The 144,179-nt window shown below is 37.8% G+C and overlaps 1 pseudogene; it reads right to left on the bottom strand.

The window, feature by feature from the left end:
* Nucleotides 1-53,606: 53,606 nt before the first annotated feature.
* Nucleotides 53,607-117,220, bottom strand: LOC100980747 (ATP-dependent RNA helicase A-like; annotated as a pseudogene).
* Nucleotides 117,221-144,179: the final 26,959 nt, after the last annotated feature.

The raw sequence follows: 144,179 nt of genomic DNA, 5'->3' as shown, positions 1-144,179 counted from the left end.
AACACCTTTTTATAGAATTTTTGAAGGGACATTTGGGAGCATATTTATGCCAATTGGGAAAAAGGAAATATCTTCAGATAAAAATTAGAAATAAGCTTTCTGAAAAATTGCCTTGTGATATGTGCATTCATCTCACAGAGTTAAACCTTTCTTTGGATTCAGCAGTTTGGAAAAAGTCTTTTAGTTCATTCTGTGAATGGATATTTTGAAGCTTATTGAGGCCCATGGTGAAAAAGGGAACATCGAATGTTGAAAACTAGAAGGAAGCTCTCTTAGAAACTGCTTTACTTTGTATGCATTCATCTCACAGAGTTAAACCTTCTTTTCATTCAGCAGTTTGGAAACAATGATTTTGCAGAATCTGCGAAGGTATATTTGTGCATTGAGGCCTAGGGCAAAAAGCTAAAATTCTTCATATAAAAACTAGAAAGAAGTTTTCTGAGAAACTGCTTTGTGACTTGTGCACTCCACTCACAGAGTTAAAATTTCTTTGGATTCAGAAATATGTATACACTGCTTTTGTCCATTCTGTGAATGGACATTTGGGAGCTCATTGAGGCCAATGACAAAAAAGTGAATATCCCAGGGTACAAAGTAAAAGGAAGCTATCTTAGAAACCGCATTGTGATGTGTGCATTGACATGACTGAGTTAAAATTTTCTTTTTTTTCATCGAAGAACAGTTGTTTTAATCTTTTTTCCTTTTTGATTTTTTTATTTTATTATTATTCTTCTTCAAGTTTTAGGGTAAATGTGCACAATGTGCAGGTTCGGTACATATGTATACATGTGCAATGTTGGTGTGCTGCACCCATTAACTCCTCATTCAGCATTAGGTATATCTCCTAATGCTATCACTCCCCCCTCTCCCCACCCCACAACTGTCCCCAGACTGTGATGTTCCCCTTCCTGTGTCCATGTGTTCACACTGTTCAATTCCCACCTATGAGTGAGAACATGCAGTGTTTGGTTTTTTTGTCCTTGTGATACTTTGCTGAGAATGATGGTTTCCAGTTTCATCCAAGTCCCTACAAAGGACATGAACTCTTCAATTTTTATGGCTGCATAGTATTCCAGGTGTATATGTGCCATACATTCTTAACCCAGTCTATCATTGTTGGACATTTGGGTGGATTCCAAGTTTTGCTATTGTGAATTGTGCCACAATAAATACATGTGTGCATGTGTCTTTATAGAACCATGATTTATAGTCCTTTGCGTACATACCCAGTAATGGGATGGCTGGGTCAAATGCTGTTTCTAGTTCTAGATCCCTGAGGAATCACCATACTGACTTCCACAATGGTTGAACTAGTTTACAGTCCCACCAACGTGTAAAAGTGATCCTATTTCTCCACATCCTCTCCAGCACCTTTTGTATCCTGACTTTTTAATGATCAACATTCTAACTGCTGTGAGATGGTATCTCATTTTGATTTTGATTTGCGTTTCTCTGATGGCCAGTGATGATGAATATTTTTTCATGTGTTTTCTGGCTGCATAAATGTCTTCCTTTGAGAAGTGTCTGTTCATATGCCTCACCCACTTTTTGATGTGGTTGTTTGTTTTTTTTCTTGTAAATTTGATTGTGCTCATTGTAGATTCTGGATATTAGCCCTTTGTCAGATGAGTACGTTGTGAAAAAATTTTCTCCCATTTTGTAGGTTGCCTGTTCATTCTGATGGTAGTTTCTTTTGCTGTGCAGAAGCTCTTTAGTTTCATTAGATTCCATTTGTAAATTTTTCTTTTGTTACCATTGCTTTTGGTGTTTTAGACAAGAAGTCCTTGCCCATGCTTATGTCCTGAATGGTATTGCCTAGTTTTTCTTCTAGGGTTTTTATGGTTTTAGGTATAACGTTTAAGTCTTTAATCCATCTTGAATTAATTTTAGTATAAGGCATAATGAAGGGATCCATGTTCAGCTTTCTACATATGGCTAACCAGTTTTCCAACACCATTTATTAAATAGGGAATCCTTTCCCCATTGCTTGTTTTTGTCAGGTTTGTCAAAGATCAGATGGTTGCAGATATGTGGCATTATTTCTGAGGGCTGTGTTCTGTTCCATTGGTCTATATCTCTGTATTGGTACCTAGGAAGAAACTGCATCAACTAACGAGCGAAATAACCAGCTAACATCATAATGACAGGACCAAATACACACATAACAGTATTAACTTTAAATGTAAGTGGGCTAAATGCTACAATTAAAAGACACAGACTGGCAAATTGGATAAAGGGTGAAGACCCATCAGTGTGCTGCATTCAGGAAACCCATCTCACATACAGAGAAATATATAGCTCAAAATAAAGGGATGGAGGAAGATCTACCAAGCAAATGGAAAACAAAAAAAAAGGCAGAGGTTGCAATCCTAGTCTCTCATAAAACAAACTTTAAACCAACAAAGACCAAAAGAGACAAAGAAGGCCATTACATAATGGTAAAGGGATCAATTCAACAAGAAGAGCTAACTATCCTAAATATATATGCACCTAATGCAGGAGCAACCAGATTCATAAACCAAGTCCTTAGAGACCTAGAAAGAGACTTAGACTCCCACACAATAATAACGAGAGACTTTAACACCCCACTGTCAACATAGACAGATCAATGAGACAGAAAGTTAACAAGGATATCCAGGAATTGAACTCAGCTATGCACCAAGTGGACCTAATAGACATCTACAGAACACTCCACCCCAAATCAACAGAATATACACTTTTTTCAGCACCACAACACACCTATTCTGAAATTGACCACATAGTTGGAAGTAAAGCACTCATCAGCAAATGTAAAAGAATAGAAATTATAACAAACTGTCTCTCAGACCACAGGGCAATCAAACTATAACTCAGGACTAAGAAACTCACTCAAAACTGCTCAACTACATGGAAACTGAACAACCTGCTTCTGAATGACTACTGGGTACATAACGAAATGAAGGCAGAAATAAAGATGTTCTTTGAAAGCAACGAGAACAAAGACACAACATACAGTAATCTCTGGGATACATTCAAAGAAGTGTGTAGAGGGAAATTTATAGCACTAAATGCCCACAACAGAAAGCAGGAAAGATCCAAAATTGACACCCTAACATCACAATTAAAAGAACTAGAAAAGCAAGAGCAAACACATTCAAAAGCTAGCAGAAGGCAAGACATAATTAAAATCAGAGCAGAACTGAAGGAAATAGAGATACAAAAAACCGTTCAAAAATTAATGAATCCAGGAGCTGGTTTTTGAAAAGAGCAACAAAATTGACAGACCACTAACAAGACTAATAAAGAAGAAAAGAGAGAAGAATCAAATAAATGCAATAAAAAATGATAAAGGGGATATCACCACCAATCCCACAGAAATACAAACTACCATCAGAGAATACTACAAACACCTCTATGCAAATAAATTAGAAAATCTAGAAGAAATGGATAAATTCCTCGACACATACACCCTCCCAAGACTAAACCAGGAAGAAACTGAATCTCTGAGTAGACCAATAACAGGCTCTGAAATTGTGGCAATAATCAATAGCTTACCAACCAAAAAAAGTCCAGTATCAGATAGATTCACAGCCGAATTCTACCAGAGGTACAAGGAGGAGCTGGTACCATTCCTTCTGAAACTATTCCAATCAACAGAAAAAGAGGCAAGCCTCCCTATCTCATTTTATGAGGCCAGCATCATCCTGATACAAAAGCCTGGCAGAGACACAACAAAAAAAAAGAGAATTTTAGACCAATATCCTTGATGAACATTGATGCAAAAATCCTCAATAAAATACTGGCAAACCTAATCCAGCTGCACATCAAAAAGCTTATCCACCATCATTAAGTGGGCTTCATCCCTGGGATGCAAGGCTGGTTCAATGTATGCAAATCAATAAATGTAATCCAGCATACAAACAGAACCAAAGACAAAAACCACATGATTATCTCAATAGATGCAGAAAAGGCTTTCGACAAAATTCAACAACCTTCATGCTAAAAACTCTCAATAAATTAGGTATTGATGGTACATATCTCAAAATAATAAGAACTGTCTATGACAAACCCACAGCCAATATCATCCTGAATGGGCAAAAACTGGAAGCGTTTCCTTTGAAAACTGGCACAACACAGGGATGCCCTCTCACACCACTCCTATTCAACATAGTGTTGGAAGTTCTGGCCAGGACAATCAGGCAGGAGAAGGAAATATAGGTTATTCAATTAGCAAAAGAGGAATTCAGATTGCCCTGTTTGCAGATGCCATGATTGTACATCTAGAAAACCCCATTGTCTCAGCCCCAAATCTCATTAAGCTGATAAGCAACTTCAGCAAAGTCTCAGGATACAAAATCAATGTACAAAAATCACAAGCATTTTTATACACCAATAACAGACAAACAGAGAGCCAAATCATGAGTGAACTCCCATTCATAATTGCTTCAAAGAGAATAAAATACCTAGAAATCCAACTTACAAGGGATGTAAAGGACCTCTTCAAGGAGAACTACAAACCACTGCTCAAAGAAATAAAAGAGGATACAAAGAAATGGAAGAACATTCCATGCTCATGGGTAGGAAGAATCAATATCGTGAAAATGGCCATACTGCCCAAGGTAATTTATAGATTCAATGCCTCCCCATCAAGCTACCAATGACTTTCTTCACTGAAATGGAAAAAACTACTTTAAATTTCATACAGAACCAAAAAAGACCCCGCTTCACCAAGTCAATCCTAAGGCAAAAGAAGAAAGCCGGAGGCATCACGCTACCTGATTTCAAACTACTACAAGGCTACAGTAACCAACACTTACTTTACATTCAGCAGTTTGGAAACACTGCTTTTGTAGAATCTGTGAAGTTATATTTGGGAGTGCATTAAGGCCTATGTTGAAAAATTTAACATCTTCAGATTAAAACTAGAAAAAAAGCTTTCTGAGAAACTGCTTTGTGATGTATGCATTCATCTCACAGACTTAAACTGTTCTTTGGATTCAGCAGATTGGAAACACTGTTTTTGTCCATTCTTGGAATGAACCTTGGGAGCTCATTGAGGCCAATGGCAAAAATTGAATATACCCATATAAAAAACTAGAAGGAAGCTATTTGAGAAACAACTTTGTGATGTGTGCATTTATCTCAGAGTTAAAATTTTCTTTTCCTTCAGCAAGTTGGAAACAATGTTTTTGTAGAATCTGCTAATGGATAATTGGTTTCATGTTAAGGCCTATGGTGAAAATGGAAACAAGTTCAGATAAAAACTAAAGAAGCTCTCTGAGAAACTACTTTGTGATTTATGCTTTCAACTCACAGAGTTAAACATTTCTTTCATTCAGCCATTTAGAAAAACTGATTTTGAAGAATCTGTGAAGGGATATTTTGGAGCACATTGAGGCCTATTGTGAAAATCTAGACATCTTGAAATAAAAACAGGAAAGAAGTTTTCAGAGAAACTGCTTTTTAATGTGGGTATTCATCTCACAGAATAAAAACTTTCTTTGCATTCAGCTGTTTGGAAATACTGTTTTTGTCCATTCTGCAAATGGGCATTTGGGAGCTCATTGAGGAAAATGGCAAAAAAGTGAATATCCCAGAATAAAAAGGAGAAGGAACCTGTCTTGGAAACCACTATGTGATGTGTACACTCATCTGTCATAAGTAAACCTGTCTTTTCTTTCAGCAGTTTGAAACACTATCTTTGTAGAATGTATGAAGGGATATTTGGGAGTGTATCGAGGCCTATGGTGAAAAAGAAAACATCTTCAGATAAATACTAGGAAAAAACTTTGTGAGAAACTGCTTTGTGATGTCTGCATTCATCTTGCAAAGTTAAACATTTCCTTTCATTGAGCTGTTTGAAAACATTGTTTTTGTAGAATCTGCAAAGTTATATTTGGGAGTGCATTGAAGCCAATGGTAAAAAGGAAACATATTCAGATAAAAACTAGAAAGAATTTTCTGAGAAACTGCTCTGTGGTGTGTGTATTCATCTCACAGAGTTATACATTTCTTTGGATTCAGAGTTTGGAAACATTGTTTTGTCCATTCTGCGAATGGACATTTGTGAGGTAATTGAGGCCAACAGCAAAACAGCAAATATCCCATGATAAAAACTAGAAGAAATCTATCCGAGAAACTGCTTTATGAAGCCCATTGAGACCTACAGAGAAAAAAAAAGTGTCTTCAATGCTAGCAAGCATCTTTCTGAGAAACTACTTTGGGATTTGTGCATTCACCTCACAGAGTTAAACCTTTCTTTGGATTCAATAGTTTGGAGCCGCTGTTATTGTCCTTTCTGCGAATGGAGTTTTGGGATATCCTTTATTCCAACTTTGAAAAAGTGAATATCTCAGGATGAAAACTAGAAAAACATATCAGAGAAACCACTTTGTGGTGTGTGCATTCATCTCCCAGTTAAATGTTTCCTTTCATTCAGCAGTTGGAAACACTCTTTTAGTAAAATCTGCAAATGGGTATTTGGGAGCTCATTGAGCCAAAGGTGAAAAAGTGAATATCTCAGGATAAAAACTAGAAGGAAGCTACCTGAGAAACCACTTTGTGATGTGTGCATTCACCTCACAGAATTAACACTCTTTTTTCATTCAGCAGTCTGGAAACACTGTTTTGGCAGAATCTGTGAAGTGATATTTGGGAGCACATTGAGGCTTATGGTGATAAAGGAAATATCTTCAGATAAAAACTAGAAAGATGCTTTCTGAGACACTGCTTTGTGATGTGTGTTTTTATCTCATATAGACTTCAACTTTTTTGTGGATTAAGCAGTTTTGAAATGGTGTTTCCAAAACAGTGTTTCAAAGCTGCTGAATGAAAAGAAAGTTTTAACCTTGAGAGATGAAGGCACACACGACACAGAGGTTTCTCAGATAGCCTTCTTCTTGTTTTGAGGCTATCATATTCACTTTTTTGCTTTTGCCCTCAATGAGCTCCCAAATATCCCACAGCAGTGTTTCCAAACTGGTGAACACAAAGAAATGTTTAACTCTGTGAAACAAATGCACACACCCAAAGCAGTTTCTCAGAAAGCTTCTATCTAGTTTTCCTCTAAAGACATTTCCTTTTTCACCACGGGCCTCAAAGCACCCACATATATCCCTTCATAGATTTTTAAAAACCAGTGTTTGCAAACTACTGAATGAAAAACAAGTTTAACGGTGTGAAAAAAATTCACACATCACAGAGCACTTTGTCAGATATATTTCTTCTAAATATTTTCCTGGGATATTTGGTTTTCACCATTGGTTTCAATGAGCTCCCAAAAGTCCACTCATAGTATGGACAAAAACAGTGTTTCCAAACTGCTGAATTCAAAGAAAGTTTAACTTTGTCAGATGAATGTAAAAATCACAAAGCACTTTCTCAGAAAGCTTCTTTCTAGTTTTCAAATGAAGATATTTTCTTTTTCACCAGAGGCCTCAATATATGCCCAAATATTCCTTCACGGATTCTACAAAAACAGTGTTTCCAAAATGTTGAATGAAAAGAAACGTTTAACCTTGTGAGATGAATGAAAGCATCACAAAGCAGTTTCTCAGAGAGCTTCCTTCTAGTTTTTATCCTGGCACATTCACTTTTTCACCTTTGGCCTCAATGACCTCAGAAATTCCCTTTGCAGATTCTACAAAAACAGTATTTCCAAACTGCTGAATCCAAAGAAAGTTTTAACTCTGTGAGATGAATTAACACATGTCAAAGTAGTTTCTCAGAAAGCTTCTTTCTAGTTTTTATCTGAAGATATTTCCTTTACACCATAGGCCTCAATGTGCTCCCAAATATCCCTTCGCAGATTCTATAACAACAGTGTTTCCTAACTGCAGAATGAAAAGAAATGTTTAACTCTGTGAGATAAATTTACACATCACAAAGAGGTTTCTCAGAGAGCTTCCTTCTAGTTTTTATCCTGGATTATTCACTTTTTCGATATAGCCTTCAATGATCTCTCAAAAGTCCATTCACAGAAAGGACAAAAAAGTGTTTCCGAACTGCTGAATCCAAAGAAAGTTTCAACTCTGTGAGATGAAAGCAAAAATCACAAAGCGGTTTCTCAGAAAGCTTCTTTCAAGTTTTTACTGGAAGATACTTCCTTTTTCTCCATAGGCCTCATTGGGCTCACAAACATCCTTTTGCAGATTCTAGAAAAACAGTGTTTGCAAACTGCTGAATGAAAGGTAATGTTTAACTCTGCGAGATGAATACACACATAACAAAGCAGTTTCTCAGAGATTCCTTCTAGTTCTCATTGCAGGATATTAGCTTTTTTACATTTGGCCTCAATGAACTCCGAAATATCCCTTCACAGTTTCTCAAAAAATCAGTGTTTCCAAACTGCTGAATCTAAAGAAAGTTTTAAGTTTGTGAGATGAATGCACAAATCACAATGTAATTTCTCAGAAAGCTTCTTTCTCGTTTTTAACTGAAGATATTTCCTGTTTCATAATAGGCATCAATTTGCACAGAGATATAGTTTACAGATTCTACAAAAACAGTGCTTCCAAACTCCTGAATAAAAAGAAAGGTTTAACTTTGTGAGACAAATGCAAACATCACAAAGCAGTTTCTGAGATAGCTTCCTTCTAGTTTTGATCCTGGGATATTCACTTTTGCACCATTGGCCTCAATGAGTTCCCGAATTTCCATTCACAGAAGGGACAAGACAGTGTTTCTAAACTGCTGATTTCAAAGAAATGTTTAACTCTGTGAGATGAATGCAGACATCACAAAGCAGTTTCTGAGAAAGCTTCCTTGTAGATTTTATCTCAAGGTACTTCCATTTTCACCTTAGTCCTCAGTGAGCACCCAAATACCCCATTGCAGATTCTATGAAAACAGTGTTTCCAAACTACCAAATGAAAAGACAGGATTAACTCTGTGAGATGAATGTGCACATAAGCAAGCAGTTTCTCAGATAGATTCCTTCTAATTTTTGTCTTGCGATATTCACTTTTTCACCTTTAGCCTCAATGAGCTCCCAAATATCCCTTCACAGATTGTACAAAAACAGCGTTTCCAAACTGCTGAATGCAAAAAATGGTTGAACTCTGTGAGATGAATGCACACGTCACAAAGAACTTTCTCAGAGAGCTTCTTTCTAGCTTTTATCTGAAGATTTTCCTTTTTCACCATTGGCCTCAATGGTCTCCCAAATATACTTTTGCAGACTCTATCAAACAGTGTTTCCAAACTGCTGATTGAAAAGAAACGTTTTCCTCTATGAGATGAATGCTCACATCAGAAAGAGGTTTCTCAGATAGCTTCCTTCTAGTTTTATTCCTTGGATATTCACTTTTTCTCCATTGGCCTCAATCACCTCCCAAATGTCCAATCGCAGAACGGACAAAAACCATTTCCAAACAGCCAAATCAAAAGAAAGATTGAGCTGTGTGAGATTAATGCGCACTTCATAAAGTAGATTCTTAGAAAGGTTTTTTCTTATTTTTATCTGAAGATACTTCCTTTTTCACCATAGGCCTTAATGCGCTCCCAAATATAAATTTGCAGATTCTATCTAAACTGTGTTTCCAAACTGATGAATGAAAAATAAGGTTAAACTCTACTCGAATATTGCACACTTCACCAAGTGGTTTCTCAGATAGCTTATTTCTAGTTTTTTATTGAGATAATCACTTTTTCACCATTGACCTCAATGAGCTCCCAAATGTTCATTCACAGAATGGACAAAAACATTGTTTCTATACAGCTGAATAGAAAGAAAGTTTTAACTCTGTGTGACGAATGCACACATCACAAAGAAGTTTCTCAGAAAGATTCTTTCTGATTTTTATCTCAAGAGATTTGCTTTTTCACCATAAGCGTCAATAGGCTCCCAAATACCCCTTCGTGGATTTTACAATACAGTGTTTTCAACCTGACGAATGAAAAGAAAGTTTAACTCTGTGAGATGAATACACACATAACCAAGCAGTTTCTCAGATAGCTTCCTTCTATTTTTTATCCTGGGATATTCGCTTTTTTGCCCTTGGCCTCAATGAGCTCCCAAATACCTCTACACAGATTCTACAAAATCGGTGTTTCCATAGTGCTGAATCCAAAGAAATGTTTAACTCTGTGAGATGAATGTACACATCACCAAGCAGTTTCTCAGAAAGATTCTTTGTTGTTTTTTACTGGAATTATTTTCTTTTTCACCATTGGCCTCAATGCGCCCCCCAATATCCCCTTGCAGATTATACAAAAACAGTGTTTTGAAACTGCCGAATGAAAAGGAAGTTTTACTTCGGCGAGATGAATGCACACATCACAATGCAGTTTCTCAGATATGTTCCTTCTAGTTTTTATCCAGGGATATTCACTTTTTCACCACAGACCTCTATGTGCTGCTTAATTTCCATTCGTAGAATGGACAGAAACAGTGTTTCCAAAATGCTGTATCTAAAAAAATGTTTAACTCTGTGACATGAAAGCACACATACCAAAGCAGTTTCTCAGAATGCTTCTTTCTGGTATTTATATGAACTTACTTCCTTTTTCACCATAAGACTCGATACATCCCAAAATATCAATTTGCAGATTCTGCCAAAGTGTGTTTCCAAACTGCTGTAAGAATAGAAACTTTTAACTATGCAAGATGAATGTACACTTCACAAAGTGGTGACTCACATAGCTTATTCTAGTTTTTACCCTGGGATACTGGAATTTTTGCCATTGGAACCAATGAGTTCCTGAAAATCCCCTTGCAGATTCTACAAAAACAGTGTTTCCAAACTACTGAATGTAAAGAAAGTCTTAAGTCTGTGAGATTAATGCACACATAGCAAAGTGGTTTCTCAGATAGCTTCCTTATAGTTTTTATTTTGGGATATTCACTTTTTCGCCTTTGGCCTCAATGAGCTCACAAATATCCCTTTGCAGATTCTACGAAAACAGTGTTTCCAAAGTGCTGAATCCAAAGAAATCTTTAACCCAGTGAGATGAATGCACACAGCACAAAGCAGTTTCTCAGACAGCTTCTATCTAGTTTTCATCTGAAGATATTATCTTTTTCACCACAGGCCTCCAAGCACTTCCATATATCTCTTCGCAGATTTTAAAAAACAGTGTTTCCAAGCTGCTTGTTTCCAACAAGCAGTTTGTCAGATTTCCTCTACATTTTATCCTGAGACATTCCCTTTTTTGCCATTAGTATAAATGAGCTCCCAAATGTCCATTCACAGAATGGACAAAAACAGTGTTTCCAACATGCTGAATCAAAGAAAGTTATAACTTTGTGAGATGAATGCACAAATCACAAAGCAGTTTCTCAAAAAGCTTCTTTCTAGTTGTTAACTGAGGATATTTTCTTTTTCAGCATAGGTCTCAATGCACACCCAAATATTTCTTCACAGATTCTACAAAAACAGTGTTTCCAAAATACTGAATGAAAAGAAATGTTTAAATTTGCAAAATGAATGAAAGCATCACAAACCAGTTTCACAGATAATTTTCTTCTAGTTTTTATCCTGGCATATTCACTTTTTCTCTATTGACCTCAATGAGATTACAAATGCCTTTCACAGATTCTACAAAAGCAGAGTTTCCAAACTGCTGAATTAAAAGAGAGATTACACACTGTGAGATGAATGCACACATCACAAAGAAGTTTCTCAGAAAGCTTCTTTCTAGTTTTTATCTGAAGATATTTCCTTTTTCACCATAGGCCACAGTGTGCTCCCAAATATCCCTTCACAGATTCTAAAAAAAAAAAACAGTGTTTCCAAACTGCTGAATGAAAAGAAAAGTTTAAACCTGTGAGATGAATGCACACATCACAAAGTGGTTTCTCAGATAGTTTCCTTCTGGTTTTTATCCTTGGATATCCACTTTTTCACTTTTGGTTTCAATGAGCTCCAAAATGTCCATTTGCAGAATGGACAAAAACAGTGTTTCCAAACAACTGAATTCAAAGAAAGGTTTCATTCTGTGAGATGAATGCACACATCAAAAAGCAGTTTCACAGACAGCTTCTTTCTAGTTTTTATGTGAAGATATTTATTTTTCACCGTAGACCTCAAAGCCCTTCCATTATCCTCTTGCAGATTCAACAAAAATAGTGTTTCCAAATAACTGAAGGAAAAAAAGGTTTACTTCTGTGAGGTGAATGCACACATCACAAATCCGTTTCTCAGATAGCTTCCTTCTAGTTTTTATCCTGGGATATTTGCTTTTTTGTCATTGGCCTCAATGAGCTCTGAAATGTCCATTCACAGAATGGACAAAAACTGTGTTTCCTAACTCTTGAATCAAAAGAAATGTTTAACACTGTGAGATGAATGCACACATTGGAAAGCAGTTTCTCACAAAGCTTGTTTCTGGTTTTGTATCTGATGATATTTCCTTTTTCAACATAACCATCAAAGCACTCCAAAATATCCTTTCTCATATTCTAAAAAACAAGGTTTCCAAAGTTCTGAATGAAAACATAGGTTAAACTCTGTGAGGTGAATGCACACATCACAAAGTGGATTCTCAGATAGCTTTCTTCTTGTTTTTTTCTTTGACTCTTCCCTTTTTTCCTGATTGGCCTCAATGAGCTATCAAGTATCCCTTTGAAGATTTTAGAAAAAGTGTGTTTCCAAACTCTTGAATCCAAAGAAAAGTTTAACTGTGTGAGATGAATGCCCACCTCACAAAGCAGTTTCTCAGATTGCTTCTTTCTAGTTTTTCTCTGAAGATACTTAGTTTTCCACCACAGGCCTGAATGCACTCCAAAATATCCTTCCACAGATTCTCCCAAAACAGTATTTCCAAACTACTGAATGAAAAGAAAATTTTAACTCTGAGAGATGAATCCATATGTCACAAAGTGGTTTCTCAGATAGTTCCTTCTAGTTTTTATCATGGGATATTCAGTTTTTTGCCCTTGGGCAAAATGTGCTCCCAAATATCCCTTCACAGATTCTACAAAACAGTGTTAACAAACTCCTGAGTGAGAAGAAAGGTTTATCTCTTTGAGATGAATGCATACATTGCAAATCGGTTTCTCAGATAACTTCCTTCTAGTTTTTAACCTGAGATATTCGGTTTTCACCATTGTTCTCAGTGAGCTCCCAGAAGTCCATTTGCAGAATGGACAAAAACAGTGTTTCCAAACTGCTGAATTCAAAGAAAGTTTAACTCTGTGACATAAATGCACACATCACAGAGTAGTTTCTCAGAAAATTTCTTCCAAGTTTTTACATGAATATATTTCCTTTTTAACAGTAGGACTCAATGCGGTCCCATATATCCCTTCTCAGTTTCTACCAAAACAGTGTTTACAAACTCGTGAATGAAAGGGAAGTTTTAACTCTGTGGGATGAATGCACACATCACAAATCAGTCTGTCAGATTGCTTTGTTCTAATTTTTATCCTGGGATATTCACTTTTTTCACCTTCGGCATCAATGAACTCCCAAATATCTCTTTGCGGATTCTACAAAAACAGTGTTTCCAAACTGCTGAATCCAAAGAGAGATTTAGCTCTGTAAGATGAATGCACACTTCACAAAGCAGTTTCTCAGAAAACTTCTTTCTAGTTTTTAGCTGAAGATATTTCCTTTTTCACCACTGGTCTCAATGTGCTCCCAAATATCCCTTTGTAGATTCTGCCAAAAGAGTGTTTTCAAACTACTGAATGAAAAGAAAAGTTTAATTATGTGAGATGAATCCACATATCATGAAATGATTTCTCATATAGCTTCCTTCTAGTTTTAATCATGGCATATTTTATTATTCCGCTTGGCCTCAATGTGCTCCCAAATACTCCTTCGCAGATTCTTCCAAAGCAGTGTTTCCAAACTGCTTAATGAAAGAAATGTTTATCTCTGTGATATTAATGCACACATTACAAAGTGGATTATCAGATAGCATCCTTCTAGTTTTTATCCTGGGATATTCTCTTTTTTCCATTGGACTCAATGAGCTCCCAAACGTCCACTTACAGAATGGACAAAAACAGAGTTTCCAAATAGATAAATTCAAAGAAAAGTTTAACTCTGAGAGATGAATGCACACATCACGGAGCAGTTTCTCAGAAAGCTTCTTCCTAGTTTTTATCTGAAGATATTTCCTCTTTTACCATAAGCCTCAATGCTCTCCCATATATCCCTTCACAGATTCTACCAAAACAGCCTATGCAATCTGCAGAATGAAAAGAAAGGTTTAATTCAGTGACATGAATGCGCACATCACCAAGCAGTTTCTCAGATAGCTTCCTTCTAGTTTTTATCATGGGATATTCACTTTTTTGCATTTGGCCTCAATGAGCTGCAAAACATCCCTTCACATATTCTACAAAAACAGTGTTTCCAAACTGCTGAATCCAAATAAAGATTTAACTCTGTGAGATGAATGCACACATCACAAATCAGTTTCTCAGAAAGCTTCTTCCTAGTTCTTATCGAAAGATATTTGCTTTTCCACCATAGGCCTCAAAGTGCTCCCAAATATCCCTTCACAGATTGTACCAAAACAGTATTTCCAAACTGTTGAATGAAAAGAAAGTTTTAACTGTGAGATTAATGCATACATCACAAAGCGGTTTATCAGATGGCTTCCTTCTATTTTTTATCCTGGCTTATTTGCCTTTTTGGGTTTGGCCTCATGAGCTCCAAAACAACCTTTCACTCATTCTACAAAAACAGTGTTTCCATACTGCTGAATCCAAAGAAATGTTTAGCCCTGTGAGATGAATGCACACATCACAAAGCAGTTTCTCAGAAAGCCTCTCTGAAGTTTTTATCTGAAGATATTTCCTTTTTCACCAAAGGCCTAAATACGCTCCCAAATATCCCTTTGCAGATTCTCCAAAAACAGTGTTTCCAAACAGTTGAATGAAAAAAAATGTTTATATCTGTGAGATGAATGCACACATCACATAGGGTTTTCTCAGATAGTTTCGTTCTAGTTTTTATCCTGGGATATTCACTTTTTCACCTTTGGCCTCAATGAGCTCCCAAATAGCCCTTTGCAGATTCTTCAAAAACAGTGTTTCCAAACTGCAGAATGAAAAGAAAAGTTTAACTTTCTGAAATGAATGCACCCATTGCAAAGCAGTTTCTCAGATAGCTTTCTTCCAGGTTTTTTTCTTGGGATGTTCTCTTTTTTCCCATTGGCCTCAGTGAGCTCCCAAATGCCCAGTCATAGAATGGACAAAAGCAGGGTTTGTGAACTGCTGAATGGAAAGAAATGTTTAACTCTATGAGGTGAATGTACACATTGAAAAGAAGTTTCTCAGAAAGACTCTTTAGGGTTTTTATCTGGAGATATTTCCTTTTTCACCATAGGCCACAATGAGCTCCCAAATATGCCTTTGCAAATTCTTCTAAAGTAGTGTTTCCAAAAGGCTGAATGAAAAAGAAAGTTTTACATCTGTGAGATAAATGCACACCTCACAAAGTGGTTACTCAGATAGCTTCCATCTAGTTTTTATCCTGGGACACTCACTTTTTCACTTTGGCCTCAATGAGTTCCCAAAAATCATTTGCAGATACTACAAAAACAGTGTTTCCAAACTGCTGAATCAAAAGAAATATTGACCCCTGTGAGATGAACGCACACATCAGAAAGTAGATTCTCGGAAAGCTTCCTTCTAGTTTTTGTCTGAATATATTTCCTTTTTCACCATAGACCTCAATGTGCTCCAAAATATACCTTCAGATATTCTACCAAAACAGTGCTTCCAAACTGCTGAATGAATAGGACATTTTACCTCAGTGAGATTAATGCACACATCACAAAGCAGTTTCTCACATAGCTTCTTTCTACTTTTTAACATGGGAAATTTGCTTTTTCTTCATTAGCCTCAATGAACTGCCTGATGTCCATTCTCAGAATGGAGAAGAATAGTGTTTCCAAATGGCTGAATCTAAAGAAATGTTTAACACTAAGAGACGAGTGCACATATTGCAAAACAGTTTCTGAGAAAGCTTCTTTCTTGTTTTTATCTGAGGATATTTCTTTTTTCACCACAGGCCTCAATGCACTCCCAAATAGCCCTTTGCAGTTTCTACCAAGACATGTTTTCCAAATGGATTCCTCAGGGATCTAGAACTAGAAATATCATTTGACCCAGCATTCCCATTACTGGGTATATACCCAAAGGATTATAAATCATGCTTCTGTAAAGACTCACACACACATATGTTTATTGTGGCACTATTCACAATAGCAGAGACTTGGAACCAACCCAAATGTGCAACAATGATAGACTGGATTAAGAAAATGTGGCACATATACACCATGGAGTGCTATGCAGCCATAAAAAACGATGAGTTCATGTCCTTTGTAGGGACATGGATGAAGCTGGAAACCATCATGCTCAGCAAACTATCACAAGGACAAGAAACCAAACACCACATGTTCTTACTCATAAGTTGGAATTGAACAATGAGAACACATGGACACATGAAGGGGAACATCACACACCAGGGCCTGTTGTGGAGTGGTGGGAGGGGGGAGGGATAACATTACGAGACCTACCTAATGTTAAATGAAGAGTTGATGGGTACAGCACACCAACATGGCACATGTGTACATATGTAACAAAACTGCACATTGTGCACATGAGCCCTAAAACTTAAAGTATAAAAATAAAAAAATCAAACCACCTCATCAAAAAGTAGATGAAGGATATGAACAGACACCTCTCAAAAGAAAACATTTATGCAGCCAAAAGACACATAAAAAAATGCTCCTCATCTCTGGTCATCAGAGAAATGCAAATTAAAACCACAATGACATACCATCTCACACCAGTTAGAATGGCAATCATTATAATGTCAGGAAACAACAGGTGCTGGAGAGGATGTGGAGAAACAGGAACACTTTTACACTGTTGGTAGGACTGTAAACTAGTTCAGCCACTGTGGAAGACAGTGTGGCGATTCCTCAAGGATCTAGAAATAGAAATATCATTTGAGCCAGTCATCCCATTACTGGGTATGTACCCAAATGTTTATAAATCATGCTGCTATCAAGACACATGCACACATATGTTTACTGTGGCACTATTCACAATAGCAAAGACTTAGAACCAACCCAAATATCCATCAATGATAGGCTGGATTAAGAAAATGTGGCACATATACACCACAGAATACTATGCAGCCATGAAAAAGGATGAGTTCATGTCCTTTGTAGGAACATGGATGATGCTGGAAACCATCATTCTGAGCAAACTATCACAAGGACAGAAAACCCAACACCACATGTTCTCATTGACAGATGGGAATTGAACAATGAGAACACTTGGACACAGGGTGGAGAACTTCACAAACCAGGGCCTGCTGTGGGGTCAGGGGAGGAGGGAGGGATAGTATTAGGAGATACACCCAATGTTAAATGATGAGTTAATGGGTGCAGCACACCAACATGGCACATGTATACATATGTAAGAAAACTGCACATTGTGCACATGTGCCCTAGAACTTACAGTATAATGAAAAAAAGAAAAGAAACTTTCAACTATGCTAGATAAAGCCACACATCACAAAGTTGTTTCTCAGCTAGGTTTCATCCAATTTTTATCCTGTGATATTCACTTTTTCACCATTGGCCAAATGCGCTCCCAAATATCCCTTCTCAGATTTTATCAAAATAGTGTTTCCAAACTACTGACTGAAAAGAAAGTTTTAGCTCTGAGAGATGAATGCACATATCACAAAGTGGTTTCTCAGATAACTTCCTCCTAGTTTTTATCCTGGTATACATGCTTTTTTGCCATTGGCCTCAATAAGCTCCAAAATGTCCCTTTGCAAAATGGACAAAACAGTGTTTCCAAACTGCTGACTTGAAAGACACTTTTAACTCTGTGAGATGAATGTGCATATCACAGAGCAGTTTCATAGAAAGCTTCTTTCTACTTTTTATCTGAGGATATTTCCATTTTCACCATAGGCCTCAATGCGCTCCCAAATAGCCCCTTGCAGATTATACCAAAACAGTGTTTTCACACTGTGGAATGAAAACAAAGGTTTAACTCTGAGAGATGAAAGCACATATCACAAAGCGGTTTCTCAGATAGCTTCCTTCCAGTTTTTAACCTGAGATATTCACTTTTTCACCTTACCTCAATGAAGTTCTAAATATTCCCTCAGAGATTCTACAAAAATAGTGTTTCACAACTGCTGAAACCAAAGAAAGGTTTAACTGCGTGAGATGAATGCACACATCACAAAGCAGATTATCCGAAAGTTTCTTTCTAGTTTTTATCTGAAGCTATTTCCTTTAACACCATAGGCCTCAATGCACTCACAAATATCCCTTCACATATTCTACCAAAATAGTGTTTCCAAACTACTGAATGAAAAGAAAGGTATAATTCTCTGAGATGAAGGCACACATCAGAAAGAAGTTTTTTCAGATAACTTACTTCTAGTTTTAATCCTGGGATATTTCCTTTTTCGCCATTGGCCTCAATGAGCTCCCAAATGTCCATTCACAGAATGGACAAAAGCAGTGTTTCCAAAGTGCTGAATCCAAGAAATGTTTAACTCTGTGAGATGAATGCACACATCACAAAGCAGTTTCTCAGAAAACTTCTTTCTAGTTCTTATCTGAAGATAATTCGTTTAACTCCATATGCCTCAATGTGTTCCAAAATATTCTGTCGCATATTCTAACAAAACAGTGTGTCCAAACAGCTGAATGAATAGAAAGGTATAACTCTACGAGATGAAGGCATACTTCACAAAGCGGTTTTTTAGATAGCATCCTTCCAGTTTTTATCCTGGGATATTTCCTTTTTTGCCATTGGCCTCAAAGAGCTCCCAAATATCCTATTGCACACTTTACAAAAACAGTGATTCCAAATTGCTGAATCCAAAGAAAGGTATTAATGGTGAGGTGAATGGACACATCAAAAAGCAGTTTCTCAGAGATCTTCTTTCTAGTTTTTATCTGAAGATATTTCCTATTTCACTGTAGGCCTCAATTCACTCCCAAATATCCCTTTGTAGATTGTAACAAAAATGTTTCCAAACTGCTGAATGAAAAGAAAAGCTGAACTCTGTGAGATCAATCTACAACTCAGAAAGCAGTTTCTCAGAAAGCTTCTTTCTAGTTTTTTTCTGAAGACATTTCCTTTTTCACCATAGGCCTCAATGTGCTCCCAAATATCCTTTTGCAGTTGCTACCAAAACACATTGTCTAAACTGCTAAATGAAAAGAAGATTTTAAATCTGCAAGATGAATGCACACGTAACAAAGCAGTTTCTAGGATAGCTTCCTTCTAGTTTTTGTTGTGGGATATTCACTTTTTCAAATATGGCCTCAATGATCTATCAAATATCTTTTCACAGATGCAACAAAAATAGTGTTTCCAAACTGCTGAATCCCAAAAAAGTTTTAACTCTGTGAGATGAATGCACACATCACAAAGCAGTTTCTTAGAAAGCTTCTTTCTAGTTTTTTCTGAAGATATTTCCTTTTTCAACATAGGCCTCAAAGGACTCCCAAATATCCCTTCGCAGTTGCTACCAAAACACTTTTTCAAAACTTCTGAATGAAAATAAGAGTTTAAATTTGTGAGGTGAATGCACACATAACATAGCGGTTTCTCAGATGGCTTCCTTCTAGTATTTATCCTGGGATATTCACTTTTTCAACTCTGGTCTCAATGAGCTATCAAATATCCTGTTGCAGATACTACAAAAACAGTGTTTCCAAACTGATGAATCCCAAGAAAAGTTTAACTCTGTGAGATGAATGCACACATCGCAAAGCAATTTTGCAGAAAGCTTCTTTCTAATTTTTATATGAAGATATTTCCTTGTTCACCATAGGCCTCAATGCGCCCCCAAATATCCCTTGGCAGATACTACAAAAACAGTGTTTCCAAACTGCTGAATGAAAAGAAAGGTTTAACTCTGTGAGATAAATGTGCACATTACAAAGGGGTTTCTCAGATAGCTTCCTTCTACTTTTTATACTAGAATATTTACTTTTTCACCTTTGGCCTTAATGAGCTCCCAAATATCCCTTCACAGATTCTTTAAAAAAAAAAAAAAGCAGTGTTTCCAAACTGCTGAATGAAAAGAAAGGCTTAAGTCTGCAAGATGAATGCATACGTCATGAAGCAGTTTCTCAGGTAGTTTTATTCTAGTTTTTATCATGGGATATTTGCTTTTATGCCATTAGCCTTAATGTACTCCCATATGTCCATTTGTAGGATGGACAAAAACGGCTGAATCCAGTTTTTGCAAACTGCTGAATCCAAAGAAAGGTTTACATCTGTCAGATGAATGCACACATCACAAAGCAGTTTCTCAGAAAGCTTCTTTCTAGTTTTTATCTGAAGATATTTCCTTTTTCACCATGGGCCTCAATGTGATCCTAAATATTCTTTCACAGATTCTCCAAAAACAGCATTTCCAAACTACCTAATGAAAGTCGTGGTTTAACTCTGTCAGAGGAATGCACATATCACAAAGCCAGTTCTCAAACAGCTTCTTTCTAGTTTTTATTTTGCAATATTTGCTTTTTTGCCATTAGTTTCAAGGAGCTCCCAAATGTCCATTCGCATAAGGGACAAAAACGTTTTTTCCAAACTGATGAATCCAAAGAAAAATTTAATTTTTTGAGATGAATTCATACATCATAAAGCAGTTTCTCTGAAAGCTTCTTTCTAGTTTTCATCTGAAGATATTTCCTTTTTCACCATAGGCATCAATGTAATCCCAAATATCCCTTCCCAGATTCTACCAAAACAGTGTTTCCAAACTACTGAATCAAAAGAAATGTTTATCTCTGTGAGATGAATGCACACGTCGCAAAGTGGCCTCTCAGAAAGCTTCCTTCCAGTTTTTATCCTGGGATAGTCACTTTTTCACCTTTGGCCTCAATGAGCTCCCAAATGCTCCTTCGCAGATTCTACAAAAACAGTGTTTCCAAACTGCTGAACCCAAAGAAAAGTTTAACTCTGAGAGATGAATGCACACATCAATAATCAGCTTGTCAGAAAGCTTCCTTGTAGTATGTATCTGAAGATGTTTCCTTGTTCACCCTAGGCCTCATTGAGCTCCCAAATATCCCTTCACAGATTCTAACAAAACAGTGTTACCAAACTACAGAATGAAAGGAATGGTTTATCTCTGTGAGATAAATGCATACATGACAAATCGGTTTCTCAGATAGCTTTCTTCTAGTTTTTATCCTTGTAAATTCACTTTTTTGCCATTGGCTTCAATGAGGTATTAAATGTCAATTCACAGAATGGACAAAAACAGTGTATCCAAACTGCTGAATTCAAAGAAAATTTTAAATCTGAGGGATGAATTCATACATCACAAAGCAGTTTCTCAGAAAGCTTCTTTCTTGGTTTTATCCAAAGATATTTCTCTTTTCACAATAGGCCTCAATGCACTCCAAAATATCCCTTCACAGATTCTACCAAAATCGTGTTTTGAAACTGCTTAATGAAAAGCAATGTTTAACTCTGTGAAGTGAATGCACACATCAAAAAGAAGTTTCTCAGATAGCTTCATTCTAGTTTTTATCTGGGGATAAACACTTTTTCGACTATGGCCTCAATGAGCTCCAAAAATCCCTTCATGGATTTTACAAACACAGTGTTTTCAAGCTGCTGAATTCAAAGAAAGGTTTAACTCTATGAGAAGAATGCATATATCAAAAAGTAGTATCGCAGAAAGCTTCTTTCTAGTGTTTTTCTGAAGATATTACCTTTTCACCATAGGCCTCAATTCATTTCCAAATATCCCTTCACAGATTCTACCAAAACAGTGTTTCCAAAGTGCTGAATGGAATGAAAGTTTACCTCTGTGAGAAAAATGCACAAATCACAAAGTGGTTTCTCAGATACCTTCCTTCTAGCTTTTATGCTGGGTTATTTGCTTTTTTGCACTTAGCCTCAAGGACCTATCAAATATCCCTTCACAGATACTACAAAAACAGTGTTTCCAAACTGCTGAATCCAAAGAAAAGTTTAACTCTGCAAGATGAATGCATACATCACAAAGGAGTTTCTCAGATAGTTTCCTTCTAGTTTTGATCCTGGGATATTCTCTTCTTTGCCTTTGGCCTCAATGAGCTCTCAAAAATCCCTGACAGATTATACAAAAACAGTGTTTCCAATCTGTTGAGTCCAACAAAACACTTAACTCTGTAAGATGAATGCACACATCACAAAGCAGTTTCTGAGAAAGCTTCTTTCTACTTTTATCTGAAGATATTTCCTTTTTCACCATAGGCCTCAATGTGCTCATAAATATCCCTTCACACAATCTACAAAACCGGTGTTTCCAAACTGCTGAATGAAAAGAAAGGTTTAACTATGCAAGGTGTATGCATACATCACAAAGCAGTTTCTCAGATAGCTTCCATCTGGTTCTTATCCTGGGATATTCACTTTTCCGCCATAGGCCTCAATGAACTCCCAAATGTCCATATGCAGAATGTACAAAAACAGTGTTTCCAAACTGCAGAATCCAAAGAAAAGTTTAACTCTGTGAGATGAATGCACACATCACAAAGCAGTTTCTCAGAAATCTTCTTTCAGTTTTTTACCTGAAGATATTTCCTTTTTCACCGTAGACTTCAATGCGCTCTGAAATATCCCTTTGTAGATTCTACCAAATCAGTGTTTCCAAAGTGCTCAATGGAAAGAAATATTTAACTGTGAGATGAATGCACACATCATAAAACAGCTTCTCAGATAGATTCCTTCTAGATTTTATCCCGGGATATTCACTTTTTTGCCATTGGCCTCAATGAGATATAAAACTTGCCTTCCCAACTTTTACAAAAACGGTGTTTCCAAACTGCTAAATCCAAGGAATGTTTTATCTCTGTGAGATGAATGCACACATCACAAAGCAGTTTCTCAGAATGCTTCTTTGTAGTTTTTATCTGAATATATTTCCTTTTTCACCATAGGCCTCAATGCACTCCAACATATCCCTTTGCAGATTCCACAAAAACAATGTTTCCCATCTGCTGAATGAAGAGAAAGGTTTAACTATGTGAGATGTATGCATATATCACAAAGTGGTGTCTCAAATAACTTCCTTCTAGTTTTTATCTTGGGATATTTTGTTTTTCACCATTGGCCTCAATGAGCTCCCAAACATCCCTTCACAGATTCTACAGAAACAGTGTTTCCAAACTGCAGAATCCAAAGAATTGTTTAACTCTGTGAGATGAATGCACACATCACAAAGCAGTTTCTCAGAAAGCTCCTTTCTAGTTTTTATCTGAAGATATTTTCTTTTTTACCATAGGCCTCAATGCACTTCCAAATATCCCTTCCCAGATTCTGCCAAAACAGTGTTTCCCAATGGCTAAATGAAAAAAGCAAGGTTCACCTCTGTGAGATGAATGCATTCATCACAAAGCATATCTTTCTTCTCGTTTTAATCCTGGGATATTCGCTTTTTTGCCATTGGCCTCAATGAGCTCCCAAATGTCCATTCACAGAATAGACAAAAACAGTGATTCCAAACTGCTGAATCCAAAGAATGTTTTAACTCTGTGAGATGAATGAACACATCACACAGTAGTTTCTCAGAAAGCCTCTTCCTAGTTTTTTTCTGAAGATATTTTCTTTTTCACCATAGGCCTCAATGCACTCTGAAATAGCCCTTTGCAGATTCTACAAAAACAGAGTTTCCAAACTGTTGAATGAAAAGATAGATTTATCTCTCCAAGTTGTATGCACATGTAACAAAGCAGTGTCTCAGATAGCTTCTTTCTAGTTTTTATCCTGGGAAATTTGCTTTTTTACCATTGTTCTCAATGAACTCCCAAAATTCTATTCACAGAATGGACAAAAACGTGTTTCCAAACTGCTGATTCCAGAGAATGGTTTAACTCTGTGAGATGAATGCACACATCACAAAGCAGTTTCTCAGAAAGCTTCTTTCCTGTTTTTATATGAAGACATTTCCTTTTTCACCGTAGGCCTCAATGTGCTCCCAAATAGCCCTTAACAGATACAACCAAAACAGTGTTTACAAACTGTTGAATGAAAAGAGAGGTTAACTCTGTGAGATGAAAGCTCACAAAACAAAGCAGCTTCTCAGATAGCATCCTTCCAGTTTTTATCCTGGGATATTTTCTTTTTCATCATTGGCCTGAAAGAGCTCCCAAATGTCCTTTCACAGAATGGAGAAAAACAGTGTTTCCAAACAGCTGAATCCAAAGAAATGTTTAATTCAGTGAGATGAATGCCCGCATCACAAAGTAGTTTCTTAGAAGGCTTCCTTCTAGTTTTTATCTGAAAATATTTCCTTTTTCACCTTAGGCCAGAATGGGCTCCCAAATATCCTTTCACAGATTCTGCAAAAACAGTGAATCCAGACTGCTGAATTAAAAGATAGGTTTAAGTCTGCGAGGTGAATGCACACATTACAAAGTGGCTTCTCAGACACCTTCCTTCTAGTTTTTATCTGAAGATGTTTCCTTTTTCACCATAGGTCTCAATGAGCTTCTGAATATCTCTTGGCAGAGTCTATAAAAACAGTGTTTCCATCTACTGAAAGAAAATAAATGTTTAACACTGCAAGACGAATATACACATCACAGAGCGGTTTCTCGGATAGCTTCTTTCCAGTTTTAATCCTGGGATATTCACTTTTTGCCATATGCCCTCAATGAGCTATCTAAAATATCTTCGTAGATTCTACAAACACAGTGTTTCCAAACTGCCGATTCTGAAGAAAAGTTTAATTCTGTGAGAAGAATGCATACATCACAAAGCAGTTTCTCAGAAAGCTTCTCTTTACTTTTGATCTGAAGATATTTCCTGTTTCACCATAGGATTCAATGCGCTCCCAAATACCCCATTACTTATTCTAACAAAACAGTGTTTCCAAACTGCTGAATGAAAGCAGAAGTTTAACTATGTGAGATGAATGCAAATATCATAAAGCAGTTTCTCAGATAGATTTCTTCTAGTTTTTATCATGGGATATTCCCTTTTTCATCATTGGCCTCAATTACCTCACAAATGTCCATTCGCAGAATGGACAAAAACAGTGTTTCCAAACTCCTGAATCCAAAGAAATGTTTAACATTGTGAGATGAGTACTACAACAAAAAGAAGTTTCTCAGAATATTTCTTTCAATTTTTATCTGAAGATACTTCCTTTTTTAACATTGGCCTCAATGTGCTCCCAAATATCCCTTTGCAGACTCTAGAAAAACAGTGTTTCCAAACTGCTGAATGAAAAGAAAGGTTTAACTCTGTGAGATGAATGCACACTTCACAAAGCGGTTTTCCCAACAGATTTTTTCTCATTTTTAACCTGGAGTATTCACTTTTTTGCCTATTCCGTCACTTAGCTATGAAATACCCCTTAGCAGATTCTACAACAACAGTGTTTCCAAACTGCTGAATCCAAAGAAAGGTTTAATACTGTGAGATGAATGCACACATCACAAAGTAGTATATCGAAAACCTCTTTCTAGTTTTCATCTGAAATTTTTCCTTCTTCAGCATAGGCCACAATGTGCTCCCAAATATTCCTTCGCAGTTTCTACCAAAAGAGTGTTTCCAAACTGCTGAATGAAAAGAAAGCTTTACATCTGCATGATGAATGCTCATATCAAAAAGAGGTTCCTCACATAGAATTTTCTAGTTTATAACCTGGAATACTCACTTTTTCACCATTGGCCTCAATGAGCTCTCAAATGTCCAATTGCAGAATGAACAAAAACAGTGTTTACAAACTGCTGAATCAAAGGAAATGTTTACCTATTTGAGATAAAACCACACATAACAAAGCAGTTTCTCAGAAAGCTTCTTTCTAGTTTTTATATGGATATATTTCCTTTTTCACCATAGCCCTCAATGTACTCCCAAATATCACTTTGCAGATTCTACCTAAATAGGGTTTACAACATGCTGAATGAAAAGAAAGCTGTAACTCTGTGAGATGAATGCATACATCACAATGCGGTTTCTCAGATAGCTTCTTTCTAGTTTTTATCCTGGGTTATTCCCTGTTTTGCCATTGGTCTCAATGAGCTCCCAAATATCCATTTGCAGAGGAACAAAAACAGTGTTTCCAAACTGATCAATCAAAAGGAAGGTTTAACTGTTTGAGATGAAAGCACGTATAACAAAATAGTTTCTCAGAAAGCTTCTTTTGAGATTTTATCTGAAGATATTTCCTTTTTCACTATACGCCTCAAATGCTCCCAAATATCCCTTTGCAGACTCTACAAAAACAGTGTTTCCAAACTGCAGAATGAAAAATAACGTTTAACTCTGTGAGACGAAGGTACCCATCACAAAGCAGTTTCTCAGATAGCTTCCTTCTAGTTTTTATCCTGGGATATTTGCTTTTTTGCCTTTGGTCAAAATTTGCTCTCAAATATCCTGTTGCAGATTCTACAAAAACATTGCTTTGAAATTGCTGAATATAAAGAAAGGTTTACCTCTCTGAGATGAATACACACATCTCAAAGCAGTTTCTCACTAAGCTTCTTTCTAGTTTTTATCTCAAGATATTTCCTTTTTCAACTTAGGCCTCAATGCACTCCTAAATATTCCTTCACAGATTCTACCAAAACAGGGTTTCCAAACTGCTGAATGAAAAGAAAGGTTTAACTCTGTGAGATGAATGCACACATCACAAAGCAGTTTCTCAGATAACTTCCTTCTAGTTTTTAATCCTGGGATATTCACTTTTTTGGTCATTGGCCTCAATGAGTTCCCTAATGTCCATTCGCAGAATGGACAAAAGAGTGTTTCCAAACTGCTGAATCCAAGGAAACCTTTAATTCTGTGAGATGAATGCATACAGCACAAAGTTGTTTCTCAGAATGCTTCTTTCCAGTTTTATCTGAATATATTTCCTTTCTCACTATAGGCCTCAAAGTGCTCCCAAATATCCCTTTGCAGAATCTAAAAGACAGTGTTTCCAAACTGCTGAATGAAAAGATCAGTTTAACTCTGTGAGATGAATGCACACAAAGGAAGGCGGTTTCTCATAGAGCTTCCTTCTAGTTTTTATGCTGGGATATTTGCTTTTTCACATTTGGCCTAAATGAGCTGAAAAATGTCCATTCACAGATTGAAATAAACAGTGTTTCCAAACTGCTGAAACCAAAGAAAGGTTGAACTCTGTGAGATGAATACACACATCACAAAGCAGTTTCTCAGAAAGCTTCTTTCTATTTTTCATCTGAAGATTTTTCCTTTTTCACCATAGGCTTCAATGCCTGCTGAAACGTCCTTTCATAGGCTCTAACAAAACAGTTTTTCCAAACTGCTGAATTAAAAGAAAGCTTTAACTCTGCAAGATAAATGCACAGATCACCAAGCTGTTTCTCAGATAGCTTCTTTCTAGTTTTTTCCTGGGTTATTCCCTTTTTCGCAATTGGTCTCAGTGAGCTCCCAAATGTACATTTGCAGAAAGGACAAAAACTGTGTTTCCAAACTGCTGAATCCAAATAAACTTTTAACTCTGTGAGATGAATGCACACATCACAAAGCAGTTTCTCAGAAAGCTTCTTTCTAGATTTTGTCTGAAGGTATTTCCTTTTTAACCATCGGCCTCAATGCGATCCCAAATATTCTTTCACAGATTCTCCAAAAACAGTGTTTCCAAACTGCCTAACGGAAGTCGTGGTTTAACTCTGTGAGATGAATGCACACATCACAAAGCAGTTTCTCAGATACCTTCTTTCTGGTTTTTATCCTGGGATATTCACTCTTTCACATTCGGCCTCAATGATCTCCCAAATATCCCTTTGCAGATTCTACAAAAACAGTGTTTCCAAATCGTTGAGTCTAAAGAAAGTTTCACTCTGTGAGATGAATGCACTCATCACAGAGAGGTTTTTCAGGAAGCTTCTTTCAAGTTTTTATCTGAAGATATTCCTTTTTTCACCTTAGCCCTCAATGTGCTCCCAAATATCCCTTCGCAGATCCTACCAAAAACGTGTTCACAATCTACTGAATTATCAGGGGAAACCACCTCCAGTAATTCAACATATTTCACGTAGTTTCTTTTCTATTTCCCTAAATGTTGGCCAGTCTGAGAAATAAGGGGAATTAATACAAAAGAGAGAAATTTTAAACCTGGGTGTCTGGGGGAAACATCACATATCGGCAGGTTCCTTGATGCCCCCAAGCTACAAAACCAGCAAGTTTGTATTAGTGATTTTCAAAGGGGATGGAGTGTATGAATAGAGTGTGGATCACAGAGATAACATGCTTCACGAGGTAATAAAACATTACAAGGCAAACAGAGGCAGGGCGAGATCACAGGACCAGGGAGAAATTGAAATTGCTAATGAAGTTTTGGGCACACATTGTTGTTGATAACATCTTTTCAGGAGACAGGGTTTGAGAGCAGACAACCGGTCTGACCAATATTTACTAGGCAGGAATTTTCTCATCCTAATAGGCCTGGGAGTGCTACAGGAGACTGGGGCTTATTTCATCCCTTTTCTTCAACTGTAAAGTCAGACATTACCAGAGTGGCCATTTGAGAGACCTCCTCCTGTGAATGCATTCTTTCTTAGGACTGTTTCTTTCTAAGAAAAAGAATTCAGTGATATTTCTCCTATTTGCTTTTGAAAGAAGAGAAATATGGCTCTGCTCCACCTGGCTCTCAGGCAGCCAGACCTAATGGTTATCTCCCTTGTTCCCTGAATATTGCTGTTATCCTTTTCTTTTTTCAAGGTGCCCAGATTTCATATTGTTTAAACAATTTGTACAGTTAATGCAATAACTGCATTGTTGCATTATGTATGAGGTGACATACATGTTCAACTTAGGAAGATGATGGGATTAATAGATTAAAGTAAAGACAGGCATAAGAAATCACAAGAGTATTGATTGGGGAAGTGATAAATGTTCATGAAATCTTCACAATTTTGGTTCAGAGACTGCAGTAAAGACAGGCATAAAGAATTATAAAAGTATTAATTTGGGGAACTAATAGATGTCCATGAAATATTCACTATTTATGTTCTTCTGCCATGGCTTCAGCCAGTCCCTCCATTCATGGTCCCTGACTTCCCACAACATCTCTCCCTTTCTTTCCATAAAAATGCACCATGGCGATGAAGTCTTGTTTGTTCTCTCAATTTTCATGCAAGATTCTTTGACTGGTCCAGCACACTAAAGACAAGCGAATTAAACAGAGAAACGTATTTCCAAAATTTACTACAGTGGATCCCCCAACAGACTTAATCCAAGTCATGGGGTTTAATCCAGAAATATTTTCTGCCACCTGATCTAATGCCTCTGCTCCAGGCACAATGGTTAAATGAGCTTGAGAGGCTTCACAAATTTGTTTCTTTAATTTAGTTATGTCCAATGATAAATTATCTTCCCTACCGAAAAGGCGTCCTTTCACCATTTGCCATGATCAGTCTCATTATAGGAATACATGGTGATACAGAAATTAGGAGTGTTCCAAACAGACTGCATTTGCATGTGATGTTCAAGACTCACTACCCAATCTCCAAGCCAAATAACAGACTGTCTTAAATCATTAATTTGATTAGCCAATTTTTGATCAATGCCTTGTTGAGAATTCCACATTTGGGTGGAATTGGCTTGCCAATCATTAACAAAATGAGCCTTTTGAATAGATTGGTGTAATACCATTCCAGTAGTGGTCGCCATTGTAGTGACTGTAATTAGGCCCATGATCAGAGCGATTAAAGTGAAAACAAATCTCTTAGATCTTTTTAGAATTCACTGTAACACTTCATTAATTAAATGTATTGAAGGAGAGGATTCACAATGTCTGGGCAGTTACCAGAATCCGGATTCCTTCTCGAGCTTGAACCAACGTTACTCTTTTCCTGGAGTCAAAATGGGAGTTAACACAACTGTATAAATGACAATTAATTGTCATTTGGACAATTAATTGGACAGTTTGATTGTTTGTCCAAATTTTGATATTTCCCACTAACAGTATGTAAGGAGGCTTAACACAACTCTGTATTGGAATAGTCAGTTTGGAAGTAAGTAAAGCAGAATGTCTGGGTCTACATTGCTACTGAGAGATAGGAGCGGTAGCGGGGAAAACAAACAGCATAGTTTCCCCTTCCCATGCTTGCAGTTCAGACATAGCAATAGCCAATTTCCAAGTTTCTGAGTATTCTGGGCTCAGAATCGGGAGTATTATATGAGGCCTCAGGGAGGGGAGTGGGGGTAAAAGATTTATCTTCCCATTTTAAGGGAAAGAATGAGCTGAACCTCATATGCAAAGCAGAATGATGATTCTCATTGTCCCGTTAAGAAATGAAATAAATAGCCTCCAGGCATTCCATTCTGACAGAGGAGCAATTGTTTTTTAAATAGCCCTATGGATCCCAGTCTATTACCAACAATGTGAGTCATTTTTTAATATTACTGCATGTGAGTTAACAAAATCTTCCCAAGTTAAAGTTTTAGATGGACCCTCATAATGTTCAGGGCATGGCTTTCCTGCAGGTTTATATTGAAAGTATGGGGTATCTCCCATTACTCCCACTTTCATTCATTTTAAAGGAGATAGGGAGAGGCCAGAGACCAAATATACCAGTTCCTCTGTAGCTGACCTATACAGAAGATAAGAATCTCAGACTTGAGTTTTTAGATGGATACAACCAGGCAAATGTCCGAGGCACAGAGGGGGGTATTTATAACCCATGGTAATATCAAATGCAGTGCCTTCTTTTCCTGGTTGAGCACGGCAATGGTCCTCTGTAGCTCCAGGCATCCACACACTATTGTTAGTGTAGATTTTTGCAGGATAATCCATCCAGGTGAGAGGTCAAATCAGTGGAGGAAAAGGCACATAAGCCCAATAAGAATAATTTTGTGTAGCACGTAAATCAGTGTGAGAGGAAACCGTTGAGACAGAAAATATAAAGAGGAGAATCATTAAATGAAACCTATTGTAAGTGAGATTGAGTGCTGAAGGAGAAAGAAGAACAGGGGGTTCATATTTTTAGGCTAATAAAAATAGTGAGATTTTTAGGTTTGTAAGGAGAAAAAAAGGTAATCAGGAGAAGTGAGATTAGTTAGATGGGTCTCCATTGCCATCAGGGAGGATTGAATCAGACCCATTGTGATTTGGTGTGCCAGGTTCTAAGGAGTTGACCCAGAACTCACCACATCTGAGGGCAGTCTCTAACACGGATGTCTTTTCTCTGTGGTTTTCATGGTCAGTATTCACCTGAAGATTGAGTCTCCTGATGGGTACCCAGACCAGATCTCCTGGTGAAACACAAGCATATCCCCTTCCCCACGTTATAATTTTGCCATATTCTCACGTATTGGTTTGGGAGTTTTTCCATAACTTTGGCTTGCCTTCATTTAGGGAGAATTTTTTGCCTGTATAATGGCGTTTGGCTGCAGTTAGATTATTATCTTTAGGAACATTAAAAAAAAATTTAAAGTAAACAATGCTAAATGTAATTGGGAGTGGGGGGTAGTTAAATTATGTTTTGGTTGTTCAGACTGTTTGGACAATTGGGTTTTTAAAGTGTGATTAGCCTGCTCCACCACAGCTTGTCCCTGAGGATTATAATGGATTCCAGTAATATGGGAAATTCCCCACTGTTGTATAAATAAATCAAAAGCCTTACTAACATATCCAGGGGCATTGTCTGTCTTTATTTGATGTGGAAGACCCATAACTGCAAAGCAAGTACACAGATGTTTTTTAACACTAGCCATGCCTTCCCCTGTTTGGCAAGTAGCCCAGATAAAACCTGAGAATGTATCTACAGAGACATGCACATAGGAAAGTCTGCCAAAGGACCTAACACAGCTCACATCCATTTGCCATAAATCATTAGGAGTTATGCCTTGGGATTAACACCAGGTTCCTGATTTGGAAGTACAAAAACTTGGCACTGAGGACAGCTGTGCACAATAAGCTTAGCCTGTTTCCAGGTAAGAGCAAATTTATCTTTTAATCCAGCAGCATTGACGTGAGTGAGATTATGGAACTCCTGAGCTTCTTGGGTTGCAAAAGATACAAAACAGTCAACTTTATGATTACCAGCAGACATGGGTCCTGGTAAAGTGGTATGAGATCTAATATGCGTAATATAGAAAGGGTGTCTACATTGGTGAACAGCCTGTTGTAACCTTTAAAATAAAGAAGGCAATTCAGAGTTATCAATATGTTTGATAGTAGCAGTTTCTGTATTTTAGTGGCATGTACAACATAAGCAGAATCTGAGATAATATTTAAAGGTTTGGGGAAATCCTGTAAGGCAGTAAGCATAGCAATTAACTCTGCCTTTTGAGCAGAAGTAAAAGAGCTAGAAATAAGCTCATCTGTAGGACCTACATAACCAGCACTGCCATTACTGGAGCCATCAGTGAACACTGTAACAGCCTCAGGAATGGGCTGGGCTTTGGTTAATCGAGGGACCACCCAAGACGTAATTTTTACAAAATCAAACAATTTGTTCTTTGTACAATGATTATCAATAAGGCCAATAAAATCAGCCAAGTGAATTTGCCACAGTGCGGAATGTTGAAAGGTGGCTTGAACTTCGAGCTGATTTAAAGGAACCACAATTAAATTCAGATCAAATAGGAAAATTTTAAGTATTCTACACCATGCCTGTCCAATTAGAGTGGCCATTTGATCTAGATAAACAGAAAAAGTTTTTGACACAGAATGAGAAAAAAACAACACTCCACTGAATCATTGTGTTGAACTATTAGTCCAGTAGTGGAGTATAATGAAGCAAAAATCAGAAGCTGAAAAGGATGAAATGGCTGCACTCTTGATAACTGGGTGGTCTGGATTCTTTCCTCTATGAATTCCAGGTCTACTGAAGCCTCAGGGGTCAACATCTTGGGACTGTGGAGATTAGAATCTCCCTGCAGCATAGAGAACAAGTAAGACAGTGCATAGTTCAGAATGCATAAAGTAGGTCTTAAATAATTAATATTACCCAAAAGTTTTTGGAAGTCATTTAAAGTTTTCAAAGAATCTCTCCTAATTTGAACTTTTTGAGGTCAAACATGTTGCTTATCAACCACCATTTTTAAATATTGAACAGGAGTGGTCTGTTGAATTTTATCCTGAGCAATATGTAATCCAGCCTCTGTAACACAGTGGCTCAAACTTTGATAAGAGTCAATTAATTCTTTATCTGTGGGGGCAGCAATTAAAATACCATCAATATAATGAAAAATATAGGTTTGGGGAAATAGGGCTCGAACTGGTGAAAGCACTTGTCCGACATAAAGCTGGCAGATTTTAGGGCTATTTAGCATTCCATTGCTAAATAGAAATGATATTTATTTATTTCCATTGCGAAATGGAAAGAGGAAGTACTTTCCATTGATAATGAGCTGCAGGCTCTTGATTATTGATAGATGGTATAGTAAAAGCAAATTTTTCACAATCTGATTTATGTAAAGGAAAAAAACAATTATGTAAAGGAAAAAATATGTAAACAAAAAAATAATCTTTAAAATCAATAACTATGAGAGGCCAATTTTTAGGTATTAAAGTCGGGGCAGGCATGCTGGGTTGGACTTCCCCCATAGGTTTAATTACAGCGTTAATGACCCTTAAATCAGTTACCATCTGCCACTTCCCTGATTTCTTTTTTACTAGAAATACAGGAGAATTCCAGGGGGAAAAAGAAGGTTGCACATTTCCAAGTTGTAACTGTTCAGAAACCAAGTGAGTTAAAGCCTCCAGTTTTTCTTTAGAAAGCGGCCGCTGCTGAATCCAAATGGGTGTGTCAGATTTCCATTGTAAAGGGATGGGATTAGGAGGAGTGGCAGAGGCTGCCATTAAAAAGGATAACCCAAACGTGCCCTGTTTTCTTTTACAGTAACTGGAAGAGGTTTAGTAATCGCTTCATGTTTTGGACCAAGACTGAGTCCAGGAACAAACCCCATGTTTTCCATCATATGCTGACTGGGAGCACTATAAGAGTTATGTGGAATATTAATTTCAGCACCACATTGTGCCAGTGCATCTCTACCCCAAAGATTAATGGGGATTGGAGTGATATAAGGCTGATTGTACCCTTTTGACCATCAGGGCCAGTGCAAGTCAAGATAAATGTGCTCTCATAAACTTCCTCAGCTTTTTCAACACCTAGTAGTTCCTTGTTAGTGGGATTTTTAAGCCAGGAGGAAGGCCATAAGCTAGAGGAAATAAGAAAAACATCAGCCCCAGTATCTACTAGGCCTTCAAACTTTTTTCCTTGAATGTGAATGCTGCAGGTGGGCCATGGTTTAGAAATTATATTAATCTAATAAGCAGCCTTTTCACCACTGGAGCCAATCCCAGGGTCACGTGTCTCATCTGCTTTGTTTAAAATGATATTAGGTAGTAAAAGCAATTGAGCAACTGCCTCACTGGCCCGAATGGAAACAGGAAACTTGGCACAGGTGATTAATTTAATCTCATTAATGGAATCAGAATTAATGAGACCAGTATGAATTGTGATTCCTTTAGATGAGGTGGGTGCCCTACCTAAAACCAGGCCCACCAAACCTTGAGGTAAAGGGCGAGTGACCCCTGTGGGGACAATTAAAGGCAAAGAGTTAGGTAGTAAAGTTAGAAGAATACTACTACAGATATCAACTGCCCCACCCTCTACCATGGAGGTGGACAAGCATTGTACTGAGGCAAAAGAAGAGCCTGGGACCCATTTGGGTTGGCTGTAAGTAAATTTGTTTGTGCTGGGGGTTGCAATGTGACAGCCTGAAGTGGAAATGAAACATCATATTGAGTCTGAAGCATCTCATTTGATATCACGGCCTGGGACCAGCCCTTCTCCCCATTTCCCTGGTGTTGTGGCAGGGGGTTTCCATCTATATCATACTTAGAGCTGCAATTACTTTCCCTATGTTTACCTTTGCAACATCGTGGGCAAAAAGTAGCAGCAGAATTTGGCCATGTTTGTTGAGCTGGCTTAGCTGCTTTAAAGTTTTTAACAGTGCAATTTTTTTGAGTATAACCAAGTTGACTGCAATTATAGCAGGCTCCAAGGAAAGAATTAGTGGGATGAGTTTGGTTGGTATCCTTCATGGCCCATGCCCACAGAATAGCGTTGTGGTGTCTGATCCAATGCCTTCACACACTTTAATGTATGTAGGCAACACCTCGTGATCAGGTAAATTTTGTCTTTGGACAGAACTCAAGGCCATTTCACACTCATGGTTAGCATTTTCAAAAGCTAACATACGAAGAATACCTTGAGCTCTCATCAGAGACAAGTTTTTGAACATCATCTTGTAATTTAGCTAAAAAATCAGGGTATAATTCAGAGTGACCTTGTTTAACTGTGGTAAAAGAAACAGGAGCTTGGCCTGGAGTGTCTAATTTATCCCAAGCTCTCATACATAAGAACATCAAAGTTTAATTGGGCATAAGCATGAGAGAAATTATCGGAGCCTGTGAGCTGAGCCTGAGTAATTAGAATGCCATTATTCTGATTTAGCTGAGCCTGCAAATGGGCCTCTTCTGACCACCAGGTATGAAATTGTAAATGCTGAGATGGGGTTAGAATGGCTTTTGCCAAAATGTCCCAGTCTAAAGGAAGCAAAATGACCTCAGTACACAAAGTTTGTAATACAATTTTGACATAAGGACAAGTAGGACCATACTGAGTACAAGCATCCTTAAATTCTTTTAAAAATATAAGATTAAGAGGTACCTAATGATGCATTTGTACCCCTGGGAAGTTGGAAGGGTGTAGCATGACCAGATAAGGCCATGCATCTAATCCCCTGTTTCTTTGCTTTGGCATAATAAGCATTGCATTGAAGTTTCAAGAGTAGGCATCTGAGATGATGTTGGCATAGAAGTGACAAGAAAAGCATGTGTAGATGAGGGAAACTGAGGTGGAGGGGGTCGGACTGGAAGGAGAGTGTGAGAAAGGGGCATTGGGGAAGCAGGAGCATAAGTATACTGGTGATTATGAGTGTCCATGTGTGAAGAAGGGTACAGAGAAGCAGGCTGCGTGGATGACAAAGTGACTGGATAAGGAACCAAAATGACAGGAGGTTGAGGGGCTGAAGTGGATGAGGGAGGGCCTGAAGAATTATAGGTAAATTGTAGTTTGTTCCTGGAGCCATTAGGTGACTCTGGAGGTTTGAAGAGAGAAGAATTAGCATATATATGGTCCTGGGCTGTCGGAGTCGAGGCTGCGGGGGCTACAAGTACCAGCTATTCATGAAGAAAAATAAGATAATCAGGGGGTGACTGTAATCCAAAGTCCCCAGAGGTAGACATTGAGTTCTCAACATCATCAAGTGGGGGAGGAGTAGCCAAAGGGAGAGGCTGATCAGATAACAAAGGCCGTGTAGGAGGGGAAGGTTGAGGAAGAGGTGGAGTGTCATCAGATTCAGAAAATTGTGGTAACTGTAGGGGCTCACAGGATGGGTATGTCATCATGACGGTAAGTACCAAGGCCCAATTACCACAAACTGTGATGGGAGCATAATTCCCAGTGGAGACCAGTTGCCAGAATATTGCAGCAACATTATCCCATTGTTCTACATCTAAGGTTCCTTTTTCAGGAAACCAAGGACAGTGTTTTTCTACTGCCTTGAATAGAGTGACCATATTTTCCATGGTTACTCAGAAACCACCCTGTTTTAACAGGAGTTTAATATAGCAGAGATAAGCATGATGTTAGACTCTGCATGACCCATGGTTAACCTGGACCATACACAGACTACTCAACAGTCATCAGGGAGTCGAACAAGCGTTTCTGTGGACCAAACTGATGATGTTTTTCCACACCTACAAAAGGGAATTGGGTTCCCACATGCACTTGGGAAAAAGAAAAAACCACATTGAGGTGCCAGATATCGGGTGAACATGCTCCCAATAATTCAATGTATTTCACATAGGTTCTTTTCTATTTCCCTAAGTATCAGCCAGTATGAGAAATAAAGGGAAAGAGAACAAAAAAGAGAATTTTAAAGCTTGGTATCAGAGTGAGACCTCACATTTCAACAGGTTCCCTGATGCCACCCAAGCCCCCAAACCAGCAAGTTTTTATTAGTGATTTTCAAAGGGGAAGGAGTGTAGGAATAGGGTGTGAGTCACAGAGATCACATGCTCCACAAGGTAATAAAATATTGCAAGGCAAATGGAGGCAGGGGAATCTCACAGGACCAGGGTGAAATTAAAATTGCTAATGAAGTTTTGTGCACACATCGTCATTAATAACATCTTATCAGGAGACATGGTTTGAGAGCAAACAACCGATCTGACAAAAATTTACAAGGCAGGAATTTTGTTGTCCTAATAGGCAGGAAAGCGCTTCAGGAGTCTGGGGCTTATTTCATGCCTTATCAGCAATTGTAAAAGACAGACATTCCCAGAGCAGCCATTTTAGAGATGTAACCCTGAGAATGCATTCTTTTTCTCAGGGCTGTTCCTTGCTGAGAAAAGAATTCAGCGATCTTTCTCCTACTTGCTTTTGAAAGAAGAGAAATATGGCTCTGTTCTGCGTGGCTCTCAGGCAGCCAGACTGAATGGTTATCTCCCTTGTTCCCTGAACATCACTGTTATCCTGTTCTTTTATCATGATGCCCAGATTTCATATTGTTTAAACAATTAGTGAAGTTATCACAAACATCACAGGGTCCTGAAGTGACATACATCATCAGCTTATGAAGATGACAGGATTAAGAGACTAAAGTAAAGACAGGCATAGGAAATCACTGGAATATTGATTGGGGAAGTACTAAATGTCCATGAAATCATCACAATTTATGTTCAGAGACTGAAGTAAAGACAGGTGTAAGAAATTATAAAAGTATTAATTTGGGGAACTAATAAATGTCCATGAAATATTCAGAATTTATGTTCTTCTCCCATGGCTTCAGCTGGCCCATCTGCTCGGGGTGCCTGACTTCCCGCAACAGTTTCCAAATTGCTGAATGAAAAGAATGGTTTCACTCTGTGAGATGAATGCACACATCACAAAGTGGTTTCTCAGATAGATTCCTTATAATTTTTATCCTGGGATATCCACTTTTTTGCCTTTGTCCTCAGTGTACTCCAAAATGCCCATTTGCAGAATGGACAAAAACAGTGTTTTCAAACTGCTGAATCCAAAGGAAAGTCTAACTCTGTCCGATGAATGCACACATCACAAAGTGGTTTCTCAGAAAGCTTCTTTCTAGCTTTTATTTGAAGATATTTCCTTTTTCACCATAGGCCTCAATGCCCTCACAAATAACCCTTCACAGATTCTGCCAAAACAGGGTTTCCAAACTGCTTATTTTTTTTTTCAGACAGAGTCTACCTCTGTCACCCAGGCTGGAGTACAGTGGTGCGGACTTGGCTCACTTTAAGCTCTGCCTCCTGGGAATCACGCCATTCTCCTGCCTCAGCCTTCCAAGTAGCTGGAACTAGAGGCACCCGCCACCAGGTCTGGCTAATTTTTTGTATTTTTAGTAGAGACGAGGTTTCACTCTGTTAGCCAGGATGGTCTTGAACTCCTGACCTCATGGTCCCCTGGCCTCGGCCTCCCAAAGTGCAGGGATTACAGGCATGAGCCACTGGGCCCAGCCCCAAACTGCTTATTGAAAAGAAAGTATAACTGGGTGAGATGCTGGCACACATCACAAAGCTGTTTCTCAGATAGCTTTCTTCTAGTTTTTATCCTGGGATATTCACTTTTTTTTGCCATTGGCCTCAGTGAGCTCCCAAGTATCCCCTCACAGATCCTAAAAAAACAGTGTTTCCAAACAGTTGAATCCAAAGGAAGGTTTATCTCTATGAGATGAATGCACACATCACAAAGTGGTTTCTCAAAAGCTTCTTTCTTCTTTTTCTCTGAAGACATTTCCTTTTCACCATAGGCATCTATGTGCTGCCAGATATCCCTTTGCAGATTCTGCAAAAGCTAGGTTACCAAACTGCTGAATGAAAAGAAAGTTTTAACTCTGCAAAATGAATGCACACCTCAGAAAGCGATTTCTCAGATACCTTTCTTCTAGTTTTTATCCTGAGATATTTGCCTTTTCAAAATTGGCCTCATTGAGCTCCCAAATGTCCATTCACAGATGGGACAAAAACAGTGTTTCCAAACTGCTGAATCCAAAAAATAGTTGAACACTGTGAGATGAATACACACATCATGAAGCAGTTTCTCAGAAATCTTTCTTGTGTTTATCTGAAGATTTTTCCTTTTTCACAATAGCCTTCAGTTCACTCCCAAATATCCCTTCACCGATTTTACCAAAACAGTGTTTCCAAACTGTTGAATGGAAATAAAGTTTTAACTCTGCAATATGAATGGAAACATCACAAAGCTGCTTCTCAGACAGATTTCTTCTAGTTTTATCCTGGGATATTCACTTTTTTGCCTTTGGCGTCAATGAGCTCCCAAAGATGCGTTCACAGATGTTACAAAAACAGTGTTTGCAAACTGTTGAATCCAATGCAAGGTTTAACTCTGTGAGATGATGCACACAGCACAAAAAAGTTTCTCAGAAAGTTTCTTTCTAGTTTTTATCTGAAGATATTTCCTTTTTCACCATAGGCCTCAATGAACTCCCAAATATCCCTTCACAGATTCTACCAAAACAGTGTTTCCAAACTGCTGAATGAAAAGAAAGTTTATCTCTGTGAGATGAATGCACACATCAAAGAGAAGTTTCTCAGATAACTTCCTTATAGTTTTTTTTTTATCCTGGGATATTAATTTTTTCACCTTTACCCTCATGGAGCTCCCAAAGATCCATTTGCAGATTCTACAAAAACAGTGTTTCCAAACTGATGAATCCAAAGAAAGGTTTAACTCTGTGAGATGAATTCAGACAGCACAAAGCAGTTTCTTGGAAAGATTATTTCTAGTTTTTATCTGAAGATATTTCCTTCAGATAAATATCTATCTGCTATCCACTCCCAAATATCCCATTGCAGATTCTACGAAAACAGTGTTTCCAAATGGCTGAATGAAAAGAAAGATTTAACTCTGTGAGATGAATGCACACATTAGAAAGCTGTTTCTCATTTAGCTTCCTTCTAGTTTTCATCCTGGTCTATTCACTTTTTCACCAATGGTCTCAATGAGCTCCCAAAAGTCCATTCCAGAATGAACAAAAACAGTGTTTCCAAACTGCAGAATCCAAAGAAAGGTTTAACTCTGTGTGATGAATACACACATCACAAAGCAATTTCTTTGAAATCTTCTTTCTAGTTATTATCTGAAGATATATTTTTCTTCACCATAGGCCTCAATGTGCTCCCAAATATCCCTTCACAGGTTCTACCAAAACCGTGTTTCCAAACTGCTGAATGATAAGAAAGGTTTACCTTGGCAAGATGAATGCACACATCACAAAACAGTTTCTCAGATAGCTTCCTTCTGGTTTCTATCCTGGTCTATTCTCTTTTTTCTCACCATTGGCCTCAATGAGTACCCAAATATCCATTTTCAGAATGCACAAAAACAGTGTTTCCGAACTTCTGAATACAAAGTAAGCTTTAACTCTGTCAGATGAATGCACACATCACAAGGCAGCTTCTCAGAAAGTTTCCTTCTAGTTTTTATGTGAAGTTATTTCCTTTTTCTCCATAGGCTTCCATCCATTAAAAAATATTCCCTCACAGATTCTACCAAAACTGTGTTTCCAAACTGCTGAAAGAAAACGATGGTTTAACTCAGCGAGTTGAATGCACACATAACAAATCAGTTTCTCAGATAGCTTCCTTCTAGTTTTTATCCTGGGATATTCACTTTTTCACCTTTGGCCTCAAAGAGCCCCTAAATATCCCTTTGTAGATTCTACAAAAACAGTGTTTTCAAACTGCTGAAGGAAAAGAAAGTTTTAACTCTGTGAGATGAAGTCACACATCAGAAAGTGGTTTCTCAGATAGCTTCCATCCTTCTAGTTTTTATCCTGGGATATTTGCTTTTTCAACATTGGCCTCTATGACCTCCCAAATATATCTTCCAAGATATTACAAGACAGTGTTCCCATATTGCCAAATCCAAGGAAAGTTTTAACACTGTGAAATTAATGCACACATAACGAAGCAGTTTCTCAGTAAGCATCTTCTAGTTTTTATCTGAAGGTACTTCCTTGTTCACCATAGGCCTCAAAGTGCTCCAAAATATCCCTTCACTGATTCTAAAAAAACATTGTTTTGAAACTGCTGAATGAAACGAAAAGTTTCACGCTGTGAAATGAATGCACACATCACAGAGCGGTTTCTCAGATAGCTTCCTTCTAGTATTTAACCTCAGATATTTGATTTTCCAGCTTTGGCCTCAATGAGGTCCCAAATATCCCTTCTCAGATTCTACAAAAACAGTGTTTCAAAACTGCTGAATACAAGGATACTTTGATTGTTGTGAGGTGAATGCTCACATCACAAAGCAGTTTCTCAGAAAGCTTCTTTCTAGTTGTTATCTGAAGATTCTTTCTTTTTCAATGTAGGCCTCAATGTGCTTTGAAATATCCCTTCACAGATTCCACCACACAGTGTTTCCAAACTGCTGAATTAAAAGAAAGGTTCAACTCTGTGAGATGAATGAAGAGATCACAAAGCTTTTTCTCAAATAGCTTCCCTCTAGTTTTTATTCTGGTATATTCACTATTTCACCATTGGCCTCAATGAGATCCCAAATGTCTATTTGTAGAATGGAAAAAGCAGTGTTACCGAACTGCTGAATCCAAAGAAAGCTTTAACTCTGTGAGATGAATGCACACATCACAAAGCAGTTTCTCAGAAATCTTCCTTCTAGTTTTTCTCTGAAGATTTTTCTTCTCCATAGGCCTCAATGCATTCCCAAATATCCCCTCACAGATTCTACCAAAACAGTGTTTCCAAACTGCTGAATGAAAAGAATGATTTAAATCAGTGAGATGAATACACACATAACAAAGCAGTTTCTTCGATACCTTCCTTCTACTTTTTATCCTGGTCTATTTATTTTTTTGCCAGTGGCTTCAATGAGGTCCCAATTGTTCATTCTGGGACAAAAACAATGTCTCCAAACTAATAGTTCCAAAGAAAGGTTTAACTCTGTGAGATAAATGCACACATCACAAAGCAGATTCTCAGAAAGCTTCTTTCTAGTTTTTATCTGAAGATGTTTCATTTTTCCCCATAGACCTGAATGAGCTCCCAAATATCCCATCACAGACTCTACTGAAACAATGTTTCCAAACTACAGAATTTAAAGAAAGTTTTAACTCTGTGAGCTAAATGAACACATGACAAAACGGTTTCTCAGATAGCTTCCTTCTACTTTTATCCTGGGATATTTTCTTTTTCACATGGGGCCACAGTGAGCTCCCAAGTACCTCTTTGCTGATTCTACCAAAACAGTGTTTCCAAATAGCTGATTCCAAAGAAATATTTAATTCTGTGAGTCGACAGCACATTTCACAAAGCAGTTTCTCAAATAGCATCTTTCTAGTTTTTATCTATGGATAGTTGCTTTTTCACCACAGGCCTTGATGTCCTCAAAAATATCTCCCCACAGATTCTACCAAAACAGTGTTTTCAAACTGCTGAATGAAAAGAAAGGTTGAACTCATGAGATGAATACACACATCACAAAGCAGATTCTCAGATAGCTTCCTTTTAGTTTCCATCTTGGGATATTCACTTTTTTGCCATTGGCCTCAATGAGCTCCCAAATGTCCATTTGCAGAATGGACAAAAACATGATTTCTAAACTGCTGAATCCAAAGAAAGATTTAACTCTGTGAGATGAATGCACATATCAATGAGAAGTTTCTCAGAAAAGTTCTTTCTAGTTTTTATCTGAAGATATTTCATTTTTCACTCTAGGCATCAAAGCACTCCCAAATATCTCTTTGCAGATTCTCAAAAACAGTGTTTCCAAACTGCTGAGTGAAAAGACAAGTTTAAGTCTGAGAGGTGAATGCACACATCACACTGCAGTTTCTCAGATAGGTTCCTTCTAGTTTTTATCCTGGGTTATTCGCTTTTTCTCCATTGATCTCAATGAGCTCCCAAATGTCCATTCGCAAAATGGATAAAAACAGTGTTTCCAAACTGCTGAATCCAAAGAAAGGTTTAACTCTGTTACATGAATGCACATATTACAAAGCATTTTCTCAGAAAGCTTCTTTCTAGTTTTCATCTGAAATATTTTCTTTTTCACCATAGGCCTCAAGGTGCTCCCAAATATCCCTTCACAGAATCTACCAAAACAGTATTTCCAAATTGCTGTATGAAAAGAAAACTTTAACTCTGTGACATGAATGCACACATCACAATGTGGTTTCCCATATAGATTCCGTCTACTTTTTATCCTGGATTATTTGCTATTTTGCCCTTTGTCTCAATGAGATCCCAAATGTCCATTCACTAAATGGACAAAAACTGTGTTTCCAAACTGCAGAATCCAAAAAAGGTTTTATTCTGTGAGATGACTGTACACATCACACAGCAGTTTCTCAGATAGCTTCCTTCTATTTTTTTATCCTGGGATATTAGTTTTTTTGCCTATTGCCTTAATGAGCTTGCAAATGTCCATTAGCAGATTGAAAAACGCAGTATTTCCAAACTGCTGAATCCACAGAAAGGTTGAAGTCTGTGAAAGGATTGCATGCATCACAAAGCAGTTTCTCAGAAAGCTTCTTTAAGTGTTTATCTGAATATATTTCTTTTTTCACTACAGGTCTCAAAGCACTCCAAAATATCCCTTTACAGATTCCAAACTTCCAAATTACAGTGTTTCCAAACTTCTGAGTGAAAGGACAAGTTTAAGTCTATGAGGTAAATGCACACATCAGTTTCTCTGAAAGCTTCCTTCTAGTTTTTATCCTGGGATATTCACATTTTCACCTTTATCCTCAATGAGCTCCCAAATGCCCATTTGCAGAATGGACAAAACTGTGTTTCCGAACTGCTGAATCCAAAGAAAGGTTTATCTCTGTTAGATGAATGCACACATCAGAAAGTGGATTCTCAGATAGCGTCCTTATAATTTTTATCTTGGGATATTCACTTTTCCGCCATTGGCCTCAATGAGCTCCAAAATGTCCATTAGTACAATGGACAAAAACAGTATTTCCAAATTGCTGAATCCAAAGAAATGTTTAATTCTGTGAGATGAATGCACAAATCACAAAGCAGTTTCTCATAAGGCTTTTTTCTAATTTTTATCTGATGATATTTCTTTTTTTACCGTAGGCCTCAATGAGCTCACAAATATCACTTTGCAGATTCTACCAAAACAGTGTTTCCAAACTGCTGAATGAAAAGAAAGGTTGAACTGTGCAAGATGAATGCACACATCTCAAAGCTGTTTCTCAGATAGCTTCCTTCTAGTTTTTATCCTGGGATATTCGTTTTTTCATCTTTGGCCTCATGAGCTCAAAAATGTCCATTCCCAGATTGAAATAAACAGTGTTTCCAAGCTGTGCAATCCAAAGAAAGGTTTAGCTCTGTGAGATTAATGCACACATCAGAAAGCAGTTTCACAGAAAGCTTCTTTCTAGACTTTATCTGTTGATATTTCTTTTTTCACCAGAGGCCACAATGCGCTCCCAAATATCCCTTCACAGAATCTACCAAAACAGTGTTTCCAAACTGCTGAAATAAAGAAAAGTTTTCACTCTGCAAGTTGAATGCATACATTGCACAGCAGTTTCTCAGATAGCTTCCCTCTAGTTTTTATCCTGGGATATTCCCTTTTTGCCATAGGCCTCAATGAGCTCCAAAATATCTCTTCGTTGGTTCTACAAAAACAGTGTTTCCAACTGCTTTATTCAACGTAAGGTTGAACTCTGTGAGATGAGTGCACACATCACAGAGCAGATTCTCAGGCAGATTTCTTCTAGTTTTTATCCTGGGATATTTGCTTTTTTGCCTTTGGCCTCAAGGAGCTCTCAAATGTCCATTTGCAGAAAGGACAAAAACAGTTTTTCTAAACTGCTGAATCCAAAGAAAGGTTTATCACCATGAGATGAATGCACACAGCAACAAGCAGTTTCTCAGAAATGTTCTTTCTAGTTTTTATCTGAAGACATTTCCTTTTTCACCTAGGTCTCAAAGTGCTCCCAAATATCCCTTCACAGATTCTACCAAAACAGTGTTTCCAAACTGCTGAATGAAAAGAAAGTTTTCACTCTGTGAGACGAAGGCACATATCACAAAGTGGTTTCTTACATAGCTTCCTTCAAGTTTTTACCCTGGGATATTCACTTTTTTGCCATTGGCCTCAATAAGCTCCAAAATGTCCATTCACAGAGAACACAAACAGTGTTTCCAAACTCTTGAATCCAAGGAAAGGTATAACTCTGTGAAATGAATGCACACATCACAAAGAAGTTTCTCAGAAATCTTCTCTCTAGTTTTTATCTGAAGATATTTCGTTTTTCACCCGAGGCCTCAATGTGCTCCCAGGTATCCCTTCACAAACTCTATCAAAACAGTGTTTTCAAACTGCTGAATGAAAAGAAAGGTTTAACTATGCAAGATGAATGCTCACATCACACCATGGTTTCTCAGATAGCTTCCTTCTAGTTTTTATCCTTGGATATTTGGTTTTTTGCCTTTGGAATCATGAGCTCCAAAATGTTCATTCACAGATTGAAAAAAGAGTGTTTCCTAACTGCTGAATCCAAAGAAAGGTTTAACTCAGTGAGATGAATGCACACATTACCAAGAAGTTTGTCAGAAATATTCTTTCTATATTTTATCTGATAACATTTCTTTTCTCACTGTAGACCTCAATGTGCTACAAAATATTGCTTTGCAGACTCTACTGAAACAGTGTTTCCAAATTGCTGAATGAAAAGAAAGATTTAACTCTTCAAGTTGAATGCACAAATCACAAAGTGGTTTCTCAGACAGTGTCCATCTATTTTTTATCCTGGATTATATGCTTTTTTCACCACTGGCCTCAATGAGCTCCCAAATGTCCATTCGCAGAGTGGACAAAAACAGTGTTTTCAAACTGCTCAATCCAAACAAAGGTTTAACTCCCAGATGAATGCACACACCACAAAGCATTTTCTCAAAATTCATTTTTTTTTTTTAGTTTTCATCTGAAGATATTTCCTTTTTCACTGTAGGCCTTAATGTGCTCCCAAATATCCCTCCATGGAATCTACCAAAACAGGGTTTCCAAACTGCTGATTCCAAATAAAGGTTTAACTCTGTGAGAAAACTGCACACATCACACAGCAGTTTCTCAGATACCTTACTTCTAATTTTTATCCAGGAATATTCGCTTTTTCACCATTGGCCTCAATGAGCTCAGAATTCTCCACTTTCAGAATGGACAAAAACTGTGTTTCCAAACTGCTGAATCCAAAGAAAGTTTTAGCTCTGTTACATGAACACACACGTCACAAAGCAGTTTCTCAGAAAGGTTCTTTCTAGTTTTTATCTGAAAATATTTCCTTTTTCACACTAGACCAAAATGCACTCCGAAACATACCTTCGCAGATTCTACAAAAACAGTGTTTCCAAACTGTTGAATGAAAAGAAAGTTTTACCTCTGGGAGATGAATGCACATATCACAAAACAGTTTCTCAGATAGCTTCCTTCTAGTTTTTATCCTGGGATGTTCACTTTTTTGCCATTGACCTCAATGAGTTCCCAAATATACCTTCGCAGATTCTACAAAAACAGTGTTTCCAAACTGTTGAATGAAAAGAAAGGTTTAACTCTGCTATATGAATGCACACATCACAAAGCAGATTCTCTGATAGATTCTTTCGAGTTTTTATCCTGGGATATTCACTTTTTCACCATTGGCCTCAATGGGCTCCCAAATGTCCATTCACGGAATGGACAAAAACACTGTTTCCAAACTACAGAATCCAAAGAAATGTTTAATTCTGTGATATGAATGCACATATCACCAAGCAGTTTCTCAGAAAGGTTCTTTCTAGATTTTAACTTAAGATATTTCCTTTTCCACCCTAGGCCTCAATACTACCCAAATATCCCTTCTCAGATTCTACCATAACAGAGTTTCCAAACTGCTGAATTAAAAGAAAGGTTTAACTCTGTGAGATGAATGCACACATCACACAGTGGCTTCTCAGATACATTCCTTCTAGTTTTTATATTGGAATATTCATTTTTTCACCATTGGCATCAATGAGATCCCAAATATCCCTTCACATGTTCTACAAAAACTGTGATTCCAAACTGCTGAATTCAAACAAGTGTTGAACTCTGTGAGATGAATGCACACATCACAAAGCAGTTTCTCAGAAACCTTCTTTCTAGTTTTCCTCTGTGCATATTTCCTTTTTCACCCTAGGCCTCAATGCACTCCCAAATATCCTTTTGCAGATTCTGCCAAAAGAGTGTTTCCAAACTGCTGAAAGAAAAGAAAGGTTTAACTCTGTGAGATGAATGCACGTATCAAAAAGCTGTTACTCAGAAAGCTTCTTTCAATGTTTATCCTGAGGTATTCTCTTTTTTGCCTATGTCCTCAGTGAGCTCCAAAATATCCATTCAGGACAAAAACAGTGTTTCCCAACTACTGAATCCAAAGAAATGTTTAACAATGTGAGATGAATGAACACATCACAGAACAGTTTCTCAGAGAGTTTCTTTCTAGTTTTTATCTGAAGATATTTCCTCTTTCATCATAGGCCTCAATGCACTCCCAAATATCCATTTGCAGATTCTATATAAACAGTGTTTCCTAACTGCTAAATGAAAAGGAAGTTTCAACTCTGAGAGATGAATGCACACATCACAAAGCAGTTTCTCAAATAGCTTCCTTCTAGTATTCATCCTGGGATATTTGCTTTTTTGGTTTTTGGCCTCAGTGAGTTCCCATCTATCCTTTTGCAGATTCTACAAAAAACGGTGTTTAAAAACGGCTGAATGAAAAGAATGAAAACTGCTGAATGAAAAGAAAGGTTTAACTCTGTGAGATGAATGCACACGTCACAAAGCAGTTCCTCAGATAGCTTTCTTCTAGTTTTTATCCTGGAATATTCACTTTTTTGCTATGGGCCTCAATGAGGTCCCAAATATCCATTCACAGAATGGACAACAACAGTGTTTCCAAACTGCTGATTCCAAAGAAAAGTTTAAACCTGTGAGATGAATACGCACATCATAAAGCAGTTTCTCAGAAAGCTTCTTTCTAGTTTTGATATGAATATATCTCCCTTTTTCTCCATAGGCCTCAATAAACTCCCAAATATCCCTTCACAGATTCTACAAAAGTAGTGTTTCCTAACTGCTGAATAAAAAGAAAGTTTGAACTCTGCGAGGTGAATGCACACATCACAGAGCTGTTTCTCAGAAAGTTTCTCTCAAGTTTTTATCCTGGGATATTCTCTTTTTTTACCTTTGGCCTCAAGGAGCTTTCAAATATGTCTTCATAGATTCTACAAAAACACTGTTCCCATACTGCTTAGTCCAAACAGTGGTTTAACTGTGTGAGATGAATGCACACATTACAAAACAGTTCCTGAGAATGCTACTTGCTAATATTTACTAGAAGATATTTCTTTTTTAACCATAGGCCTCAATGCACTCCCAAATATTGCCTCACAGATTATACCAAGACAGTGTTTCCAAACTACAGAATTAAAAGAAAAGTTTAACTCTGTGAGATAAATGAACACATCACAAAGCATTTTCTGAGATAACTTCCTTCTATTTTTTATCCTGGGATACTCACTTTTTCACCTATGGACTCAGTGATCTACCAAACATCCCTTCCCAGATTCTTAAAAAACACTGTTTCCAAACTGCTGAATGAAAAGAAAGGTTTAATTTTGTGAAATGAATTAGCACGTCACAAAGTGGTTTCTCAGATGGCTTTCTTCTAGTTTTTAGCTGGGGATACTTTTTCACCATTGGCCTCACTAAACTCCCAAATGTCCATTCGTGGAATGGACAAAAACAATGTTTCCAAACTGCTGAATCCAAAGAAAGGTTGACATACGTCAGAAGAATGCACACATCACAAAGCAGTTTCTCAGAAAGCTTCTTTCAATGTTTTATATGAAGATATTTCCTTTTTCACCACAGGCCTGAAAGTGCTGTCAAATATCCCTTCAGATTCTACAAAAACAGTGTTTCCAAACTGCTGAAGGAAAAGAAATGTTTAACTCTGTGAGATGAATGCACACATAACAAAGCTGTTTCTCAGATAGCTTCCATCTAGTTTTTATCCTGGGATATTTGATTTTTCATCTTTGGCCTCAATGAGTACCCAAACATCCCTTCATAGATTCTACAAAAACAGTGTTTCCAAATTGCTGAATCCAAAGAAAGATTGACATCTGTCAGATGAATGTACATATAATAAAGTAGTTTCTCAGAAAGCTTCTTTCAATTTTTTATCTGAAGATATTTCCTTTTTCACCGCAGGCCTGAATGCATTCTCAAATATCCCTTCCAGATTCAGCAAAAAGAGTGTTTCCAAACTTCTGAATGAAAGGAGAGGATTAAATATGCGAGATGAATGCACACATAACAAAGTGGTTTCTCAGATAGCTTCCATCTAGTTTTTATCTAGGGATATTCAACTTTTCATCTTTGACCTCAATGAGTTCCCAAACTTCCCTTTGTAGATTCTACAAAAACAGTGTTTCCAAATTGCTGAATCCAAAGAAAGGTTTAACTCTGTGAGACAAATGCACACATCACAAACCAGTTTCTCAAAAAGCTTCCGTCTAGTTTTTATCTGAAGATATTTCGTTTTTAACGATAGGCCCCATTGTGCTCACAAATATGTCTTCGCAGAATCTACAAAAACAGTGTTTTCAGGCTGCTGAATGAAAGGAAAGATTTAACTCTCCGAGATGAATGCACACATCACAAAGCAGTTTCTCAGATGGCTTCCATCCAGTGTTCATCCTTGGACATTTGCCTTTTCACCTTTGGCCTCGATGAGCTCAGGAATCTCCATTCACAGAATGGAAAAAAACAGTGTTTCCAAACTGCTGAATCCAGAGAAAGGTTGAACTCTGTGAGTTGAATGGACACATCACAAAGCAGTTTCTCAGAAAGCTTCTTTCTACTCTTTGAAGTTATTTCCTTTTTCACCATTGGCCTCTAAGTGCTCTCAAATATCTTTTAACAGATTCTACCAAAACAGTGTTTCCAAACTGCTGAATGAAAACAAAGGTTTAACTCAGTGAGATGAATTCACAGAGCATAAAGCAGTTACTCAGATAGCTTCCTTCTATATTTTATCCTGGGATATTCACTCTTTTGTCTTTGGCCTCAAGGAGCTCCCTAATGTCCATTCCCAGAGTGAACAAAAATAGTGTTTCCAAACTGCTGAATGCAAAGAAAGGTTTAACTATGTGAGATGAATGCACACATCACAAAGCAGTTTCTCAGAATGCTTCTTTTTAGTTTTTATTTGAAGATATTTCCTTTTTCATGATAGTCCTCAAAGCCCTCAAAAATAACCCCTCGTACATTCTAAAAAGGAGTTTGTCCAAATTGCTGAATAAAAAGACAAGTTTAACTCTGCAAGTTGAATGCACACATCACAAAGCAGTTTCTCAGATAGGTATCGTCTAGCTTTTATCCTGGGATGTTCACTTTTTCACCTTTGGCCTCAATGCACTCCCAAATATTCCTTCACAGATTCTGCCAAAACAGTATTTCCAGACTGCTGAATGAAAAGAAAACTTTTACTCAGAGAGATGAATGCACAGATCACAAAGCAGTTTCTCAGATGCCTTCCTTCCAGTTTTTACCCTGGGATATTATCTATTTCGCCTTTGTCCTCAGTGACTCCAAAATATCCCTACACAGATTCTACAAAAACAGTGTCTTTAAACTACTGAATCCAAAAACAGGTTTAACTCTGTGAGATGAATTCACACATCACAAAGCTGTTTCTCAGAAAGCTTCTTTCTAATTTTTATCTGAATATATTTTCCTTTTTACCATAGCCCTCGAGGTGCTCCCAAATATCTCTTCACAGATTCTACCAAACAGTATTTACAAACTGCTGAATGAAAAGAAAAGTTTAACTCTGCGAGATGAATGCACACATCACAGAGCAGATTCTCAGATAGTTTTCTTCTGGTTTTTATCCTGGAATATTCACTTTTTGCCATTGACCAAAATGAGCTCCCAAATGTCCATTCGCAGAATGGACAAAAACAGTGTTTCGAAACTGCTGAATCCAAAGAAAGATTTATCTCTGTGAGATGAATGCATACATCATGAGGCAGTTTTTCAGAAATATTCTTTCTAGTTTTTATTTGAAGATATTTCCTTTTTCAATGTAGGCTGTAATGTGCTCCCAAATATCCCTCCACAGATTCTACAAAAACAGTGTTTCCAAACTGCTGAATGGAAAGAAAGGTTTAACGCTGTAAGATGGATGCACACATCACAAAGCGGCTTCTCAGATAGCTTCCTTCTAGTTTTTATTCTGCTGTATTCACTTTTTCACCTTTGGCATGAATGAGCTAAAAAACTTTCATTTGCAGGATGGATAAAACCAGGGTTTCCAAACTGCTGAATCCAAAAAAAGTTTAACTCTGTTAGGTGAATGCACACATCACAGAGCAGTTTCTTCAAAAGTTTCTTTCTAATTTCATCTGAAGATATTTCCTTTTCACCATAGGCCTCAATGTGCTCCCAAATATCCCTTTGAGAAATCTACCAAAACAGTACTTCCAAACAGCTGAATTGAAAGAAAACTTTAACTCTGTGAGATGAATGCACACATCAAAATGCAGTTTCTCAAATAGCTTCCTTCTAGTTTTTATCCTGGGTTATTTGCTTTTTTGCCATTGGCCTCAATGAACTCAGCAGTCTCCATTTGCAGGATAGACAAAAACAGTGTCTCCAAACTGCTGAATCCAAAGAAAGGTTTAACTCTCTCAGATGAATGCACACATCACAAAGCAGTTTCTCAGAAAGGTACTTTCTAGGTTTTATCTGAAGATATTTCCTTCTTCACACTGGGCCTCAAAGTGCTCCCAAATAACCCTCCTCAGATACTACCAAAACAGTGTTTCTAAACTGCTGAATAAAAGGAAAGTTTAACTCTGTGAGATGAATACACACATCACAAAGTGATTTCTCGGATAGCTTCCTTCTAGTTTTTATCCCGGGATATTCACTTTTTCATCATTTGTGTTAAGGAGCACTCAAGCATCCATTCACAGATTCTACAAAAACATTGATTCCAAACTGCTGAATTCAGGGAAAGGTTAACTCGGTTAGATGAATGCACACATCACAAAGCATTTTCTCAGAAAGGTACTTTCGAGTTTTTATCTGAAGATGTTTTCTTCTTCACACTAGGCCTTAAAGTCCTCCCAAACAACCCTTCTCAGATACTACCAAAACAATGTTTCCAAACTGCTGAATGAAAAGACAAGTTTAACTCAGTGAGATGAATGCACACATCAAAAAGCAGTTTCTCAGATAGCTTCCTTCCATTTTTCATCCTAGATATTCATTTTTTCACCTTTGGACTCACAGAGCTCCCAAACGTCCATTTGCAGAATGGACAAAAACAGTTTTTCCAAACTGCTGAATTAAAAGAAATTTTTAACACTGTGAGATGAACACACACATCACAAAGCAGTTTTGCAGAAAGCTTCTTTCTAGTTTATATCTGAAAATATTTTCTTTTTGACCATAGACCTCTATGCGCCCCCTAATGTCCTTTTGCAGATTCTACAAAAACATTGTTTCCAATAAAGTTTTTGCAGCATGGTAATCAGGGATACAGAGCTTCCCTTTCCTCATCCTTTTATTTTACAATTACCGACAAACCTTTTTTCATTCACTATACACACAGTGGACAAAATTTAATCTGGTTGCATAGCGATTTCTGACTTATCCTCACAACTTGTTGACCTTTTAATCTGAGAAGAAAAGTGAAAAAAATATCCAAAATCCCGAATATTTTTGCTCCATCCATGGTCTCTTCAGGCCTTGCCTGTTGACAAACATGGGTTGAAAACAACAGCAAGACTTTTTGCAGGATGATAACTCATACTAAGATTTCTCTACAACCTCCCCACCTTTCTAGTTCATGTAATTTTATTGCCACTAGAATCACTGTTACAGATGTAACTCTTTAAAATCCAAAACTTTTTGACTTCTGACATGACACTTAAAGGAAATGTTTATTAGAGCATTTTAGATTTCATATTTTCAGATTAGGGATGCCTGACTTGTAAATACAATTCAAATATTACAATAAAAAATAAAAAATGAAAAACCACTTCTGCTCCCAAGCATTTCAGTTTTAAAAGAGATATTTGACCTTTATAAATTAACAATAGCAAACATTTATTGGGAGATCATGATGTGCCAGAGTATGTTCAAAGTATTTTACATTATTAACTCATTTAATTCTTGGCCAACCCTGTGGTTTAGGCATTATTTACCATATTCTTTTTATAACTGAGGAAAGAAGAGAAGTTAAGTAACTTACTATTTTATAGAATGAGGGAAATTCAAGCCTAAACAGTAACCATTTAGTGTTATACAATGTATTAGGCACATATAATATTAAAATCTAGGTCTCTATATTTCTAATTCTGGCTTATTCTCTAAAATGATTTGGCTTATTCTCTAAAATGAAGATTCTTAAGAAACATTTACACCTGATTCCAACATGACTGGCAAGACTTAGATCAGCTTAAATTGGCAGGTTTACATAACTGCACGTCTGTTCTTACAGAGAACAGAACGACAAAAAATGGAACAGAAGAAAATCCCTTACTAAATGTCAAGAATTGGTCTTACCTGTCAAAATGAGCTTGGCTGCAGAGGTGAAAGCAGAATCCGGGACGTACTCGGCCAGCTCACCCTTTCCACTGCTCAAGGTTTGTTTCTGATGTCTGTACTCTAGCATAGCTGGTCATATTGTTGTGAGCAGTGAAGAGTTTTACTTTCTGCCTACATAGGAAAGAGTGGTTAATTCTAAGACTCGTGTGTATTATCAATAACTATGATATATCCACTAATCCACTAAGTAGTGAATGCTTTCCACTATGTAGTTAAAGCCATACCTACTTGTGATGACTATTCATGAATGGCACAATAAGAATCAGCAATTTGACTGCACACTCCTATTTGTCAACCTACTAAAAGGCAATGTAACATCCACCTGCCACTTACCAGCTGAACTGCCTTGGTCAAACTTTCCATGCCATTACCTACCTTATAGAGTTTTTTTTGTAAACATTAAGTAAATTAACAAATGCAGTGCATTTAAATGGAATATGGCACATACACAAAAGAAAATAATTATTTAAGTCATCTCTGTTCAAAAGTTCAGTGTAAATTTTAGGATATCTGTATCTACTGATGCCTACGTGGTCCTTTTGAATTCCCAAGCAACCTCAGATTCCTTCAATGTTACATACAGAGACAGTTGCCACTAAACTACTAGGATTGGCACAGAATGCTATTCACCATTTCCTAAAATAGATGTTGGCAGCAAATTGTTTTCATTGTCAGGACAGACTAAGGGATTATATAGAGATATCTTGGGGCACAAGTTGGCCAGATATAACCAAGTTTCAACTTTTTTGTCCTTTCAATTTATCAATTACCATCTAATCCCTGTATATACACATAATGCCTCCTGGTATATTTTCCAGGCTCATCTCATACCAAAATGAAGACCTTTAATCCTTAAAGGAGTGTCCTTCAAAGTAGGATATTTGTTATGTGTTAAACACTGGTCATCTTTATTCATCAAACAGCATGCTATAGTATGGCAGTGATCAATGGAAACACCCAATGGGAAATAAGTGAAATACCAGCAACCAAGAACAATGAGAAGTAATCATCAGTTACCATTTCAAGCTTTGTCACTTTCTACCATAACTTATTTGCAGTAATCAACACAAATAATTACTCTTAATTATCAATTACCTATAATTCTATATAGATGCGCAATAATTTTGGAGATATAAGAACACAGGAGTTTAAAAATAAGATGTTTTTGATTCTGTTAACTGGTAAGAAGTTTCCAGTTGGTAATACTGGAACAGGTAAATAGGTTTCCCAGTAACTAACTGGCAGGAGCCAATGACATAAACAACATCATTTATGGTAATGCTTGTTTCAGCAATATTTGTGGACAAAATAACCTGTGAAGAAAGAAAAATTACACTCCAGAAATTATTCTTATTATGTACTTGAAACGACTGATTTGCTTATGTGTGTAACAAATGACAAGAAAATTACAGAAGTCCTAAGAAAATCACCCAATAACCAATTAATGAATAATCTACTAATCTCAGAAAGAGAAGACTCCTTTTTTCTTCCTCAATTTAGATGGGTTACAATTTTTTGGGTAGCTCTTTGAAGACCTGTAACATTTGTTTAATATCAACATCACTTCCAATCCCATCATTGTAATGTTAAATATTTACCTTGGTTACTCCAACTGGTACTGGATCCAACATTTTGCGCTGTTCCTCTGGAGGAATCTGAGAATGCAGAGGTAGAATCTGGTACTGATGGCTTCCCATATATAACAGTACAGAACAATCAGGGACTAAAAATAGGAACTGGTTTCAAACAGCTCTCCGTTATACATATTTTTTTTCTTCGAAAGTAGTGACAACACAAAATTTTGTTTTCACATACTGGCTAAGGCACTACCAAAAACATTCATTTTCACTCTCAAATATGTGAGAATTTAAAGACTCATACCAAAATGTGGATTCATTTCCAAATGCTTCTTCACAGTATAAATCAAATTCCAGACAGGCAAAAAAAAAAAAAAAAAAAAACAAAACCAACAGCTCCGGAAACGTTAAGAGTTTCAATGTACTTAAGTAGAGCTTTGATGAGTTAAAAGCGAGTTTCCTTTTCATTCAATTGAGACCTGCTCAACCTTGTTTCTGGACCATATTCATCACCACAGATCAAGTTGCAATTTTCCTGTAAAAAACAGGGAGACATATTTTGGACTGACTGTTACTACAGCTCATGACAGTTACTACAGTTCATGAGGTAAGTCTTCTAGATTTCTTCTAGTGACTCTAATGACTTATAATGTCATTATTTATTCTAGTTGACTGGTCATACACTACAGAATACAGAGAAATTTAATTTCCAAAAATGTAGAGCTTACATTAATATACTGAACTTTTCTACTAACTAGTATTTCTCACAGGATAGGACTAAAACTCAAGCACAAATTTTAAATTTGACTCAAACCTCTCATGGAGCCTTCTAAGGAGTATACTTCTTTCTTAATATTAGTGAAATAATGTGGCATTTTTCCAAAAAGTTTACATTAGAATCAATGATAAAACAAGTTGAGAAACAGTTGTTACAAATGGTCTTTTTCCTGCTAAATTTTCTAATCTGCTGTTCACTTACATCTTCAGATCTTTTGATTAAAAAGATATAATCTTAAGTTTTCAAGCAAATTCTGCATTGCTGGCTGTCTCTGTTTCCAGATAAACAATCCATTTTTAAACTACCGTTTGTCCAACTCTCAAGCACTACAATATAGGTCTTTTCTTTCCTGTTTCTCCTAGGAAATCCCTCTTTGCTCCCTGATTTAATACTCCGTCCACCTGATAATGTCATCTCCAGTCTCCTGTAGCTAAAGCTATAGCTGCTGTTTATAAACTTTATTGTACATACAGATCACCTGGGTATCTTGTTAAAACATAAATTCTGATTCAGTAGATCTAGGGTGGGGCACAGGATTCTGCCTTTCTACGAGTTTGCCGGGTTCTGCAGCCTACTGAAAATACTGAGTAGCAAAACTTTATGCAATGGTGTTGTCCATAACCATGCCTGGCCTTTAAACATTGTATTCTTTCTTTTTTTTTTTGACTTTTATGCCAGAAATAATTTAACTCGTGATAGAAAACAGCTTGTCACTGAACCTGTAATTTTTTGCAGTAAAATACATCGATTAATCCAAAGGCAGACATTATAGTCAGTTTTTTAAATTTTTTCTGTAATGCTAATAAGTTGCATGTTATATTAACTCATTTTTTCTCTGCATTGACAATTTGCCCACAATGGAAATTCTTCATGAAATTCACTTACATAATCATCCTCACCACCATCATCATCCGTATCCTTCTTCTTCTTGTCTTTTGGTGGAGGAACAAAGTGGGTCATCTGAATGCAGTCTTCCAGAAAATATTCTGCCAGGGACGATCCAGTCAGGTAAGTACTATCAACTTTCACAATGGAACAGACTCAAATTCATTTGCTAATTCATAGTTCAAAACTACTTTAATACCCCTCTAGTCTGATTCCTCACAAATGCCAAAAAATTCCAGTAGCAATAACCTTATTTTCCTAATCAAACTCAGTGTTTCCCTCTCTTAGACCTTGAAGGAAGGTGAAGTATCTTTTACACATGTTCCCACAGAGCCAGTTGGGGTATCCTCTGTGTATAACATTCAACCAAACACTTATCTGTACACTTCCATTGTGTCGGAGTTGTACATGGAAAGTAGTAACTTAAATAAAACAATATACCGCAGTCTATCCTTCCTCTATCAGTATGCACACATAAAATGGCTTCTAGTTAATCTGAAGAAGGATCTCAATGCAAGGACTGGAAGATCCGTTGATCAATTATGCCCAAGATTCTCAGATGGCCCCAGAATGTCTTTATAATTAAAACACCCTCTATATCCAAAGACTTCAAAAGTGCCATTCTCATCGCATCATATTAAGGGCACATTTTATCAATATGACCTACTCCTCATGATGTTAAAACTTGATCACCTGTGGTAGTGTCTGCCAAGTTTCTCCACTGTAAAGTTACTCATTTTCCCTTCTTCCCACACTGTACTCTTTAGGAGTTATTAAACACAGCTCACTCAGGGGTTAGGTAGTTCAGACCCACTTGTTTGAAAAATGGGGAGACCATTTACATAAATTATTTGAAATTATTTTGTAAGAGAGACTTGTCACTATTATTTTTATTAAACCACTTATTTACATATCAGTATAGACACATAAATATTTTACATTTTGGTAATCTAATACCACGTTTTTATTTCATCAAACTGTTCCAGCCTTGGCCATTGGGAACTCTTTCAGATTGGCTCCTGTATCCATTTATCCCCATTGCTATGGGCTTCTTTTAGGCACTACCTTACTTTAAGACACAAGATGTTCCAGACTCATTTTTGTATATTCTGTTTCATCCTAGAAGCAGCCATTTCTCCAGAAATATCTGGTTCCTTTAATTGGAGAATGGCATTAAAAACAAAATCTGGATGTGGGGCATATCCCTATCTATTGGGTGTCACTGCTTCTACTCCCACTCAGCACACAGAGCTAGAAAAAAATGTGTATGTATACTAACACATGTATCCACATGTATCTATATTTCTATACCTACCCATTTGTATCTCCATTTAGCTGAACACAAGTTCATGCTGATCCCTTTGAGTATAATCCGGTACCCTATGCTTTGTTCTGGCAATCCCACTTAGGTTTAACTTCTCTTTCTAGTAGTAAGAAACTGAGCTCCCAAGGCCAGGCACGGTGGTAAACGCCTGTAATCCCAGCACTTTGGGAGGCTGATGTGGGCAGATCACAAGGTCAGGAGCTCGAGACCACCGTGACCAACATGGTGAAAGCCCATCTCTACTAAAAATACAAAAACTAGCTGGGTGTGGTGGTGTGTGTCTGTAATCCTAGCTGCTCAGGAGGCTGAGGCAGGAAAATCACATGAACCTGGGAGGACGAGATTGCAGTGAGCTGAGAATGCACCACTGCACTCCAGCCTGGGCAACAGAGCTAGACTTCATCTAAAAAAAAAGAAAGAAACTGAGCTCCCACCACTTGCCATCCATTTACTTGTATGTCAATTCCAGTACACATGTACAGCAGTTTTAGAATTAACCTGTACCCCTGTGAATTACACTGGCTTAGCATGCTGGCACAGCCATAACGTCATATCTATCTACACTGTTTCTCTCTTATTTTCATGCCCTCAATTGAATGTGCCATAATTCATTTTTTCCCCAAAGCTACCAGATGACTATCCTAGGAAACTGTGATAACAACTCCTAAAGACAGTAAAGAAGGCTTGCCACAGTGGCTCTAGACTGTTATCCAGCACTTTGGGAGGCTGAGGCAAGCTGACTGTTTGAGTCCATGAGTTTGAGACTAGCTTGGGCAACATGGTGAGACCTTGTCTCTACAAAGTACAAAAATTAGCCAGGCACGGTGGTGTGCATCTGTAGTCCCAGGTACTGAGGAAGCTGAGATGGGAGGACTGATTGGGCCTGGGAGCCAGAGGTTGCAGTGAGCCAAGATTGCACCACTACACTCCAGTCTGGGCAACAGAGTGAGACCCTGTCTCAGAAAAAAAAAAAAATACTAAAGAACACTCACTTATCAGAAATATATAACCTTGACATACTTCCCTTAATCTTAATTCAAAATCTAGTTGCTCAGGCTCTAAAAAGTGTTCTTAATTTGATCCTGGCTGCTTAAACTCTTAAGAGTAATTCCCATAATTACATATATACCACAGTTATTTCCCTTTGACTATTCATTATAATTTTTAAAAGTTTGGCTTTATAAGTAAACGCCTGGAAACTTACTGGATATGCAAACTACTCAAGTAGTAAATGAAACCTGGTCTCACTTCTCAGACTGTACTCACTACTGTATAAAATCACAGACAAGAAACTCCTCAAAAATGCTATGATACATCTGATACTGTAATTTTTCCTGTATTTTAAGTATTCTTTAAATTATAACTCCAATTTCCAGGATTAAGAAAATCCAAACCCTACTGCACAGAAGATGTTCCTATCCCACCCCCACAATATTACCTTCAATTGGTTAAGTCCTCCCATAAACTTCAATGATGGGGCAATTGAAGAAATATTCACAGAACATGTTGGTATCAATAGTAGCAGACATAAGAACAATGTGAACTTCAGGATAAGCCTGAAACACATCATTCAGTACTATCAAAAGGAAGTCAGTCTATTAAAACACAAACACAAAATTTTTGAAATTACATTAACTTTATACAACAAACTATGCCTAAAGGAGTTATACAGCCACAAGATATCATTTAAATTCACTTTCTTAGATGGCTCATAGAAGTGCAAGATAAAGGACCACAGTGGGTCCTTTATCAATTTTTAAGATAACAATAACAATTTTTAAGAACAGTTGTAGCCTAATAGTTGTTGGAGATTAGGAATGAGTGCTAATGGCCGGGCTCAGTGGCTCATGCCTGTAATCTCAGCATTTTGGGAGGTCAAGGTGGGTGGATCATCTGAGGTTGGGAGTTCGAGACCAACCTGAGCAACAATGGAGAAACCCTGTCTCTACTAAAAATACAATATTAGCCCAGTGTGGTGGCACATGCCTATAATCCCAAGTACTCAGGAGGCTGAGGCAGGACAATCACTGGAACCAGGAGGGAGAGGTTGTGGTAAGCCGAGCCATGTTGCTCAGGCTGGTCTCAAATTCCTGGCCTCAAATGATCCACCTGCCTTGGCTATATTTTTAAATTTTATTTACTTTGTGGAAATGCATATTTTATGTTGTCTTGGGATTTCCTTTTTTACATACCACAACATTGCTAAGATTCATCCACTCATTACTATACTCATCCTTTCTGATGACAGTTTACTGTTGCTGTGTATGTATTTATCAGTTAATTCACTTACTCTTACATATATCTGGCTTGTTTTCAAGATTTACTAATGTGAACATTTACTACTATGAGCAACCTTGTTCAAGTCTAAACAGCAGTGCTAAACATATCCAAGTTTCTGGAGGTTAAGTGTGGGTATAGAATTGCCAAGCTATAGAGTATGTAACTGCTGAACTTCAGAAGATAACACTTAACTATTTTCCTAAGTGGTTCCATTATTTATATATCCCCATGAGCAGTGAATAAGTGATCCTGCTGATCCACATACTCTCCACATTTTTACAATGTCGCTTTTTATTAAATAAATGGATATAATGCAGTGTCTTCTTGTGGTCTAGACCTATACTTTCCCATTAGTCCCAGTGAGATTGAATATCTCCATGTTTATTAACCAAATGTTTCCTCTTCTATAAAATGCCTGTATTTTTGCTCATTTTTCTACTACGTTTTTTAAACTTTTCTTACTGATTTGTGGACGTTGCTTATATATTCCTGTACTAACATGTTGGAAACTTCTAGCTTGAGGTTTTCCTTAAAGTTCCTTTTGACTAAACAAATGACCTTAATTTTAATATGGAAGAGTACAGTGATCTTTTATTTCAAATTTAGTGCATTTCATGTTTTCAGCAGTCCTTTCAGAAGGTCTAAAACTATGCTGCCCAATACAGTAGCATTAATCTGAATTGAGATGTACTTTAAATGTAAAACACATTTGTTCAAACCAAATGTTGAAGACATCGTATGAGAAAAAACAATGAAAAATATCTCAAACATAACTTTTAAAATTAACTGTGTGTTGTAAATACTTTAGATATTCTAGGTTAAATATGTTTAATTTCACCTTTTCACCTTTTCAAATGCATTATTAGAAAAATTTAAATTATGTGGCTTACGTATTTCTTTTGGACAGCACTGTCTAGAAGATGCTTATTTATATTTTTATATTTTCTACTTCAGTGTTTGAAAAACTCTTTCATGTGTCAACACATTTAAAGTTCTCAATGTATATGGAGATGATGTTTGTACTTAGTTATGAGGTAGGGAACTTATTTCAAATACATTGAAATAACAATTAGTTTCCAGTTCCATTTACTTAAATGCTCACTCCCTAGCTCGCTGATATGGCATGCCACCATTATCTCATAACAACGTTGCATGTAACATACAACATACAATGTGTTTTTGTGCCCTGTCTTATCCCATCTATCAACCCATGTACCTCACTGTCTCGATTATTTTAGCTTCAAAACAGGTCTTGTTATCTGTAAGGCAAGATTCTCCATTCTGTTCTTCTTTAGAAATACTGGCTACTTGGGGCCATAAATCTATCTTATTAAGTATTTACAATCACCTCATCAAGTTGTATGGAAAACCTTGCTGGTATTTTAATTAGAATTGCATTCAAAATGTGGATCAACTTGAAAATAATTGATGTTATTAAATCCTACTATATATAAACATTGTCTGCTCTTTTTCAGTGTTTTGTAATAAAATTTATTTATCTTGTAAAGATCTTGCCTGTTTTTGTTGTTTATTCTTAGGTACTGAATACTTTGACTGCTGCAGTGTATTTTCTTTTTATTTTTTTCTAGCTATTCTTATAAGTATAAAAAAATGTGACTGCCTTTTTTATATTAACCTTTTATCCAGCCATACTGTTAAGTTCTATTATTTGTAGTATTGGTCTATAAGTACACTTGGGTTTTCTATGTAAGGTGACAGAACAAGGTAAGGTTTATCTTGAAAGAGAACATGAAAAGTTTCTGCAGGCTGGGCAAGGTGGCTCACACCTGTAAATCCCAGCACATTGGGAGGCCAAGGCAGGCAGATAACCTGAGGTCAGGAGTTCGAGTCCAGCCTGGACAACATGGCAAAATAGTGTCTCTACAAAAAATACAAAAATTAGCTAGGTGTGGTGGCGGGCACCTACAATCCCAGCTACTCATAGGCTGAGGCAGGAGAATCCCTTGAATTCTGCAGCAGAGGGTGCAGTGAGCTGAGATGCAGCAACTTCACTCTAGCCTGGGCTGAAGAGTGAAACTCCAATAAAAAAGAAGACAAAACTGGGCTGAAGTGGACAAGACAGGACCAGGCCTGAAAAGCCCAGACAGGACCATACCAAACCAGACCAGACCCGACAAAACTGGACTACACTGAAGTGCACTGGACCAGACTGGACCAAAGCGGGCAAGACCGGGCCAGACTGCATAAGACTGGTCAGGACTGGACTAGGCCAAACCAGACAAGACCAGTCAGGACTGGACTGAACCAGACTGGACCAGAACAAACCAGACAAGACTGCGCCAAACTGGACAAGACTGGTAAGGACCAGGCTGAACCGGCCAAGACCAGACCAAACTGGACAAGACCAGTCAGGACCGGAAAAGACTGGGCCAAAATGGATAAGACTGGTCAGGACCAGATGAAAATGGACAAGACTGGACCAGACCTGGCTGAAACATGTAAAACTGGTCAGGCCTGGAGTGAACCAGACCAGACTGGACTGAACTGGACCAAACCGCATAAGACTGGACAGGACTGGACAAGACCAGGTCAAACCAGACAAGACTGGGCTGAACTGGATAAGACTGGTCAGGACTGGACCAAAACAGACATACTGGACCAGACTGGATTGTACTGGATAAGACTGGTCAGGACTGGACAGAACCAGACCAGAGCAGACCAAACCAGTTAAGACCAGAAGGACTGGACAAGACTGGACCAAGCCAGACAAGACTGTGCTGAACTGGATAAGACTGGTCAGGACCGGATGAAACTGGACAAGCCTGGACCAGACCAGTCAGGACTGGACTGAACCAGACCATTCCAGACCGAACCAGATAGGACAAGACTGGGCCAGACTGGATAAGACTGGACAGGACTCAACAAGACTGGACCAAACTGGACAAGACCAGGCCAAACTGGATAAGACTGGTCAGGACTGGACCAGAGCAAACTGGACAAGACCACACCAGACCAGGCCAAACCAGATAAGACTGGTCAGGACTGGACTGAATCAGACCAGAATGGACCAAACCAGATAAGACTGGAGAGGACTGGACAGGACCAGACCAAACTGGACAAGACCATGCAGATCTGGATAAGACTGGTCAGGACTGGACCAAACCAGAGAAGACTGGACCAGACCTGTGAGGACTGGACAGAACCAGACCAGACCAGATCAAATCCAATAGGACAAGACTGGGTCAGACCAGATAAGACCAGACAGGACTGGACAAGCCTGGACCAAACCGGACAAGAGTGGGCCAATCTGGATAAGACTGGTCAGGATCAGACCAGACCAAACTGGACAAGACTGGGCCGAACTGGATAAGACTGGTCAGGAATGGACCAAACTGGACAAGACCAGCCTGGGCCAGACAAGACTGGACCAAAATGGACAAGACCAGATAAGACTGGTCAAGACCAGACAGAACTGGACAGAAGAAGACCAGACCAAACTGGACAAGACCAGGCCAAATATGATAAGACTGGTCAGGACAGGACCCTACCAAACTGGCAGGACAGGAGCAGACCAGACCATACTGGACAAGTTTTCACAGACCCTTCCACGTTGGCTTCCCAAAGTGCTAGGATTACAGGCGTGAGCCACTGCACCTGGCCCAGACTTACATCCTAAGTTTCTTAAGCTGACCACAACCACTTACTGTTTTAGAAAAATACCAAGGATAATCCATGACATTATTCCAGTGTTTGGAATAATTTAAACCCTAAGAACATTGCTAGATAAACAAGCAATTAAAGATAATATAGAAACATTTGTCAATTAAGTTAATTAGGAAAAACCTATAAAGTTTCCAAGAGAATATAAAGGACAAAAGAGCAAAAATTTTGTCCTACTGAAAACTTACATAATTTACAGTCATGATAAACCATCCAAACCAGTCTTATCTGCTTCAGCTTAGCTTTGCCAAAACTCAAGATGTTTAACAAAAACTGATATAAAAGTAAGAGGAGAAATTTTTAAGAAATGCTTTGAGGACAGGTGGATGGATCACCTGAGGTTAGGAGTTTGAGACCAGCCAGGCCAACATGGTGAGACCCTATCTCTACTAAAAATACAAAAAGTTAGCCAGGCCTGGTGGCAGGCACCTGTAATCCCACCTACTTGGGAGACTGAGGCAAGGAGAATCACTTAAATCTAGGAGGCAGAGGTTGCAGTAAGCTGAGATTGCACCATTGCACTCTAGTCTGGGTAACAAGGGTCAAAATAAAAAAAAAAAAGAAAGAGAAAGAAAAAAACAAGAATTAAAAGAAGTCTTAGAGATTATCATGAGATCTAAAACCCAAATTCTTTTATTAACCTTATTTTTAGATTAATTTTATTATATAGAAAGTGCATTAAATAATGTCACATTTCAAGCATAACAGTTAATTTTTTTGACTGCTATGCTTGAAATTTGGAAATTCCCAATCCCTGGAAACTACTGATCTGACTTTTGTCATCACATATCAGATTTGCTTTTTTCTAAAATTTCATATGCATAAAATTATATGGCAGGTATTATTGTCTCCAGTTTATTTCTTTTAGAATAATGTTTTAAAATTTATCCATACTGATGGATGAATCAGTACTTTATTTCTTTTTGTTGCTGAGTATTATTCAATTTTATGACTTGTGATATTATGAAATATATATTTGGTCTTCGACCCCCTTTCCTGGCATACAACTCTTAAAACACTTAGAAACTCGGAAGTGATGTCTTGTGTTTGCTAATTATTGACTGAACTTATGGCTAGTGGCCTGTGGGTAACTTCAGAATGGGGGTTGGGAGAAGAAAAAAAAAAAAGAAAAAAAAATCTTTGAGTCACTGGCGGCAGTTTAAAAAGCATGCTGCCCATGCACTGAAACCTTTGTAAGACACTATAATACTTGGCTTGGATATAATTTCATATCATTTAATTGCATAGCAATTAATTTTACACCAGTTTTGCCAAGGGCTAAAAGAGGGATTGGTTGGAAATAAATTATAGTTTCTTCCCAATTTTGGCATGATTCTCATTAACATCTGAAAAGATCAGAGCTGAAAACATCTGAAAAAACTCTGTTAATTATTTTAAAATAAACACTATAGGCTGGACACAATGGCACATGCCTGTAATCTCAGCATTTTGGGAGACTAAGACAGGTGGATCACCTGAGGTCAGGAGTTCCATACCAGCCTGACCATCGTGTTGAAACTCTGTCTCTACTGAAAATACAAAAATCAGTCAGGCATGGTGACGGGCGCCTGTAGATCCAGCTACTCAGGAGGCTGAGGCAGAAGAATTGTTTGAATGTGGGAGGAGGAGGTTGCTGTGAGTTGAGATTGCACCATTGTACACCAGCTTGGGTGACAGAGCAAGACTCTGTCTCAAAACAACAACAAAAAAAGCCATTATAAAATCTATCATAAACTTCCAATCCAAAGAAAAACGAATCATAAAAATTCCATCAGCTATTTAGTCATAAATCATTAGTTCAATTTGCTGAAATATGCCAGCTATTACTGATCACTGCAGTTACACTTTACAACATAGGTCTTCACTTCCAGAATGCTTTCTGTAAAGTTTAACAATAAAGAAAAAAAATTTAACAATCTTGCTAAAAAAAAGATTTTCAACATCTGAGTGATTGAAGTTCGTGGTTTTGATAATGATAAAAACAGGGGAAAGGGAAAACAAATCAAAGACATTCTAATGATTTCTCTTAGAAATAGTAGAATTAGTACCTTACTGTACCTCTCAAGTTACTTACATTAATGTCTCTTTCATGTATTTCACCTACAGTTACATGACTGATTCCTCAAATGCCTGATTCTAATTTTCTTAGGAGAAGAACTTCAAAAGAAAAACAATCAACCAACTGTAGAAAAGTTCAAAGAAGCAAATGTCTGGACAGTTATCTATATTTCAACTAAGATACCCCAGCATCAATTTAAAAAATAATCACGTGTACATTTAAACTATTAAAAAGGTGATAGTACACTATGAAATATAGTTTTTTCACCAATTTTATGATTTCATTTTCTCTAAGCTACAAGATCTAATGGGTATATCATACTTACCATGAAGGAAAAAACTGCCAAAAGTTTTATTTAAACAAGAAATCTGAGACTGACTCATTATTTCTTTCCAGTCATTCTGTTCTGCTATCAAGTTTTTTCACAAACACCACAATATAAACCCCAAATGAAATTTGAAAATATATTACTGACCTACAGTACAAAACGTTATACTGGCATGAAAATGAGGGAGTATAGACTCAATTCGAACAGTGTATCCACAGCTTTTTCCAGTCTCTTCTCCTCTTTCAAATGCAACTCGCTCTGCCACAGAAACTGCACTGATTCTTCTGGGCTGAGACAGTAAAAAAGAAAAGTGACTTAACAACTACAAAGTTAGATACACTTGTTTATTAGCATTTTTGGATTATTGTAGTAAATCTGTCCTACTGCCAGCTGAATAATTAACAGAAACAATAAATGTACAAAAAATACTATTGGTTTCTATGGCAGACACTTTAAAAATGTTGGTTTTAATTTTCTACATAAAATGATTCTATAATTTGTCATTGCCTCCAACTCTTAAATAGTGTTCACAGTGATTTTCCAGTAGGGAACAGGGCATAGCATACGTAGGGAGGTTTGTCTTCATAACTGATCACCACACTAAAAACATAGTTTCAGAAAATTATTTAACTGAGACCTATGGTAATCAGAAAGATAAACAATTGCCTTTTAGCCATCTGTACTGTGACCACCTTCTGCTCACTTATTAACTCAGTAATCAAACATTCAATGCACTTTTGCATCAGATGCTAGAGATAGAAAACTGAAATCACTGTTTTTGATAAGCTCACACAGCAGGAAAAACTGTGTGTATTGCTATTTCCAACAATCAGTCTGCAAAACTCTAAGGAGAATGCTATAATATTTAAGTGAAGGACGTTTTTATGAAATCTCTTCTGAGGTGTTCCATGTCTTTTAAGTACAAAAGCAATCTATGCTTGGTGGATACTATGAGGACATGCCTAATGTACAGCTAAAAGAGATACATGAAGATTTATATACTGTATGCTTCTAAGTTGACTTGGATTTGATTTTGTCTAAAAGTTCCTGATGACAGAGTAGATTTCAGTTCCTTGCTTGAGCAAACTTTTTCTGAATATCATATTTACTTAAGTACCTATTTGATATCTCAGGTTAGGACATGACTAGGAAACTAGAGGCTGATATAATATTTAACATAAAACATGACTTTAATTTCTATTCTCCTAATACAAGAGTTAATTAGGGTATGAGGCTAGTAACATGTACAAGTCCACTATAACCTGGCTAATATTTATCTTGCATGCAAAGATAAAAGAGATTGAAAGCTACTTTGTTGAACACACTGTGTAGAATTTTGGTAGCTTTTACTGATCACTATCTTCTTTGTACTAAACAATTCTTTCAATAATCTTATTTAGCAATGGATAAGGAATTTTCCAGCTTGTCACCATTTTTTGAAAGAAGCTCCCAAATATCCATACAAAGAATGTACAAAAAGAGTGTTTCCAAACTGTTGAATCAAAAGAAAAGTTTAACACTGTGAGGTGAATGAACACATGGCAAAGCGATTTCTCTGATAGCTTCTTTCTAGTTTTTGTCTTACGTATTCCCTTCTTCATCATTGGCCTCAATGAGGTCAAAATGTCCATTCGCAGAATGTACAAAAACAGTTTCCAAACAGCTGAATCAAAGGAAACATTTAACTCTGTGAGCTGAATGCACAAATCACAAAGCAGTTTGGCGGAAAGCTTTTTTCTAGTTTTTATCTGAAGATATTTCCTTTTTCACCATAGGCCTCAATGTGTTCCCAAATGTCCTTTCGCAGATTCTATTAAAACAGTGTTTCCAAACTGCTGAATCAAAAGAAAGGTTTAACTCTGTGAGATGAATGCACATATCACACGGTAGTTTCACAGAAATCTTCTTTCTAATTTCTATCTGAAGATATTTTCTTTTTGACCATAGGCCTCCATGTGTTCCCTAATGTCCTTACGCAGATTCTACAAAAAAAAAAAAAAAAAAAGTTTCCAAACTGCTAAATCAAAAGAAAGGTTTAACTCTGTGAGAAGAATGCCCACATCACAAAGTGGTTTCTCAGATAGCTTCCTTCTAGTTTTTATCTTGGGTATTTCCTTTTTCACCATTGGCCTCAATGAGTCCCCAAATGAACATTCAGAGATTCTACAAAAACAGTGTTTCCAAACTGCTGAATCAAAAGAAAGGTTTAACTCTGTGAAATGAATGCACACATCAAAAAGTGGTTTCTCAGATAGCTACTTCTAGTTTTTATCTTGGGATATCCACTTTTTCACAATTGGCCTCAATGAGATCCCAAATGTCCATTTGCAGAATGTACAAAAACAGTGTTTACAAACTGCTGAATCAAAAGAAAGGTTTAACTCTGTGAGATGAATGCACACATCATAAAGGGGTTTCACAGAAAGCTTCATTCTAATTTTTATATGAAGATATTTTCCTTTTGATTGTAGCCCTCAATGTGCTCCCAAGTGTCCATTTGCAGAATCTACAAAAACAGTATTTCCAAATTACTGAATCAAAAAAAAGGTTTAACTGAGTGAGATGAATGCATACATCTAAAGCAGTTTCTCAGTTAGCTTCCTTCTAGTTTTTATCTTGAGATATACAATTGTTCACCATTGGCCTCAATGAGCTCCCAAATGTCCATTTGCAGAATGTACAAAAAGAGTGTTTCCAAACTGCTGAAACAAAAGAAAGATTTAATTTCTGTGAGATGAATGCACACACCACAAAGCAGTTTCACAGATAGCTTCTTTCTAATTTTTATCAGAAGGTATTTTCTTTTTGAACAGATGCCTCAATACGCTCCCAAGTGTAAATTCACAGATTCTACAAAAACAATGTTTACAAACTGTTAAATCAAAAGAAAGGTTTAACTCTGTGAGATGAATGCACACATCACAAAGAAGTTTCACAGAAAGCTTTTTTCTAGTTTTTATCTGAAGATATTTTATTTTTGACCATGGGCCGCAATGCACTCCCAAATGTCCTTATGCAGATTCCACAAAAACAGTGTTTCCAAACTGCTGAATCAAAAGTAAGCTTTAACACTGTAAGATGAATACACACATTACAGAGCGGTTTATCAGATAGCTTCCTTCTAGTTTTTATATTGGGATATTCATGTTTTCACCATTGGCCTCAATGAGCTCCCAAATGTCCTTTTGCAGAATGTACAAAAAGAGTATTTCCAAACTGTCAATCAAAAGAAAGGTTTAACTCTGTGAGATGACTGTACACATCAGAAAGGAGTTTCACGGAAGGATTCTTTCTAGTTTTTATATGAAAATATTTTCTTTTTGACCACAGGCCACAATGTGCTCCCAAAAGTCCTTTTGCACAATGTACAAAAACAGTGTTTCCAAACTGCTGAAACAAAACATAGGTTTAACTGTGTGAGCTTAATTCACACATACCAAAGCTGTTTCTCATATAGGTTCTTTCTTGTTTTTATTTGGGAATGTTTGCTTTTTCATCATTGGCCTCAATGAGCTCCCAAATGTCCTTCCAGAGATTCTACAAAAACAATGTTTCCACACTGCTGAATCGAAAGAAAGGTTTAACTCTGTAAAATGAATGTACACATCACAAATCAGTTTCTCAGATGGCTTCTTTCAAGTTTTTATCTGAAGATAATTGCTTTATCACCATAAGCCTCAAAGCCCTCCCAAATGTCCTTTCGCATATTCTACAAAAATAGTGCTTACAAACTGCAGATTTAAAAGAATGGTGTAACTCTGTGAGATGAATGCACACATGACAAAGCAGTTTCTCAGATAGATTCTTTCTTGTTTTTGTCTGGAGATAGTTGCTTTGTCACCATAGGCCTGAATGAGCTCCCAACTGTCCTTTCTCAGATTCTACACAAACAATGTTTCCAAACCACTGAATCAAAACCTAGGTTTCACTGTGTGAGCTGAATGCACACATAACAAAATTGTTGTTCAGATAGCTTCTTTCAAGTTTTTACCTGAAGATATGTGCTTTTTCAAGATATGCCCCAAAGCGCTCCCAAATGTCCTTTCGCAGATTCTTCAAAAACAGTGTTTCCAAACTGCTGAATCAAAACATAAGTTTAACTGTGTGAGCTGAATGCACAAACAACAAATCTGTTTCTCAAATAAGCTTCTTTCTAGTTTTTGTCTGGGGATATTTTCTTTTTCACTATTGGTTTCAATTAGCTCCCAAATGTTCTTTTGCAGATCCTAAAAAAAATAATGTTTCCAAACTGATTAATCAAATGAAGAGTTTAACTGTGTGCAATGAATGCACACGTCACAATGCAGTTTCTCAGATAGCTTCTTTCAACTTTTTATCTGAAGACATTCGCTTTTTCTCTGTAAGCCTCAAAGTGCTCCCAAATGTTCTTTCACAGATTCTAAGAATACAGTGTTTCCAAAGTGCTGAATCAAAAGAATGGTGTAACTCTGTGAGATGAATGCACACATCACAAAGCTCTTTCTCAGATAGTTTCTTTCTTGTTTTTGTCTACAGATATTCGTTTTGTCACCATAGACCTGAATGAGCTCCCAAATGTCCTTTCTTAGATCCCACAAAAACAGTGTTTCCTAATTGCTGAATAAAAACGTAGGTTTAACTGTGTGAGCTGAATGCAAACATAACAAAGTTGTTTCTCAGATAGCTTCTTTCAAGTTTTTATCTAAAGATATTTGCTTTTTCATCATAAGCCTCAAAGCGCTCCTACATGTCCTTTTGCAGATTCCTCAAAAACAGTGTTTCCAAACTGCTGAATCAAAATATAGGTTTATCTGTGTGAGATGAATGCACACATAAAAAGATCTGTTTCTCAAATGGCTTCTTTCTAGTTTTTATCTGGGGATATTTGCTTTTTTACCATTGGCCTCAATGAACTCCCACATGTTCTCTTGCAGATTCTACAAAAACAGTGATTCCAAACTGCTGAATGAAAAGAAAATTTTAACTCTGTGAGATGAATTCACACGTCACAATGCAGTTGCTCAGATAGCTTCTTTCATGTTTTTATGTGAAGACATTTGCTTTTTCAACATAAGCCTTGAAGCACTCCCAAATGTCCTTTCGCAGATTCTATGAAAACAGTTTTTCCAAACTGCTGTATCCAAAGAAGGGTTTAAACCAATGAGATGAATACACACATCCCAAAGCAGTTCCTTAGATAACATCTTTCTGGTTTTTAACAGGAGATATTTGCTTTCTCACCATTGGCCTGAAGGAGCTCTCAAATGTTCTTTCTCAGATTCTACAAAAACAGTGTTTCCAAACAGCTGAATCAAAACATAGGTTTAATTGTGTGAGCTGAACGCAAACATAACAATGCTGCTTCTCACATACCTTCTTTCTAGTTTTTAACCAGGGGATATTTCCTTTTTCACCATTGGCCTCAATGAGCTCCCAAATGATCTTTCACAGATTCTACACAAATGGTGTTTCCAAACTGCTGAATCAAAGAAAGGTTTAACTCTGTGAGATGAATGTACACACCACAATGCAGTTTCTCACATAGCTTCTGTCAAGTTTTTACCTGAAGTTAATTGCTTTTTCACCATAAGCCTCAAAGTACTCCCAAATGTTCTTTCGCAGACTCTGCAAGAACAGTGTTTCCAAACTGATGAATCAAAAGAATGGTGTCACTCTGTGAGATGAATGCACACATCACAAAGCAATTTCTCAGGTAGATTCTTTCTTGTTTTTGTCTGGAGATATTCGTTTTCACCATAGACATCAAAGCCCTCCCAAATATCCCTTCACAGGTTCTACTAAAACAGTGATTCCTAACTGCTGAATCCAAAGAAAGGTTTAACTCTATGAGACGAATACACACATCACAAAACAGTTTCTCAGATAGCTTCTTTCTGGTTCTTAACAGGAGATGTTCACTTTTTCACCAATGGCCTGAATGAGCTTCAAAATGTCACTTCTCAGATTCTACAATAACAGTGTTTCCAAACTGCAGAATGAAAACGTAGGTTTAACTGCGTGAGCTGAATGCAAACATAAGCAAGCTGCTTCTCAAAAGGCTTCTTTCTAGTTTTTATCTGGGTTATTTGCTTTTTCACCATTGGCCTGAGAGATCCCAAATCTTCATTTGTAGATTCTACAACAACATGTTTCCTAACTGCTGAATCATAAGAAAGGTTTAACTCTGTGGGATGAAAGCACCCCTCTAAAAAGCAGTTTCTCAGATAGCATCTTTCAAGTTTTTATCTGAAGATATCAGGTTTTTCATTATAAGCCTCAAAGCACTCCCAAATGTACTTTCGCAGATTCTATGAAAACAGTGTTTCCAAACTGCTGAATCCAAAGAAAGGTATAAGTTTATGAGATGAATATCACAAAGCAGTTGCTGAGATAACTTCTTTCTGGTTTTGAACTGGAGATATTCGTTTTTCTCCATAAGCCTGAATGAGGTTCCAAATGTCCTTTCTCATATTCTACAGAAACAGTGTTTCCAAACTGCTGAATCCAAACATAGGTTTAACTGTGTAAACTGAATGAACAGATAACAAAGCTGTTTCTCACATAACTTCTTTCTACTTTTTGTCTGGTGACATTTGCTATTTCACCATTGAACTCCATTAGCTCTCAAATGTCCTTTCGCAGATTCTACAAAAATAGTGTTTCCAAACTGCTGAATCAAAAGAATGGTGTAACTCTTTGAGATGAATGCACACACAACAAAGCAGTTTCTCAGATAGCTTATTTCTTGTTTTTGTCTGGAGATTCTCACTTTTTCACCATACACCTGAATGAGCTCCCAAATGTCCTTTTGCAGATTCTAAGAAAACAGTGTTTCCAAACTGCTGAATCAAAACATAGATTTAACCATGTGAGCTGAATGCACACATAAAAAAGCTGTTTCTCAAATATCTTCTTTCTAGTTTTTATATGGGGATATTTGCTTTTTCACCATTGGCCTCAATGAGCTCCCAGATGTTCTTTCACAGATTCTACAAAAACAGTGTTTGTTTACACACTATTGAATCAAAAGAAAGCTTTAAATCTGTGAGAAGAATACACAAATCACAATGCAGTTTCTCAGATAGCTTCTTTTGAGTTTTTTTGTGAAGACATTTTCTTTTTCACTGTAAGCCTCAAAGTGCAAACAAATGTCCTTTTGTAGATTCTATAAGAACAGTGTTTCCAAATTACTGAATCAAGAAAATAGTGCAACCCTGTGAGGTGAATGCATACATCAAAAAGCAGTTTCTCACATAGCTTCTTTCTTGTTTTTGCCTGATGATATTTGCTTGTTCACCGTAGGCCTCAATGCACTCCCAAATGTCCCTTTAGGGAATCTACAAAAACAGTGTTTCCACACTGCTGAATCCACAGAAATGTTTAACTCTATGAGATGAATGCACACAAAACAAAGCCATTTTTCAGGTAACTTCTTCTGGTGTTTAACTGGAGATATTCACTTTTTCACAATAGGCCTGAATGAGCTTCCAAATATCCTTTCTCAGATTCTACAAGAACAGTGTTTCCAAACTACTGAATTAAAACATAGCTTCTACTGTGTGAGCTGAATGCACACATAACAAAGTTGTTGCTCAGACAGCTTCTTTCAAGTTTTAATCTGAAGATATTTGCTTTTTCACTATAAGCCTCAAAGAACTTCCAAATGTCCTCTCGCAGATTCTATGAAAACAGTGTTTCCAAATTGCTGAATCAAAACAATGGTGTAACTCTGTGAGATAAATGCACACATCACAAATCAGTTTCTCAGATGGCTTCTTTTTTTTTGTCGAGATATTTGCTTGTTCAACATACGCCCCAATACACTCCCTAATGTCTCTTCATGGATTCTACAAAAACAGTGTTTCCAAACTGCTGAATACAAAGAAAAGTTTAACTCTATGAGACGAATATTACACTGCAGTTTTTCAGGTAACTTCTTTCCGGTTTTTAACTGGAGATATTCACTTTTTCACCATTGGTCTGAATGAGTTTCCAAATGTCATTTCTCAGATTCTACAAAAACAGTGTTTCCAAACTGCTGTATGAAAACATAGGATTAAGTGTGCAAGCCGAATGCATGCACACATAACAAAGCTGTTTCTCACATAGCTTCTTTCTAGTTTATGTCTCTGGATATTTGCTTTTTCACCATTGGCCTCAATGAGCTCCCAAATGTTCTTTCACAGATTCTACAAAAACAGTGTTTCCAAACTGATGAATCAAAGGAGTGGTGTAACTCTGTGAGATGATATCATAGGAACCCATCCCCACTATTTCAACATAGGTTCTTTCTATTTTCCATAAGTGTCAGTCAGTCTGAGATATAAAGAAAAAGAGTACAAAGAGAGGAATTTTATAACTGGGCCAACAGGGGTGATGTCACATATTGGTAGGACCTTGATGCCCACCTGAGCTACAAATCCGGCAGGTTTTATTAAGGATTTCAAAAGGGAAGGGGGTGTAAGAACAGGGAGTAGGTCACAAAGATCACATGTTTCACAGGGCAAAAAGGAGAACAAAGATGACATGCTTCAGAGGAAACACAGCAAGGGCAAAATCAGAAACTCCTGATAAGGGTCTATGTTCAGCAGTGCACGTATTGTCTTGATAAACATCTTAACAAAAGAAAACAGGGTTTGAGAGCAGAGAACCAGTTTGACCTCAAATTTACCAGGGTGAGGTTTTTCCCCACCCTACTAAGCCTGAGGGTACTGCAGGAGACCAGGGCATATCTAGTCCTTATCTCAACCACATAGAAGAGACATTCCCAGACTGGCCATTTATAGACCTCCCCCACAAATGGAATTCTTTTCCCAGAGCATTAATATCAATATTCCTTGCTAGGAAAAGAATTTGTCATTATCTTCCCTACTTGCACATCCTTTTATAGGCTCTCTGCAAGAAGAAAAATATGGCTCTTTTTGCCTGACCATGCAGGCAGTCAAACCTTATGGTTTTCTTTCCTTGTTCCCTAAAATTCGCTGTTATTCTGTTCTTTTTCAAGGTGCACTGATTTCATATTTTTCCAACACACATATTTTACAGTCAATTTGTACAGATTACACAATTATCATAGTGATCCTGAGGTGATGTACATCCTCAGCTTATGAAGATAACAGGTTTAAGAGATTAAAGTAAGACAAGAAAAAGAAATTATGAAAGTTTTATTTGGGAACTGATAAATGTCCATGAAATCTTCACAATTTACTTTCTTCTGCATGGCTCCAGCTGGTCCCTCCATTCAGGGTTCCTGACTTCCCACAACAAGATAAATGCACACATCACAAAGCAGTTTTTCAGAGACCATCTCTCTTGTTTTTGTCTGGAGATACTTGCTTTTTCACCCTAGGCCTCAGGCCTCAGTGTGCTACCAAATGGCCCTTCACGGTTTCTACAAAAACAGCGTTTCCAAACTGCTGAATCCAAAGATAAGGTTAACTCTCTGACATCAATACACACATCACAAAGCAGTTTCTCAGATAACTTCTTCCTGGTATTTAACTGGAGATATTTGCTTTTTCACCAAAGACCTGAATGAGCTCCCAAATGCCCTTTATCAGATCCTACAAAAACAGTGTTTCCAAACTGCTGAATCAAAACATAGGTTTAACTGTGTGAGCTGAATGCAGACATAATAAAGCTGTTTCTCTCAGCTTGTTTCTAGTTTCTAACTGGGGATATTTGCTTTTTCACCATTGGCCTCAATGAGTTCCCAAATGTTCTTTCACAGATTCTATGAAACCAGTGTTTCCAAACTTCTGAGTCAAAAGAAAGGTTTAACTCTGTGAGTTGAATGCACACATCACAATGCAGTTTCTCAGATAGCTTCTCTCAAGTTTTTATCTGAAGACATTTGCTTTTTCACCATTAGCCTCAAAGCGATCTCAAATGTCCTTTTGCAGATTCTACAAAAACAGTTTTTCCAACCTGCTGAAATAAAATAATGGTGTAACTCTGTGAGAAGAATGCACACATCACAAAGCAGTTTCTCAGATAGCTTCTTTGCTATTTTTGTGTGGAGATATTTGCTTGTTCACCTCAGGCCTCAAAGCACTCCCAAATGTCCCTTCAGGGATTCTACAAAAACAGTGTTTACACACTGCTGAACCCAAACAAAGGTTTAACACTATGAGATGAATACACATTTTGCACAGCAATTTTAGATAACTTCTCTCTGGTTTTTAACTGCAGATATTTGCTTTTTCACCATAGGCCTGAAGTAGCTCCCAAATGTCCTTTCTCAGATTCTACAAAAACAGGGTTTCCAAACTGCTGAATCAAAACATAGGTTTAACTGTGTGAGCTGAATGCACACAAAACAAAGCTGTTTCTCACATAGTTTTTTCTACCTTTTATCTGGTGATATTTTGCTTTTTCACCATTGAACTCTATTAGCTCCCTAATGTCCTTTTGCTGATTCTATGAAAACAGTGTTTCCAAACTGCTTAATCAAATCAAAAGAATGGTATAATTCTGTGAGATGAATGCAAACATCACAAAGCAGTTTCTCAGATATCTTCTTTCTTGTTTTTGTTTGGATATATTCACTTTTTCACCATTGCCCTGAAAGCACTCCCAAATGTCCTTCATGGATCCTACAAAAACAGTGTTTCCAAAATGGTGAATCAAAACATAGGTTTCACTGTGTGAGATGAATGCACACATAACAAAGATGTTTTTCTCATAGCTTCCTTCTACTTTTTATCTGGTGATATTTGCATTTTCACCATTGAACTCTATTAGCTCCCAAATGTCCCTTCACAGATTCTATGAAAACACTTTCAAAATGTTGGATCAAAAGAAAGCTTTAACTCTGTGAGATGAAAGCACACATCACAGAGCAGTTTCTCATAGCTTATTTCTTGTTTTTGTCTGGAGATATTAACTTTTTCACCATAGGCATCAATGCCCTCCAAAATATCCCTTCACATATTCTACAAAAATTGTGTTTCCAAACTGCTGAATCCAAAGAAAGTTTTAACAATATGAGGTGAATACACATGTCACAAAGCAGTTTATCAGGTAAAATCTTTGTGGTTTTTAAGAACAGATATTTTCTTTTTCACCATAGGCCTGAATGACCTCCCAAATGTCCTTTCTCAGATTCTACAAAAACAGTGTCTCCAAACTGCTGAATCAAAAGAATGGTGTAACTATGTACGATGTATGCACACATCACAAAGCAGTTTCTCAAAGAGCTTCTTTTTAGTTTTTATCTGGGGATATTTGTTTTTTCACCATTGGCCTCAATGAGCTCTGAAATGTTCATTCACAGAATGGACAAAAACAGTGTTTCCAAACTGCTGAATGGAAACACAGGTTTAAATGTGTGAGATGAATGCACATGTCACAATGCTGTTTCTCAGATAGCTTCTTTCAAGATTTTATCTGAAGACATATGCTTTTTCACCATAAGCCGTGAAGTGCTCCCAAATGTCCTTTTGCAGATTCAATGAAAACAGTGTTTGCAAGCTGCTGAATTAAAAGAATGGTGTAACTCTGTGAGATGAACGCACACATCACAAAACAGTTTCTCAGATTACTTCTTTCTTATTTTTTTCTGGAGATATTCCCTTGTTCACCATAGGCCTCACTGCACTACAAAATGCCCTTATAGGGATTCTATAAAAACAGTGATTCCAAACTGCAGAATCTAAAGAAAGGTTTAACTCTATGAGATGAATACACACATCACAAAGCAATTTCTCAGATAACTTCTTTCTAGTTTTCAACCGGAAATTTTTTATTCTGGTTTTGAACTTGAGATATTTGCTTTTTCGCCATTGGCCTGAAGGAGCTCTCAAATGTCCTTTCTCAGATTCTACAAAAACAGTGTTTCCAAACTGCTGAATCAAAACATAGTTTTAACTGTGTGAGCTGGATGCACACATAACAAAACTGTTTCTCAGATAGGTTCTTTCAACTGCTTATCTGAAGACTTTTGCTTTTTCACCATAATCCTCAAAGTGCTCCCAAATGTCCTTTCACAGATTCTATGAAAACAGTGTTTCCAAACTGCTGAATCAAAAACATAGTTTAATTGTGTGAGCTGAATGCACACATAATAAAGCTGCTCCTCAAATAAGCTTCTCTCTAGTTTTTATCTGGGGATAACTGCTTTTGCAACATTGTCCTCAATGAGCTCCCAAATGTTCTTTGGCAGACACTACAAAACAGTGTTTCCAAATGGTGTTACCAAACTGCTGAATTAAACGTAGTTTTAATTGTATGAGCTGAATGCACACATAACAAAACTGCTTCTCAAATAATTTCTTTCTAGTTTTTATCTGGGGATAACTGCTTTTTCACCATTGTCCTCAAAGCGCTCCCAAATGTGCTTTCGCAGATTCTATGAAAAGAGTGTTTCCAAACTGCTGATTCAAAAGAATGGTGAAACTCTGTGAGATGAATGCACACATCACTAAGCAGTTTCTCAGATAGTTTCTTTCTTGTTTTTGTCTGGAGATATTTGCTTTTTCACCATAGGCCTCAAAGCACTACAAAATGTCCCTTCACATATTCCACAAAAACAGTGTTTCTAAACTGATGAATCCAAAGAAATGTTTAACTCTATGAGATGAATACACACATCACAAGACAGTTTCTCAGATAACTTCTTTCTGTTTTTTAACTAGAGATATTTGCTTTTTCACCATTGGCCTGAATGAGCTCCCAAATGTACTTTCTCACGTTCCACAAAAACAGTGTTACCAAACTGCTTCGTCAAAACATAGGTTTAACTATGAGAACTGAATGCACACATAACAAAGCTGTTTCTCACATAGGTTCTTTCTAGTTTTTTTTTCTGGGGAAATTTCCTTTTTCACTGTTGGTCTCAATGAGCTCCCAAATGTTCTTTTGCAGACTCTAGAAAACAGTGTTTCCAAACTGCTGAATCAAAAGAGAGGTTTAACTCTGTGAGATGAATGCACAAGTCACAAAGCAGATTCTCAGATAGCTTCTTTCAAGTTTTTATCTGAAGATATTTGCTTTTTCACCATAAGCCTCAAAGCACTCCCAAATGTCCTTTCACAGATTCCATGAAAACAGTGTTTCCAAACTGGTGAATCAAAAGAATGGTGTAACACTGTGAGATAAATACACATGTCACAAAGCAGATTCTCAGATAGCTTCTTTCAAGTTTTTATCTGAAGATATTTGCTTTTTCACCATAAGCCTCAAAGCGCTCCCAAATGTCCTTTCACAGATTCTACAAAAAAAAATGTTTCCAAACTGTTGAATCAAAAGAATGATGTAACTGTGTGAGATGAATATACACATCACAAAGCACTTTGTCAGATAGCTTCTTTCAAATTTTTATCTGAAGATATTTGCTTTTTCACCATAGGCCTCAATGCACTCCCGAATGTCTTTTCACAGATACTTCAAAAGCAGTGTTTCCAAATTGCTGAATGAAAAAAAACTTTTAACTCATTGAGATGAATGCACACCTCGAAAGCAGTTTCTCAGATAGCTTCTTTCAAGCTTTTACCTGAAGATACCAGCTTTTACACCATAGGTCTCAATGGGCTCCCTAATACCCTTATGCAGATTCTATGAAAACAGTCTTTCCAAAGTGCTGAATCAAAACAAAGGTTTAACTCCATGAGATGAGTGCACACATCACAAAGTAGTTTCTCAGATGGCTTCTTTTAAGTTTTTATCTGGAAATATTTGTTTTTTCACCATTGGCCTCAATGAGCTTCCAAATGTCCCTTTCCAGATACCAAAAACAGTGTTTTCAAACTGCTGATTCAAAAGAACGGTTTAACTCTGTGAGATGAGTAAACACACCACAAAGGAGTTTCTCAGATAGCTTCTTTCAGGTTTTTATCTGAAGATATTGGCTTTTTCACAATAGGCATCAATGCGCTCCCAAATGTCTTTTGCAGATTATACAAAAGTGTGTTTCCAAACTGCTGAATCAAAAGAAAGGTTTAACTCTATGAGACAAATACCTGCATCACAAACCAGTTTCTCAGATAGCTTCTTGCTAGTTTTCATCTGGGGATATTTGCTTTTTCACCATAGGCCTCAATGCTGTCCTAAATGTCCTTTCTAGGATTTTACATGAAGAGTGTTTCCAAACTGTTGAATCAAAAGAAAGGTTTAACTCTGTGACATAAATCCCTGAATCACAAGCAGTTTCTTAGATAGCTTCTTTCTAGTTTTTACTTGGAAATATTCACTTTTTCACCACTGGACTCACTGCACTCCCAAATGTCCTCTCTCAGATTCTACAAAAGAAGTGTTAACAAACTGCTGAATCAAAAGAAAGGTTTAGCTATGTGAGATGAATATATACATCATAAAGCAGTTTCTCAGATAGCGTCTTCCTAGTTTTCATCTGTGGATATTCGCCTTTTCACCATAGGCCTCAATGTGCTCACAAATGTCCTTCATCAGAGTCTATGAAAACAATATTTCCAAACTGCTGAATCAAAAGAAAGATTTAGCTCTGTGAAATGAATGCACACATCAAAAAGCAGTTTCTCAGATAGCTTATTTCAAAGTGTTATCTGAAAATATTTGCTTTTTCACCATAGGCCTCAAAGTGCTTTCAAATGTCCTTTGGCAGATAATATAAAAACTGTCTTTCCAAGCTACTGAATGAAAAGTAAGATTTAAGTCTGTGAGTTGAATGAACAAATCACACAGTAGTTTCTCAGATCGCTTCTTTCTAGTTTTTATATGGAAATATTCACTTTTTCACCACAGGACTCAAATCGCTCCCCAACGTCCCTTTGCAGATTCTGCAGAAACAGTGTTTCCAAAGTGCTGAATGAAAACAAAGATTTAACTCTGTCAAATGAATGCACATATCACAAAGCACTTTTTCATATAGCTTCTTTCTAGGTTTTATCTGAAAATATTTGCTTTATCACCATAGTCCTCAATGCATTCCCAAAAGTCTTTTCCTAGATTCTACAAAAACACTGTTTCCATCCTGCTGAATCAAAAGATAGGTTTAACTCTGTAAGATGAATGCAGACACCACAAAGCAGTTTCTCAGATACATTGTTTCAACCTTTTATGTGAAGATAATTGCTTTTTCACCATAGGACCCAATGTGCTCCCTAATGTTCTTACACAGATTCTACAAAAACAGTCTTTCCAAACTGCTGAATCAAAAGAAAGGTTTAACTCTGAGAGATGAATGAATACATCACAAAGCAGTTTCTCAGAGAGCTTCTTTCAAGATTTTATCTGAAGATATTAGCTTTTTCACTAAAGGTGTCACTGTGCTCGCAGTGTCCTTTGCAGATTATACAAAAATTGTGTTTCCAAACTAGTGAATAAAGAGAAAGGTTTAAGTCTCTGAGATAAATGCACACATCACAAAGCAGTGTCTGAGATAGCTTCTTGCTAATTTTCATCTGGAGATATTCACTTTTTCAACTTTGGCTTCAATGCTGTCCCAAATGTCCTTTCTAGGATTCTGCATAAAGAGTGTTTCCAAAGTGCTGAATCACAAGAAAGGTTTAACTCTGTGAGATGAATGTACACATCACAAAGCAGTTTCTCAGACATCTTCTTTCTGCTTTTCATATGGAAATATGTGCCTTTTCACCATAGGCTTCAATGCATTCCCAAATGTCCTATCTCAGATTCTACAAAAAAAGTTTCCAAAGTGGTGAATCAAAAGAAACGTTTAACTCTGTGAGATGAATGCAAACTTCATTAAGAAGTTTCTCAGGTAGATTCTTTCAAGTTTTTCTCTGAGGATATTTGCTTTTTCACCATAGACCTCAAGGCGCTCCCTAATGTCCTTACACAGATCCCACAAAAGCAATGTTTCCAAAGTGCTGAATCAAAACAAATGTTACCTCCATGAGATGAATGCAAACATCACAAATCAGTTTCTCAGACTGGTTTTTCCAGTTTTTCTCTGGAAATATTCACTTTTTTGCCATAGGCCACAATGCGCTCCCAAATATCCTTTAACAGATTCAAAAAAAAAAAAAAAGTTTCCAAATCCTGAATGAAAAGAAAGGTTTAACACTGTGAGACGAATGCACACATCAAAAAGCAGTTTCTCTGATAGCTTCTTTCTAGTTTTTATCTCAAAATATTTGCTTTTTCACTACTGGCCTCAATGAACTCCCGCATGTCCTTTTGCAGATTCTGCAAAAACAGTGTTTCCAAACTGCTGAATCAAAAGAAAGGATAACTCTGTGAGATGAATGCACACAGCATGAAGCAGTTTCTCAGAAAGCTTCTTTCAAATTTTTATCTGAAGATATTTGCTTTTTCACCATAGGCCTTAAGGCACTCCCAAAAGTCTTTTTGCAGATCCTTCAAAAGCAGTGTTTCCAAACTGCTTAATCAAAACATAGGTTTAATTCTGTGAGATGAATGCAAACAACACAGAGCAGTTTCTCAGATAGCTTCTTTCCAGTTTTTTTCGGGAAATATTCATTTTTTAACATTGGCCTCAATGCGCTCCCTAATATCCCTTCGCAGATACAGCAAAAACAGTGTTTCCAAACTGCTGAATGAAAACAAAGGTTCAACTCTATGAGATGAATGAACACATCACACAACAGTTTCTCAGATAGCTTATTTCTACTCTTCATCTGGGGATATTTGCTTTTTCACCATGGGCCTTGATGCTGTCCCAAATGTCCTTTCTAGGATTTTACATAAACAGTGTTTCCAAAGTGCTGAATAAAACGATAGGTTTAACTCTGTGAGATGAATGCAAACATCACAAAGCAGTTTCTCAGATAGCTTCTTTCTAGTTTTTATATGGAAATATTCACTTTTTCACCATAGGTCACAATGCTCTCCCAAATGTCCTTTCACAGATTTTACAAAAAAAGTGTATCCAAATTGCTGAATCAAAAGAAAGGTTTATCTCTGTGAGATGAATGCAAGCAACCCAAAGCAGTTTCTCAGATAATTTCTTTGAAGTGTTTATCTGAAGATATTTTCTTTTTCACCACAGGACTCAAACAGCTCCCTAATGTCCTTATGCAGATTCTACAAAAACAGTGTTTCCAAAGTACTGAATCAAAACAAAGGTTTAACTCTGTGAGATGAATGCACACATTACAAAGCAGTTTCTCTGATAGTTTCTTCATACTCTTTATCTGTAAATTATCCCTTTTCACCATTGACCTCAATGAGCTCCCAAGTGTCCCTTTGCAGATTCTGCAAAAACAGTGTTTCCAAACTATTGAATCAAAAGATAGGTTTAACTCTGTGAGATAAATGCACACATTACAAAGCAGTTTCTCAGATAGCTTCTTTCTAGTTTTAATCTGGGGATATTCAGTTTTACACTTTAGGCCTCAATGTGCTCCCAAATGTCCTTTGGCTGATTCTAAAAAACAGTGTTTCCAACCTGCTGAATCAAAAGAAAGATTTACCTCTGTTAGATAAATGCACACATCACAAAGCAGTTTCTCATATAGCTTCTTTCTAGTTTTTATCTGGAAATATTCACTTTTTCGCCATTGGCCTCAATGAGCTCCCAAATGTCCCTTTGCAGATACAGCAAAAACAGTGTTTGCAAACTGCTGAATCAAAAGAAAGGTTTAACTCTGTGAGATGAATGAACACATCACAAAGCAGTTTCTCAGATAGCTTCTTTTAAGTTTTTATCTGAAGATTTTTCCTTTTTCTCCATAGGCCTCAATGTGCTCCCAAATGTCTTTTTGCAGATTTTGCAAAAATGGTGTTTTCAAACTGCTGAATCAAAAGAAAGGTTTAACTTTGAGACTAATCCACAGAGCACAAAGCAGTTTCTCAGATAGCCTCTTTCAAATTTTTACCTGAATATATTTGCTTTTTCACCATGGGGCTCAAAACACTGCAAAATTTTTTTTGCAGGTTCTACAAAAACAGTTTGTTTCCAAACTACTGAATCAAAAGAAAAGTTTAACTCTGTGAGATGAATGCACACTTCACAAAGCAGTTTCTCAGATAGCTAGTTTCAGGCTTTTATCTTAAGATATTTTCTTTTTCACCATAGGTCTCAAGGCGCTAACTAATGTCCTTACACAGATCCTACAAAACCGTGTTTCCAAAATGCTTAGCCAAAACAAATGTTTAACTCCATGAGATGAATGCATACATCACATATCAGTTTCTCAGACAGCTTCTTTCTAGTTTTTATCTGGAAAGATTCACTTTTTCACCATTGGTCTCAATGACCTCCCAAATGTCACATCACAGATTCTGCAAAAACAGTGTTTCAAAACTGCTGAATTAAAAGACAGTTTTAACTCTGTCAATTGAGTGAACACATCACTCAGTTCCTCAGATAGATTCTTTCAAATTTTTATCAGAAAATTTATGCTTTTTGCCAAAGGCCTCAGTGTACTCTCAAATGTTCTTTCGCAGATTATACAAAAACTGTGTTTCTAAACTGCTGGATCAAAACATAGATTTAACTCTGTGAGCTGAATGCACACATAACAAAGCTGTTTCTCACATAGATTCTTTCTAGTTTTTAATCTGGGAATACTCACTTTTTCAACATTTGCCTCAATTAGCTCCCAAATGTCCTTTTGCATTTTCATCAAAAACAGTGTTTTCAAACTGCTGAATCAAAAGAAAGTTTTAACACTGGGAGATGAAAGCACACATCACAAAGCTGTTTCTCAGGTAGCCTCTTTCAAGTTTTTGTCTGAAGATATTTTCTGTTTCACCATAAGCCTCAATGCACTCCCTAATGTCCTTACGCAGATTCTACGAAAACAGTGTTTCCAAACTGCTGAATCAAAATAAATGTCCTAATCTATTAGGTGAATGCACACATCACAAAGCAGTTTCTCTTATAGTTTCTTCCTAGTTTGCATCTGGAGATATTTGATTTTTCACCATAGGTCTCAATGCACTCCCAAATGTCCTTTCTAGGATTGTACAAAAACAGTGTTTCCAAAGTGCTGAATCAAAACAAAGATTTTACTCTGTAAGATGAACACACACTTCACAAAGCAGTTTCACAGATAGCTTTCTTTTAGTTTTTATATGGAAATATTTGTTTTTTCACCATAGACTTTCATGTGCCACCAAATGAAAGCACACATCACAAAGCAGTTTCTCAGATAGCTTCTTTCTAGTTTTCATCTGGAGATATTCACTTTTTTACCACAGCCTTCAATGAACTCCCAACTGCCCCTTAGCAGATTCTACAAAAACAAAGTTTCCAAACTGCTGCATCAAAACATGGATTTTTTCAGTATTATACTTTAAGTTCTAGGGTACATGTGCACAACATGCAGGTTTGTTACATATGTATACATGTGCCATGTTGATGCGCTGCACCCATTAACTCATCATTTACATTAGGTGTATCTCCTAATGCTAGACCCTCCCCCTTCCCGCACCCCACAACAGGTCCTGGTGTGTGATTTTCCTCTTCCTCTATAGAAGCGTTCTTATGGTTCAATTCCCACCTATGAGTGAGAACATGCGGTGTTTGGTTTTTTTGTCCTTGGGAGAATTTGCTGAGAATGATAGTTTCCAGCTTCATCCATGTCCCTACAAAGGACATGAACTCATCCTTTTTTATGGCTGCATAGTATTCCATGGTGTATATGTGCCATATTTTCTTAATCCAGTCTACCATTGTGGACATTTGGGTTGGTTCCAAATCTTTGCTATGGTGAATAGTGCCACAATAAACATACATGGGCTTGTGTGTTTATAGCAGGATGGTTTATAATCCTTTGGGTATATATCCAGTAATGGGATGGCTGTGTCAAATGGTATTTCTGGTCCTAGATCTTAAGGAATCACCACACTGTCTTCCAAAATGGTTGAACTAGTTTACAGTCCCACCAACAGTGTAAAAGTGTTCCTATTTCTCCACATCCTCTCCAGCATCTGTTGTTTCCTGACTTGTTAATGATCTCCATTCTAACTGGTGTGAGATGGTATCTCATTGTGGTTTTGATTTGCATTTCTCTGATGGCCAGTGATGATGAGCATTTTTTCATGTGTCTCTTGTCTGCATAAGTGTCTTCTTTTGAGAAGTGTCTTTTCCTATTGTTCACCCACTTTTTGATGGGGTTGTCTGTTTTTTTTTTCTTGTAAATTTGTTTGAGTTCTTTGTAGATTCTGGATATTAGCCCTTTGTCAGAGGAGTAGATTGCAAAATTTTTTTCCCTTTCTGTAGGTTGTCTGTTCACTCTGATGCTAGTTTATTTTGCTGTGCAGAAGCTATTCAGTTTTATTAGATCCCAATTTTGGCTTTTGTTGTCAATTTTGGCTTTTCTTGCCATTGGTTTTGGTGTTTTAGATATGAAGTCTTTGCCCATGCCTATGTCCTGAATGGTGTTGCCTAGGTTTTCTTCTAGGGTTTTTATGGTTTTAGGTCTAAAATGTAAGTCTTTAATTCATCTTGAATTAATTTTTGCATAAGGTGTAAGGAAGGGATCCAGTTTCAGCTTTCTACATATGGCTAGCCAGTTTTCCCAGCACCATTTATTAAATAGGGAATCCTTTCCCCATTTCTTGTTTTTTGTCAGGTTTGTCAAAGATCAGATGGTTGTAGATGTGTGACATTATTTCTGAGGGCTCTCTTCTGTTGCATTGGTCTATATCTCTGTTTTGGTACCACTACCATGCTGTTTTAGTTACTGTAGAGTTGTAGTATAGTTTGAAGTCAGGTAGCGTGCTGCCTCCAGCTTTGTTCTTTTGGCTAGGACTGACTTGGCAATGCAGCCTCTTTTTTGGTGCCATATGAACTTTAAAGTAGTTTTTTCCAATTCTGTGAAGAAAGTCACTGGTAGCTTGATGGGGATGGTATTGAATCTATAAACTACCTTAGGCAGTATGGTCATTTTCCCAATATTGATTCTTCCTGCCCATGAGCATGGAATGTGCTTCCACTTATTTGTGTCCTCTTCTATTTCATTGAGAAGTGGTTTGCATTTCTCATTGAAGAACTCCTTCACATCCCTTGTAAATTGGATTCCTAGGTATTTTATTCTCTTTGAAGCAATTGTGAATAGGAGTCTACTCATGATTTATCTATCTGTTTGTCTATTATTGGTGTATAATAATGCTTGTGATTTTTGCACATTGATTTTGCATCCTGAGACTTTGCTGAAGTTGCTTATCAGCTTAAGGAGATTTTGGTCTGAGATGATGGGGTTTTCTAGATGTACAATCATGTCATCTGCAAACAGGGACAATTTGGCTTCCTCTTTTTCTTATTGAATACCCTTTATTTCCTTCACCTGCCTGATTGCCCTGGCCAGAACTTCCAACACTATGTTGAATAGGAGTGGTGAGAGAAGGCATCCTTGTCTTGTGACAGTTTTCAAAAGGAATAGTTCCAGTTTTTTCCCATTCAGTATGATATTGGCTGTGGGTTTGTCATGAGTAGCTCTTATTATTTTGAGATATGTCCCATCAATTCCTAATTTATAGAGAGTTTTTAGCATGAAGTGTTGTTGAATTTTGTCAAAGGTCTTTTCTGCATCTATTGAGATAATCATGTGGTTTTTGTCTTTGGTTCTGTTTATATGATGGATTACGTTTATTGATTTGCATATGTTGAAACAGCCTCACATCCCAGGGATGAAGCCCACTTGATCATGGTGGATAAGCTTTTTGATGCACTGCTGAATTTGGTTTTCCAGTATTTTACGGAGGACATTTGCATCGATGTTCACCAGGGATATTGGTCTAAAATTCTCTTTATTGTTGTGTCTCTGCCAGGCTTTGGTATCAGGATGATGCTGGCCTCATAAAATGAGTTAGGGAGGGTTCCCTCTTTTAATATTGATTGGAATATTTTCAGAAGGAATGGTACCAGCTCCTCCTTGTACCTCTGGTAGAATTCAGCTGTGAATCCGTCTGGTCCTGGCCTTTTTTTAGTTGGCAGGCTCTTAATTACTGCCTCAATTTCAAAGTCTCTTATTGGTCTATTCAGGGATTCAACTTCTTCCTGGTTTAGTCTTGGGAGAGTGTATGTGCCGAGGAATTTGTCAATTTCTTCTAGATTTTCTAGTTTATTTGCATTGAAGTGTTTATAGTATTCTCTGATGATAGTTTGTATTTCTGTGAGGTCAGCGGTGATATCCCCTTTATCATTTTTTATTACATCTATTTTATTCTTCTCTCTTTTCTTCTTTATTACTCTTGCTAGTGGTCTGTAAGTTTTGTTGATCTTTTCAAAAAACAAGCTCCTGGATTCATTGATTTTTGAAGGTTTTTTTGTGTCTCTATCTCCTTCAGTTCTGCTCTGATCTTAGTTATTTCTTGCTTTCTGCTAGCTTTTGAATGTGTTTGCTCTTGCTTCTCTAGTTCTTTTAATTGTGATGTTAGGGTGTCCATTTATTATCTTTCCTGCTTTCTCTTGTGGGCATTTAGTGCTATACATTTCCCTCCACACACTGCTTTAAATGTGTTCCTGATATTCTGGTATATTGTGTCTTTGTTCTCATTGGTTTCAAAGAACATCTTTATTTTTGCCTTCATTTTGTTATGTGCCTAGTAGTCATTCAGGAGCAGGTGGTTCAGTTTCCATGTAGTTGAGCAGTTTTGGGTGAGTTTCTTGACCCTGAGTTCTAGTTTGATTGCACTGTGGTCTGAGAGACAGTTTGTTATAATTTCTGTTGTTTTACATTTGCTGAGGAGTGCTTTAGTTCCCACTATGTGGTCAATGACCTCCCAAATGTCCTTTTGCAGATACTTTAAAAGCAGTGTTTCCAAACTGCCAAACCAAAAGAAAGGTTTAACACTGTGAGATGAATGCACATGTAACAAAGCAGTTTCTCAAATAGCTTCTGTCAAGTTTTTATCTGAAGATATTTGCTTTTCCACCATAAGCCTCAAAGCGTTCCCCAATGTCCTTTCGCATATTCTACGAAGACAGTGTTTCCAATCTGCTGAATCAAAAGAAGAATTTACCTCTGTGAGATGAATGCACACATCACAAAGCAGTTTCTCAGACAGCTTCCTTCTTGTTTTTCTCTGGAGATAGTCGCTTTTTCATCATTGGCCTCAACGTGTTACCAAATGTCGTTTTGCACATTCCGTAAAAATGGCATTTCCAAGCTTTCTAATCCAAAGAAAGGTTTATCTCTAAGAGATGACTCTGTACATCATAAAGCAGTTTCTCAGATTGCATCTTTCTAGTTTCTAACTAGAGATATTTGCTTTTTCACCATAAACCTCAATGTGCTTCAAATGTCTTTTAGCAGATTCTACAAAAACAGATTTTCCAATGTGCTGAATAAAAACACAGATTTATCTGTGATAGCTCAATGCAAACATAACAAATCAGATCTCACATCACTTCTTTCTAGTTTATATCTGGGGATATTGTTTTTTTCACCATTGGTCTCAATGAGCTCCCAAATATCCTTTTGTAGTTTCTACAAATACAGAGTTTCCAAAATGCTGAATCAAACATAGGTGTAACTCTGTTAAACGAATGCACTCATAACAAAGCAGTTTCTTACATAGCATCTCTAGTTTTTATCTGGGGATATTGGCTTTTTCACCTTTGGCCTCAATGAGTTGCCAAATGTCCTTTCACCTATTGCACAAAAACAGTGTTTCCAAACTGCTGAATCAAAAGACAGGCTTAGCTCTGTGAGACGACTGAACACATCACAAAGGAGTTTTTCACTGAGCTTCTCTTTAGTTTCTTTCTAGAGATATTCTCTTTTTCACCATAGGCCTCAATGAGCTCCCAAATATCTGTTACCAGATTCTACAAAAACGGTTTCCAAACCACTGAACCAAAAGACATGTTTAAATCTGTGAGATGAATGAAAACATCACAAAGCAGTTTCTCAGATAGCTTCTTTCTAGCTTTTAAGTTGAGATATTAACATTTTCACCATAGGCCTGAATGAGCTCCCAAATATCCTTTCTCAGATTCTACAAGAACAGTGTTTTCAACTGCTGTATCAAAACATAGATTTAAAGGTGTGAGCCAAATGCATAAATAACAAAGCTGTTTCTCACACAGCTTCTTTCTAGTTTTTATCTGGGCATATTTACTTTTTCAGCAATGGCCTCAATTAGCTCCCAAGTGTTCTTTTGCAGATTCTACAAAAACAGTGTTTCCAAACTGCTGAATCAAAACATAGGTTTAACTCTGTGAGATGAATTCACACATCACAAAGCAGTTTTACAGACAGTTTCTTTCTTCTTTTTATCTGGAGATATTCCCTTCATCACCTTTGGCCTCAATGAGCTCCCAAATGTCCTTTTGCAGATTCTTCAAAAACAGTGTTTCCAGAAAGCTGAATGAAAACATATTTTTAACACTGTGAGTAGAATACACACATAATGAAGCAGTTTATCAGATAGCTTCCTCCCAGTTTTTATCTGGGGATATTCACTTTTTCACCATTGACCTGAATGACCTAGGAAATATCTCTTAGTGGATTCTACAAAAACAATGTTTCCAAACGGCTAAATCAAAAGATAGGTATTGGGGAACCCACCCACAATATTTCAATGTAGGTTCTTTCTATTTGCCATAAGTGTTGGCCAGCTGAGAAATAAAGAGAAAGGATACAATGAGAGGAATTTTACAGCAGGGTTGCCGAGGGTGACAGCACATAACGGAAGGACCGTGATGCCCACCTGAACCTCAAACCAGCAAGTTTTTTTATTAAGGGTTTCAAAAGGGGAGGGGGTGTAAGAACAGGGAGTAGGTCCCATGCTTCAAAGGGCAAAAAGTAGAACAAAGTTCACATGCTTCTGAATAAACAGGACAAAGGGCAAAAGTAGAACTCCTGATAATGGTCTATGTTCAGCAGTGTATGTATAGTCTTCATAAACATCTTAAACAACAGAAAACAGGGTTTGAGAGCAGAGAACCAGTCTGACCACAAATTTACCAGGGCAGAGTTTTTCCCCACCCTAATAAGCCTGAGGGTACTACAGGATATCAGGGCATATCTCAATCCTTATCTCAAGCCCATAGGAGAGACATTCCCAGAGCAGCCGTTTATAGACCACCCCCCAGGAATGCACTCCTTTCTGAGTATGAATATTAATATTCTTTGCTAGGAAAAGAATTTAGCAATATCTTCCCTCCTTGGATGTCCATTTATAGGCTCTCTGCAATAAGAAAAATATGGCTGTTTTGCCCAACCACGCAGGCAGTCAGAGCTTATGGTTGTCTTCCCTTGTTTCCTAAAAATAGCTGTTATTTTGTTCTTTTACAAGGTGCACTGATTTCATATTGTTTAATCACACGTTTTACAATCAATTTGTACAGTTAACACAATTATCACAGTGGTCCTGATGTGGCATACATACTCAGCTAATGAACATAACAGGATTAAGACATTAGAGTAAAGACAGGCAAAAGAAAGTATAAAAGTATTATTTGGGAACTGATAAATGTCCATATTAAAAATGAGATCTTCAAAATTTATATCCCACAGCAACAGCTTCAGCTAGTCTCTCCTTTCTGGGTCCCTGAATTCCTGCAACAGATAGGATTAACTCTGTCAGATGAATCTGCACATCACAAAACACAGTTTCACAGAGAGCTTCTCTCTAATATTTATCTGGAGAAATTAGCTTCTTTATCATAGGCCTCAATGAGCTCCAAAACGTCCTTTCACAGATACTTCAGAAACAGTGTTTCCAAACTGCTGAATCAAAAGAAAGATGTAAGTCAGTGAGATGAATGCACACATCACAAAGCAGTTCCTCAGATAGCTTCCTTCTAGTTTTGCTCTGGGGATATTCGCTTTTTCACCATTGACTTCAATGAGCTCCCAACTGTCCTTTTGCAAATTTAACAGAAACAGTGTTTCCAAACTGCCGAATGAAAAGATATTTTTAACCCTGTGAGATGAATCCACACATCACAAATTAGTTTCACAGACAGCTTCTTTCTTGTTTTTTTCTGGGGATATTTCCTTTTTCACCATTGGCCTCAATTAGCTCCCAAATGTTCTTTTGCAGATTCTTCAAAAACAGTGTTTCCAAACTGCTGAATCAAAAGAAAGGTTTAACTCTGTTAGGTGAGTGAACACATCAAAAGGCAGTTTCTCAGGTTGTGTCTTTGAAGTTTTTATCTGAAGATATTAGCTTTTTCACCATAGGCCTCAATGCGCTCCTTAATGTCATTACACAGATTCTACAAAAATAGTGTTTCCAAACTGCTGAATCAAAAGAAGTTTTAACTCTGTGAGATGAATGAATACATCACAAAGTAGTTTCTCAGATAGCTTATTTCAAGGTTTTATCTGAAGATATTAGCTTTTTCACCAAAAGAGTCAATGTGCTCCCAAATGTCCTTTACATATTATACAAAAACTGTGTTTCCAAACTGCTGAATTAAAAGAAAGATTTAACTCTGTGAGATAAATCCACACATCACAAAACAGTTTCTCAGATAGCTTCTTGCTAGTTTTCATCTGGGGATATTCACTTTTTCACCATAGGCCTCAGTGCTTTCTCAAATGTCCTTTCTAGGATTCCACTTAAACAGTGTTTCCAAACTACTGAATCAAAAGAAAGGTTTAACTCTGTGAGATGAATGCACACATCATGAAGCAGTTTTTCAGGTAGCTTCTTTATGGTTTTCATGTGGAAATATTCACTTTTTCACCTTAGGCCTCAATGCACTCCCAATTATTCTCTTGCAGATTCTACAAAAAAAAAAGTGTTTTCAAACTGCTGAATCAAAAGAAACGTTTAACTCTGTGAGATGAATGCAAACTTCACAAATAAGTTTCTCAGATAGCTTCTTTCAAGTTTCTCTCTGAAGATATTAGCTTTTTTACCACAGGACTAAATGTGTTCCCTAATGTCCTCATGCAGATTCTACAAAAACAGTGTTTCCAAAGTGCTGAATCAAAACAAAAGTTACCTCCATGAGATGAATGAAAACATCACAAAGCCATTTCTCAGATTGCTTCTTTCTAGTTTTTATCTGGAAGTATTTGCTTTTTCACTGAAGGCCTCAATGAGCTCCCAAATGTCCCTTCACAGATTCTGCAAAAACATTGTTTCCAAACTGCTAAAACAAAAGGAAAGTTTAACTCTGTGAGATGAATGAGCACATCACAAAGCAGCTTCTCAGATAGGTTCTTTCAAAGTTTTATCTGAAAATATTGGCTTTTTCACGAAAGGCCTCAATGGGCTTTCAAACGTCCTTTCATAGATTATACAAAAACTTTCTCTCCAAACTGCTGAATGAAAGGTAAGGTTTAACTCTGTGAGTTGAATGAACACATCACAGAGTAGTTTCTCGCATAGCTTCTTTCTAGTTTTTATATGGAAATGTTTGCTTTTTCACCATAGGCCTCAATGTTCTCCCAAATGTCCTTTCTGAAACAATGTTTCCAAACAGCTGAATCAAAAGAAGTGTTTATGAGATGAATGCACACATCACAACGCATTTTATCTGATAGCTTCTTTCTAGTTTTTATCTAGAAATATTCACTTTTTCACCATTGACCTCAATGGGTTCCCAAATCGCCCTTCACAGAATCTGCAAAAACAGTGTTTCCAAACTGCTGAATCAAAAGAAAGGATAACACTGTGAGATGAATGCACACAGCACAAAGCAGCTTCTCAGAAGTTTCTTTCAAATTTTTATCTGAATACATTTGCTTTTACACCATAGGCCTAAATACACTCCCAAAAGGCTTTTCGCAGATACTTCAAAAGCAGTTTTTCCAAACTTCTGAATCAAAAAATATTTTTAACTCTGTGAGATGAATGCTCACATCACAAAGTAGTTTCTCAGATAGCTTCTTTCAAGCTTTTATCTGAAGATATTTTTTTCACAATAGGACTAAATGTGGTCCCTAATGTCCTTAAGCAAATTCTACAAAATCTGTGTTTCCATGGTGCTGAATCAAAACAAAAGTTTAATTCCATGAGATGAATGTCCACATGACAAAGCAGTTTCTCATATAGCATCTTTCTAGTTTTTATCTGGAAATATTCACTTTTTCACCATTGCCATCAATGAGATCCAAAATATCCCTTTGCAGATTCTGCAGAAACAGTGTTTCCAAACTGCTGAATTAAAAGAATGGTTGAACTCTGTGATATGAATGCACACATCACAAAGTAGTTTCTCAGATACCTTCTTTCTAATTTTTAATCTGAATATATTTGCTTTTTCACCATAGGCCTCAAGCCACTTTCAAATGTCCATTCACAGATTATACAATAACTGTGTTTCCAAATGGCTGAATTAAAAGAAAGATATAACTCTGTGAGATGAATGCACACATCATGAAGCAATTTCTTAAGTAGCTTTTTCTAGTTTTCATCTACAAACATTTCATTTTTCACCATAGGCCTCAATGTGTTCCGAAATGTCTTTTCTAGAATTGTACAAAAACAGTATTTCCAAACTACTGTATCAAAAGAGAGGTTTAACGCTGTGAGATGAATGCACACATCACAAAGCAGTTTTACGGATAGCTTTTTTCTAGTTTTTATATGGAAATATTCACCTTTTCACCATAGGCCTCAATGTGCTCCCAAATGTCCTTTTGCAGATTATGCCAAAACATGGTTTCCAAACTGCTGAATCAAAAGAAAATTTCAACTCTGTGACATGAATGCACACATCACAAAGCAGTTTTTCTGATGGTTTCTTTCAAGTTTTTATCTGAATTTATTTTCTTTTTCACCATAGGCCTCAATGTGCTCCAAAATATCCTTTCACAGGTTCTACAAAAATGGTGTTTCCAAACTGCCGAATCTAAGCAAAGATTTAATTCTGTGAGATGAAACCACACAACACAAAGCAGTTTCTCAGATAGCTCCTTTCAAGTTTTTATCTGAAGACATTTGCTATTTCACCATAGGAATCAATAAGCACCAAAATGGCCTTTTGATGATTGTACAAAAACTGTGTTTCCAGTCTGCTGAATCAACATAAAGCTTTAACTCTGTGAGATGAATCCACACATCACAAAGCACTTTATCAGAAAGCTTCCTTCTAGTTTTTATCTGAAGATATTTTCTTTTTCACCATAGGCCTCAATGTACTCCCAAATGTCAATTCACAGATTTTACAAAAACAATTGTTCCAAACTTCTGACTCAAAAGTAAGGTTAAACTCTGTGAGATGAACACACACATCACATAGCAGCTTCTCAGATAGCTTCTTTCAAGCTTTTATCTGTAGATATATGCTTTTTCACCATAGGCCTCCATAAGCTATCTTATGTCCTTATGCAGATTCTACAAAACAGTGCTTCCAAAATGTTGAATGAAAACAAATGTTTAACTCCGTGGGAGAAAGCACACATCAGAAAGCATTTTCTCAGATACCTTCTTTCTACTTTTTATCTGGAAATATTCACTTTTTCACTGTTAGCCTCAATGTGCTTCGTAATGTCCTTTCACAGATCTTGCAAAAACAGTGTTTCAAAACTGCCGTATCAAAAGAAAGGTTTACCTCTGTGAGACAAATGCACACATCACAAAGCAGTTTCTCAGATAGCTTCTTTCAAGTTTTTATCTAAAGATATTTGGTTTTTCACCATAGTCTCAAATCACTCCTAAATGTCCTTTCACAGATTCTCCAAAAACAGTGTTTCCAAATTGCTGAATCAACAGAAAGGTTTAACTCTGTGACATGAATGCACACATCACATGGCAGTTCTCAGATAGCTTCTTACCAGCTATTATCTCAAGATATTTGCTTTTTCACCATAGGCCTCAATGCACTCCCCAATATCATTATGCAGATACTACAAAAGCAGTGTTTCCAAAGTGCTGAATCAAAGCAAACATGTAACTCTGTGAGATGAATGCACACATGACAGGGAATTTTCTCAGATAGCTTCTTTCTAGATTTTATCATGAAAAATTTGCTTTTTTCACCATTGGCCGCATTGGGTTCCCAAATGTCTCTTTGCAGATTCTGCAAAATTAGTGTTTCCAAACTGTTGAATCAAAAGAAGGGTTTAACTCTGTGAGATGAATGCACACATCCCAAAGCAGTTTCTCAGATAGCTTCTTTCTAGTTTTCATCTGGGGTTGTTCCATTTTTCACCATAGGCCTCAATGTGCTCCGTAATGTTCTTTCTTAGATTGTACAAAAACAGGGTTTCCAATCTGCTGAATCAAAAGAAAGGTTTAACTCTGTAAGATGAATGCACACATCTCAAAGCAGTTTCTCAGATAGCTTCTTTCCAGCTTTTATCTGAAGATATTGGCTTTGTATCTGAAGAAACTGTAGAATCAAAAGAAATTTTTAACTCTGTGAGATGAATGTACCCATCACAAAACAGTTTCTGAGATAGCTTCTTTTAAGGTTTTATCTGAAGATATTTGCTTTTAGAGCATAGGCTTCAATGCACTCCCAAATGTCCTTTCACAAATTATACAAATACTGTATTTCCAAACTGACGAGTGAAAGGTAAGGTTTGACTCTATGAGGTAAATCTACAGGTCACAAAGCAGTTTCTCAGATAGCTTCTTCCTAATATCCTTGTGGGGATATTAATTTTTTCACCATAGGCCTCAATGCAATCCCAAATGTCCTGTCTAGGATTGTACAAAAATAGTGTTTTTTTGTACACACATTAGGAAGCAGTTTCTCACATAGCTTCTTTCTGGTTTTCATCTGGGGATATTCACTTTTTCACCATAGGCCTCAAAGCACTCCCAAATGTACCTTCACAGATTCTACAAAAACAGTAGCTCCAAACTGTTGAATCAAAACAAAGGTTTAACTTTATAAGACAAATGCACACATCACACAATAGTTTCTGAGATAACTTCTCTCAGGCTTTTATCTGAAGATATTTGCTCTTTCACCTTAGGCCTCAATGCACTCCCAAATGTCCTTATGCAGATTCTACAAAAACAGTATTTCCAAAGTGCTGAATTAAAATAAAAGTTTAACTCCATGGGGTGAATGCACACATCACAAAGCAGTATCTCAGATAGCTTCTTTATAATTTTTATCTGGAAATATTTGCTTTTAAACTATTGGCCTCGGTGAGCTCCAAATTGTCCCTTCACATATTATGCAAAAACGATATTTCAAAACTGCTGAATCAGAAAAAGTTTTAACACTCTGAGATGAATGAACACATCACAAAGCAGTTTCTCAGATACCTTCATTCAAGTTTTTATTTGAGGATATTTGCTTTTTCACCATACGCCTCAATGCACTCCCAAATGTCTTTTCACATATTATATACAAATGTGTTTCCAAACTGCTGAATCAAAAGAAATGTTTAACTGTGTGAGGAGAATCCACATATCGCAAAGCAGTTTCTCAGATAGGTTCTTTCTAATTTTCATCTTGGAATAATTGCTTTTTCATTATAGGCCTCAATGTGCTCCCAAATGTCCTTTCTAGCATTCTACAAAAACTGTATTTCCAAACTTCTGAGTCAAAGGAAATGTTTACCTCTGTGAGATAAATGCACACTACACAAAGCAGTTTCACAGATAGCTTCTTTCAAGCTTTTTTCTGGAAATATTTACTTTTCCACCCTAGGCCTCAATGCAGTCCAAAATATCCTTTCACAGATTCTACCAAAGCAGTGTTTCCAAACTGTTGAATCAAAAGAAAGGTTTAACTCTGTGAGATGAATGCATACATCACAGAGCAGCCTCTCAGATACCATTTTTCAAGCTTTTATCTGAAGATATTTGCTTTTTCATCAAGGCCTCAATGGGCTCCATAATGTACTTTCACAGATTCTACAAAAGCAGTGTTTCCAAAGTGCTGAATCAAAACAAAATTTTACTTCCATGAGATGAATGCACACATCACAAAGCCGTTTCTAAGATAGCTTCTTTCTAGATTCGTCTGGAAATATTTGCTTTTACATCATTGGTCACAATGAGCTCCCAAATGTCAATTCACAGATTCTACAAAAACACTGTTTCCAAACTGCTGAATCAAAAGAAAGGTTTAAATCTGTGAGATTAATGCACGCATCACACAACATTTTCTCCAATAGCTTCTTTCTGGTTTTCATCTGTGGATATTTGCTTTTTCACCATAGTCCTCAATGTGCTCCCAAATGTCCTTTCTAGGATTGTACAAAAACTGTGGTTCCACTGCTGAATCAAAAGTAAGGTTTAACTCTGTGAGATTAATCCACACATCTCAAGGCAGTTTCTCAGGTATCTTATTTCTTGTTTCCATCTAGGGATATTCTCTTTTTCACCATAGGCCTCAATATGTTCCCAAATGTCCTTTCTAGGATCGTACAAAAACAGTGTTTCCAAACTGCTGAGTCAAAAGAAAGGTTTACCTCTGTGATATGAATGCACACATCACAAAGCAGTTTCACAAATAACCTCTTTCTCATTTTTATATGGAAATATTCACTTTTTCACCATAGGCCTTAAGGCGCTCCTAAACGTCCTTTTGCAGATTCCACAAAATCAGTGTTTCCAAACTGCTGAATATAAAGAGGTTTAACTCTGTGACATGAATCCACACATCACAAAGCAGTTTCTCAGCTTCTTTATAGTTTTTATCTGGAAATTTTTGCTTTTTCACCCAAGGCCTCAAAGCACTCCCAAATGTTCTTTCATAGATTTTACAAAAACAGGGTTTCCAAACTGATGAATCAAAAGACAGGTTTAACTCTTTGAGATGAATGCACACTTCACAAAGCAGTTTCTCAGATAGCTTCTTTTAAGTTTTTATCTGAAGATATTTGCTTTTTCACCATAGGCCTCAGTGCACTCCTAAACGTCCTTTCACAGATTCTACAAAAAGAGTGTTTCCAAACTGCTGAAACAAAAGAAAGGTTTAACTCTGTGAGATGAATCCACACATCACAAAGCAGTTTCTCAGATATCTTCTTTCTAGTATTTATCTGAAGATATTTGGTTTTTCACCATAGGCCTCAGTGCACCCCCAAATGTAATTTGCAGATTTTACAAAAACAGAGTTGCCTAAACTGATGAATGAAAAGAAAGGTTTAACTTGGTGAGATGAATGTAGACATCACAAAGCACTTTTTCATATAGCTTCTTTCAAGTTTTTGCCTGAAGATATTCAGTTTTCTATGTTAGGCCTTAATGTGCTCCCTAATTTCCTTAACGCAGATTCTACAAAAGTAGCATTCCCAGACTGCTGAATCAAAAGAAAGGTTTAATGCTGTGAGATGAAAGCTCACATCACAAACGGCTTTCACAGACAGCTTCTTTCTAATTTTGATCTGGAAATATTCCCTTTTTCACCATTGGCCTCAATGAGTTCGCAAATGTCAATTCACACATTCTACAAAAACAGTGTTTCTAAACTGCCAAATCAAAAGAAAAGTGTACCTCTGTAAGATGAATACACACATCACAAAGCAGTTTCACATATAGCTTCTTTCTAGTTTTTATATGGAAATATTTGCTTTTTAACCATAGGCCTTAATGCACTCCCAAATATCCTTTCACAGATTCTACAAAAAGAGTGTTTTCAAACTGCTGTATCAAAAGAAAGGTTTAACTCTGTAAGATTAATCAACCCATAACAAAGCAGCCTCTCAGGTAGGTTCTTTCAAGTTATTATTAAAGATTTCCTTTTTCACATGAGGACTCAACCCTTAAAAATGTCCTTATGCAGATTTTACAAAAATGGTGCTGTCAAAGTGATGAATCAAAACAAAAATTTAATTTTATGAGATGAATGTGCACATCACAATGCAGTTTCTCAAAGAGGTTCTTTCTAGTTTACATATGGAAATATTCACTTTTTCAGTATATGCCTCAATGTGCTCCTAAATGTCCTTTCTATGATTGTACAAAAAGTTTTTCCAAACTGCTGAATAAAAGGAAAGTTTTAATTCTGTTTGATCAATGCACAAATCAGAGAGCAGTTCCACAGATAGCTTCTTTCTAGTTTTTATCTGGGGATATTCACTTTTTCACCATAGGCCTCAATGCGCTCCCAAACATCCTTTTATGAACTGATTTGATTTTGATTCCAAACTGCTGAATCAAAGGAAAGATTTAACTCTTTGAGATGAGTGCATATATCACCAAGCAGTTTCTCAGATATCTTCGTTCAACTCTTTATCAGAAGATATTTGCTTTTTCAACGTAGACCTCAATGAGCTACAAAATTTTTCTTTTGCAGATTCTACAAAAACAGTGTTTCCAAACTGCTGAATCAAAAGAAAAGTTTAACTCTGTGAGATGCATGCGCATATCATGAAGAAGTTTCTCAGATAGGTTCTTCCTAGTTTTTTTCTGAAGATATTTGGTTTTTCACCATAGGCCTCAATGTACTCCCTAATGTCCTTACACAGATTCTACAAAAACAGTGTTCCCAAACTGCTGAATCAAAAGAAAAGCTTATTTCTGTGAGATGAATGCATGCATCACAAAGCAGTTTCTCAGATAGCTTCTTTAAAGTTTTATCTGAAGATATTTTCTTTTTTACCATAGGCCTCAGTGTGCTCCCTAATGTCCTTAAGTTGATCCCACAAAAACCATGTTTCCAAAGCCCTGAATGCAAACCAAGGTTTAACTCTGTGAGATGAATGCTCATATAACAAAGCAGTTTCTCAGATATCTTCTTTCTTGTTTTTATAAGGAAATATTCACTTTTCACCACTGGCCTCAATGAGCTCCCAAATATCCCTTCACAGATTCTGCAAAAACAATGTTTCCAAACTGCTGAACTAAAAGAAAATTTTACCTCTATGAGATGAATACACGCATCACAGAGTAGTTTCACAAATAGCTTCTTTCTAGTTTTTATATGGAAAAATCCCTTTTTCACCATAGTCCTCAATGTGCTCCCAAATTTCCTTTTTAGGATTGTACAAAAACAGCTTTTCCAAATTGCTGCATCAAAAGAATGGTTTAACTCTGTGAGATGAATGTGCACATAACAAAGCACTTCCAAGGATAGCTTGTTTCTCTTTTTTGTCTGGGGATATTTTCTTTTTCACCATAGTCCTCAATTGACTCCCAAATGTTCATTCGCAGATTCTACAAAAACAGTGTTTCCAAACTGCTGAATCAAAAGAAAGGTTTAACTCTTTGAGATGAATCCACACATCACAAAGCAGTTTCTCAGATAGCTTCTTCCTAGGTTTTATCTGGAAATATTCACTTCATCACAATTGTCCTCAATGATCTCCCAAATATCCCTTCACAGATTCTGCAAAAATGGTTTACAAACTACTGGATCAAAAGAAAGGTTTAACTCTGTGAGTTGAATGATCACATCACAAAGCAGTTTCTCAGATGGCTTCTTTCTAGTTTTCATCTGGGAATATTTGGTTTTTCACAATAGGCCTCAATGTGCTCCCAAATGTGCTTCTGCAGATACTACAAAAACAGTGTTTCCAAACTGCTGAATGAAAAAGAAAGGTTTGACTTTATAAGATGAATGCACACATCAGAAAGGAGCTTCTCAGATGGATTGTTTCAAGTTTTTATCTTAAGATGTTTGCTTTTTCATGATAGGTCTCAACGCACTCCCAGATGTCTTTTTGAAGATTCTATAAATACAGTGTTTCCAAACTCCTGAATCAAAAGATAGGTTTAACTCTGTGACATGAATCCGAACATTATAAAGTAGTTTCACAGAGAGGTTCTTTGTAGTTTTTGTCCAAGTATATTCACTTCTTTACCATGGGCTTCAATGAGCTCCCAATGTCCCTTTGCAGATTGTATAAAAACGGTGTTTCCAAACTGCTGAATCAAAAGAAAGGTTGAAGTCTGTGAGATGAATGCATACATCACAAAGCAGTTTCTCAGATAGCTTATTTCAAGTTTTTATCTCAAGATATTTGCCTTTTCACCATAGGCCTCGATGTGCTCCGTAATGTCCTTTAGCAGATTTTACAAAAACAGGGTTTCCAAACTGCCTAATCAAAAGAAAGTTTTAACTCTTTGAGATGAATGTACACATCACAAAGCAGCTTCTCAGATAACTTCTTTCAAGTTTTTATCTGAACATATTTGCTTTTTCACCATAGGGCTCAATTCGTTCCATAATGTCCTTACACAGATTCCACAAAAACTGGTTTTTTTCTTTTTTTTTTTTTTTTGAGATGCTGTCTCACTCTGTCACCCAGGATGGAGGGCAATGGAACAATCTCAGCTCACTGCAAAGTGTTTTCAAAGTGCTGAATCAAAATAAAGTTTTAACTCCCTGAGGTCAATGCACACATCACAAAGCAGTTTCTCAGATAGCTTCCTTTGAGTTGTTGTCTGGAAATACACACGTTTTCACCTTTGGCCTCAATGAACTCCCAAATGTGTCTTTGCAGATTCTGTAAAAACAGTTTCCAAACTGCTGAATCAAAAAATAGGCTTATCTCTGTGAGATGAATCCAAACATCACAAAGCAATTTTACATAGAGCTTGTTTCTAGTTTTTATCTGGGGATATTCACTTATTTAACATAGGCCACAGTGAGACTCCCAAATATCCTGTTGCAGATGCTATAAAAACAGTGTTTCCAAAGAGCTGAATAAAATGAAATGTTAAACAGTGTGAGATGAATCCACACATCACAAAGCAGTTTAACAGATAGTTTCTTTCTAATTTTTACCTGGGGGGATATTTGTTTTTTCACCATAGGCCTCAATGCACTCCCAAATGTTCTTTCACAGATTTTACAAAAACAGTGTTTCCAAACTGCTGAATCAAAACAAGGGCTTAACTCTGAGGGGTGAATCCACACCACACAAAACCATTTCTCAGATAGTTCTTTCAAGTTTTTTTCTTAAGATATTTGCCTTTTAACCATAGGCATCAATGCACTCCCAAATGTCTTTTAGCAGATTCTACAATAACAGTTTTCCCAAACTTCTGAATCAAAATATAGGTTTAACTCTGTGAAATGCATCCAAAAATAACAAAGCAGTTTCACAAAGAACTTCTTTCTACTTTTTATCTGGAGATATTCACTTCTTTACCATAGGCTTCAATGAGTTCCCAAATGTCCCTTCACATATTCCCATAAAAATGGTGTTTCCAAAATACTGAATAAAAGGAAAGGTTTAACTCTGTGAGAAGAATCCACACATCACAAAGCAGCTTCTCAGATAGCTTCTTTCTAGTGTTTTTCTCTGGATATTCACTTTTTCATTACAGGCCTCAATGAGCTCTCCAATGTCCTTTTGCATATTCTACAAAAACAGAGTTTCCAAACTGCTGAATTGAAAGAAAGTTTAAACTCGGTGAGATAAATCCAAACATCACAAAGCAGTTTCTCATATAGGTTATTTACAGTTTTTATCTGAAGATATTTGCATCTTCACCATAGTCCTCAATGAGTTCTCTAATGTCCTTATGCCGATACTACAAAAACAGTGTTTCCAAACTGCTGAATCAAAAGAAAGGTTTAACTCTGTGAGATGAATGCACACATCACAAAGCAGCTTTTTCAGATATCTTCTTTCAAGTTTGTATTTGAAGATATTTGCTTTTTCACCATATTCCTCATAGAGCTCTTAAATGTCGTTTTGCAGATTATATGAAAACTGTTTTTTGAAACTGCTGAATCAAAAGAAAGTCTGAACTCTGTAAGATGAATCCACAGATCACAAAGCTGTTTCTCATATTGCTTTCTTCTAGTTTTCATCTTGGGATATTTGCTTTTTCACCATAGGCCTCAATTCACTCCCAAATCCCCTATCTAATATTGTGCAAATCCAGTGTTTCCAAAATGCTGAATAAAAGAAAGGTTTAACACTGTGAAGTGAATACACACATCACAAAGCAGTTTCTCAGATAGCTTCTTTCAAGTTTTTTTCTGAAGATATTTGCTTTTTCACCTTGGCCCTCAATGTGCTAATGTCCTTATGCAAATTTTACAAAAAAGTGTTTCCATAGTACTGAATCAAAAGAAATGTTTACATCAGTGAGATGAATGCACCCATCACAAAGCCTTTCATCAGATAGCTTCTTTCTAGTTTTTATCTAAAAATATTTGATTTTTCACCTTTGGCCTCAATGAGCTCCCAAATGTCCCTTCACAGAATCTGAAAGACAGAATGAAAGATAAGTTTTACTCTGTGAGATGAATCCAAACATCACAAAGCAGTTTCACAGAGAGCTTCTTTCTAGTTTTTATCTGGGGATATTCACTTCTTTACCATAGGTCTCAATGAGCTCTCAAATGTCCCTCCACAGATCCTATAAAATCTGTGTTTTCAAACTGCTGAATCAAAAGAATGGTTTAACTCTTTGAAATGAATCCACACATCACAAAGCCATTTAACAGATAGCTTCTTTCTAATTTTTAACTGGGGATATTCCTTTATTTGCTGCAGGCCTCAATTTGCTACCAAATGTTCTTTCACAGATTTTACCAAAACAGTTTTTCTAAACTGCTGAATCAAAAGAAAGGCTTAACTCTGAGGGGTGAATCCACATATCACAAAGCAGTTTCTCAGTTAGCTTCTTTCAAGTTTTTATCTGAAGATATTTGCTTTTTCACCATAGACCTCAATGCACTCCCAAATGTCCTTTTACAGATTATACAAAAAACTGCATTTCCAAACTACAAAATCAAAAGAAAGGTTTAACTCTGTAGGATAAATGCACATATCACAAAGCCATCTCTCAGATAGCTTCTTTCTAGTTTTCACCTGGAAATATTCACTTTTCCACCAAGGGCCTCAATCCGTTTCAACATGTCTTTTGCAGATTCTATGAAGACAGTTTTTCCAACCTGCTGAATCAAAAGAAATGTTTAACTCTGTGAGATGAATCCACAAATCACAAACAGTTTCAGAAAGAGGTACTTTCTAGTTTTTTATCTGGGAATATTCACTTCTTTACAATAGGCCTCTATGAGCTCCCAAATATCACCTTGCAGATTCTACAAAAAAAAAGTGTTTCTGATCTGCTAGGTCAAAAAAAAAAAGGTTTAATTCTGTGAGATGAATGTGCACATCGTGAAGCAGTTTTTCAGATAGCTTCTATCATGCTTAATCTGAAGATATTTGCTTTGTCCTTTTGAAGATTCTACAAAAACTCTGCTTCGAAACAACTGAATCAAAAGATATGTTCAAACCTGTGAGATGAATTCACATATCACAAAGCAGTTTCTCAGATAGCTTCTTTCTAGTTTTCATCTGGAAATATTCACTTTTTCACCATGGGCCTCAATCCACTTCAACATGTCTTTTGCAGATTCTACAAAAACAGTTTTTCCAACCTGCTGAAACAAAAGAAATGTTTAACTCTGTGAGATGAATCCACAAATCACAAAGCAGTTTCAGAGAGAGGTACTTTCTAGTTTTTTATCTGGGAATATTCACTTTTTTACAATAGACCTCTATAAGCTCCCAAATATCACCTCACAGATTCTATAAAAAAAGTGTTTCTGATCTGCAAGGTCAAAAAAATGTTTAATTTTGTAAGGTGAATGCACACATCACAAAGCAGTTTTTCAGATAGCTTCTTTCATGTTTTATCTGAAGATATTTGCTTCATCTTTTTGAAGCTTCTACAGAAACTCTGCTTCCAAACTACTGAATCAAAAGAAATGTTCAACTCTGTGAGATGAATCCACACATCACAAAGCAGTTTCACAAATAGCTTCTTTCTACTTTTCATCTGGGGATATTCGGTTTTTCACCATAGGACTCGATGCCCTCCTAAATGTTCTTTCTAGGGTTGTACAAAAACAGTGTTTACAAACTGCTGAATCAAAAGAAAGGTTTAACTCTGTGAGATGAATGCACACATCACAAAGCATTTTCTCAGATGGCTTCTTTCTAGTTTATATCTGGAGATATTCACTTTTCACCATAAACCTCAGTGTGCTCCCAAATGTCCCTACAAATATTCTAGAAAAACAGTGTTTCCAAACTGCTGAATCAAAAGAAAGGTTTAAATCTGTGAGATGAATCTATGCATCACAATGCAGTTTCTCAGAGAGCTTCCTCCAGTTTTTAACAGAAGATATTTACTTTTTCACCATAGGCCTCCATGCGCTCCCAAATATCCTTTCTAGGATTGTAGAAAAATAATGTTTCCAAATTGCTGAATCAAAAGAAAGGTTTAACTCTGTGAGATGAAGGCACACATCACAAAGCAGTTTCAAAGATAACTTCTTTCGAGTTTTTATATAAAAATATTTGCTTTTTCACTGTAGGCCTCAATGGGCTCCCATATGTCATTTCACAGATTCTACAAAAACAGTGTTTCCAAACTGCTGAGTCAAAAGAAGTGTTTAACTCTGTGAGATGAATACACACATCACAAAGCAGTTTCAGAGAGAGATTTTTTCTAGTTTTTATCTGGGAATATTCAGTTTTTTACAGACGGCCTCTGAGAGCTCCCAAATATCCATTCATAGATTCTACAAAAAGATTTTCCAGTCTGCTGAGTCAAAAGGAAGGTTTAACTCTGTGAGATAAATGCACACACACACATCACAAAGGAGTTTCACAGTTAGCTTTCTTTCCAGTTTTTAAATGGAATTATATGCTTTTTCACCATAGGTCTCAATGCGCTTCCAAATGTCATTTCACAGATTCTAAAAAAACAGTGTTTCCAAAGTGCTGAATGAAAAGAAAGGTTTAATTCTGTGACATGAATCCACACTTCACAAAACAGATACTCATATAGTTTCTTTAGGTTTCCATTTGAAGGTATTTTCTTTTTCACCATAGGCCTCAATGAGCTCCCAAATGTACTTTTGCAGATTTAACAAAAACAGTGTTTCCAAACTGCTGAATCAAAAGAAAGGTTTAAATCTGTGAGATGAATGCACACATCACAAAACAGTTTCTCAGATAGCTTCTTTCTAGTTTTTGTCTGGGGATATTCACTTTCTCACTATGGGCCTCAAAGAGCTCTGAAATGTCCTTTCCCAGATTCTACAAAAACAGTGTTTCAAGACTGCTGAATCAAACATAGGTTTAACTCTGTGAGATGAATCCACCCATTGCAAAGCAGTTTCACAGACAGCTTCTTTCTACTTTTGATCTGGAGATTTTGGCTTTTGTAAAGAAGCAAAAGGCCTCAATGAGCTCCCAAATGTCCTTTCGCAGAGGCTACAAAAACAGTGTTTCCAAACTGCTGAATCAAAAGAAAGGTTTAACTCTGTGAGATGAATGCACACATCACAAAGCAGCTTTTTCAGATATCTTCTTTCAAGTTTGTATTTGAAGATATTTGCTTTTTCACCATATTCCTCATAGAGCTCTTAAATGTCGTTTTGCAGATTATATGAAAACTGTTTTTTGAAACTGCTGAATCAAAAGAAAGTCTGAACTCTGTAAGATGAATCCACAGATCACAAAGCTGTTTCTCATATTGCTTTCTTCTAGTTTTCATCTTGGGATATTTGCTTTTTCACCATAGGCCTCAATTCACTCCCAAATCCCCTATCTAATATTGTGCAAATCCAGTGTTTCCAAAATGCTGAATAAAAGAAAGGTTTAACACTGTGAAGTGAATACACACATCACAAAGCAGTTTCTCAGATAGCTTCTTTCAAGTTTTTTTCTGAAGATATTTGCTTTTTCACCTTGGCCCTCAATGTGCTAATGTCCTTATGCAAATTTTACAAAAAAGTGTTTCCATAGTACTGAATCAAAAGAAATGTTTACATCGGTGAGATGAATGCACCCATCACAAAGCCTTTCATCAGATAGCTTCTTTCTAGTTTTTATCTAAAAATATTTGATTTTTCACCTTTGGCCTCAATGAGCTCCCAAATGTCCCTTCACAGAATCTGAAAGACAGAATGAAAGATAAGTTTTACTCTGTGAGATGAATCCAAACATCACAAAGCAGTTTCACAGAGAGCTTCTTTCTAGTTTTTATCTGGGGATATTCACTTCTTTACCATAGGTCTCAATGAGCTCTCAAATGTCCCTCCACAGATCCTATAAAATCTGTGTTTTCAAACTGCTGAATCAAAAGAATGGTTTAACTCTTTGAAATGAATCCACACATCACAAAGCCATTTAACAGATAGCTTCTTTCTAATTTTTAACTGGGGATATTCCTTTATTTGCTGCAGGCCTCAATTTGCTACCAAATGTTCTTTCACAGATTTTACCAAAACAGTTTTTCTAAACTGCTGAATCAAAAGAAAGGCTTAACTCTGAGGGGTGAATCCACATATCACAAAGCAGTTTCTCAGTTAGCTTCTTTCAAGTTTTTATCTGAAGATATTTGCTTTTTCACCATAGGCCTCAATGCACTCCCAAATGTCCTTTTACAGATTATACAAAAAACTGCATTTCCAAACTACAAAATCAAAAGAAAGGTTTAACTCTGTAGGATAAATGCACATATCACAAAGCCATCTCTCAGATAGCTTCTTTCTAGTTTTCACCTGGAAATATTCACTTTTCCACCAAGGGCCTCAATCCGTTTCAACATGTCTTTTGCAGATTCTATGAAGACAGTTTTTCCAACCTGCTGAATCAAAAGAAATGTTTAACTCTGTGAGATGAATCCACAAATCACAAACAGTTTCAGAAAGAGGTACTTTCTAGTTTTTTATCTGGGAATATTCACTTCTTTACAATAGGCCTCTATGAGCTCCCAAATATCACCTTGCAGATTCTACAAAAAAAAAGTGTTTCTGATCTGCTAGGTCAAAAAAAAAAAGGTTTAATTCTGTGAGATGAATGTGCACATCGTGAAGCAGTTTTTCAGATAGCTTCTATCATGCTTAATCTGAAGATATTTGCTTTGTCCTTTTGAAGATTCTACAAAAACTCTGCTTCGAAACAACTGAATCAAAAGATATGTTCAAACCTGTGAGATGAATTCACATATCACAAAGCAGTTTCTCAGATAGCTTCTTTCTAGTTTTCATCTGGAAATATTCACTTTTTCACCATGGGCCTCAATCCACTTCAACATGTCTTTTGCAGATTCTACAAAAACAGTTTTTCCAACCTGCTGAAACAAAAGAAATGTTTAACTCTGTGAGATGAATCCACAAATCACAAAGCAGTTTCAGAGAGAGGTACTTTCTAGTTTTTTATCTGGGAATATTCACTTTTTTACAATAGACCTCTATAAGCTCCCAAATATCACCTCACAGATTCTATAAAAAAAGTGTTTCTGATCTGCAAGGTCAAAAAAATGTTTAATTTTGTAAGGTGAATGCACACATCACAAAGCAGTTTTTCAGATAGCTTCTTTCATGTTTTATCTGAAGATATTTGCTTCATCTTTTTGAAGCTTCTACAGAAACTCTGCTTCCAAACTACTGAATCAAAAGAAATGTTCAACTCTGTGAGATGAATCCACACATCACAAAGCAGTTTCACAAATAGCTTCTTTCTACTTTTCATCTGGGGATATTCGGTTTTTCACCATAGGACTCGATGCCCTCCTAAATGTTCTTTCTAGGGTTGTACAAAAACAGTGTTTACAAACTGCTGAATCAAAAGAAAGGTTTAACTCTGTGAGATGAATGCACACATCACAAAGCATTTTCTCAGATGGCTTCTTTCTAGTTTATATCTGGAGATATTCACTTTTCACCATAAACCTCAGTGTGCTCCCAAATGTCCCTACAAATATTCTAGAAAAACAGTGTTTCCAAACTGCTGAATCAAAAGAAAGGTTTAAATCTGTGAGATGAATCTATGCATCACAATGCAGTTTCTCAGAGAGCTTCCTCCAGTTTTTAACAGAAGATATTTACTTTTTCACCATAGGCCTCCATGCGCTCCCAAATATCCTTTCTAGGATTGTAGAAAAATAATGTTTCCAAATTGCTGAATCAAAAGAAAGGTTTAACTCTGTGAGATGAAGGCACACATCACAAAGCAGTTTCAAAGATAACTTCTTTCGAGTTTTTATATAAAAATATTTGCTTTTTCACTGTAGGCCTCAATGGGCTCCCATATGTCATTTCACAGATTCTACAAAAACAGTGTTTCCAAACTGCTGAGTCAAAAGAAGTGTTTAACTCTGTGAGATGAATACACACATCACAAAGCAGTTTCAGAGAGAGATTTTTTCTAGTTTTTATCTGGGAATATTCAGTTTTTTACAGACGGCCTCTGAGAGCTCCCAAATATCCGTTCATAGATTCTACAAAAAGATTTTCCAGTCTGCTGAGTCAAAAGGAAGGTTTAACTCTGTGAGATAAATGCACACACACACATCACAAAGGAGTTTCACAGTTAGCTTTCTTTCCAGTTTTTAAATGGAATTATATGCTTTTTCACCATAGGTCTCAATGCGCTTCCAAATGTCATTTCACAGATTCTAAAAAAACAGTGTTTCCAAAGTGCTGAATGAAAAGAAAGGTTTAATTCTGTGACATGAATCCACACTTCACAAAACAGATACTCATATAGTTTCTTTAGGTTTCCATTTGAAGGTATTTTCTTTTTCACCATAGGCCTCAATGAGCTCCCAAATGTACTTTTGCAGATTTAACAAAAACAGTGTTTCCAAACTGCTGAATCAAAAGAAAGGTTTAAATCTGTGAGATGAATGCACACATCACAAAACAGTTTCTCAGATAGCTTCTTTCTAGTTTTTGTCTGGGGATATTCACTTTCTCACTATGGGCCTCAATGAGCTCTGAAATGTCCTTTCCCAGATTCTACAAAAACAGTGTTTCAAGACTGCTGAATCAAACATAGGTTTAACTCTGTGAGATGAATCCACCCATTGCAAAGCAGTTTCACAGACAGCTTCTTTCTACTTTTGATCTGGAGATTTTGGCTTTTGTAAAGAAGCAAAAGGCCTCAATGAGCTCCCAAATGTCCTTTCGCAGAGGCTACAAAAACAGTGTTTCCAAACTGCTGAATCAAAAGAAAGTTTTAAGTCTGTGAGATGAATCCACATATAACAAATAAGTTTATCAGAAAACTTCTTTCTGGTTGTTATTTTGGGATATTCACTTTTTCACCATTGGCCTCAAAGAGCTCCAAAATATCCCTTGGCAGATGCTACAAAAACAGCATATCCAAACTGCTGAACCAAAAGATACATTTAATTCTGTGAGATGATTCCACACATCACAAAGAATTTTCAAAAAGAGCTATTTTCTAGTTTTTATGTGGGGATATTCACTTCTTTACTATAGGCCAAAATGAGCTTCCAAATGTCCCTTTGCAGGTTCTACAAAAACAGTTTTTCCAACCTGCTGAATCAAAAGGAAACTTTAACTCTGTGAGATGAATCCACACATCACAGAGTAGTTTCACAGAGCGCTTCTTTCTGTTTTTTTTTCTGGTGATATTCACTCTTTCACCATAGGACTCAATGTGCTCCCAAATGTCCTTCATAGATTTTACAAAAACAGTGTTTCAAAACTGCTGAATCAAAAGAAAAATTTAACTCTGTGAGATGAATGCAGACATCTCAAAGTAGTTTCTCAGAGAGTTTCTTTCAAGTTTTTATCTGAACATATTTGCTTTTTCACCATAGGCTTCAATGTGCTCCCTAATGTCCTTACGCAGATTATACAAAAACAGTGTTTCCAACCTGCTTAATCAAAAGAAATTTAAACTCCATGAGATGAATGCACCCATTGCAAAGCAGTTTCTCAGATAGCTTCTTTCTAGTTTTTATGTGGAAATATTCGCTTTTTCACCTTTGACATCAATGACCTCAAAAAGGACCCTTGGTAGATTCTGCAAAAACAATGTTTCCAAATGGCTGAATCAAAAGAAAGGTTTAACTCTGTGAGATGAATCCACATATCACAAAGTAGTTTCTCAGATGGTTGTTTTCAAGTTTTTATCTGAAAATATTTGCTTTTTCACCATAGTCCCCAATGTGCTCCCCAATGTTCTTTTGCAGATTGTACAAAAACAGTGTATTTAAACTGCCTTATGAAAAGAAAGTTTTAAGTCTGTGAGATGAATCCACACATCACAAAGCAGTTTCTCACATAGCTTCTTTCTAATTTTCATCTGGGGATATTCACTTTTTAACTACAGGCCTCAATGTGCTATGAAATGTCCTTTCTAGGATTATACAAAAACAGTGTTTCCAAACTGCTGAATTACAAGAAAGGTTTAACTCTGTAAGATGAATGCACACATCACAAAACAGTTTCACAGATATCTTCTTTCTAGTTTTTATATGAAAATATTTGTTTTTTCATCACAGGCCTCAATGCATGCACAAATGTCCATTGACAGATTCTACAAAATCAGTGTTTCCAAACTGCTGAATCAATAGGAAATATTGAAACTGTGAGATGATTGCACACATAACACAGCAGTTTTCAGATAGCTTCTTTCAAGTTTTATCTGAACATATTTCCTTTTTCCATGGCACTCAATGAGCTTCCTAATGAAATTACACAGATTCTACAAAAACAGTGTTTCCAAAGAGCTGAATCAAAAGAAATTTTAACTCCATGAGATGAATCACCCATTACAAAGCAGTTTCTCAGATAGATTCTTTCGAATTTTTATTTGGAATTATTTGCTTTTACACCATTGGCCTCAATGATCTCCCAAATGACCCTTTGCAGATTCTTCAAAAACAGCGTTTGCAAACTGCTGAGAGAAAAAAAAAAGGCTTACCTCTGTGAGATGAATGCCCACATCACAAAGCAGTTTCTCAGATAGCTTGTTTCAAGTTTTTATCTGAAGATATTTGCTTTTTCACCATAGGCCTCAATGCACTCCCTAATGTCTTTTCGCAGACTGTTTTCAAACTGCTGAATTAAAAGAAAGGTTTAACTCTTTTTGATGAAGCCACACTTCACAATGGAGTTTAACACATAGACTCTACTTTTTATCTTCACATATACTTTTTTTACCATAAGCCTCATTGTGCTCCCAAATATCTTTTTACAGATTCTACAAAAACAGCGTTTCCAAACTGCTGAATCAAAAGAAAGGTTTACCTCTGTGAGACAAATGCTCACATCACAGAGCAGTTTCTAAGATAGTTTCATTCCAGTTTTTATGTGAAGGTATTTGCTTTTTCAACATAGGCATCAATAGGCTCCTTAATGTCCCTTCACAACTTCTACAAAAACAGTGTTTCCAAACTGTTGAATCAAAAGAAAAGTTTAACCCTGTGAGATGAATCCACACATCAGAAAGCAGCTGCTCAGATAGCTTCTTTCTAGTTTTTATCTGGAGATATTCCACCTTTTCAACGTATGTCTCAATGAGATCCCAAATGCCCCTTCGCAGATTATAACAATACAGTGTCTCCTAACTTCTGAATCAAAAGAATTATTTAACTCTGTGAGATGAATCCACGCATCACAAAGCAGTTTAACAGATATTTTCATTTTGGTATTTATCTCGGGATATTCACTTTTTTGTTATAGGCCTCAAAGGGCTCCCAAGTGTTTCTTTGCAGATTGTACCAAAACAGTGTTTCCAAAATGCTGAATCAATAGAAAGGTTTAACGCTGTGAGATGAATCCACACATCATAAAGCAGTTTAACAGAATGCTTCTTTCTAACTTTTTTCCTGGAGATATTTGCTTTTTCACTATAGGCCTCAATGAGCTCTCAAATGTCCCTTTGCTGATTCTACAAAAACAGTGTTTCCAAACTGCTGAGTCAAAAGAAAGTTTTAACTCTGTGCAATAAATTCAAACTCCTCAAAGCAGTTTAACAGATAGCTTTTTTTTAGTTTTTCTCTCAGGAGATTTGGTTTTTCATTATAGACCTCAATGCACTTTCAAATGTCCCTTTGCAGATTCTACCAAAACAGTGTTTCCAAAATGACGACTCAAAACAAATGTTTAACCCTGAGAGATGAATCTACACATCACAAGGCAGTTTCACATATTGCTTCTTTTTAGTTTTTACCTGAGGATATTGGCTTTTTCACCATAGGCCTCAATGAGTTCCCAAAAGTCTCTTCGCAGATTCTAAAAAAACAGTGTTTCTAAACTGCTGAATCAAAAGAAAGGTTGAACTCTGTGAGATAAATTCACACATCAAAAATCATTTTCACAGATATCTTCTTTATAGTTTTTACCTGAGGATATTCATTTTTTCACCAGAGGCCTCAATTCACTCTGAAATGTCCTTTCACACATTTTACCAAAACAATGTTTCTAAATTGCTGAATCATAAGAAAGGTTTAACTCTGTGGGATGAATCCACACATCACAAAGCGCTCTCACAGATAGCTTCTTTCTAGTTTTTATCTGTGGACATTTGCTTTTTCACCATAGGCCTCAATGAGCTCCCAAATATCCCTTTGCTCATTCTACTGATACCCTACCTTGTTCTAACCTGAGTGACTCTCTCCTAGCAGAGAGAGAGCTGGACAGACTCCATTTTAGTTTCTTCATTTGCAACCCCCTTTACCTCCCTCCGTTAAGGCATAACTAGTGTAAACTGATTCAAAGCACGTCCAGGAATGCACCTACTATTAAGATATTGAGGCAAGCTGCACCAGCAGCTCCTGGGGATGCACACAGTGGATGGCATTCCAAATCCCTGCATTTATCTCTTTGTGATAGTTTAAGCCCCTGAACCTGGAGCTGTTTATTTTTTTGTAACTGCATTTGTAACCAATAATTTTTTTAACTTTTTGCCAGTTCTGCTTCTGTAAAAATTGCTGCAGCTAAACTCCCCCCTCCCCTATTTAGACCATGGTATAAAAACAAAACTAGCCCCTTCCTCAGGGCTGAGAGAATTTTGAGCAATAGATGCTTCTTTTTCACCTGTTAATAAAGAACTCTTTAATTTGTCTCAAAGTTTGTCGTTTCTCTGTAACTTGCTTGGTCCCAACATTTGGAGGCCACAGCAAGATATTTCACCACCGGGCAAGATCTGGACTCATTCCAGGCTCCCCTGGACAGATGGTGGACTTATAGGGGAGGTGCCACCTGAAGATGTTCCAGGACCCCATAAGACCCCATCTTCCAGAGGGGAATATTCAACCACTGGTGTGTGCCCATAAAAAAATTCAACTCCTGGGTCCTCAGTTTCTGGTCCCGGGAAAGTAAGTCAGATCTGACTGTTTCACTTGGATGGAAGTGGCTCTGAATGGGGGTCCTCCCTCTTTGACTCTGCCTGCATTCCAGGACACTGGAGGACAGAGTCCTGGTTTTCTGTTAGGTGACTCTGTGTCTCTCTGAGGGGGAGCGACCCTGACAGGGGCCCTCCCTTGACTCTGTCCATATGCCAGGATGCTGGAGGACTAAGTCCTGGTTTCTGGCAGGCTGGCCTCTCCATTAAGGGGTAGTTTCTCTCTCTCACTCTCTCTCTCTCTCTCTTCTCCTCTACTTCTCTCATTCATGTTTCCTGGAGACCTCTGTTTTAGAACAAGAATAAAAAAGCTGTTATAAACTCTGTGAATGGGTATGTGAATGGGGAGTTCAAGGGCTTGCACTTGAATTTCCAGTTTGTAGCTCCACAATGAAAGCTATGGAGTTCGAGTGGGCCCTCACCTGTGTTTCCATGGCGACCTCATAAGTCTTAAGGCAGCATTGGGCATAGCTCGATCTGAGCTGGGGGTTTATAGCAGCCTGCCAATGCTAAGAGAAGCCAAAGTCCCCTCACAGGGAGCGACCAGGTGGGCATCTGACTGATCCCACCACACAACCTCCACCCCTTGTGTGTCTATTAAAAAAGTGTCAAACTTTTTATATGTGCTAGTGTCTATTGTCTTGTTTAGTGTCTGTCTAAGTTTCATATGTCAGGTCGCCAATACTGCCCAAGGTGACTGGGAAAGAACTTCTTCAATGTCCTCAGTACTGATTTTCTACCACAGGAGGTCAAATTTCTCATCAGTCATTTGAGCCGGCTGTCCCAGTCCTGCCTTTTCTGTCAGAAACAAATCAAGTGTTATTATGGGAAGGTGTGTGGGAAACCACTCACCCGTTTGGAATTTCTGGCACCATAGAGGTTGCTGGAGTTTAGACTGCCACATCCCATGCCCTAGTGATTGGACCATCTCTACATTAGATCAGTGGTGGATTCAAAATAGCCACCTTGCAGACCTCCTTGCCCACCTTTTCTGTCATCCTGTAACTTTTCCCATGCCTTTGAATAGAAGACTGTGCAGAGAAGCCTATGCTCATACTGCTTTACTCCATCTGGACTCTTATTCAGTTCCCCCATGACTACTCTTCTACCTTAGGAAAGATCTGAGTGGCCCCTTTCCTCCTCATCCTTATCCCTTACCCTGCACAGCTCGTTTTCCTGTATCACAGCAAGTCCACCACCTCCAAGATTTGGTCCTGCTCTCCCTTCTAATACCCCTGAAAGAAAGGGCTGAGTTTGAACTTTTTGTCTTTGAATCATAGAGGCACCAAAAATATTTAGGCTATAGGTCAAGGGGAGGAGGCAGGTGATCTAGGTCTGGCTGGCCAAGGAGGCCTCTGGTTGGCCGCTAGTCCTCCTCCCAATATCTTAAAGCTTAAGAACACCAAATTCATGTGGCAGGAAGTGTTGGCTATAGTTGTTTTCCTGTTGTTTCTGGTTGTGTTATTTCTGTACTTCTGATATGCCAGCCCCCCAGGTTGTGAATTTCTCTGTCCATGCTAGGTTTAATATCTCTTATCAACCTTGTTACACTGCCTCCAAAATGGGAAACTCCTCTTCCCGGCCCTGTAAAGAGTGGAGTCCTCTCCAATGTATGTTGCAGAATTTCTCTCTAGGCTTCTCAGAGGATTACAGAGCCTGCCTGAAGAAAGGCAAACTCTGGATGCTCTGTGAAGTAGAATCGCCACAGTTTGGAACTGGGTGGCCCCCAGAAGGGTCATTTAACCCCATAGCTATTCAGGCTGTGTGGTGGGTCATTACTGGAAGGCCCGGTCACCCTGATCATTTTCCCTACATTGATCAATGGCTGGATTAGGTCCGGAGCCCTCCTCCTTGGCTCTGCTCATGTGCCATTCATGATCCTACTTCCAAGGTCCTTTTGAGCCAGTCTGCATTTTTGTCCCAAACCTCAGCCCTCTCGGCTCCTCCTGTACTGCCTCCTTCTGAAGAAGAGGAAAGTTTCCCTCACCCCATTCCGCTGCCCTATAACCCTTCTGCTCCGCCGGGTTCCTCTGTTGTTTCCTCGACTACATCTCCTGTGGGCTCTCCACCAATAGTCTCCCAATTGCGGCCAAGGCAGGAGGAGGTAGCCCCCCTCCTCCCACTGAGAGAGGCCCAAATCCCTCTGGGTGATGAGCGCTCAGCTCCCTTCTTATTTTATGTCCCTTTCTCTACCTCTGACCTGTACAACTGGAAGGCTTATAATTCCCCCTTTTCCGAAAAGCCCCAGGTTTAGACCTCACTCATGGAGTCAGTGCTCCAGACTCACCCACCCACCTAGGATGACTGTTAGCAACTCCTTTTAACCCTTTTCACCTCTGAAGAGAGGGAACATATCCAAAAGGAGGCCAGAAAATATTACCTTACGTCAGCTGGTGGGCCAGAAGAGGAAGCCCAAGACCAAATTGAAGAGGTTTTTCCCTCTACCCGGCCTAATTAGGACCAAAACTCCTTGGCTAGAAGGAGAGCTTTAGATGATTTTCACTGGTATCTCCTTGCGAGTATCAAAGGAGCCACTTGAAAGCTCATAAATTTGTCTAAGACAACAGAAGTTGTCCAAGGGCCTGATGAGTCATGAGGAGCATTTTTGGAGTGCCTCCAGGAGGCCCATCAGTCCTACACTACTTTTGACCCAATGGCTCCCAAAAATAGCTGAGCTCTTAATTTGGCATTTCTGGCTCAGGCAGCCCCTGATATTAAAAGAAAATTACAAAAGCCAGAAGGATTTGCTGGAATGAACATTAGTCAGCTTTTAGAGATAGCCCAAAAGGTTTCTGAAAACCGAGAGTTTGAAAAGCAGAAATAGGCAGCTCAGGCAGCTGAAAAGGCCGCTGATGAAACATCAAAAAGACAGGCAAAAATCATAGTAGCTGCCATTCAGGAAGTCAAGAAGGAAAGGCCCCCATCAGAGAAAAATGGTCAGGGAACCCTGGGTCCCAGCCAAAAGGGCCAGAAAACGGAGCAGGCTCCCCTGGAGAAAAACCAATGTGCTTGCTACAAGCAGATGGGACATTGGAAAAAGAAATGCCCATTAAGACCAGAGGAAAAACCAGAAGAGAAAAAAGTCATCACCTGCCCCACTGCAGAAGAATCTGATTATTGATGGGGCCAGGGCACTTTTACACTTGGCCCCTGGGAGCCCTTGAGGACCACCACAGTGGGGGGCCAGCCCATATATTTCCTAATTGACACTGGGGTGGAGCACTCGGTACTGCAGATGCCCCTAGGCAGTGTCAGTAATAAGAAAGTGGCTGTACAGGGGGCTACTGGAGTTATTCAAGAATATCCTCTCTCTCACTAAGGAGAGGTGAGTTTAAGAGAGAAAAGACTAACCCACTCATTCTTTGTGGCCCTAGAGTGTCCTTTTCCCCTCCTAGGACGAGACCTGCTCCACAAGCTGCAGGCATCTATTTCCTTCTTGGCCCAACAAGCTCACCTCATGCTAGGGGACACAATGCCTCCCACTGCTCAGCTCCTGCTAACCACCCCACTGTCAGAAAAATATCTCTTAATTACACCTTCACAACTGCCAGAAAATAAAACCAATCCTCTCCTACTGGACTTACAGACTCTCTTTCCTAGAGTCTGGACCGAGTCAAACCCCCCAGGACTGGTTAAGCACCACCCACCAGTGGCAGCAGAACTCCTAGCTACTGCCTTGCCAGTCCAGGTAAAGCAATATCCTGTGAGTCAGCTGGCAAGGGAAGGAATCAACCCCCATATTCAGTGACTGTTACAGGCTGGCATACTTATACCATGTCAGTTTGCCTGGAATACTCCATTTTTGCCTGTCCAATACCCGGAACAAGTGACTACTTGCCTGTACAGGACTTAAAGGAAGTTAACAGAGAGAAAGTCACTGTCCATCCAACAGTCTCCAAACCTTACACTTTACTCAGCCTGCTCCCTCCAGAACACACAGTGTACACTGTCCTTGACTTGAAAGATTATTTCCTTCCTATTCTTCTGGCCCCCAAAAGCCAACCTATCTTTGCTTTTGAATGGACAGATCCTGGCTCAGGAGACACCACCCAATTGACCTGGACTAGGTGACCTCAAGGTTTTAAAAATTTCCCCACCCTTTTTGGGGAAGCCCTCCAACAGGATCTTATACCATCTCAAGCCAGACACCCTAACTGTACCCTTCTTCAGCACATAGATTACATTTTATTAGCTGCTGAAACTACTGACAGCTGCCTGCAACATACTAGAGACTTATTTTACCTTCTTCAGGAACTCAGGTATCAAGTCTTGGCCAGAAAGGCCCAGAGTTGTCCTCCCAGAGTCTCCTACCTAGGGTATGAGATAAACAGAGGAAAAAGGGCACTCGCCACTGCTGGTAAGGAAGCCATCCTGCGATTCCCCACTCCCACCACCAAAAGACCCATACGTGAATTCCTAGGAGCTGTAGGATACTGTCGCCTGTGGATATTAGGGTTCACAGAGATTGCCAAGCCCCTGTTCACCGCTACAGGAAGGAATGGCCCAATAATTTTGACTGGCACCAAAGAACAGTCTTTCAAAAACCTGAAAAAGGAATTAGCTGAGTCCCTCGCTCTAGCCCTCCCTAATATCTCAAAACCATTTCAACTTTTTATTCATGAAATCCAGGGAGTTGCTTTGGTACCAGTACCATGGTGTTTTGGTTACTGTAGCCTTGTAGTATAGTTTGAAGTCAGGTAGTGTGATGCCTCCAGCTTTGTTCTTTTGGCTTAGGATTGATGTGGCGATGCGGGCTCTCTTTTGGTTCCATATGAAATTTAAAGTAGTTTTTTCCAATTCTGTGAACAAAGTCATTGGTAGCTTGATGGGGATGGCATTGAATCTATAAATTACTTTGGGCAGTATGGCCATTTTCACGATATTGATTCTTCCTACCCATGAGCACGGAATGTTCTTCCATTTGTTTGTATCCTCTTTTATTTCCTTGAGCAGTGGTTTGTAGTTCTCCTTGAAGAGGTCCTTCACATCCCTTGTAAGTTGGATTCCTAACTATTTTATTCCCTTTGAAGCAATTGTGAATGTGAGTTCACTCATGATTTGGCTCTCTGTTGGTCTGTTATTGGTGTATAAGAATGTTTGTGATTTTTGTATATTGATTTTGTATCCTGAGACTTTGCTGAAGTTGCTTATCAGCTTAATGAGATTTTGGGCTGAGACGATGGGGTTTTCTAGATATACAATCATGTCATCTGCAAACAGGGAAAATCTGACTTCCTCTTTTCTGAATTGAATACTCTTTATTTCCTTCTCCTGCCTAATTGCCCTGGCCAGAACTTCCAACAGTATTTTGAATAGGAGTGGTGAGAGAGGGCATCCCTGTCTTGTGACCATTTTCAAAGGGACTGCTTCCAGTTTTTGCCCATTCAGTATGATATTGGCTGTGGGTTTGTCATAGATAGCTGTTATTATTTTGAGATATGTCCCATCAATACTTAATTTATTGAGAGTTTTTAGCATGAAGTGTTGTTGAATTGTGTCAAAGGCTTTTTCTGCATCTATTGAGATAATCATGTGGTTTTTGTCTTTGGTTCTGTTTGTGATGGATTACTTTTATTGATTTGCGTATATTGAACCAGCCTTGCATCCCAGGAATGAAACTCACTTAATCATGATGCATAAGCTTTTTGATGTGCTGCTGGATTTGGTTTGCCAGTATTTTATTGAGGATTTCTGCATCAATGTTCATCAAGGATATTGGTCTAAAATTCTCTATTTTGGTTGTGTCTCTGCCTGGCTTTGGTATCAGGTTGATGCTGGCCTCATAAAATGAGTTAGGGAGGATTCCCTCTTTTTCTATTGATTGTAATAGTTTCAGAAGGAATGGTACCAGTTCCTCCTTGTACCTCTGGTAGAATTCGGCTGTGAATCCATCTGGTCCTGGACTCTTTTTGGTTGGTAAGCTATTGATTATTGCCTCAATTTCAGCTCCTGTTATTGGTCTATTCAGAGATTCAACTTCTTCCTGGTTTAGTCTTGGAAGAGGGTATGCGTCGAGGAATTTATCCATTTCTTCTAGATTTTCTAGTGTATTTGCATAGAGGTGTTTGTAGTATTCTCTGATGGTAGTTTGTATTTCTGTGGGATCGGTGGTGACATCCCCTTTATCATTTTTTATTGCATCTATTTGATTCTTCTCTCTTTTTTTCCTTATTAGTCTTGCTAGCAGTCTATCAATTTTGTTGATCCTTTCAAAAAACCAGCTCCTGGATTCATTAATTTTTTGAAGGATTTTTTGTGTCTCTATTTCCTTCAGTTCTGCTCTGAGTTTAGTTATTTCTTGCCTTCTGCTAGCTTTTGAATGTGTTTGCTCATGCTTTTCTGGTTCTTTTAATTGTGATGTTAGGGTGTCAATTTTGGATCTTTCCTGCTTTCTCTTGTGGGCATTTAGTGCTATAAATTTCCCTCTACACACTGCTTTGACTGTGTCCCAGAGATTCTGGTATGTTGTGTTTTTGTTCTCTTTGGTTTCAAAGAACATCTTTATTTCTGCCTTCATTTCGTCATGTACCCCGTAGTCATTCAGGAGCAGGTTGTTCTGTTTCCATGTAGTTGAGTGGTTTTGTGTGAGATTCTTAATCCTGAGTTCTAGTTTAATTGCACTGTGGTCTGAGAGATAGTTTGTTATAATTTCTGTTATTTTACATTTGCTGAGGAGAGCTTTAATTCCAAGTATGTGGTCAATTTTGGAATAGGTGTGGTGTGGTGCTGAAAAAAATGTATATTCTGTTGATTTGGGGTGGAGAGTTCTGTAGATGTCTATTAGGTCCAGTTGGTGCAGAGCTGAGTTCAATTCCTGGGTATCCTTGTTGACTTTCTGTGTCATTGATCTGTCTAATGTTGACAGTAGGATGTTAAAGTCTCCCATTATTAATATGTGGGAATCTAAGTCTCTTTGTAGGTCACTCAGGACTTGCTTTATGAATCTGGGTGCTCCTCTATTGGGTGCATATAGATTTAGGATAGTTAGCTCTTCTTGTTGAATTGATCCCTTTACCATTATGTAATGGCCTTCTTTGACTCTTATGATTTTTTTGGTTTAATGTCTGTTTTATGAGAGACTAGTATTGCAACCCCTGCCTTTTTTTGTTTGCCATTTGCTTGGTAGATCTTCCTCCATCCTTTTATTTTGAGCCTATGAGTGTCTTCATGTGAGATGGGTTTCCCGAATACAGCAGACTGATGGGTCTTGAGTCTTCATCGAATTTGCCAGTCTGTGTCTTTTAATTGAAGCATTTAGTCCATTTACATTCAATGGAACAGAACAGAGCCCTCAGAAATAAGGCTGCATATCTACAACTATCTGATCTTTGATAAACCTGATAAAAACAAGCAATGGGGAAAGGATTCCGTATTTAATAAGTGGTGCCGGGAAAACTGACTAGCCATATGTAGAAAGCTGAAAATGGGTCCCTTCCTTATACCTTATAAAAAATCAATTCAAGATGGATTAAATACTTAAACATTAGATCTAAAACCATTAAAACCCTAGAAGAAAACCTAGACATTACCATTCAAGACATAGGCATGGGCAAGGACTTCATGTTTAAAACACCAAAAGCAATGGCAACAAAAGTCATAATTGACAAATGGGATCCAATTAAACTCAAGAGCTTCTGCACAGCAAAAGAAACTACCACCAGAGTGAACAGGCAACCTACGAAATGGGAGAAAATTTTCGCAACCTACTCGTCTGACAAAGGGCTAATATCCAGAATCTACCATGAACTCAAACAAATTTACAAGAAAAAAACAAACAACCCCATCAAAAAGTGGGCGAAGGACATGAACAGACACTTCTCAAAAGAAAACATTTATGCAGCCAAAAAACACATGAAAAAATGCTCACCATCACTGGCCATCAGAGAAATGCAAATCAAAACCACAATGAGATACCATCTCACACCAGTTAGAATGGCAATCATTAAAAAGTCAGGAAACAACAGGTGCTGGAGAGGATGTGGAGAAATGGGAACACTTTTACACTGTTGGTGGGACTGTAAACTAGTTCAGCCATTGTGGAAGACAGTTTGGTGATTCCTCCAGGATCTAGAACTAGAAATACCGTTTGACCCAGCCATCCCATTACTGGGTATAAACCGAAAGGACTATAAATCATGCTGCTATAAAGACACATGCACACGTATGTTTATTGTGGCATTATTCACAATAGCAAAGACTTGGAACCAACCCAAATGTCCAACAATGATAGACTGGATTAAGAAAATGTGGCACATATACACCATGGAATACTATGCAGCCATAAAAATGATGACTTCATGTCCTTTGTAGGGACATGGGTGAAATTGGAAATTATCATTCTCAGTAAACTATCACAAGATCAAAAAACCAAACACCGCATATTCTCACTCATAGGTTGGAATTGAAGAATGAGAACACATGGACACAGGAAGGGGAACATCACACTCTGGGGACAGTTGTGGGGTGGGGGAGGGGGGATAGCCTTGGGAGATATACCTAATGCTAGATGACGAGTTAGTGGTTGCAGTGCAACAGCATGTCACATGTATACATATGTAACTAACCTGCACATTGTGCACATGTACCCTAAAACTTAAAGTATAATAATAATAAATAAATAAATAAATAAAAGAAAGTAAGGGAGTTGCTAAGAGTGTGCTTACTCAGACTTTAGGACCCCAGAGATGCCCAGTAGCCTATTTGTCTAAGAGACTGGACCCTGTGGCCTCTGGATGGCCAAGCTCTCTGCAAGCCATAGAGGCAACAGCAAGCCTAATCCAGGAGGCTGATAAATTGACTCTAGGCCATAATTTAACCCTTATGGCTCTTCATGCCATGGAAACTGCTACGAAGTTCTTCTGGCAAATGGATGTCAAATGCTCACATCCTGCAGTATCAGAGTTTACTGTTAGATCAGCCTCATTTGACTTTCTCTCCCACAAAGTGTTTAAATCCAGCTATTTCACTCCCTGATCCAGACTTCACTAAGTCTCTCCGTGACTTCCAGGAACTGTTAGAAACTGTGGAAACTGGCCAACCTGATCTCCAAGATGTGCCCCTAAAGAAGGTGAACACCACCGTGTTTACAGACAGTAGCAGCTTCCTCAAACAGGGAGTACAAAAGGCTGGTGCAGCTGTTGCTATGGAGACAGATGTGCTATGGGCCCAGGCATTGCCAGCAAGTACCTTGGCCCAGATGGCTGAATTGATCACCCTCATTCAGGCTTTCCGATGGGGTAAGGACAAATGTATTAACTTTTACACTGACAGCAGTTATGCTTTTGCTACTGTACATGTACATGGAGCCGTCTATCAAGAGCATTAGCTACTCACCTCAGCAGGAAAGACTATTAAAAACAGAGAAGAAATTTTAGCCCTGGTTGAAGCTGTTTGGCTTCCTCAGCAGGTGGCTCTAATTCACTGCAAAAGACATCAAAGAGGAAACACAGATGTTGCTCATGGTGACCAAAAAGCAGACGCTGTGGCCCCGAGAAATCACTCGGCTCCCAGTCGTGCCCTTTGTCCTACTGCCTGCTGTGTCTTTTCCACAGCATGACTTGCCAAATCACCCAAAATACTCCACAGAGGAAGACAAACAGACTTCAGATCTTCAAGCTAATAAAAATCAGGAAGGTGGTGGATTCTTCCTGATTTCAGAATCTTCATACCCCAAGCCTCGGGAAAACTCTAATCAGTCGTTGGCATTCTACCACCCATTTAGGAGGAGTAAAATTGGCCCAGCTTCTAAGGAGCAGTTTTAAGATCCCCCACCTTCAGGACTTACCTAACTAAGTAGCTCTCTGGCATACGGCTTGTGCTCAGGCAAACGCCAAGCAAGGTCCCAAACCCATCCCAGGCCACTGTCTCCGCAGAGACTTACCAGGAGAAATGTGGGAAATTGACTTTACAGAGATAAAACTGCACCTGGCAGGGTATAAATACCTCCTGGTGCTAGTAGACACCTTTTCCAGGTGGACTGAGGCATTTGCCACTGGAAACGAAACTGCCACTACAGTAGTTAAGTTTTTACTAAATGAAGTCATCCCAAGACATAGGCTGCCTGTTGCCATAAGGTCTGATAATAGGCCAGCGTTCACCTCGTCCATAGCTCAGTCAGTCAACAAGGCACTAAACATCAAATGGAAACTCCATTGTGACTATCAACCCCAGAGCTCTGGACAGGTAGAACGCATGAACTGCACCCTAAAAAATACTCTTACAAAATTAATTCTAGAAACTGGTGAGAATTAGGTGAGACTCCTTCCTTTAGCCCTTCTTAGCGTAAGATGCATCCCTTACCGAGATGGGTTTACACCTTTTGAAATTATGTATGGAACAGATCTCCTTATCTTGGCTAGGTTGAGAGACACCCATTTACCAGAAATCTCTCAAGCCAATTTATTACAGTATTGCAGTCTCTCCAACAGGTATGAGACATCATCCAGCTTCTTGTCCAGGGAGCACACCCTAATTCAGTTCCTTACCAGACAGCATCCTGCCACTCCTTCCAGCTGCATGACCTGGTGTATGTTAAAAAGTTCCAGAAAGAAGGACTCATTCTTGCCTGGAAAGGACCTCATACTGTCATCCTCACCAAGCTGACAGCTCTAAAGGTGGACAGCTTTTCTGCTTGGATTCATCACTCTCACATCAAAAAGGGCACCAAGGTCCAGCAAGAAACATGGATCCCCAAGCCTAGGCCAGGCCCTTTAAAACTGCTTCTAAGTCACGTGAAGCCATCAAATTACTTCCTTTTATTTACCTATTTTGTTTGTTTCCACCTATCATGCCCTCTGCTCCATCCTACTCTTTTCTCCTTACTTCTTTCACGACTGGACGTATATTTGCAAACACTGCTTGGAAGGCAGGAACCTCCAAAGAAGTCTCTTTTGCAGTTGATTTATGTACTTTATTCCCAGAGCTTGCCCATACCCATGAAGAGCAACACAATCTGCCGGTCACAGAAGCAGGAAACTTTGACCTAGTTGCAGGATTCAGACACAGAGGAAGCCGGACTGGATACGGGAGCTCTAAAGGTGCAGAAAAAGGACTTCAGAGCGTTGATTTTCACCTCTGTTCTGGAAATCACCCTGACTCTAGTTTTCGAGATTCCTTTCAGTTTTTCTGCCCTCACTGGTCGTGTGTAACCCTGGCCACTTACTCTAGATGATCAACCTGGTCCTCAGCCCTCTCCACAACTCACACTTCCCATCCTAGGCTGTGTACTATAAGAAATTGCAAACCTCTTACTATAACTGTCCATAACACTAATTCAGCTCAATGGTATTATGGCACGTCATAGGGATTAAGACTTTACTTCTCAGGATTTGATGTTGGAACTATGTTCACCATTCAGAAAAAGGTCCTGGTCCCATGGAGCCCTCCTAAGCCAATTGGACCTCTAACTGATTTAGGCGACCCTATGTTCCAAAAACACCCAGGCAGGGTCGATTTAACTATCCCACCACTCCTGGTTCCTAAATCCCAACTAAAACGACAACATCTCCAACCCAGCCTGATGTCAATTCTTGATGGGGTGCATCACCTCCTTAATCTCACCCAGCCTAAACTAGCCTGAGAATGTTGGTTGTGCCTGAAAGCAAAACCCCCATATTATGTTGGTTCAGGAGTAGGGGCCATGTTCAAGGTTAACTCTCCCCCTTGTCATACACCACCCCATGCTGTTACACTAGGAGACGTGTTGGGGAACACCTCCTGTCTAATTAGCAATTGGTATAACTTATCTGCTTCTCCCTTTCAGGCCACCTGTAGTCAATCTCTACTTACTTCCTTAAATGCCTCAGTTTCCTACCAGGCACCCAACAATACCTGGTTGGCTTGTACTTCAGGCCTCACTCGCTGCATCAATGGGACTAAATCCAGACCTCTCCTGTGTGTGTTAGTTCATGTACCTCCCCAAGTCTATGTTTACAGCAGGCCAGAAGGGCAACTTCTTATTGCTCCCCCTGAATTCCATTCCAGGTTTCACCGCACTGCCCCACTCCTAGTAACCCTCTTGGCTGGCCTTAGCATACCTGGTTCAGCACTCAATGGCACGGCTGCCCTAGTTCAAGGAGAAACTGGATTAATGTCCCCGTCTCAGCAAGTAGATGCTGATTTAAGCAATCTCCAGTCAGCCATAAATATGTTACATACCCAGGTAGAGTCTCTAGCTGAAGTAGTTCTTCAAAACTGCTGAAGCTTAGATCTACTATTTCTCTCCCAAGGAAGATTATGTGCAGCCCTAGGAGATAGTTGCTGTTTCTATCCCAGTCAGTCTGGAGTCATAAAAGATACCCTCCAAAGTGTTCAAGAAAATCTACATAGATGCCAACAAGAACAAGAAAATAACACCCCCTGGTATGAAAGCATGTTCAACTGGAATCCATGGCTAACTACTATAATTACTGGATTGGCAGGACCCTTTCTCCTCCTCTTGTTAAGTTTAATCTTTGGAACTTGTATATTAAATTGGTTCCTTAACTTTGTGAAACAGTGCATAGCTTCTGTCAAACTTATATATCTCAGAACCCAGTATAACCCCCTTGCTATAACTGAAGAATCAATGATTAGATTCCACAAAACATGAGTGGGGAATGTGATACCCTACCTTGTTTTAACCTGAGTGACTTCTAGCAGAGAGAGAGCTTGACAGACTCCATTTCAGTTTCTTCACTTGCAGTCCCCTTTACCTCTCTCCCTTAAGGCATAACTAGTGTAAACTGACTCAAATCACGTCCAGGAATGCACCTACAGATATTGAGGCAAGCTGCACCAGCAGCTCCTGGGTATGCACGTGGTGGATGGCACCCAAAACCCCAGCATTTATCTCATTGTGGTAGTTTAAGCCCCTGCAACTGGAACTGTTTATTTTTTGTAGCTTCATTTGTAACCAACTAATTTTTTAAATTTTTGCCAGTTCTACTTCTATAAAAATTGCTTCAGCTAAACTCCCCCTCCTCTATTTATACCATGGTATAAAAACAAAACTAAGGGCCAAGAGAATTTTGAGCATTAGCTGCCTCTCGGTTGCCAGCTAATAAAGGACTCTTTAATTTGTCTCAAAGTGTGGCATTTCTCTATAACTCGCTTGGTCACAACACTACAAAAACAAAGTTTCCAAACTGCTGAATCAAAAGAAAAATTTAATGCAGTGAGAGGAATGCACACATCACAAAGCAGTTTCACAGAAAGCTTCTTTCTAGATTTTATCTGGAGATATTTGCTTTTTCATTATGGGCCTCAATGAGCTAAGAAATGTCCCTTTGTAATTTCCACTCAAACAGTGTTTCTAAACTGCTGAATCAAAAGAATGGTTTACCTCTGAGAGATGAATCTGCACATCATTAATCAGTGTACAGATAGCTTCTTTCTCATCTTTATCTGAGGATATTCGCTTTTTCACCATAGGTCTCAATTCACTCCCAAATGTCCCTTCACAGATTTTACCAAAACAGTGTTTCTAAACTGCTAAATCAAAAAAAGGGATTAACTGTGTGAGACAAATCCACACATCACATAGCAGTTTCACACATAGCTTCTTTCTAGTTTTTAATCTGAGGATATTCTGTTTTTCACCACAGGCTTCAATTAGCTCCCAAGTGTCCCTTTGCAGATTCTACAAAAACCATGTTTCCAAACTGCAGAATCAAAAGAACAGTTTAACTTTTTGAGATGAATTCATACATCAAAAAGCAATTTCACAGACAGCTTCTTTCTAGTTTTTATCTGGAGATATTTGGTTTTTCACCATAGGCCTCAATTCATTCCAAAATATCCCTTCACAGGTTTTACCAAAACAGTGTTTCTAAACTGCTAAATCAAAAAAAGGGTTTAAGTGTGTGAGATGAATCCACGCATCACAAAGCAGTTTCACATAGAGCTTCTTTCTAATTTTTATATGGAGATATTCACTTTTTCAACAGAGGCCTCAATAAGCTCCCAAATGTCCCTTCCTGATTCCACAAACACAGTGTTCCAAACTGCTGAATCAAAAGAAAGGTTTAACTCTGTGAGATAAATCCACAAACCACAAGGCACTTTCACAGAAAGCTTCTTTCTTGTTTTTATCTGGGGATGTTCCCTTTTTCACCACAGGCCACAGTGAGCTCCCAAATGTCATTTTGCAGACACTACAATAACAGGTTTTCCAAACTGCTGAATCAAAAGGAAGTTTTAACTTTGTGAGATGAATCCACACATCAGAAAGTACTTTGACAGATAGCTTCTTTCTAGCTTTTATCTGGTGATATTTGCTTTTTTACCATAGGCCTCAATTCATTCCCAAATGTCTTCTCACAGATTTTACCAAAAAAGTATTTGTAAACTGCTGAATTGAAAGAAGGGTTTTACCGTGTGAGATGAATCCAGACATCACAAAGCACTTTCACAGATAGCTTCTTTCTAGTTTTTATCTGGAGATATTCGTTTTTTCACCATAGGCCTCAATGAGCTCCCACCATAGGTCCCAATGAGCAGGACCTCCCCCTCAGCAGAGCGTGCACAAAACATCCATGTTATTAATGCTTCAAGGATGGGGGAAGGCAAGGCCTCCATTTGAGGAGGTCCCTTTGCAGGTTCTAACAAAACAGTGTTTCCAATTTGCTGAAGCAAAAGAAAGGAGATGAATCCACAGATCACAAATCAGTTTCACAGATTGCTTCTTTTTAGTTTTAATATCAGGATATTTGCTTTTTCACCTTAGGCTTCAATTAGCTCCCAAATATCCCTTCACAGATTCTAACAAAACGTGTTTCCAATCTGCAGAATCATAAGAAAGGTTTATCTCTGAGAGACAAACCTACACATCACAAATCAGTTTCACAGAAAGCATCTTTCTAGTTTTTATCAGAGGATATTCATTTCTTCACAATAGGCCTCAATGAGCTCCCAAATGCCCCTTCACAGATTCTACAAAAACAGTGTTTCCAAACTTCTCAAAAAAAGAAATATTTAACTATGTGAGATGAATCCACATATCACAAAACAGTTTAACAGACACTTTCTTTCTAGTTTTTATCTGGGAATATTGTCTTTTTTACTATACTTCTCATCGAGCCCCAAAATATCCCCTCTCAGATTTTACAAAAACAGTGTTTCCAAACTGCTGAATCAAAAGAAAGTTTTAATTCTGTGAGACAAGCCTACACATAACAAAGCCGTTTCACATACAGCATCTTTCCATTTTTTATCTGGGGATGTTTGCTTTTTCACCATAGGCCTCAATGAGGTTTCAAATGTCCCTTTCCAGATTCTACAAAAAAAGTGTTTCCAAACTGCTGAATCAAAAGAAAAATTTAACCCTGAGAGATGAATCCACACATCAAAAATCAGTATCTCAGATAACTTCTTTCTAGTTTTTATCTCGGGATATTCGCTTTTTAACCATAGGCCTAAATTCACTCCAAATGTCCCTTCACAGATTTTACTTAAACAGTATTTCTAAACTGCTGAATCAAAAGAAGGGTTTAACTTTGTGAGATGAATCCACACATCACCAGCAAGCAGTTTAACAGATAGTTTCTTTCTAGTTTGTATCTGGAAAGATTCCCTTTTTCATTACAGGCCCCAATGTGCCCCCAAATGTCCCTTCCTAGATTCTACAAAAACAGTGCTTCCAAATTGCTGAATCAAAAGAAAGATTTAATTCTATGAGATGAAACCAGACATCACAAAACAGTTTAACAGGTTGCATCTTTCTAGGTTTTATATGGAGATATTCACTTTTTCAACATAGGACTCAATGAGCTCCCAAATGTCCCTTCACAAATTCTACCAAAACAGTTTCCAAACTGCTGAATAGAAAAAAGGTTTAACTGTGTAAGATGAATTGACACATAACAAAGCACTTTAACAGATCCCTTCCTTTTAGTATTTATCTCAGGATATTTGCTTTTTCTTTGTAGGTCTCAATGTGCTCCCAAATATCCCTTCGCATATTATACCAAAACAGTGCTTCCAAAAGGCTGAATCAAAAGAAAGATTTAACTCCATGAGATGAATCCAAACATCACAATGCAGTTTAACAGGTAGCTTCTTTCTAGTTTTTATCTGGAGATATTCACTTTTTCAACATAGGCCTCAACGAGCTCCAAAATTGTCCCTTGGAAGATTCTACCAAAACAGTGTTTCCAAACTGCTGAATGAAAAGAAAGGTTTAACTCTGTGAGATGAATCCACACGTCACAAAGCAGTTTCACAGAAAGCTTCTTTCTGCTTTTTATCTGGGGTTATTCCCTTTTACACCATATGCTTCAATGAGCTCCCAAGTGTCCCTTCACAGATTCTACCAAAACAGTGTTTCCAAACTGCTGAGTAAAAAGAAAGTTTTAACTCTGAAAGTTGAATACATACATCACAAATATGTTTCACAGGTAGCTTCTTTCTAGTTTTTATCTGGAGATATTCACTTTTTCACCTTAGGACTCAATGAGCTCCCAAATGTCTTTTTGCTGATTCTAGAAAAACGGTGTCTCCAAACTGCTGAATCAGAAGAAATGTTTAACTTTGTGAGATGAATCCACACATCACAAAACATTTTCACAGATAACTTCTTAATAGTTTTATCTGGGGATATTCACTTTTTCACCATAGGCCTCAATGAGCTCCCATATATCCCTTCACGGATTCTACCGAAACAGTGTTTCCTAACTTCTGAATCAAAAGAAAGGTTTAACTCTGTGAGAAGTATCCACACATCACAAAGCTGTTAAACACAGCTTCTTTCTACATTTTATCTGGAGATATTAGTTTTTTCAACATAGGCTTCAAAGCGCTCCCAAAAGCCCCCTAGCAGTTTCCACAAAAACAGTGTTTCCAAACTGCTGAATCAAAAGAAAAGTTTAACTCTTCAGTTGAATCCACACATTCCCAGGCAGTTTCACAGATAGTTTCTTTCTAGTTTTTATCTTTGGATATTTGTTTTTTTTTTTCCCATAGTCCTCACTGGGCTTCCAAATATCCCTTCATAGATTCTACAAAAAATAAAAATAAAAATAAAAATAAAAATAAAACTGTGTTTCCAGCCTGTTGAATCAAAATAAAGGTTTAACTCTGTGAAATGAATCCACACATCACCAAGCAGTTTCACTGATAGCTTCTTTCTAGTTTTTCTCTGGGGATATTTGGTTTTTCTGCATAGGCCCCAATGGGGTCCCAAATATCCTTTGGCAGATTCCCCAAAAAGAGTGTATTCAACTTTCTGAATCATAAGGAAGGTTTAGCTCTGTTAGAGGAATCCATACATCATCAAGGAGATTCACAGATAGCTTCTTGTATTTATCTGAGGATATTTTCTTTTTCCCCTTAGGTTACAATAGGCTCCCACATGTCTTATTGCAGATTCTACAAAAAGAGTGTCTCCAAAAAGATGAATCCAAACAAAGGTTAGCTCTGTGAGATGAATCCACACATCACAAAGCAGTTTCACAGATTTTTTATCTGTAGATATTCAGTTTTTCCCCATATACATCAATGGGCTTCCAAATTACCCACTGCAGAATCTAAAAAAAGAGTGTTTCCAACCTTGTGAATGAAAAGAACGGTTTAACTCTGTGAGATTAACCCACACATCACAAAGTAGTTTCACAGATAGCTTCTTTCTAGTTTTTATCTGGGGATATTTGATTTTTTTCCAAAGGCCATTATGGGTTCCCAATTGTCCCTTCACAGATTCTACAGAAAGAGTGTTTCCAATCAGCTGAATGAAAAGAAATATATAATTCTGTGAGATGAATACACGCATCACCAAGCAGTTTCACAGATAGCATATTTCTAGATTGTATATAGGGATATCTAAAAAAAAAAGAGTTTTTCAGAGTCTAAAAAAAGAGTGTTTCAAACCTGGTGAATCAAAAAAAAGGTTTATCTCTCTGAGATGAATCCTCATGTCACAAATCAGTTTAACAGATAGCTTCTTTCAAGTTTTTCTCTGGGGATATTCAGTTTTACCCTGTAGGCCTCAAAGGGCTTCCAAATGTCCCTTTGCAGATTCTACAAAAAGGTGTTTCAAACCTGCTGAGTCAAAACAACAGCTTAAGTCTGTGAGATGAATCCACGCATCATAAAGCAGATTCACAGATAGATAGCTTCTTTTAAGTTTTTATGTGGGGATATTCAGTTTTTCCCCATATGCCTTAATGGGCCCCCAACTGTCCCTTTGCAGATTCTACAAAAAGAGGATTTCCAACCTGTTGAACCAAAAGGAAGATTTAACTCTGTGGGATGAATCTACACATCATGAAGCAGTTTCACAGATAGATTCCTTCCAGTTTTTTCAGGGATTTTTTTTCCCCTATAGGCCTGAATGGGCTACCAAATGTCCCTTTGCAGTTTCTACAAAAAGAGTGTGTTTCCAACCTTCTGAATCAAAAGAAACTTTTTGCTCTGTCCAATGAATCCACACATCACCAAGCAGTTTCACAGATAGCTTCTACTTTGTATCCGGAGATATTCATTTTTTAACCAATCCTGAATGAACTCCAAAATGTCCCTTCATAGATTTTTCAAAAATAGTTTTTTCAACCTGCTGAATCAAAAGAAAGGTTTAACTCTGTAAGATGAATCCATATATCACCAAACAGTTTCACAGATAACTTCTTTCTGGGGATATTGGGTTTTTCCCTGTGGACGTCAATGGGCTCCAAAATGTCTTTTTCCAGTTTCTACAAAAATCTATTTCCAAACTGCTGAAAGAAAAGAAAGGTTTAAGTCTGTGAGATGCATTCACACATCACAAATCAGTTTCACAAATAGCTACTTTGTAGTTCTTATGTAGGGATATTCAGTTTTTCCCCTTAGGCCTCAATGGGCTCCAAAGTGTCTCCTCACAGATTCTACAAAATGAGTGTTTCCAACATGCTGAATCAAAAGAAAGCTTTAACCCTGTGAGAGGAACCCACATATCACCATGCAGTTTCACAGATAGCTTCTTCCTAGTTTTATCTGGGGATATTTTGTTTTATCCCATAGGTCTCAATGGGCTCCAAAACGTCGCTTTCTAGATTCTATGAAAAGAGTGTTTCAAACGTGCCTAATGAAAGAAAACTTTAATTCTGTGAGATATATCCACACATCACCAAGCAGTTTCACAGATAGCTTCTTTCTAGTTTTTATATGGGAATATTAGCTTTTTCCCCATAGTCCTTAATGGGCTCCCACATGTCTGTTAGCAGATTTATTGAAAAGAGTGTTTTCAACCTGCTGAATCAAAGGTATTTTTATCTCTGTGAGAAGAATCCACACATCACCAAGCAGTTTCACAGATAGCTTCTTTCTAGTTTTTATCTGGGGCTATTCAGTTTTTCCCAATTTGCCTCAAGGGTCTTGCAAATGTTCATTCCCAGTTTGTACAAAAAGAGTGTTTATTGCGGCATTATTCACAATAGCAAAGACTTGGAACCAACCCAAATGTCCAACAATGATAGACTGGATTAAGAAAATGTGGCACATATACACCATGGAATACTATGCAGCCATAAAAATTGATGAATTCATGTCCTTTGTAGGGACATGGATGAAATTGGAAATCATCATTCTCAGTAAACTATCACAAGAACAAAAAACCAAACACCGCATATTCTCACTCATAGGTGGGAATTGAACAATGAGAACACATGGACACAGGAAGGGGAACATCACACTCTGGGGACTCTTGTGGGGTGGGGGGAGTGGGGAGGGATAGCATTGGGAGATATACTTAATGCTAGATGACGAGTTAGTGGGTGCTGCACACCAGCATGGCACATGTATACTTATGTAACTAATCTGCACATTGTGCACATGTACCATAAAACTTAAGTATAATAATAATAATAATTTAAAAAAAGAGTGTTTCCAACCTGCTGAATCCAAAGAAAAATTTAACTTTGAAATTAATCCAAACATCACCAAGCAGTTTCACAGATTGCCTCCTTCCAGTTTTTATCTGTGGATATTCATTCTTTCCCCATAGGTGGTGATAGGCTCCCAAATGAGCCTTGGCTGATTCTACAAAAATAATGTTTCCAACCTACTGTATCAAAAAAAAAAAAGGTTTAATTCAGTGAGATGAATCCCATATCACCAGGCAACTTCACAGATAGCTTCTTTTTATTTTTTATCTGGAGATATTTTGTATTTCCCAATATGCCTCAAAAAGCTCCCAAATGTCCATTTGCAGATTCTACAAAAAGACTGTTTCCAACCTGCTGAATCAAAAGAAAGGTTTTACCCTGTGAGATGAATCCACACATCACAAGCAGTTTCACAGATAGCTTCTTTCTAGTTTTTATGTGGGGATATGAGTTGTTCCTCACAGTCCTCAATGCATTCCCAAATATCACTTCACAGATTCTACAAAAGGAGTGTTTTAACTTACTGACTCAAAAGAAAGATTTAACCCAAATGTCCAACAATGATAGACTGGATTAAGAAAATGTGGCACATATACACCATGAAATACTATGCAGCCATAAAAAATGATGAGTTCATGTCCTTTGTAGGGACATGGATGAAATTGGAAATCATCATTCTCGGTAAACTATCACAATGACAAAAAATCAAACACTGCATGTTCTCACTCACAGGTGGGAATTAAGCAATGAGAACACATGGACACAGGAAGGGGAACATCACACTCTGGGAACTGTTGTGGTGTGGCTGGAGGGGGGAGAGATAGCATTAGGAGATATATCTAATGCTAAATGATGAGTTAATGGGTGCAACACACCAGCATGGCACATGTATACATATATAACTAACCTGCACATTGTGCACATGTGCCTTAAAACTTAAAGTATAATAATAATAAAAAAAAGAATGGGGTCATTTTTTAACTGCTTAATGTTAATTAAACCTCAAAATAAACTAAAATTATCTGTAACAAAAATGTTGCTCATTGAAAAAATAATTAAAAATGAAAATAAAATGATGGAGATTGACACCTATTCACATTGGATATTTCCATGGCAGAAGGCTCCAGGGATGGATTTGTAGAAGGCAAAATACATGAAACTTGACAGCTAATGGCTAGTCTGAACAGTCTTGCCTAGATGATATGCTGTATTTCAGGTATTTCTGGGCCTTTCATTATTGGGAGATTCAGATCTCCAGTAGGCTTTGAGGGATGAAAAGGAGATAGTTTCCAGCTAAGAATACAGTAGACATTGAGTATAATTAAGGTGAAACAGAGATGAATGGTACTATAAATATGGTAAAATCATCTCAGAATGAAATATGGTGAAACACTCAGAAGCAGAAAAATAGCAGAAATGGACAAATTATTCAGTAACACAGTCAATAAGGACTTGGCCAACAGGCATCAAAATATTAGAGGATCAAAAAATAACCTTAAGGAATTAGAATATGTGTTTTGGTAATATCTATTCCATATATTTTAGGGATAGATACATGGGTGTGTATGTATTCCATTAAGTATATGGGAAGTTATGACTGACAACACAACTGCAGGAGTTTTCATGTAAAGATAGATTAGATTTGATAGCTTCAAATTCATTTTTAATAATTGTTTTATTCATTAGTAAATAGAAGGACCCAATTTAGACTCCTTATTTGTAGTATTACAAGGAAAAAAGTAGCCCTCTCTAATATGGCAACAAGGGTTTAAAGATCATGTATAGTAGGGTCAGTTGTAGGGAAAGGAATTATAAGTAATTGAAAATATTGTGCTAGAAAGGGCCTTTGATATTACAATGATGTAAAGTCTTAAGAGTTAAACTGGAATGTAGCAGTCACACAGTCATGTTTGGATGGGTAGTTTGGATAGTGTAGTTGTCATTGAATCCAATCTAATAGTCATCAAATGAAGTCCAATTCAGATTGATGAATACACGTATGATGCTCACTGTGTACCATGTACTGTGTTAGTTGTGGTGAAGTCAAAAATGAATGTTAGAGCACCTGTTTCTAAGAAACTTATAGTCCACTGAAGGCACAGGGTAGACGTGGAAGATATTATAAGTAGTAAACTGTGGAAAGTGACAGGGTAGAATGTATGTAAGGAGACATATGCATTTGTAGAACATGTATGAGGTACAGAAATAACATCATAAGAGAACAGTAACACTGTCTTGTGAGTATGACTTTTCTTAGGTTGAGGGGTTAGGGAAAATGGGAAATTTTAGGAAAGAATTTCCACCTGAGCTTTTTAAAGATGAAAAGGAGCAAGTCGGAGACATTCTAGCATGGTGATATGGTTTGGCTGTGTCCCCACCCAAATCTCATCTTGAATTGTAGCTCCCATAATTCCCACATGTCATGGGAGGGACCCAGTGGCAGGTAATTGAATAATGGGGGCGGGTCTTTCCTGTGTTGTTCTTATGATTGTGAATAAGTCTCATGAGATCTGATGGTTTTATAAAGAGGAGATCCCCTGCACAAGCTCTCTTGCTTGCTGCCATGTAAGATGTGCCTATGCTCCTCCTTTGCCTTCTACCATGATTGTGAGTCCTCTCCAGCCATGTGGAACTGTAAGTCCATTAAATCCCTTTCCTTTATAAATTACCCAGTCTCAGGTATGTCTTTATTAGCAGTGTATAGACTAATACAGAAGGACAGCAGGAAAATAACTGGAGAATATTGATTTAAACATTTGCTTTCTTCAAGGAATGAAAATAGAGCCAGATCATCCATTCATCTCTCTTTCAGATCCAGTATTAAGAATCTAGAATTTCATGGGCCTGGTGACAATTTTGGTTTTGGATATTCATTTTGTTCATTTTCACCATTTTTGATAGAATTGAACTGAAAAATGCATCTGATGCTAAAAGTTTGAAAGAACTTTTGAGATCATCTTTGACTACTTTATATCATTTATTCATTTATTTTGAAAAACATTATTGAGAATCTACTCTGTGCCATGCTGTTAGGCACTATTTTAAACACTTAGAATACATCGAGAAAGAGAAAGATGTCTTTGCTCTCATGAAGCTCATGCTCTAAGAGGGAGTGACAGACAATAACTAAAACACATTAGAAATATGTGAATATTACAGTTTGTCAAAAGGCAATAAATGCCGAGGGAGAAAAATCAGAGCATATTATATTTAGATGGATATATGTCCCAGTTTGACCAAGACAGCCTTAGTTTATTCCTGTTGTGCCAGCATAACAATTAGCACCATCCCCTTTAACTCTAAAACTTATGCTGGTTTACTTTAGATAATATATAAATTCATAACTGTAGTTAGTGGGAATCAGGTGTGTACATGTGCACATTCTGGGCCACAGAACAATTGAACTTGCTGATCCAGCTAGGTCTCATTGAGTAGGGTCTTGAGCAAAGACCTGAAGAAAGTGAGAGATTGTGCCACACATGTATCTCAGTGAAGATTGCTCCAGGCAGAGAAACAGAAAATCAATTAGGGCAAGGTTCTAAAGTTTTAAGGAATGCAGGGCTGGGAGTGTGTGGTGGGGGGTTCATGAATTAACAAGGGGCAAGCTGTAGGAGATGAGGCCAGAGAAGGTAGGGGTAGGGAGCAGAGAGTGTAGAACACTAGGTCATCAGAGGGGAGTTGAGTTTTTCTCTGAGTGATGGGAAGGCATTGGGGGTTTCTATATGGGAAGTGTATAATCTGACTTTATTTTAAAAGTATCACTTTGTGGAGTCTGTTCTTTGTGAAATATACACTTTAATGTGTAAAAGTTAAGGCAAATTGTATAAGTAGGAGGCCCCACAGTACACCAAGGAAGAGATTCTCATGGCTTGGAACAGGGTTGTGGCACTGGAAGAGGTGAGAAGCAGTCAGATTCTGGAGATGTTATCAGCCAATAGAATTTCCTACTGGTCAGGATATGAGGTGATGAGCTCCTCATATCTTGCAGCAGTAACAAAAGATTGCTTCCAGGACTAGTTCAACAAATAATTTGGTGTTTTGTTTTAACTGAGCACTTTAAAAAGAAGCACTTCTCCCACCTTGTTTCAAAGTCATGCCTCCTGTATTAGTCCATTTTCATGCCGCTGATAAAGACATACCCAAGTCTGGGCAATTTACAAAAGAAAGAAGTTTATTGGATTTACAGTTCCACGTGGCTGGGGAGGCCTCACAATCCTGACAAAGGTGAAAGGCACGTCTCGCGTGGTGGCAGGCAAGAGAAGAGACCTTGTGCAAGGAAACTCCCGTTTTTAAAACCATAAGATCTTGTGAGACTCATTCACTATCATGACATCAGCACAGGAAAGACCTGCCCCCATAATTTAACTACTTCCCACCAGGTTCCTCCCATGACGCATGGGAATTCAAGATGAGATTTGAGTGGGGACACAGCCAAACCATATCACCTCACCTTTCAAAGCATCTGCAAAATGATGAACCCCATTAAAATTTAGTTGCATACATAGCTGCTTCTGTCTGGTAAACAGTGAAAATATTTCCAATGTGGATAGTTTTGGTGAATTGCAATGTGCTGTATGTAAGAAAGAGAGCATTTTGCTAAACAAAGGACTTTCCAAACAGTAGCAAATACGTAACGAATGTGTTTAATGATATGTTTACATTTTGAAATGTTGGAAAGTGTTGATGGTGGGACATCCACACAGTAAGTAGAGGCAAGAGTCTGCAGCTCTGCCTTTGTGGCTAACTGTGCAACTGTCATCACATTCTTTGACCCTCTGAGATGAATACCTTTCATTGTAAATGGGGCATTTTATTGCGATTACAGTTCTATGTTTTTGTGTTTACTGTGCTTTCAGCTCTGACATTCTGTGACTCTGAACAGCTTAGGGGCTGTTAAGAGATACAGATAGACATTTAGTATCCTGAGCTCTCATAGCACTTTGTGAGATTGTTATGGTTATCTCAGTCCTCTTATTTGAATATTTTTGCAAATTGCAGTCTAGGACTGATATCTTTTCTAACAATGCATTATTCCCATGGGCCATAATTTAGAGGGGCCCTTATCATGCTGATTAAGAAGACAGGCATGTTTTTAAATTGGATAAAATAGTGCCTACATCCCAAGAATGTTGTGTCATTGTATAAAAAATAAGAGTGATAATTAGTAACAATTATTATAAGCAATGTTTGAATATTTACTATGAGGTGTCTTACGTGGAATCTTTTATTCAATTCTAAGCACAAAACAAACAAGACTCTGTGGGTAGGTACTCTTCATGTTCATTTTAGAGAGGAGAAAGCAGAGCTAGAGAACTGAATAACTTGCCCAAAGTAAGAAAATTTGCAAGTGGCAGTATCAGGATTAGAACCCAGGCAGCTGGCCTCCAGACCATGCACCATCCCAACCACCATACTTTACCCCTCTCAGTGCACAGATAGGGTTAGCCCATCATCTGACAATAGTGAGAACTCAATAAATGGAAACTATTGTGATGCCATATATTATTGCAGTGGGAATTCAATACCTGCTGGGTAATCAATGAATCTGTGAGTCATCGACACTGAGGCATTGAGTTGATAATTTGAAATCAGGAAGAAATGAGCTCATGCAGGGGAGAGGGCAGAGAAGGGTTGAGGACTGAAATTTGGAGGATGAATAACCATGTGCCCTAATGCACACTTGGATGGTGTTCAACCTTGAAGTGACTATTCTTAAAACCTGAAGCAGAAACAAATGTTTCCTTCCAGGTCTGCTTGAGTGACTCTTGGATTTTGGTTCCAGCTCTTTAAAACTGTTTCTCCCACTCTGCTTCAAAGTCATGTCTTCCCTTTCAAAACATTTGCAAAACAATAAATCCTACGTCCAAAAAGTCTATTGAAGTTTAGTTGCAAACATAGCCACTTCTGTCTGGTGAAGATTAACAACGTTTCTGATATGGATAGTCCTGATTAATTGCTGTTGAAACTCCTGAGCTGAGCGTCAAAGCTGGAAAATGAACTCTTAAATGCACTCAAAAGACAAGAGCCCCCTGTATCCTTGAACAAAATCCAATTAAAGAGATTGCAAAGGAAAACACAAGAGACAGTATTAAATTCATGGTGATATGAAAGTTTCTTCTTCCGTTTTTGAAAAACCACCAGGTCGTTGTTCACAAACAGACCTCTTTGATATTGACCTGCCTGATAAGTAAAAAAAAAAACATCTTTCTAAAACATTACTCTTGACTTCTCTCGTTAAACATACATTAGTCCTACAAAATTCTGGTTTGCAAATCCTGATGCTCAAAGTCATCCTAAAAGAACTAAGGGGAAAGGAAAACTCAGTCAAGAAAAGAGAAGTGCTTAATTGTTTGTAATGTAGATTTTTAGATAAGGGGAGTATTAGTTGGTAATGTCCGTTGGTGAACTGGCATCCTACTGTGTCCGGAATTGGTGGGTTATTGGTCTCACTGACTTCAAGAATGAAGCCGCGGACGCTTGCAATGAGTGTTACAGTTCCTAAAGTCAGCTTGTCTGGAGTTTGTTCCTTCTGAAGATCGGATGTGTTCGGAGTTTCTTCCTTCTGGTGGGTTCGTGGTCTCGCTGGCTCAGGAGTGAAGCTGCAGACCTTTGCGGTGAGTGTTACAGCCTTAAGGTGGTACGTCTGGAGTTGTTCATTCCTCCCGGTGGGTTCATGGTCTCACTGGCTTCAGGAGTCAAGCTGCAGACCTTCGTGGTGTTACAGCTCATAAAAGCAGTGTGGACCCAAAGAGTGAGCAGCAGCAAGATTTATTGCAAAGAGCGAAAGAACAAAGCTTCCACAGCGTGGAAGGGGACCCGAGCAGGTTGCCACTGCTGGCTGGGGCAGCCTGCTTTTATTCACTTATCTAGCCCCACCCACATCTTGCTGATTGGTCCATTTTACAGAAAGCTGATTGGTCCGTTTTGACAGGGTGTTGTTTGGTGCCTTTACAATCCCTGAGCTAGACAGAAAAGTTCTCCACGTCCCCACTAGATTAGCTAGATGCAGAGTGTTGACACAAAGGTTCTCCAAGTTCCCACCAGAGTAGCTATATACAGAGTGTCCATTGGTGCATTCACAAACCCTGAGCTAGACACAGGGTGCTGATTGGTGTGTTTACAAACCTTGAGCTAGATACAGAGTGCCGATTGGTGTATTTACAATACCTTAGCTAGACATAAATGTTCTCCAAGTCTCCACTAGAGTAGCTAGATACAGAGTGTCGATCGGTGCATTTGCAAACACTGAGCTAGACACAGGGTGCTGATTGGTGTGTCCACAAACCTTGAGCTGGATACAGAATGCCAATTGGTGTATTTACAATCCCTGAGCTAGACATAAACGTTCTCCACATCCTCACCAGACTCAGGAGCCCAGCTGGCTTCACCCAGTGGATCCCGTACTGGGGCTGCAGGTGGAGCTGCCTGCCAGTCCCACAGTGTGCACCCACAATACTCAGCTCTTGGGTGGTCGATGGGAGGGGGCACCATGGAGCAGGGGGCGGCACTCATCGGGGAGACTCGGGCTGTGCAGGAGTCCACGGTGGGGGGAGGCTCAGGCATGGCAGGCTGTAGGTCCCAAGCCCTGCCACACCGGAAGGCAGCTAAGGCCCTGCGAGAAGTTGAGCACAGCAGCTGCTGGACCAGGTGCTAAGCCACTCACTGCCCGGGGCTTGCAGGCTGGGCCGGCAGCTCCGAGAGAAGGGCCTGCTGAGGCCACACCCACCCAGAACTCGCGCTGGCCTGCAAGCACCGAATGCAGCCCTGGTTCCTGCTCACACCTCTCCCTCCACACCTCCCTGCAAGCTGAGGGAGCTGGTTCCAGCCTTAGTCAGCCCAGAAAGGGGCTCCCACAGTGCAGCGGTGGGCTGGAGGGCTCCTCAAGTGTGGCCAGAGTGGGTGCCATGGCCAAGGAGGCACCAAGAGCAAGCGAGGGCTGCATGGGCTGCCAGCACACTGTCACCTCTCACTACCAAGGCCTGGTGTTTGACCTTTTCAGAGCTGTCTCCAAGGAATGACAGGGCACAGGGCATTTCTGCCATATGAGTTTTATTGGATGGTAATATTATATCTAAAAAGCTGGATGACCTTGGACAAGTCACTTAATATTTCCATTTTGTTTCATTCTTGAATAACATGAGGATAACACCACCAGTCTTGCTCACAACGAAGTTGTGTTCAAGATGAAATGAGGTAGACATGTAACTGCTTTGTGAACTACAGAGCATGGCGTATGTGTAAGATACCATTATTATTGTTTTTATACAGCTTCTCCATTCTTCCTCATCTGGTTTGGCTAGCTCCTGATGCCATGGGTAGCAATTTTATGGGAAACTTGGGGCACAGAATTACAGAGGTGTTTGATGTCTTCACTCTGGAAGTCTGTTTTAAGCTCATGATTGTTGATTAGTAAAAGGGATGCATCTGTGTTCAACACTTTCAATAAATGTCAGCTATAAATTTTTTCTTTATGATACAGTCCATGTTTTGTGTCTACTCTATTCATCAACTATGTGGAAAATAAGTTATATGATTTCAGGTGAGAACACCTCTGCTCTCACACAGTCATGATAAATAACAGTCATGATAAATAGCTCTTGTGAAAATGAGAAAAAATGTCTGCTTCATGTTTACTTGAGTAGAACTGATACATAAAATGGATATTTTATTTAAGTTATTATTTTTTTTACAGATGAGGTTCCACTACGTTGCCCAGACTGGTCTCAAACTACTGAGCTCAAGTTGTCCTCCCACCTCTGCCTCTCAAAGTGTTGGGTTTACAGGTGTAAGCCACCATGCCTGGCCTAAAATTGATACTTTAAAATAATATTGATTGATAAACACATTTAGTTCAAATATATCCCTTAGGAAAAAATATATACATGAAAAACTATATATATATATATACACACACACACACTCATATATGTATACATACATACATGTTATATACAAACATCAAGTTTAGAAAAGAACAGAAGAATCTATAAGG

The sequence above is a fragment of the Pan paniscus genome, chromosome 9, assembly GCF_029289425.2.
Source record: "Pan paniscus chromosome 9, NHGRI_mPanPan1-v2.0_pri, whole genome shotgun sequence".
Classification (NCBI taxonomy): Eukaryota; Metazoa; Chordata; class Mammalia; order Primates; family Hominidae; genus Pan; species Pan paniscus.
This window is presented reverse-complemented; position numbering and strand designations above follow the sequence as displayed.